The sequence below is a fragment of the Lepidochelys kempii genome, chromosome 1, assembly GCF_965140285.1.
Source record: "Lepidochelys kempii isolate rLepKem1 chromosome 1, rLepKem1.hap1, whole genome shotgun sequence".
Classification (NCBI taxonomy): Eukaryota; Metazoa; Chordata; order Testudines; family Cheloniidae; genus Lepidochelys; species Lepidochelys kempii.
This window is the reverse complement of record NC_136380.1, coordinates 264,391,776-264,534,648: the sequence shown is the minus strand read 5'-3', so window position 1 is coordinate 264,534,648 and position 142,873 is coordinate 264,391,776. Positions and strand designations below refer to the sequence as shown.

The 142,873-nt window shown below is 45.7% G+C and overlaps 5 protein-coding genes, 1 long non-coding RNA gene and 1 other non-coding gene across 9 annotated transcripts in view; 4 read left to right on the top strand and 3 right to left on the bottom strand.

Annotated features, from left to right (window-relative positions):
- The window catches only part of LOC140906502 (retinoic acid-induced protein 3), a 10,604-nt gene extending 2,971 nt beyond the window's left edge, over positions 1-7,633 (top strand). For both annotated transcript variants that reach the window (XM_073330570.2, XM_073330561.2), the window contains exons 2-4: positions 2,961-4,046; positions 5,127-5,185; positions 5,930-7,633. In XM_073330570.2, the coding sequence (XP_073186671.1) occupies positions 3,116-4,046; positions 5,127-5,185; positions 5,930-6,022 (1,083 nt within the window). In that variant the 5' untranslated portion in view covers positions 2,961-3,115 and the 3' untranslated portion in view covers positions 6,023-7,633. The remainder of the gene's footprint in view (positions 1-2,960; positions 4,047-5,126; positions 5,186-5,929) is intronic.
- Positions 7,634-44,749: 37,116 nt separating this feature from the next.
- Positions 44,750-59,381, bottom strand: HEBP1 (heme binding protein 1). 2 transcript variants are annotated; one of them, XR_012156681.2, is made up of 5 exons: positions 59,225-59,381; positions 57,666-57,804; positions 56,053-56,233; positions 52,348-52,886; positions 44,750-49,347 (listed from the first exon to the last, which is right to left on the bottom strand). XR_012156681.2 is itself a non-coding variant. In XM_073327323.2 (4 exons), the coding sequence occupies exons 1-4, from the start codon at positions 59,300-59,302 to the stop codon at positions 52,715-52,717; spliced, it is 570 nt and encodes a 189-aa protein (XP_073183424.1). In that variant the 5' UTR covers positions 59,303-59,381; the 3' UTR covers positions 49,436-52,714. The 2 variants fall into 2 exon arrangements, 1 of the variants encoding a protein (XP_073183424.1); XM_073327323.2 differs by lacking the exon at positions 44,750-49,347 and having other exon boundaries at positions 49,436-52,886.
- Positions 59,382-69,332: 9,951 nt separating this feature from the next.
- Positions 69,333-81,342, bottom strand: LOC144930205 (uncharacterized). The gene is made up of 3 exons (XR_013635310.1): positions 81,262-81,342; positions 70,579-70,715; positions 69,333-69,456 (listed from the first exon to the last, which is right to left on the bottom strand). It is a non-coding gene; the product is annotated as an uncharacterized LOC144930205 (long non-coding RNA).
- A 6,967-nt stretch (positions 81,343-88,309) lies between these two features.
- On the top strand, positions 88,310-116,802 carry FAM234B (family with sequence similarity 234 member B). The gene is made up of 13 exons (XM_073327322.2): positions 88,310-88,385; positions 98,049-98,441; positions 99,597-99,695; positions 101,912-102,100; positions 104,098-104,228; positions 105,268-105,415; positions 105,823-105,964; positions 106,568-106,711; positions 109,596-109,677; positions 109,841-109,996; positions 112,049-112,166; positions 114,053-114,276; positions 114,635-116,802. Exons 1-13 carry the CDS (start codon positions 88,349-88,351, stop codon positions 114,638-114,640), a joined length of 1,869 nt encoding a protein of 622 aa, XP_073183423.1. The 5' UTR covers positions 88,310-88,348; the 3' UTR covers positions 114,641-116,802.
- LOC140905681 (U6 spliceosomal RNA) lies at positions 90,066-90,170 on the top strand. The gene has a single exon (XR_012156920.1). It is a non-coding gene; the product is annotated as a U6 spliceosomal RNA (small nuclear RNA).
- Positions 116,803-117,837: 1,035 nt separating the features above from the next.
- Positions 117,838-130,547, bottom strand: GSG1 (germ cell associated 1). The gene is made up of 6 exons (XM_073337454.2): positions 130,491-130,547; positions 128,409-128,727; positions 124,557-124,604; positions 121,539-121,691; positions 120,994-121,105; positions 117,838-118,163 (listed from the first exon to the last, which is right to left on the bottom strand). Exons 1-6 carry the CDS (start codon positions 130,545-130,547, stop codon positions 117,839-117,841), a joined length of 1,014 nt encoding a protein of 337 aa, XP_073193555.2. The 3' UTR covers position 117,838.
- Positions 130,548-131,367: 820 nt separating this feature from the next.
- LOC144930204 (uncharacterized) lies at positions 131,368-132,988 on the top strand. Its single transcript, XM_078851562.1, has 2 exons — positions 131,368-131,842; positions 132,430-132,988. Exons 1-2 carry the CDS (start codon positions 131,437-131,439, stop codon positions 132,969-132,971), a joined length of 948 nt encoding a protein of 315 aa, XP_078707688.1. The 5' UTR covers positions 131,368-131,436; the 3' UTR covers positions 132,972-132,988.
- Positions 132,989-142,873: the final 9,885 nt, after the last annotated feature.

The following is a 142,873-nucleotide window of genomic DNA, read 5'->3' as shown; positions in this document are numbered from 1 at the left end:
TGGGGATTCAGCTCAAAAAGTTTGAAAACCACTCAGGGTGCAGGCAGGCGGTAGCTAGGGGCTGTGCAGTTGGGGTGTAGCTAAGGATGCAGGCAGGTGGTAGCTAGGGGCTGTGTGTGGGCAAAGGGGTAGCTCAGGGCGCAGGGAGGGGGTAGCAAGGGGCTGTCTGCTGGGAGGGCTCCCATTGCGGTGGCTGCTCCCTGAGGGCTCTGCTGGCCTGGAGCCAAGTCCCCCTGCCCAGGCAGCTCTTACTGGCTGCACAAGCAGTCACAGGGGGCTGGGAGCTGCGGAGCAGCCACAACCCTGGGCACCAGCAGCAGATGGGAGAATGCCACGACTGCCTGCTCCATGGCACCACCAGCCAGAGGAGCAGCTGCCCCGCACTGCCTGGCTCCAACTTCCCCTCTGTCTATGACCTGGCAAGAGGGCAGGGCCTGAAGGGGGCTGGGGGAGAGGAGGAGGTGGTGGGGTGGAGCTGCCCCAGGACTGCCCCACTCTGGGTAAGGCATTGCAGTTGTGGTGGCAACACCCTCGTGCCCCCTCAACTCTGTCCGTGGGCTCAGGGCATCTGCCTGCATCGAGGCTTCAGCCCCATGCCGCTCCCAGCTTCAGCCCCGCAGCTCCCAGCTTCAGCCTCACGGGGGAGGGCGGGGAGCCAGGGCTCAGGGCTTCAGCCCCACGGCTCCCAGTTTCAGCCCCGTGGGGGGGAGCTAGGGCTCGGGGCACTGCGTTTCAGCCACGGTGCCCCGCAGCCCCCCTGAAAGGGCTCACAGACCCCAAGGGGGCTGTGGACCACCAGTTGAGAGCCGCTGATCTAGACCATCCCAGAGAGGTGTTTGTCTAACCTGTTCTGAAAACCTTTCCAAAGATGGAGATTCCACAGCCTCCCTAGGTAATCTGTTCCAGTGCTTAACCACCCTGACAGTCAGGAAGTTTTTCCTCATGTCTAATCTAAACCTCCCTTGCTGCAATTTAAGCCCATTGCTTCTTGTCCTGTTCTCAGTGGTTCAGGAGAACAATTTACCACCCTCCCATTCATAACAACCTTTTACATACTTGAAACAGTTATCATGCCCCCCCCCTCAGTTTTTTTCTTCTCCAGACTAACCAGCCCAATTTTTCCAATCTTTACTCACAGGTCATATTTTTTAGACCATTCATATTTTTTGTTGCACTTCTCTGGACTTCCTACAATTTGTCCACATCTTTCTCAAAGTGTGGTGCCCAGTATTGGACACAGTACTCCAGTTGAGGCCTTATCAGTGCTGAGTAGAGTGGGAGAATTACTTTTCGTGTCTTGCTTACAACACTCCTGCTAATACATCCCAGAATGATGCTTGCTTTTCTTGCAACAATATTACGCTGTTGACTCATATCTAGCTTGTGACCCCTAGATTCCTTTCCGCAGTACTCCTTCCTAGGCAATCATTTCCCATTTTATATTTATTCAATTGATTACTCCTTCCTAAGTGGAGTACTTTGCATTTGTCCTCATTGAACTTCATCCTATTTATTTCAGACCCTTTCTCCTGTTTGTCTAGATCATTTTGAATTCTAATCCTGTCCGCCAAAGTGCTTGCAACCCCTCCCACTTTAATTTAACTGTCATCCCCTCCCAGCTTAATTTAACTCCCATCTATTTGACACTGTCTACACAAGAAGTTTGATCAGTATAACTGTGTCACACAAGGGTGTGGATGTTCCACACCTCTGAGAGATCAGTAGTTATGCCAACAGAAGTTTGTGGTTAAGACCAGGACTGAGTAATTCTTAATTTTTTCTTTCCTGTGTTAGCCTCAGATCCTGCCCCTACTGATGTTCACTATGTTAGGCCTTGTCTGCCCTGGCACTTTACAGCGCTGCAACTTTCTCGCTCAGGGGTGTGAAAAAATACACCCCCTGAGCGCAGCAAGTTCCACCGCTGTACAGCGCCGGTGTAGACAGTGCCCTAGTGCTGGGAGCCGTGCCCCTTGTGGAGGTGGGTTTTTTAGAGCGCTGGGGAGAGCTCCCTCCCAGCGCTCTGCCGCGACCCCACAAGCCACGTTAAAGTGCTTTAACGTTGCCAGTGTAGACTTCGCCCTGAGTCATCCGATCACTGTTAACCTTTCTGAAAAGTGAAACAAAAGAGGAATTTAACACTCTGGCCATTACTGAATTTATGTTATTGTCTCTCCCTCCTCATTGAGTAATGGAGCTACCCTGTCCTTGCTCTTCCTCTTGCTTGTAGTGTATTTGTAAAATGTTTTCTTGTTACCCTTTAGGCATGAAAAATAGGAATTAGTTTGTGCCCCTTGGTTACTGGCCTTCCCCAAAACTATTTAGGTTGGACAGGAGAACGGTAAAAGGAGCTATGATGGAGGTATACAAAATAATTAAGTGAATGAAGAAAGCTAATTGAGGGCTTCAGGTCACACAGTCCTATAAAGCAAGGACAAGAGGGTGCTTTGAATAAGACAACAAAGTGAAAACTAACAAAAAACAAGTCCATTTTCATGCTATGTATAAGTAACCTTAGCAACTCATTGCTGCAGGCTATGGAGGCAAATACTGTAGCTTAGTGAATTTCAGGAAAGGATTAAGTATGTCTATGAATAACAATAATGCCTGCCATTCCATTACCTAGGATAAGAGTTGCAAGGTTTATCAATCTTTATGCATCACAGCATTCAGCTAGAGTCCAGAAGAAAACTCTCCCCATTAGAGTATTGCACAATTAGAGACATTCTGAGGTGGGGCTAGGGAGTGATTCACATTCCTCTAAGGTCTGCTTGGCACCTGCCACTGTCAGAGATTGTTATGCCAGACTAGACCAGCCATTGGTTAGTTGTCATGCAGTAATTCTTACAAATAGCCTGACTTACAAATAGAAATAGGTATCGGATCCTATCCTCCTTCTTTCCCCAGCTGCTGTAAAACTAAACAAGGTTTATGCTACATTGGTGTCTCAACTTCTTCTGCAGATCTTTGGAAGAATATTCATAGAGTCATAGAGTTTAAGGACAGAAGAGACCACTAGATCGTCTCGTCTGATCTCCTGTATATCGTCGGACACCAGCACTACCCAGCTCCACACGCTAAACCCAACTCTCAGCTGAGGGCTGTTCTGTGAGTCACCATGGCTTCCACACCTCCTCCAGGCTGCAACAAGAACATTGACTCTGACTATTATTTACTCTGTGACACTGAACAAGCCTGGGGCATCGTCCTGGAAACACTGGCTACAGCTGGTGTCATTGTCACCATCAGTTTCATGCTCTTGCTACTCATCTTCACTGGTAAGGTCCAAGACTCCACCAAGCGAAGCATGATCCCTATCTATTTCCTCTTCCTGTTAGGCACCCTAGGGATCTTCAGCCTCACTTTTGCTTTCATCATTAAACTCAATGTCCGGACCGGCCCCACCCGCTTCTTTCTCTTTGGTGTCCTCTTCGCCCTCTGCTTTTCCTGCCTCCTGACCCATGCTTTCAACCTTGTCAAACTGGTGAGGGGGAAGGCCCCCTTTTGCTACCTGGTGTTGCTAGTTATTGCCATTAGCCTCACTGTAGTGCAGATTATTATAGCCATAGTGTATGTAGTCGTCACAGTGGCCAGACAAAATATGAACTTTACTCAGATGAGTCCAGAACAACGCAATATGGACTTTGTCATGCTTCTGATCTACGTGCTCCTCTTGATGGCGCTCACCTTCCTGGTCTCCATGTTCACCTTCTGTGGGACATACAAAGGCTGGAAGAGGCATGGAGCACATATCTATGTCACTGGCTTGTTCTCCATAGCCATCTGGGTGGTGTGGATCACCATGCTCATGCGAGGCAACCCAGAATTAAAGAAACAGCCCATCTGGGATGATCCTGTCATCAGCATCGCTCTGGTGTCCAACGGATGGGTCTTCCTGATGATGTACATGGTGCCTGAATTCTGCTTCTTCACCAGCCCACGCAATCCTGAGGACTACCCTCCAGAAAACTATTCTTGCCAACCTAAACTCATGAAGCAGAGCTTTGGAATGGAGAACCAAGCCTATATCAAGGAGGAGACCACAACAGGTATGATGAAGTGTATTGTTATATAGCATCCCTGCTTGCAGTGCCATAGAATGCAGAAGAGAGAGAGAGAGCACCAACCATGAGTTCGAAGGTATAGAGTGGTTTTAAGAAGGGATTTGAAGACAGTAAATGAGGTAGGAAAAGGGAGAGTTCCAGATGGATGGGGAAACCACAGGTGAAAGAGAACTTCCCAACCTGGAGAGAGGGAAAGATTATGGACAAGAAGGAGGCTAAGAATGGGGGAGAGGAGCGAGCGAGCAGGAGATTACATGAATATCAGGACACAGAGGTGATCTGGGAGAGACCCTGTTGAAAGTTGGGAAAACCAGAAGAGTAAACATTCTGGGCAGTTTTTTTGTTTGTTTGTTTTTCACTAGTATCAGCATTGGGGATTTGCAGAGCTATCCAGATCACTCTGGTAAACTGTTTCTCCCAGTTCTGATCTAGTTTCCAAGACCCACTTAGAAAATAAAATTATCTGGGGGTGGGGGAAATCTTTTCTGTGGGAATTTCTTTTACAGTGGCACAGGGCCAAATCACATGTCAGTTCATGCTTCCCAGGGCCAAGGGTAAGGAAGTGATCACTCGCAAGGTGTGGATCTGCTGGTCAGAGTACACTCATGCCCTGGATGGCAGACTCCCATCGCAGTCTCCCAGGAATGTATTAGGGAAAAGACATGCCCTCCCACTGAACACTTCAGTGGGGTCATGCATGTGTGTGTGTGTGAGGAGCTCTGGGGTGGAGGACTCTGTTGAAGTCTGCATACGGGAGGATTTTTTGTGTGTAGGGATCTGGGATGTGAGGAGGACAACAGCTATGGAAGAAGAGAGAGTAATTTCAATGCCCCTAGCCCTACCATGTCCTTTTACTTAAGATACTTCCTATCAGTCTCTGGTTGATAAGAAAATGGGAAACGGTAAAATCACCTGTGGAATTCACACTCTTCCTGCCTGCTGGTTACCTAGAGGACAGTCAGAGGCAGTTCTCCATACAGCACTGGGCCCCCTCTGTCATGGTGTTGTCATGGTGGCACAGTGACACTTACTGTCTGCCTTCTTCTCTTTTCCTTTTTTTTTTAGGCCCAGGATACAATGGGGACACACGCTACGTCCCACATTCTGCTCACTTTCAGATGGAGGTAAAGTCATTCCTTCCTTCATCTATTTCACCAGGGAAATGGGATGAACAGGATGCTTTATATGAAGCTGCCTTCTGTATGGGATAGGCAGAGCTGGGCAAGCCCTGGGGCTGAGGAATCTTTGGTGGAATTGGGGTTGATGTGTTCATTTGGCAAGAGGGTGGCCCTGTCTGAGTGAGGCTGTGGTGTATCCCCGCTCACTATTCATTGGCTATTGGGAGTGGTAGTGTAATCAATCCTGGGCAGGCGAGGGGCTCTCCCTAAATTGTGTAACACATAATTTTTGTGACTGTCAGGGCCCACTACTCACCCCCTTGGAACGCTGAAACAAACATGCAAAATTAAGGACCCACCCATCCCTAATGCAATGTGTAACTTACGGACAGCTCCCTACCTGCCTCAGTGAAAACTCACTTTCCCACCAGGGATGATAGAATCTGTCAGAGCTGGGCTAGGCCTAATAGTTCATGTCTTAGCCATACTCCCTGCCCTGCACATACCCTGCCCAATACAGGATTGTTCTCCATAGTCTATTCTAGAGTACTTTGTCCAGTCCTGTTTCAAAGGGCTCAATAAGCAATGTGGCTTCTGCCATTTCCCTTGGGAGACTGCTCCACAGCCTAACAGCTTGTGCTCTCGGGAAGTGTTTCCTGATACAGTGTACCAGGTCCCCTTTTACTCATTCTCATCCCATTTACTCTTCTCCAGCTCTGATGTTTGATCGCATGATTGTTTCCTTTTCAGAGCCTCAAACCCCAGCAGGAGTTCTCCATCCCCCGGCCTAAAACCTGGGTCAGTCCGTACAAGAATTACACCGGCGGGCAAGGCACAAAGTAACAGCCCAGTGATGAGCCAAGAGACAACGTACAAGCAGTAGGGGCTCAGGGAAAGGCCATTGCTTCTATCCTGCTAAACAGAGACAGAACCAGACTGATAGGACTGCGGCTGATGAAAGGGACGGGCCCTTTTTCTTCCCCACCTCCCTTTGGCTTTACACATGCAGCACTTTAATTCCCTTACATTCATCCAGCAGAGCAATCCCCCTGCCTGCCCCTGTTCACTCAGTTCCCTGCCCTCAGTCATGTGACTGAGCTCAGCTGTTCTTGTCCAGAGGCAGTGGGTTCCTGATAGCTCCAGAGCTTCCTGCTGTAAGGCCCAGGAACCTTTTCAGCAGAGACTTTGACCCCAAGCCACTCAGTCCTGATCACCTTGGCATTCTTGTGCACACTGCCAGCTGGTAAACTGAAACAAGCAGGAATTTTCAGCAATCACCTTCCGACTGCCTCCCCACCCAGGTACCAAAGTCTCATGTATTGCTGAAAGTACCTGACCCATACAGCACTGATCCACCCAAGCACTGCAGTTTCTCCCATCTCCAGTTCCATAGCACTGACTGACAACTAGAGCTGGCTGGCAAAGAGAATTTTCTTTCTTTCTTTCTTTCTTTCTTTCTTTCTTTCTTTCTTTCTTTCTTTCTTTCTTTCTTTCTTTCTTTCTTTCTTTCTTTCTTTCTTTCTTTTATCCCAACTTTATCCCCCAATAGAGCTGGTTGGAAAATGGCCGGGGGGGAATTAATGAAAAGTTTTGGGGACATTATTTTTCATTGAAATTTTGAAACCTTCCACATTTCCTGACCAGCTCTCCTAACAGCTCCCTCTGTAGACATGCTGCTCACCACTGATTCCCAAATTCTGCCCCCAAGACAACCTTCCCAGCACTGACCACCAGCACCCCCACATTGCTCCTTCCCAGCACTGATTCCTAGTCCCTAGAACTCTGATCTTCCTAACCTGATTTCAGTGTCCCAGACCTCCTTTCTGAAATTGACTTCTGGTTCCTTCCAGTAGTGATGAGTCTGCAGAGTTGACTCTTCCTGGAGTCTGCGATGCATTTTGTAAATAGTCTTGTTTGCATTTATATATAAATACACAGACATCTCCAAGTGAACGGGCTTGGTATGTTAGTGGCTGATGATTCTATATTTATTTAATACTTTGTATGCGGAATATTTAATAAAAGCCTGGCTCGCAGAAACTGTCATTCTTCATCAGTGAAATGAACCTTCTAGTGCAGTGGAGGAGTAGGGGCCAGTATTTGTCATTTGTGACACTCCATGGGTTGTAGTGAGAGAGTTGGCATAAGTCCCCGCCCTGCTCCCTCTGTGAGGCAACAAGCACTGACCCCCTTAGGAGTTGTCATTGTGGATCAGGGTCAACTTTGTAAGGTGATGCGCTGTTGGAGAAGAAGATTTAGTAGTACTGGCTTCTCTGTGCTATTGTTCCAGACGGAAAAGGCGATTCAGATTGCCCGTTGCCCAAGAAATGAAGAACTCTAGAACCAGGCCCTACAAGACATGTATGCAGAAGGCTGCAAGCATTGCAGCTTTGGATGTGCATGTGTGTGGGTCTGGATTATATTATTTGTGTCTTGTTCCACACTGAGCACACTGTCAGAATGTAACTAATAATAAATAAGAAGAAATAATAATGTGTATCTATTTATTTCAGTTTATAAAAATGCACCTGTCTAATGCTCTGGGCACATGTATCATATTTATTGAAAAATCTACAGACTGCGGCTAGAAGCCAATGTCCTAATATGCAGAGACCTCCTGGATTCCCCATCTCCACCTATTTACTCAACCCTAAACGCAATCCTATGTACACTCACACTCTTGAAAACACCTCAGGAAACAAGTAGGCCTTGCAGTGTCAGCTGAAGTCAACAAATTCAGGCTCTGGAGAACCAACAGAAGAAGCAAACTCCACAGTAGTGGACTCCTCACAGTTGCCTCCTTCTCTCTAATCCCCTCACAATTAAACCAGGGAGCTGTTATCTGAAGCACCTCAGATAATCTTAATTTCTGTGGTTTTAAAACAAAGGTCATGTCTGCATTAGCAAAATTCAGACACGTAATTCACAACCGGCGCTAACTAGCAATGGTGGAAATGCTAATGTAAACCAGTCTCAGGTGTCTAACCATGGTCAGAGCCCAGTCTACACTAGCATTTCACCTGCTGCTTTCAGCAGTGGAGTTGCACTAGTGAAGAATCACAGGTGCAAATGTTGCTAGTGTTGACACACTTGGATAGACGTGTGGTCTCTTAAGGAAACCAGGACATAGCCCAATTAAGATTTTATTACTTAAAATAAATACCTGGAATTGCACACGGAAACCAAGGGTTGTCAGAACTATGTGCGTGTGAAGAGTGAGTAGGTTAGTAAGTGTAGAGAGAGGGAAACCAGTTAGGGATTATAGTGTGCTAGAATACTGTAAATACATACAAACCAGGGAATTGCACAGAACCTGCCTGTTTTATAAAGCCAGCCTATCGTACAATTTAGGACCAAGGACAGTCGGCAGAGCTTCACATCATGGGCCCAGGACATCCCGGAACCAAGGAGAAGAAGGGCAGGGTGGTATTCCCAGCACTCATGCAAGTGCTGGGAATACAGTGCAATGGGAATAAGAAGAGGCGTTACAGGGCTTCATGCACACGTGTAATAGGTGCAATAAAGACTGTAAGTTTGTAAGGCCATGATTTCTGTGACAAACAAAAGCTGTGACTCATAGACTTTAAGGCCAGAAGGGACCATCATGATCATTAAGTCTGACCTCCTGCGCATTGCACATTGCACCTCACCCAGCCATTCCTGTAATAGACCCATAACCTCTGGCTGAGTTACTGAAGTCCTCAAATCATGGTTTAAAGACTTCAAGTTACAGAGAATTCACCATTTACACTAGTTTAAACCTGCAAGTGACTTTCAGAGTTTTGTTGTCCGTTTTTAATTAGCTACAGAGCAAGACTTATCCATGTGTAAGCAGTGTCAGGGTGAGCTCCACCCTGACATCTGGTGGTGAGGTGTGGCAAGTTGTGGAAAAGAACTTCAGGGGCTGATCTTATTTGCATAGGCACACCCACCCCGCCTAGAATGAGGCCAAATGGTCACTTTTGCTGCTGTGGGATCCCCAGTGTCTCTGTTATTGGGGCAGGAAGAATAAATTGTTATTACCCTGATTATGGGAACTGTGCTTGGAACTGTACTTGGCCTTTTGTTATGATGGAGGGACTCACCATCAACTAAGTGGCACTCGCTAGGCAAGGGTCATGGGTTCCAAAACTCTGTGAATGGAGAGAGGCTGGGGACAAGTATTAATACTTGGTGGCATGGGCCCCCTGGTGGGGGCCTTACATGCTAATTGCACTTCATCCTCTCTCCACTGTGGAATATCAGAGCTAATTTTGATTCTATTAGAAGTCTAGTTACAGGCTGCTGAGCTCACTTTAGGCTGACAGTGCACCAGCACTGGGGCTCCCCTACTACAAGCTGAATTCACCAAAGAGCTGAACTGACTAAGAGCTGAAATCACTGAGCGTTGTGTTAAGTAGTGGGGGAGCCTGAAGATATATTGTGGAGCAGTTTGCGGGATGGCTGGAGTGCCTTGTGGACAGGCTGGTGGAGCAGTCGTAGGACGGCGGGAGCTGCTGGTGGGACGTGGAGCAGTTTGTGGACCGGCTGGTGGAGCAGTTCGTGGGACGGCAGGAGCTGCTTGTGGGCTGCGGAGCGAAGGAGTTTGTGGGGCAGCTGGCGGAGCAGAGCGAAGGCCTATGGAGCTGTGGGGTGGTCAGCTTCAGATCATGTAAGGTGCCTCTTACCCCTGTCCCATCTCCACCCAGGTTGGGAGGTAAAGCTCCGCAGATAAACTTTCGAACTCTGGGGCTGCCCTGACCAGGGACAGAGACTTTTGGGTCATTAGACTTTTTGGACTTTGGGTGATTTGGGGTTGCTGGACTCAAGAACCAAAGGGAAAGGGGCATGCCCCAATTTGCTTGGGGTGGGTTTTTTTGCTCATGGGTTGTGTTAGGAATCCTGTTGGTGGTGTTTCCCCAACATAATGCCACATTGTTTCTATCTGTTATTAAAAGGCTTTTTGCTACACTCAGACTATGTACTTGCGAGAGGGGAAGTATTGCCTCTTGGAGGCGCCCAGCGGGGGTGGTATATATTTGTCCCAGGTCACTGGGTGGGGGCTCGAGCCGGTTTGCATTGTGTTATTGGAATGGATCCCCTAGATATTGAACCTGGCCCTTGTTGCTGCCAACTCTGACGGGCAGAAGGGTTACACATGGATTCCTCACTTATCCTTGTCTTAATGATCTCTGAGCTATCTGGGAAAGACCGAAATCTCTGACTAGTCTGGAATGCAGCCACTCACCTTCTATGTGAGATAGGCCAGACTGAGCACATCAGATCTGTGCTCTACTCTCCATGCTGGCAGTCAATCAGCTGCTAAGTGAAATTCAAGATATTTGTAGGTATATGCAAGGACCAACATGGATGAGGCTCTACATTACCTTAAGTTCTAACCCCAACCCTCCATGTGACCTACAATCATCCAGAATGATGAAACTTGATGTCTCATTGCTGAAGCTGGCAGGTGAAGGAGTTAGGTCATTCTCAATAACAATCCGGGGCCTTTCAAATTGGCTCCTGCCAGAAAAAACACTTAAATATGAGCCTAGACATTTAGAGTTGGAAGATGCATCTCTTTCCACTGATTAAGGAATATAAAATCCTGGGAGCTTAGCTGACTGGCCTGGTAATCAGAGAGCAAGAGAGAGTATTTGTGCATTTGTCACACATTGAGCTGAGCCTTTAAGCAAAGTTTACGCCCTAGCTCTGACTTGTGCCTGTTTTCTTCCCAGATCAAGAGAATTCTGTGACTTGTAGTCCAGGGACCACTGTAGTTGTAGACCTCAGAGCAAGGCCTCTTGGGAAAGGAAGTGAGTTAAAGGATAGCCACTTTTCTCACTCTGAGAGTGCGTCCTGGAGGGAGACACTGCACTGGTTGTTGGAGGAACTGCAAGCAGAGACAAACGACTGGGAAAGGATAACCCAGCACATGATGGTGTTTGGTGGACAGATCTTGGAAGGGATGAAGAACCCTGGAGGAACGGAGAACTGCTTCTATCCACTTCCAGGTATCAAGGGGAGAATAGTTGAAGGTGCAGGGACCTTGGAAGAAAGGCCTGACAGAGACATGGAGACATTTTGGCATTTATTTTGGACTTTGTTTAACCCTAAAACTGGAGGACACTTTACTTTGGTTGAGGGCTAAACAGGAGAGGGAAACTGAGGCACAAAAGAGGGAAACTGATGCCAAAGAGGTAAGCAACCCTCTTGTTGCATAATGGAAGACCTTTTCTTCTGTGAACTTGCAACACTGAGGAGTGTCATCTAACATGCAGCAAATAACTCAACAACCCATCATGAAAGGTTCTACTGTTGTTAATGGTAGTTGTAGCCAATGGTCAAAGGTATCAGGTATATTTAGGATGTAGAGGTGAAATATAAGTATTGATTAATGTTGTAACAAAGGGCCGACAAGCCTCAGCCCTGTAAGATATTTAGCTTTGCCAGATGAGGCCATCAGACTTGGGCTAAATTAGCATAAGTAAATTAATAATACACCTGCTGAGCTTGTGTCTATGTCTGTGATACGCCGAGTGTCTACGAGAGATCAGCAGCCACCCCAAGATGACCGGTGGTAGATGGGGTGAAGTGTTAAGAGACTGCCTTAGGGTAAGCACCTGTGACTATGGTGATAAGGTGACACAAATGTTAATGAGTATCAGGGGAACTAAGGCGTTAGTCTCTACAGTGGCCGCAGTACTCTTGGGGAAAGACTGGCCAACTCTATTCCCCCCCTTGGCAGGAGTCTTCAAAGGAAAGCTCTGTAGTCATAGAATCATAGAATCATAGAATATCAGGGTTGGAAGGGACCCCAGAAGGTCATCTAGTCCAACCCCCTGCTCGAAGCAGGACCAATTCCCAGTTAAATCATCCCAGCCAGGGCTTTGTCAAGCCTGACCTTAAAAACCTCTAAGGAAGGAGATTCTACCACCTCCCTAGGTAACGCATTCCAGTGTTTCACCACCCTCTTAGTGAAAAAGTTTTTCCTAATATCCAATCTAAACCTCCCCCACTGCAACTTGAGACCATTACTCCTCGTTCTGTCATCTGCTACCATTGAGAACAGTCTAGAGCCATCCTCTTTGGAACCCCCTTTCAGGTAGTTGAAAGCAGCTATCAAATCCCCCCTCATTCTTCTCTTCTGCAGACTAAACAATCCCAGCTCTCTCAGCCTCTCCTCATAAGTCATGTGTTCTAGATCCCTAATCATTTTTGTTGCCCTTCGCTGGACTCTCTCCAATTTCTCCACATCCTTCTTGTAGTGTGGGGCCCAAAACTGGACACAGTACTCCAGATGAGGCCTCACCAATGTCGAATAGAGGGGAACAATCACGTCCCTCGATCTGCTCGCTATGCCCCTACTTATACATCCCAAAATGCCATTGGCCTTCTTGGCAACAAGGGCACACTGCTGACTCATATCCAGCTTCTCATCCACTGTCACCCCTAGGTCCTTTTCCGCAGAACTGCTGCCTAGCCATTCGGTCCCTAGTCTGTAGCGGTGCATTGGATTCTTCCATCCTAAGTGCAGGACCCTGCACTTATCCTTATTGAACCTCATCAGATTTCTTTTGGCCCAATCCTCCAATTTGTCTAGGTCCTTCTGTATCCTATCCCTCCCCTCCAGCGTATCTACCACTCCTCCCAGTTTAGTATCATCTGCAAATTTGCTGAGAGTGCAATCCACACCATCCTCCAGATCATTTATGAAGATATTGAACAAAACCGGCCCCAGGACCGACCCTTGGGGCACTCCACTTGATACTGGCTGCCAACTAGACATGGAGCCCTAGGACTAGGCCATAGTACAGCAGTTGTCGCTGCTTCCTCTGGCTGTGTTCAGACTGTTAATCCTGTGCTGGGGAATCTTAGGTGTGACGTCACAGAGGCAGGAGTGGCAAAAGCTCCCTAAAAGTGTGGGGCGGGCACCAGTGCCTGAGGCCCACTGAGGCCCCGTGCCTCCCCCCTGCCCCTTCCCCCTGAGGCCCTGCCCTCATGCCGCCCCTCCCCCCGAGCCCACCTATTCCCCCCAAGACCCCACCCTCGCGCCACCCCTTCTCCCTGAGCCCCCTCCCTTGCACGCCTGCACCGCCTCTTCCTGCGAGGCCCCACCCCTGCTTGCTCCTTTCCTCCCTTCCCCCACATTGCTTGCCCTTATGGCTGGTAAAAAGTGATGGCGCCATGGTCCGTCCCATCCCCCTCCCCACCCCGAAGCATTGTTTCTAACTTGGCTAGGGAGGTTCAGTTAGGATTCAGGCTTGGCGCACAGAAGATGAGCCCTATGGGTTGACTTCAAAACAGGAAGGTGAGGGCCAAGTCGCTAGGGCGATGGAAGGAGACTGTGTGGGGAGAACCTGAGCTGCTTTGTAATCCTCAGGAAAGGAGGATTGGAGACTCCATTTGCACAGCTCCTCCCTGATCCAGTGAAGGAATGGTGAGCACCAGCTTGTGTCCAAATTGTCTGTGTGAACACACTGCAGGAGGTGTTCGGGATGAGCTGAGAGACAACTCTGCGAGTCTAGTCTCACTATGCTACATAGTTCCATTGCAGAATCTATTTACAAGGGGTTTCCTGCTACAATTCTTGCTCCTGTCTCTACAGTTTTTAAATAATTCCCCTTAAACTAAAGTTACTAAAGCAAAAACATCAGTAAGACAAAACCATCCTTCAAAGAGCCTGCCCTCTTCACCCTGTTCCCCATTGCAAGGCCTGTGCAAAGGCCAGGAACAGTTGCAGACCCTGCACTCAGGGCGCAGGATGGAAGCAGTGCTGCAGGCCCTCTTCACTAGCCTGCAGAGCAGGCTGAGTGTATAAGGGGAGCATGTTGCCCCACCAAAGCATGATGTGCCATGTCTGTATGCTTCCAAAGTACCCAGGGGTGCCCAGGATGAGTCTGTTTCTCTCACATCCCTCCCTGGGCTCCCCCAGGACGGCGTGGTGCTGCTGTACTTTACTGGCAAAACATAGGACTCAGTGTTAGTTCCAGAGTTGAATTTCAGTATCTGTCACTTTACCCTGTGTGAGGGCCTGTAACCTGTACATTCCCAAACTGTGCTCTGCAGAGAGCGGCCTGGTCACATGATACTGCCACTGGCTCCTCCTTCAGCTGCTAAATTGCATCACGACAACTGCAATGCATTGAATATATTCCTAATGTCACTTTTTCCCTGCAGGCAATTTCTGTATTTGCCAAAGGAGCAGTGGTGTGGCTGCAAACAGGAGAGGAAGTGGCCTGTGCAATCCTGTTGGGAGGGGAGGCATTTCACAAAGTAATCTCTCTAGGGTGTGGCCTGGACACTGGGGAAGTCCGAGAACCCCAAGTGGCCGTGTTCCCTTAGTAGGAAAACAAAACACATGGGCCCCACAGGGGGCCTTTGTTGGGTGTTGCTCAGATGAGATTTGGTGAGCACAGGTTCACGTAGGCCCATCTGTTTCTGCCCTGTGCAGTGTGGTGAGGGAGAGTCCAGTCTCCTCAACTCAAGTGACTTGTCACTGCAGCACTGAGTGGCTCAAGCAGACCCAATGCACCCTGAGTAACCCTGTGCCAGTGGCTGAGGATCCACTGCTGAGGCCAGGTGTTACCTCTTAGGCCTGAGGTCATACTACATAGGATCAGACTACATAGACTTTAAGGTCAGAAGGGACCATTATGATCATCTAGTCTGACCTCTTGCACAACGCAGGCCACAGAATCTCACCCACCCACTCCTGTAACAAACCCCTAACCTATGTCTGAGCTACTGAAGTCCTCAAATCGTGGTTTAAAGACTTCAAGGTGCAGACAATCCTCCAGCAAGTTACCCATGCCCTACACTGCTGAGGAAGGCAAAAAAAACCCAGGGCCTCTGCCAATCTGCCCTGGAGGAAAATTCCTTCCCGACCCCAAATATGGTGATCAGCTAAATCTTGAGCATGTGGGCAAGACTCACCAGCCAGACACCCAGGAAAGAATTCTCTGTAGTAACTCAGATCCCACCCCATCTAATATCTCATCACAGGCCATTGGGCATATTTACTACTAATAGTCAAAGATAAATTAATTGCCAAAATTAGGCTATCCCATCATACCATCCCCTCCATAAACTTATCAAGCTTAGTCTTGAAGCCAGATATGTCTTTTGCCTCCACTGCTCCCCTTGGTAGGCTGTTCCAGAACTTCACTCCTCTGATGATTAGAAACCTTCGTCTAATTTCAAGTCTAAACTTCCTGATGGCCAGTTTATATCCATTTGTTCTTGTGTCCACATTGGTAATTAACTTCAACAATTCCTCTCCCTCCCTGGTATTTATCCCTCTGATTTATTTATAGAGAGCAATCATATCTCTTTTGGTTAGGCTAAACAAGCTACGCTCTTTGAGTTTCCTTTCATAAGACAGGTTTTCCATTCCTCGGATCATCCTAGTAGTCCTTCTCTGTACCTGTTCCAGTTTGAGTTCATCCTTCTTAAACATGGGAGATCAGAACTGCACAAAATATTCCAGGTGAGGTCTCACCAGTGCCTTGTATAACTGTACTAAAACCTCCTTATCTCTACTGGAAATACCTCTCCTGATGCATCCCAAGACCGCATTAGCTTTTTTCATGGCCATATCACACTGGCGGCTCATAGTCATCCTGTGATCAACCAATACTCCGAGGTCCTTCTCCTCCTCTGTTACTTCCAAGTGATACGTCCCCAGCTTATAGCAAAAATTCTTGTTATTAATCCCTAAATGTGTGACCTTGCACTTTTCACTATTAAATTTCATCCTATTACTATTACTCCAGTTTACAAGGTCATCCAGATCTTCCTGTATGATATCCTGGTCCTTCTCTGTATTGGCAATACCTCCCAGCTTTGTGTCATCCGCAAACTTTATTAGCACATTCCCACTTTTTGTGCCAAGGTCAGTAATAAAAAGATTAAATAAGATTGGTCCCAAAGCCGATCCCTGAGGAACTCCACTAGTAACCTCCTTCCAGCCTGACAGTTCACCTTTCAATATGACCCATTGTAGTCTCCCCTTTAACCAGTTCCTTATCCACCTTTCAGTTTTCATATTGATCCCCATCTTTTCCAATTTAGCTAATAATTCTCCATGTGGAACCGTATCAAATATCTTACTGAAATCAAGGTAAATTAGATCCACTGCATTTTCTTTGTCTAAAAAATCTGTTACCTTCTCAAAGAAGGAGATCAGGTTGGTTTGGCACGATCTACCTTTTGTAAAACCATCTTGTATTTTGTCCCAATTACCATTGACCTCAGTGTCCTTAACTACTTTCTCCTTCAAATTTTTTTCCAAGACCTTGCATACTACAGATGTCATACTAACAGACCTGTAGTTACCCTGATCACTTTTTTTTTCTTTCTTAAAAATAGGAACTATGTTAGCAATTCTCCAGTCATACGGTACAACCCCTGAGTTTACAGATTCATTAAAAATTCTTGCTAATGGGCTCGCAATTTCATGTGCCAGTTCCTTTAATATTCTTGGATGAAGATTATCTGGGCCCCCCAATTTAGTCCCATTAAGCTGTTTGAGTTTGGCTTCTACTTCAGATGTGGTAATATCTACCTCCATCTCCTCATTCTCATTTGTCATCCTACCATTATCCCTAAGCTCCTCATTAGCCTCATTGAAGACTGAGACAAGTATTTATTTAGATATTGGGCCATGCCTAGATTATCCTTAACCTCCACTCCATCCTCAGTGTTTAGTGGTCCCACTTCTTCTTTCTTTGTTTTCTTCTTATTTATATGGCTATAGAACCTTTTACTATTGGTTTTAATTCCCTTTGCAAGGTCCAACTCTGCATGGCTTTGGCCTTTCTCACTTTATCCCTACATGTTCTGACCTCAGTGAGGTAGCTTTCCTTGCTGATCCCTCCGATCTTCGACTCCTTGTAGGCTTTCTGCTTTTTCTTAATCACCCCTCTGAGATGCTTGCTCATCCAGCTTGGTCTCCAACTCCTGCCTATGAATTTTTTCCCTTTCTTGGGATGCAGGCTTTTAATAGTTTCTGCAACTTTGACTTGAAGTAATTCCATGATCTCTGGCCTTAGAATCTAACATCTCTGTTCTTCACCCCCTTCTCTTTCAGGCCAGGTACAGGCTCTCCCTTGCTTGATTCTTCATTCCCCTCTTTTTCACTGTCTGAGCCCCAGGAGCTCCCATACTTCCCTTTTTTCCCCTCCATGTGACCCACCCCTCCCCTGGATTCACTGAGTCTTTATGATCTAGCCTCTCCTCCCCGACATGTCATTCTTAGGTCTGATACTCGCCCTCCCTATTAAAGTCAACATGCCAGTATGGGGTGAGCCAGACATTTCCAAGGAAGCTGGTGTTTGCTTTCCCTTCACTATGGTGATCCTACATCATTGTACATTATGTCATGAGTAGCACCCTCTTGCACATTTCCAGCATGAACATTACGGCTTAACAATTTGTAAGTCTTTCCAAACCAAACCAAAAGTTTATGGCTCTGGTGAGTGATAACCAACAGATGCAGCAGAATCCTGAGAGGGGCTGGGTGTCTGTAAATCTGGCTTATTTCAGTGGGCATTTGAAGATGCTCTGTGTCTCTCGGGTTTTAGTCCATGCTCTTTCCAACAGTGGATTGAATCTCATCACACTGTCAGTAATGGGTGTATATTAGAAAAAAGTGGAGTTTAAAAGAGAGTTTTTTGTTTTTTAGAGAATTATTCAGTTGTGAAAATACAATATATTGCTCTACCACAGAATTAACATGGTCCAGAATTTTGTACTGAATCTACTATGGAGTTGATGAGGATACAGATGTACGCTAGTTCTTAAAACTGTTGCAGGAATCCAGGCAAGAGGAGTGCTGGAAAATGTTACTTCTAAGTGTAAGCAGTGTCAGGATGAGCTCCACCCTGACATCTGGTGGTGAGGTGTGGCAAGTTGTGGAAAAGAATTTCAGGGGCCGATCTCATTTGCATAGGCACACCCACCACGCCTAGAATGAGACCATAGCTGCCCAAATGGTCACTTTGGCTGCTGTGGGATCCCCAGTGTCTCTGTTATTGGGGCAGGAAGAATAAATTGTTATTACCCTGATTATGGGAACTGTGCTTGGAACTGTACGTGGCCTTTTGTTACGATGGAGGGATTCACCATCATCTAAGTAGCACTCGCTAGGCAAGGGTCATGGGTTCCAAAACTGTGTGAATGGAGAGAGGCTGGGGACAAGTATTAATACTTGGTGGCATGGGCCCCTTGGTGAGGGCCTTACATGCTAATTGCACTTCCTCCTCTCTCCACTGTGGAATATCAGAGCTAATTTTGATTTCATTAGAAGTCTAGTTACAGGCTGCTGAGCTCACTTTGGGCTGACAGTGCACCAGCACTGGGGCTCCCCTATTATAAGCTGAATTCACCTAAGCGCTGAAATCACTGAGTGTTGTGTTAAGTAGTGGGGGAGCCTGAAGATATATTGTGGAGCAGTTTGCGGGCCGGCTGGCGAAGCAGTTTGACACGGAGCAGTGTGTGGATGGCAGGAGCTGCTTGTGGGCCGTGGAGCTGAGCGAAGGAGTTCGTGGGGCGGCTGGCGGAGCGGAGCGCAGCTGAGTGAAGGAGTTCGTGGGGCGGCTGGTGGAGCGGAGTACAGCTGCGCGAAGGAGTTTTGTGGGGCGGCTGGCGGAGCGGAGCGGAGCGCCGCTATGGAGCTATGGGGCGGTCAGCTTCAGATCACGTAAGGTGCCTCTTACCCCCGTCCCATTTCCACCCAGGTTGGGAGGTAAAGCTCCGCCGATAAACTTTCGAACTCTGGGGCTGCCCTGACCAGGGACAGAGACTTTTGGGGCATTGGACTTTTGGGGTTGCTGGACTCAAGAACCAAAGGGAAAAGGGCATGCCCCAATTTGCCTGGGGTGGGTTGTTTTTGCTCATGGGTTGTGTTATGAATCCGGTTGGTGGTGTTTCCCCAACATAATGCCACATTGTTTCTCTCTGTTATTAAAAGACTTTTGCTACACTCAGACTATGTGCTTGCGAGAGGGGAAGTATTGCCTCTTGGAGGCGCCCAGCGGGGGTGGTATATATTTGTCCCAGGTCACTGGGTGGGGGCTCGAGCCAGTTTGCATTGTGTTATTGGAATGGAACCCCTAGATATTGAACCCGGCCCTTGTTGCTGCCAACTCTGACGGGCAGAAGGGTTACATTTTTGGGGGCTCGTCCGGGATCGCCTGGGTCAGTACCCCTCGCAAGCACCTGTTGAGTGATCCACTACATTGGGAAACAATTTATATATTTTTTTTGTTTGTGCTTATATTTTGAGGAAATTACTGTTTGTATAATGGCTAATATGTCAGGTTTGTTGGGCCCTGGCTCAGCAGCTTCTAGCTCGGAGGCTGCAGCCTCGGCTGATGATTGGACAAAAGCTCTGGGGCAAATATTGGAAAAGGTTGTGCTGCCCCATGCTGAGTCAGACTCTTGTCGTAAGTTAAGATTATTTGCTGGGGAGGAGGAGTTTGAACCCTGGTTAGAGCATACCACTGAAATGCTGCAAGAGTGGGCCGTACCAGATGCAGAAAAGCGAAGATGCCTTATAGAGAGCCTTGGCGGCCCAGCATTAGATGTGATTCGCACCCTGAAGCTCATTGACCCTGGGGTCAGTGTGAAGGACTGCCTAGAGGCCCTTGAACACAACTTTGGGAGCGTAGAGGGCCCTGAAGACAGCTACTGTAAGTTCCTTAATTCCCGACAACAAAAGGGCGAGAAGGCTTCAGCCTACATACAGAGACTGGAGAGACTGCTTCAGAGAGCTGTCATGAGGGGAGCAGTGACTGCTGAGCAGATGGATCAGACCAGACTGGCTCAAATTGTAAGAGGAACTCAGTATCAGAACCCGATTCTACTTCATCTCCGGCTAAGAGAACGACGGGAACATCCCCCAAGTTACTCCCAGCTGATAAAAGAGGTCCGAGAGGAGGAAGAAAGGCAGGCTGCCAGTGAGTTTTGGGAAGCCCAAACATCGGAGCCAGCCAGCACAACACCACTGCAAATGGCCAGTGTACTGATGGTGAGCACCAGAGAGGAACTTGCCCAACAAATACAGGTCCTGACGGAATGGATAGCTGAGCTGCAAAGTACCGTTGACCGAGTTAAGACTTCTAGGAATAAGAAGCCTCAAACTGTGGCGATTGAGAAGCCCGCACTTAGAGCCACCATCCCCCCCAGGCGAAGGGGGAAAGGTCAATTCTTCTGCTACCGATGTGGTCAGGATGGACACAGTGCTGCCAAGTGCCGTAATGAAGAAAACCCCTCCTTAGTGTATGGAAAGCTGAGGATCAGTTGGGAGAGATCCGGTAGCTGCCAGAGGGTCTGGGGACGGGGACCCCCCAGGTCTGCAGGATTTGAAGATTCCCCCAGAAAAGACTGTCCAGCTGGGATCCCTGCAGGACTGATAGGGCCTCGAGCAGAGGTCATGGTGAGGATCGAAGGGGTGGAGTGTAAAGCAGTGCTTGACACTGGATCTCAAGTGACTATTATATTTCAGTCATTCTACCAACAGATGCTTAGGCACCTGCCTATACAGCCACTGACTGGCCTTGGCCTATGTGGCCTCAGCATGGATGAATACCCCTATCAAGGGTATGTCATAGTGCACCTGGAATTCCCAGAGGAGGTTGCTGGGGTGAGAGAAGAGGTAGACACAGCTGCCTTAATATGCCCTGACCCTAAAGGGACTTCTGATGTGTCTGTGCTGATAGGGACCAACTCCAGTCTCTTCAAGGTACTCGCAGATTACTGCAGAAGGCGGGCTGGGGACCAGTACCTGAATACCCTGATGATCCATACGCTTTGTGCTGAAGCCTATAGGAAAATTGAGAGCGCTAAAAGGGACACATCTGAGCTACCGCTTGGGGCACTGAAGTACGCGGGCACAACCCCCTTAGTAGTGCCTGCAAGGACGGAGCAAGAAGTGCTTGTCATGAGTACCTGTCTGAAAGGCAGTAAAGGGACGTTAGCAATGATAGAGCAGCCGATGGGAGGAGAGCTCCCTGAAGGAGTGCTGGTCCCCAGTGGAGTCATAACCCTACCTGCTGAAGCCCAGGAAAGGGTGACTATACTGATTGCTAATGAAACGAGTCGTGATATTTTTGTGAAGCAAGGACAAAAGATAGCAGACCTCTTTGAGCCTGAGTCGATTGTAAAACCCCAGTATGAAACTCCAGTTCCGGCAATAGACCCAGCAAAGTTTGACTTTGGAGATTCACCAGTGTCCGAGGACTGGAAAGATCGCCTGAGGAAGAAACTTTGTGAAAGATCCAAGGTGTTCTCACTGCATGAGTGGGATGTGGGATGTGCAAAAGGAGTAGAGCACAATATCAGACTACATGACTCTCGACCTTTCAGGGAGAGATCTAGGAAGATTGCTCTCTCTGAGATGGAAGATGTGCGACATCATCTTCAGGAGCTGGCTGCGAATGGCATCATTACAGAGTCCCGCAGCCCATACGCCTCACCCATCGTGGTAGTCCGCAAAAAGAATGGGAAAATCCGGATGTGTATTGACTACCGCACCCTAAACAGCCGTACGGTGGTCGACCAGTACACTATGCCTCGAGTGCAAGACGCCTTAGACTGTTTGCTGGGAAGCCAGTGGTTCTCTGTGTTGGATCTTCGAAGTGGATACTACCAGATCCCTCTGGGAGAAGAAGATAAGGAGAAGACAGCCTTCATCTGCCCATTAGGGTTTTATCAGTTCGAACGCATGCCCCAAGGGATTTCTGGAGCACCTGCCACCTTTCAACGTCTCATGGAGAAAGTTGTGGGAGACATGAATTTACTGCAAGTGTTAGTTTATTTGGATGACCTGATTGTGTTTGGAAGAACCTTAGAGGAGCATGAAGAAAGACTTCTTAAAGTGCTTGATAGGTTGGAGGATTATGGTCTGAAGCTTTCAATTGACAAATGCCAGTTCTGCAGAACCTCAGTGAAGTACGTGGGTCACATTGTGTCCCAAGAAGGTGTGAGTACTGATCCTGATAAAATAGAAGCACTCACTACATGGCCACGTCCAAGTAACTACAGAGAACTCAAGACCTTCCTTGGATTTAGTGGCTACTACCGCAGATTTGTGAAAAACTATGCTACGATTGTAAAGCCTCTGAATGATCTTACCAGGGGACATCAGTCCAGCAAGAACAAATCTAAGTCCAAGAATAAGGGGAGGTCCCCAAAGCCTCCTGTGCAGAGACACAATGGCCCCTTTGCACCATTTGGGCCACGGTGGGATGAGAGATGTGAAAGGGCTTTTCAAGAAATCATTACTTGCCTAACTCATGCTCCAGTCCTAGTTTTTGCTGACCCAAGCAAACCATTTATCCTGCATACTGATGCCAGTTTGGAGGGTCTGGGAGCAGTCCTGTACCAGGAAGTGGAAGGCAAATGTAAACCTGTAGCCTTTGCCAGCCGAGGATTGTCTGATAGTGAAACTCGCTATCCCACCCACAAGCTGGAGTTTTTGGCCTTGAAATGGGCCATCACTGAGAAATTTCGAGACTACTTGTATGGTGCTCAGTTCCAGGTGTGGACAGACAACAATCCACTGACTTATGTGTTAACAAGTGCTAAGCTGGATGCTACAGGGCAGAGATGGGTGGCCGCCTTGGCTAGCTATGAGTTCAGCATTCAGTACCGATCAGGGAGAAGCAATGTAGATGCAGATGCATTGTCCAGGCGTCCGCAGGCTCCAGAAGTTGCTGTGATACCCACAGATGGAGTGAGAGCTATTTGCAGTGTGAGTCGCCGAGAGCCAGAGGCCCGTGAAGACTTTCAGGGATGTGTTGCAGAAGCTTTGGGCCTGCCCCCTGAATGCATGCCTTCTGCTTCGGTGAACTATATTGCATTAGACCAATCTCCTTTGCCCATGCTCAATGCGGCTGACTGGCAAGAAGCCCAGCGGCAAGATATTGACATTCGTGATACACTACTTGCCAAAAGGGAGGGGCGAAGCCCAACTGCGGTTGTCCCACCTAACCCGGAGGGTAAACTACTATTGAGAGAATGGACCAAACTAAAACTGATTCAGGGAGTGCTACACCGAATGACCACTGACCCTTTACAAAAACAACGAGCACAACTAGTACTGCCAAAAAAGTACAGAGCCCTGGCCATGAGGGCCCTGCATGATGACTTTGGGCATTTAGGGATGGAGAGGACCCTGGAACTTATTCGTAGTAGGTTCTATTGGCCCCGAATGGCTGAAGATGTTCGCAGGAAATGTGAGACTTGCGCTCGATGTGTTCAAAGGAAAACTCTGCCCACGAGGGCTGCATATCTCAAGAACATCACCAGCAACAAACCTTTGGAGTTGGTATGCATTGATTTCTTGTCTGTAGAGGTAGACAAGAGGAATGTTGGAAACATTCTAGTAGTGACTGACCATTTTACACGGTATGCACAAGCATATCCCACACGTGATCAGAGGGCCACCACCGTTGCTCGAGTATTGTGGGACAAATATTTCTCAGTCTATGGATTCCCGGCTCGGATACACTCTGATCAGGGGCGGGATTTTGAGAGTCACCTTCTGAAGGAGGTGCTGAAGATAGCAGGAATTAAAAAGTCTAGGACAACGCCTTATCACCCCCAAGGTGATCCTCAGCCAGAGAGGTTCAATCGAACCCTATTAGATATGTTGGGAACTTTGCGACCAGAGCAGAAGGCAACCTGGAGCCAGCATGTCGCATTTCTGGTGCATGCCTACAATGCCACAAAGAACGATGCTACGGGAGTCACCCCATATCTCTTGATGTTTGGGCGAGAACCAAGATTACCCATAGACTTGTGCTTTGGTGTATCAGAGGATGGAGATAGCTATGAAACTCATCAGCAATATGTATCCCGACTAAAAGAAAAGCTGCGGGATGCTTATCGCTTAGCTACCGCTGCGGCTCGGAAGAACGCAGACCGCAACAAACATCGATATGATGCTAGAGTGCGTTCGCAGGAGCTCCAGCCGGGGGACAGAGTCCTGCTGCGAAATTTGGGTATTGCTGGCAAACACAAGATAGCTGACAGATGGAAGGCAATACCTTACCTGGTGATGGAAAAGCTGGGAGATCTGCCGGTCTACAAGATCAAACCTGAAGACGGTCCAGGGCAAATAAAGACGGTGCATAGAAACCTTTTGCTCCCTGTGGGGGAATTGGTAAGCACCCCTTGTGAGATGGGCCACGGCAGGGCCGCCGGGCAGAACAGAGGTGCTAGACCAAAGCCGCCATCCAACACAGACAGTGGGCCCCCTGCAGCTAACTTACCCCTATTCTGCACATCTGAGAGTGAGTCTGAGGAGGAAGACACAACCCTGGTGTATCCTGGGATGGAGACAAGATTTCAGTCTCGATCAGCTGAACCAAACGAGAGTTTTCCCTCTTCCGCCCTAAACCCAATGGCGGAACTATTTAGGCCCCTTTCTGATACCCCGGTGCTGCTGATGAGACCCCCCTGTGATGACACACACAGCTTATTGGACAATGGGGACAGACAGGTAGAGGATGTCCTGGGCACCTTGGACCCTCCAGCGTTAGAACTAGGAGTGCAGGGGCCTACGCCAGTAGCCGAGGGACCCTCCAGGGAAGCCTCTCCATCCGTCACTCAAGAGGATGTTCCCCTTACTTCGGCAACAGAGATTCTCAATAGACGAGACAGGGTGATAAGACCAGTGAAACGGTTAACTTATGATGCACCTGGGGTGACTAGTGAGGAGCCAATACATTTAGCACACAGGCTTGTGGAAGCTAAAGTGGGCTTCCTGAGGCCCTTTGGAGGAAACCAATGAGTTGGTATAAAGGGAGTGTGATTTGTCGGGACGACAAAGTCTCGGCTGGGGGGAGGATGTAAGCAGTGTCAGGATGAGCTCCACCCTGACATCTGGTGGTGAGGTGTGGCAAGTTGTGGAAAAGAATTTCAGGGGCCGATCTCATTTGCATAGGCACACCCACCACGCCTAGAATGAGACCATAGCTGCCCAAATGGTCACTTTGGCTGCTGTGGGATCCCCAGTGTCTCTGTTATTGGGGCAGGAAGAATAAATTGTTATTACCCTGATTATGGGAACTGTGCTTGGAACTGTACGTGGCCTTTTGTTACGATGGAGGGATTCACCATCATCTAAGTAGCACTCGCTAGGCAAGGGTCATGGGTTCCAAAACTGTGTGAATGGAGAGAGGCTGGGGACAAGTATTAATACTTGGTGGCATGGGCCCCTTGGTGAGGGCCTTACATGCTAATTGCACTTCCTCCTCTCTCCACTGTGGAATATCAGAGCTAATTTTGATTTCATTAGAAGTCTAGTTACAGGCTGCTGAGCTCACTTTGGGCTGACAGTGCACCAGCACTGGGGCTCCCCTATTATAAGCTGAATTCACCTAAGCGCTGAAATCACTGAGTGTTGTGTTAAGTAGTGGGGGAGCCTGAAGATATATTGTGGAGCAGTTTGCGGGCCGGCTGGCGAAGCAGTTTGACACGGAGCAGTGTGTGGATGGCAGGAGCTGCTTGTGGGCCGTGGAGCTGAGCGAAGGAGTTCGTGGGGCGGCTGGCGGAGCGGAGCGCAGCTGAGTGAAGGAGTTCGTGGGGCGGCTGGTGGAGCGGAGTGCAGCTGCGCGAAGGAGTTTTGTGGGGCGGCTGGCGGAGCGGAGCGGAGCGCCGCTATGGAGCTATGGGGCGGTCAGCTTCAGATCACGTAAGGTGCCTCTTACCCCCGTCCCATTTCCACCCAGGTTGGGAGGTAAAGCTCCGCCGATAAACTTTCGAACTCTGGGGCTGCCCTGACCAGGGACAGAGACTTTTGGGGCATTGGACTTTTGGGGTTGCTGGACTCAAGAACCAAAGGGAAAAGGGCATGCCCCAATTTGCCTGGGGTGGGTTGTTTTTGCTCATGGGTTGTGTTATGAATCCGGTTGGTGGTGTTTCCCCAACATAATGCCACATTGTTTCTCTCTGTTATTAAAAGACTTTTGCTACACTCAGACTATGTGCTTGCGAGAGGGGAAGTATTGCCTCTTGGAGGCGCCCAGCGGGGGTGGTATATATTTGTCCCAGGTCACTGGGTGGGGGCTCGAGCCAGTTTGCATTGTGTTATTGGAATGGAACCCCTAGATATTGAACCCGGCCCTTGTTGCTGCCAACTCTGACGGGCAGAAGGGTTACATAAGCGGAAGATCTACAGTGAAGTGGGGAGAGAGATTGAGTAGCTTTTCTTGGTTTTAATAACGTTCCTTGTTCAGTGTTGGAAGGAAGCAAAGCTTTCTGTGACTGATTTCTTACCATTGTCCTAGGATTGGCGGGGGAGGATCAAATATGTGACACATGGGGCCTGACCTAGCAAGATTTTCAGCACCCATTGACTGCGGTGCTGAGCAGCTTGTAGGGTCAAGCCCATGAAGTGACCCCTGGAGAAGGGATACAGGGATTTAGTATTGAAAGGTTCCACGAAACATCAACACCCCAACTGAGTGTCCTAATGTATTGAAGGTTTCAGAGTAGCAGCCATGTTAGTCTGTATTCGCAGAAAGGAAAGGAATACTTGTGGCACCTTAGAGACTAACCAATTTATTTGAGCATGAGCTTTCGTGAGCTACAGCTCACTTCATCGGGTGCATTGAAGTAGTTTTGATTTTTAACTGTCAGTGGAAAAATTCCCTGTAGAAATTCATCATCTTAGTAATTTTTGTTAAGTAGTAACAGCTCCGATCTCATCACTAACAAAGTGAATAAACAAGTGGACATATTTACTGGGTAGCCTGTAATGAATGCTGGCTCCCATTCATGGAACAGGTGATACAGGAATAAATCCCAACTGCCTGTGGACTGTGCCATTGTTAGCTGGTTCTCATGCTTATTGCTTCACTGTGAAATTTTGTAACTGGCCACTAGGTGGCAATCTTGTATCAAGGAAATGCAGCTGTTTTCGAAAAAATTGAGCACAAAGTGGCTCTGAAATACAGGAGAGAACATTGCAGAGTCTGGGAGGTGGGAAATCTGCTTGACTGGCCACACACCACCATGAGTCTGTGATGGACCCTTCTCCATTGTCCATTTTAAAAGCTGTCCTTTAACATTGCTTTTAATGTATAATTTTCTACTAATTCTCATGATCTCTCTGTGAGCCTGAGATTACCATGCTGAGACTGAGAAGTAGCAATGTTGCCAGACCTTACGATTTTATTGAGAGTCTCACCATATTTGGCTGGGTTTTGGTTAGCTTTTTCCCCTTAAAGCTCCAGCTCCTAGAATCCTGTGATAAACAGGAGACTCTCAGCTTCTGCATTTTTTCTTTTTTTTTTTTAATTAAAGGTTTTCTTCAGAGCTGGTTGAAATTTGGGTATTTCCATTCCACAGGAAATTCTGCCATTGGAAATTTTCCTTTCATCCTAGATCAGATGAACAGTCAAAACTTCCCACGAAACAAAATTTTCAAAAGTTTTCGCTTCTGTAAGGTTGAAGTGCTTCCTTTTGACTTTTCTCTATTACATAATTATAAAAGTCAAAATGAAGAACTTTCATACAAATATTTGACAAGAATATCGAATCGATGTGTTTCTGCAAAACATTTTGTTTACATCAAATCAGCATTTTCCAATGGAAAATTGTTCCATTGGAAAACGCTTGACCGGCTCTAGTCTTGTCTACACAAAAATATTGCACAATTATCATTTTAAATCTGTTCTGAAGCCAGTACGAAAGGCTGTTTGGACACATTTATTTTGATAATAAGAGGGGTTTATTTCAGTTTAGCTGAGTTGAACTAGCTCCTACCACCACTTGCTCACCACAGCTTGAGTTAGTGCACTAGCTTGATCGCAGCTCGTGAGGCTATGTCTCCTCGAGCTGGGAGTGACGCCCGCAGCCCACAGTGTAGACGTATGTATCCTAAGGATAAGTCTACACAGCAGCTGGGCGGTGTGATTTCCAGCTCAGGTCAACATACACGTGCAGCGCTTCTTGGGCTAGCACCTAAAAATAGTCGTGTGGCCATGGCAGCAGAGGCAGCTGCTCCAGCTAGCTGCTCAAGTACATGCCCAGAGGCTCAGGTGGGATTGTTCTCCGGGTATGCTCACACTGCAGTGAAAAACCCCTGGTTGGCTTGGGCTCGTGTGGCTCTTTCATTGCAGTGTAGACTTCTGGGCTTGGGCAGGAGCCCTGGCTCTAGGACCCTGCAAGGTGGGAGGGTCCCAGAGCTCAGGCTGCAGCCCAAGCCCAGCAATGAAACAGCCCTGCAGCCCAAGCCCTGCTAGCCCAGGTCGGCTGGCATGGGCCAGCCGCGGGTGTCTAATTGCAGCGTAGACATACCCTCAGGCAGCTAATTTGAGCCGCCACCCCGGCTGCTGCAGCCACACTGCTATTGTTAGCGTCTAGCTTGGGCAGAGCCAGCATGTGTATGTTTCTTCAAGCTGGGAATTACACCTCCCAGCTGCTGTGTAGTAGACATACCCTGAGTGACTGACCCAAGGTTGCATATTAAGGCTGTGACAGAGCCAGGAAGTGAACCCAGATTTCCTGAGTCCCAGTCTAGGGCCATAACCACACAGAACGGAGTTTAGTGACATACTTTATGTGCTGGTTTGAAATTTGTACAAGGAATGGTGAAACTAATAAGGCTGTGAGGCTTCCGTGACAATGTACATGGTATAGGAAGGTTTATTTCAGAAATGGCCCTTATGCAACAACTCCCCATCTGCGCACCATGACCTTTGGGAAAGTCCAGATTCACATCTGGATCTGGACTTTGCAGCTCTGACTCGCTGTGGGAAGAGCCCGGTGTGGAAGGGGATGCTGAATGCTCTGAGGTCAGACGCAGGAAGATCAAAGCTGTGTAAGCTTCTTGCTCTGGAGACAGTCTGGTCAGAGAGAGGAGGGATGCTCCCCCAGAATCCTGGCTGGCTTCATACTGAGTAGTTCCAGAGCATGGCCCCAAGTCTTGTTTATTTGTAATTATATGCCCAGAATAAAGCACATGACCCGAATTACTATACAAGGAATATGTAAAGCAACCCAGATGTGTAAAGCAACCCAGCTATGTAAAACAACAACATTCCAGGTGGTTTTCATCTAGTCCACCAGATGTAACAAATAAGAGAATTAAGAAAATCACTGATGCTCTTTACCTTTTCTGATTGAAGTATCAGTGCCAGAAAGTTAGTTTGTCATTGCTCAGCTACACAACCATGCATGCCTGAACTACAGATGAACTTTCCTTTCACTGGCTGAACTGAGCAAATTCATTTTTCAGATGAAATGCAAAACTGAAGTCCTGACCACATGCAGTCCTTAAAAAGCCCATTGCACTTCTTGCAAGTCAATCTATTATTTGCATTGCAGTAGCACTGAGAGGCCCCAAATGACACTGGGGAAAGAAAGGGAAGAAAGATTGTGCTAGACATTGAACAAACACCTAGTAAGAGAGCACCTGCTCCAGAGAGCTTATAGTCTAAACAGACAAGCCAAAGTGTATGAGAGGTGAAGTGCTTTGTTCAGGGTTACACAGCAGCAGAGATTTTCTCCTTGGTAGATGGTCCACGTTTGATTTAGGGTATTTATATTCTGTTTAAACCCTCCACCCACCACCCACACACACACACAGAGTTAATGAGATATAAAACTCCTGCAGATGATGAGTGCTGCATCAGAGAGCTCACAAAGCACTGGGCAAGGAGGGTAAACCTAACTGTTCCTTCTTACAGATCCTGAGGGATAGGAAGGTGATGTGGTTTGTCCAGGGACACATAGCAAGTAAGTGGTGGAGCTAGGAATAGACTCTAGATCTACTGATTTCCTCTCTGTGCCCGATCCTCTGGACCATGCTGATCTCCCTGTTCTGGAGAGGGAGAGAGGAAGGGATCTGGGAGGTCAGGGGCCTCTGAGGTTGACCTTGAGGAGTTTTCATGAAATCATTCCATTGGAGTGTGGGGCCTTGCCCCTCTCCACCCCTCCCTTGTTCCATATAGGGGAAGTCTACTATACAGCAGATCTCAGGAATCAACTGGAGGCCAGAGCTATCTACATGAAGTGCAGGTCCTCTGAGTCAGAAGAAGGTTGGCCTTCCGGTTAAGGCACCAGACTATAATTTGGGAGAGCTTCCTTTTTCTTCCCTACTTAGCCTGGAAGCTCTTTGGGGGAAGGGTCTGTCTATGTTTTTATACAGTACTTATCACATCAGGGCCCTGACCTTTGGTGAGACTGCTAGGGGTTATGGCAACACTGATACATATTAAACAGGGTCCCCATCCCGCTACCCCTGCAATCCCGAGCAGCACAGCTCCAACAGAGCCTCATGGTCAGGTGTTCCCTGGCCTGCTGAAGCTTCCCTAAGGGGAGATCTACAGGCTGTAGATAATTCTTTCTAAATCCTGAGATGTTTTCATTCTCTATGTAAGGCAGTGTAAGATAGATAATCTATCTTGCTTGTTTAAGATTTAATTTGTTTTTATTGTTATAATTTTTGAAAATATGTGAAACTGTTTTTTGGGTTTTTTTAAAAAAAGGAATGCTGAGGCTGGAAGCGACTTCAGGGCATTGAAGGGATGAGATGTTGAAAACAGAAAAATGTTCCTTAAAAAGACAGACCCATCAGTGCTTTCTCTTCTGGTTTCCTCCTTCAGAGTACACTCTTAAAATGCAGGTTTCAGAGGAACAGCCGTGTTAGTCTGTATTCGCAAAAAGAAAAGGAGTACTTGTGGCACCTTAGAGACTAACCAATTTATTTGAGCATGAGCTTTCGTGAGCTACAGCTCACTTCATCATGATCTGATGAAGTGAGCTGTAGCTCACGAAAGCTCATGCTCAAATAAATTGGTTAGTCTCTAAGGTGCCACAAGTACTCCTTTTCTTTTTTCTTAAAATGCAGTTAGACTTGTGGAGCATATTCTGCCTGCACCTGTGCAGCTGTTGCTCACATTGAAGTCAGCTGGAGCAGAAAGATATCCTCAGAGTGGGAAAATGGCCCATCCATGGGAGAAAAGTCAAGTCCTTACCAATCAAGTCAATGACAAAACTCCTTGTGGCTTTAAGCCTTGAATTATATACTTCTAGTGATTTAATTATCCTTATGGACAGGTTTCAGAGTAGCAGCCGTGTTAGTCTGTATCCACAAAAAGAACAAGAGGACTTGTGGCACCTTAGAGACTAACCAATTTATTAGAGCATAAGCTTTCGTGAGCTACTGCTCACTTCATCGGATGCATAGAATGGAACATATAGTAAGATATATACACACATACAGATAAGTTGGAAGTTGCCATACAAACTGTGAGAGGCTAATTAGTTAAGATGAGCTGTTATCAGCAGGAGAAAAAACTTGTGTAGTGATAATCAAGATGGCCCATTTAGACAGTTGACAAGAAGGTGTGAGGATACTTAACTTAAGGAAATAGATTTAACATGTGTAATGACCCAGCCACTCCCAGTCTCTATTCAAACCCAAGTTAACGGTATCTAGTTTGCTTATTAATTCAAGCTCAGCAGTTTCTCCTGGGAGTCTGTTTTTGAAGCTTTTCTGTTGCAAAATTGCCACCCTTAAATCTTTTACTGAGTGGCCAGAGAGGTTGAAGTGGTCTCCTACTGGTTTTTGAATGTTATGATTCCTGATGTCAGATTTGTGTCCATTTATTCTTTTGTGTAGAGACTGTCCGGTTTGGCCAATGTACATGGCAGAGGGGCATTGCTAACACATGATGGCATATATCACATTGGTAGATGTGCAGGTGAACAAGCACCTGATGGCGTGGCTAATGTGATTAGGTCCTATGATGGTGTCACTTGAATAAATATGTGGACAGAGTTGGCATCAGGCTTTGTTGCAAGGATAGGTTCCTGGGTTAGTGTTTTTGTTGTAAAAAGAAAAGGAGTACTTGTGGCACCTTAGAGACTAACCAATTTATTAGAGCATAAGCTTTCGTGAGCTACAGCTCACTTCCTCAGATGCATATCGTGGAAACTGCAGCAGGCTTTATATATACACAGAGAATATGAAACAATACCTCCTCCCACTCCACTGTCCTGCTGGTAATAGCTTATCTAAAGTGATCATCAGGTGGGCCATTTCCAGCACAAATCCAGGTTTTCTCACCCTCCACCCCACCCCACAAATTCACTCTCCTGCTGGTGATAGCCCATCCAAAGTGACAACTCTTTACACAATGTGCATGACAATCAAGTTGGGCTATTTCCTGCACAAATCCAGGTTTTCTCACATTCCCCCCACCCCCATACACACACAAACTCACTCTCCTGCTGGTAATAGCTCATCCAAACTGACCACTCTTCAAGTTTAAATCCAAGTTAAACCAGAACATCTGGGGGGGGGGGTAGGAAAAAACAAGAGGAAACAGGCTACCTTGCATAATGACTTAGCCACTCCCAGTCTCTATTTAAGCCTAAATTAATAGTATCCAATTTGCAAATGAATTCCAATTCAGCAGTTTCTCGCTGGAGTCTGGATTTGAAGTTTTTTTGTTTTAAGATAGCGACCTTCATGTCTGTGATTGCGTGACCAGAGAGATTGAAGTGTTCTCCGACTGGTTTATGAATGTTATAATTCTTGACATCTCATTTGTGTCCATTTATTCTTTTACGTAGAGACTGTCCAGTTTGACCAATGTATATGGCAGAGGGGCATTGCTGGCACATGATGGCATATATCACATTGGTGGATGTGCAGGTGAACGAGCCTCTGATAGTGTGGCAGATGTGATCAGGCCCTATGATGGTGTCCCCTGAATAGATATGTGGGCACAATTGGCAACGGGCTTTGTTGCAAGGATAAGTTCCTGGGTTAGTGGTTCTGTTGTGTGGTATGTGGTTGTTGGTGAGTATTTGCTTCAGGTTGCGGGGCTGTCTGTAGGCAAGGACTGGCCTGTCTTCCAAGATTTGTGAGAGTGTTGGGTCATCCTTTAGGATAGGTTGTAGATCCTTAATAATGCGTTGGAGGGGTTTTAGTTGGGGGCTGAAGGTGACGGCTAGTGGCGTTCTGTTATTTTCTTTGTTAGGCCTGTCCTGTAGTAGGTGACTTCTGGGAACTCTTCTGGCTCTGTCAATCTGTTTCTTTACTTCTGCAGGTGGGTATTGTAGTTGTAAGAAAGCTTGACAGAGATCTTGTAGGTGTTTGTCTCTGTCTGAGGGGTTGGAGCAAATGCAGTTGTATCGCAGAGCTTGGCTGTAGACGATGGATCGTGTGGTGTGGTCAGGGTGAAAGCTGGAGGCATGCAGGTAGGAATAGCGGTCAGTAGGTTTCCGGTATAGGGTGGTGGTAAAAAATCCATTACAATCTACATACCACACAGACTATGCTGACAGCTTGTGCCACAAGCTCTCAAAGAAACTGCGGAACCACCTGATCAACATCCTCTACAGCAAACAGGGAAAGATTAAGAATGAGCTCTCAAAAATGGATACTCTCATAAAAAACCAACCTTCCACACAAACTTCCTCGTGGCTAGATTTTATTAAAACTAGACAAGCCATTTACAACGCACACTTTGCTTCTCTACAAAAGAAAAAGGACACTAAACTTTCTAAACTACTACATGCTACAAGGGGCCACAGCAATGGTTCCCTCAACCCACCTAGCAATATTGTTAACCTATCCAACTATACTCTCAGCCCAGCAGAAGCAGCTGTTCTATCTCGGGGCCTCTCCTTCTGCCCCTCCACCCCCACGAACATGATACAGTTCTGTGGTGACCTAGAATCCTATTTTCGACGTCTCCGACTCAAGGAATATTTCCAAAATACCTCTGAACAGCATACTAATCCACAGAGTTCTCCCTACCAACACTACAGAAAGAGGGATTCTAGGTGGACTCCTCCTGAAGGTCGAAACAGCAGGCTGGACTGCTACATAGAGTGCTTCCGCCGACGTGCACGGGCTGAAATTGTGGAAAAGCAGCATCACTTGCCCCATAACCTCAGCCATGCGGAACGCAATGCCATCCACAGCCTCAGAAACAACTCTGACATCATAATCAAAAAGGCTGATAAAGAAGGTGCTGTTGTCATCATGAATAGGTCGGAATATGAACAAGAGGCTGCTCGGCAGCTCTCCAACACGAGTTTCTACAAGCCATTACCCTCTGATCCCACTGAGAGTTACCAAAAGCAACTACAGCATTTGCTCAAGAAACTTCCTGAAAAAGCACAAGATCAAATCCGCACAGACACACCCCTGGAACCCCGACCTGGGATATTCTATCTACTACCCAAGATCCATAAACCTGGAAATCCTGGGCGCCCCATCATCTCAGGCATTGGCACCCTGACAGCAGGATTGTCTGGCTATGTAGACTCCCTCCTCAGGCCCTACGCTACCAGCACTCCCAGCTACCTTCGAGACACCACTGACTTCCTGAGGAAACTTCAATCCATCGGTGATCTTCCTGATAACACCATCCTGGCCACTATGGATGTAGAAGCCCTCTACACCAACATTCCACACAAAGATGGACTACAAGCCATCAAGAACACTATCCCCGATAATGTCACGGCTATTTCACATTTGGGGACACTATAAACCTTCAAATCAGTGGCACTGCTATGGGTACCCGCATGTCCTGGATGGAAGCTGGAGGCATGTAGGTAGGAATAGCGGTCAGTAGGTTTCCGGTATAGGGTGGTGTTTATGTGACCATTGCTTGGACCAATGCATTGGAGGGGTTTTAGTTGGGGGCTGAAGGTGACGGCTAGTGGCGTTCTGTTATTTTCTTTGTTAGGCCTGTCCTGTAGCGTGGTGTTTTCAGGAAGATCACTGATGGATTGTAGTTTCCTCAGGAAGTCAGTGGTGTCTCGAAGATAGCTGGGAGTGCTGGTAGCGTAGGGCCTGAGGAGGGAGTCTACATAGCCAGACAATCCTGCTGTCAGGGTGCCAATGCCTGAGATGATGGGGTGTCCAGGATTCCCAGGTTTATGGATCTTGGGAAGCAGATACAATACCCCAGGTCGGGGTTCCAGGCATGTCTGCACAGATCTGTTCCTGTGCTTTTTTTTTATGGACATGTGGATCTTAGCAACAGCCATAGAAATAAAAACATGGGATTTTTTTTTTTATCACAGAATCATAGAAGTATAGGACTGGAAGTGACCTTGAGAGGTCATCGAGTCCAGTGCCCTGCATTCAAGGCAGGTAGGATTGCCAACCCTCCCAGTTTGGCTGGGAGCCTCCCAGAATCAGGCTCTATTTCCTGGAGGCTACAGAAGCCAAACTGGGAGATTTTCGGCCATTAAAAGTCTGATGGTGTAGCGGGGCTAAGGCAGGCTCCCCCAGGGGCCACAGGGATGTGCCGGCTGCTTCCGGGAGCAGTGTGGGGCCGGGGCCAGGGCAGGCAGGGAGCCAACCTCATGCCCCAGCCCGGAGAAAGTGAGTGGGGGTGGGAGAGTGAGCAATGGAGGGAGGGGAGATGGAGTGAGTGGGGCGGGGTCTCAGAGAAGGGGTGGGGCCTCAGGGAAGGGACGGGGCCGAGGGTGTTTGGGTTTGTGTGATTGAACAGTTGGCAACCCTAAAGGCAGGATTGTACAATACACTACTACATTAATTGTAATTAAGAACCAAAAGAGCACTTTCTTTCTTTCAGTTTCCAAGAACTCCAGCTTCCCATCCCTAAAATACCAAGAAGGAGATCCAAATGCAAAGGTAGCTTGGACACCAATCCTCTTAGCCTGACTTTACCCCAGGTGTCCTTGCTGTGTATGTATTTATCTCCAGAGGTCCTGTGGGAGAAGCCAGGGAGGGGGGAATGTTGTGTGGCATGTAATTAAAGCCCACATCATAATACATATACCCAATGGGTTGGAACTGATGCTGTCCTGGGAATCTTAATTTTGGCACTTATTAACTATTCCCGTTATTTTAAATCCATCTATGTCTCTCATTACCAAGGTAGCTAAGCACCTCATCATCTTTGATAGGTTTAGCCTCATAACAACCCTGTGAGACAGGGGACTGCTGTTATCTGCATTTCACAGCTGAGGTCCAGAGAGACTAAGTGACTTGCCCAAGGTCACACAGGAAGCCCTGTAGCAGAGCAGGGAAGTGATCTCAGGTTTCCAGGCTAGTGCTCTAACTACTGGCCCATCCTTTCTCCCGCCTTCATGGACGTGATGTACGGATAAAATCCTCCCATGCATTCTTCCTGCCCCGCTGTCAGTCCTTTATGCCCATAGGCAGCAATAGCTGATCACGAAGCCATGCTGTGCCAGCTTTTGCAAACCCACACTTGCTCACAGGCATACAGGATTAGGCCATGGCTCATCAGTTTTTTGCAGTAACCTGATGGAAACTCTAGCAGGGGGCTAAACCCATCGGGACCTCAAATAGGTAGTGCATCCTGGGAATAAGGGGAAAAGGCTAATCAAGCCATGGAATGGCTGGTTCTTTCTCTACGTCCCCTCAGGAGAGCTACAGTTCATTTGAATTCAGAATTTATTTTGTAAAGCAAAGGTTTCAAGATCATGGGCCTGAAATGATCGTACCCTGCTCTCAAACTGTAAGTAGGGCAGCAGCCTGCCTCACTGGCATGGAGCCAGGCATGGGGCGTGAGCGTCCCAGATTCTCGCTGCTCCAGAGCACTAAAAGAGAAAATCCAATGTGATTATAAGGCATCTTCTGCACAGCTGTGCTCCCTGCTTCCCCACTGCTCCCTGGGCCAGGGTGTGTGTGTGTGTGTGTGAGTGTGGAAATTGCCCGGCCCATGTGGCAAAGGAAGAACGCCCATCCTTGTTGCTCTCACAGCTTTATTAAAAATCCCACTTGAGGCGAAGTGAATCACTTCTTACATCACTAGCACTTCCAGCTGTTAATGTGCAATGGGAACCCACAGGGTACTTGTGTTCTCTCTAGGATCCTCTTGGCAGAGATATTTATAGAGCACATACGAATGGCCCCAGTTTAGGAAGACATCCTTATTCAGGAAGGGGGCTTAACATTAAACCTTACCTCTCATTGAAGTCAATGAGGCTTAAGCAACTTTTCTGAGCCTGAATTATTATAAAACAATTCTTTAGCACCATCAATTTACGTTACACAGTAAATTCTCTTGGGAGGGAAAGGGGAGTTTAGCTATCTCCTCATAGACTTTCAGGTCAGAAGGGACCATCGTGATCATTGAGTCTGACCTCCTGCATATTGCAGGCCACAGAACCTCACCTGCTCCTCTAATAGACCCCTCACCTCTGGCTGAGTTACTGAAGTCTTCAAATCATGACTTAAAGACTTCAAGTTACAGAGAATCCACCATTTTCACTAGTTTAAACCTGCAAATGACCCCTGCCCCATGCTGCAGAGGAAGGCGAAAAACCCCCAGGGTCTCTGCCAATCTGACCTGGGGGAAAATTCCTTCCCAAACCCAAATCTGGTGATCAGTTAGACCCTGAGCTTGTGGGCAAGACCTGCCAGGCAGATACCTGGGAAAGAATTCTCTGTTGTAACTTCTGCTGGAATTCATGGTGGGGAGTTGATCTGGCCGGGACACTCAGTGCCTGTGCTTGTTGAGAAGGTCCAAATGAGAGAAAGTAGTCGGTAAGTTGGAGACTCAGCCAAGTATCCTCCTGGCTCTCAGCCTTGCCTGCCTGGTACCGTAGGTGGGATACCATCTGCTTAGCCATCCGAGATGTGAAGAATGGTCATGTGACCAAAAGGAAGTTTGTGAGTAGGGAGCCAGTGAGGTTGATGAGTCATATGTTTGAAAGATGTTTAATAAAGTTGTGACGGATTCGGACACAGAGACCCCCCTTGGGACTGTCACCTGACATGCTGAGATTACCTCTGAGCCCGTTTTCCCTGCCAGCTTGGGACTCCAGAACCCTGCCTTGTTGAGCCAGACACACTAGCCTGCTGCAACACAGACCCAGGGTACAGTCCATGTCCCTAGAGCTGCAGACTTTAACCAAAAACTGATCAGCAGGTCGCCTATCTCCAAAGCTTATACAGGGTAAACTCATAAATTGTCCACCCTCTAGAACACTGATAGAGAGATACACACAGGTATTAATCACTAACTCTAGGTTCAATAATAAACAAAAGTGATTTTATTAAGAATAAAAAGTAGGATTTAAGTGGTTTCAAGTAATAACAGACAGAACAAAGTAAGTCACCAAGCAAAATAAAGCAAAAACACGCATATCTAAGCCTAATACATTAAGAAACTGTTTACAGGTAAAATCTCACCCTCAGAGATGTTCCAAGAAGCTTCTTTCACAGACTAGACTCCTTCCTACTCTGGGCCCAAATCCTTTCCCCTGGTACAGTCCTTGTTAGTTCCAGCAGGCATCTTAGGTGAAAAGCAGGGACTTTCTCATGACTGGGACCCCCTTTGTTCTGTTCCACCCCCTTTTATAGCTTTGGCACAAGGTGGGAATCTTTTGTCTCTCTGGGTCCCCGCCCCTCTTTCCAAATGGAAAAGCACCAGGTTTAAGATGAATTCCAGTTCAGGTGATATGATCACATGTCACTGTAAGACCTCCTCCTTCATTACCTAGGAGCTGGCCGATAAGTACACAGGAAGGCTTACAGGTAAACAAACCCATTCACAGTTCACTAATTCTGAAGCACCCTTAATGACTTCCTCTTAATATGTCTACATCAGTAATACAAGTTTATATCTTATTCTCCTAACTCAAGACATAGAAATAATACATGCAAACGAATAGGATGAACACACTCAGTAGATCATAAGCTTCATGATGATACCTTACAAGAGACCTTTTACATAAAACATATTCCAGTTATATCATATTTACACTCATAAGCATATTTCAATAAAACGTTATGGAGTGCAAGCCGGTGAGGTTGATGAGCCATATGTTGAAAGCGGTTTAATAAAGTATCTTCTGATGAAGGCTCCTGGGGAGCATAAGAGGGTTAATGTGCTACATCTGTGGAAGCAGGGTGGGGAAAGGAACACTACCCCTTCAGTCAGCCCTAGTGACCTCTCCCTGATTCCAGCTCCTGGTGGCAGGATTGTTGAAGCATTGCTCTATGTGCGCCTCTACCATCCTCTCCATTTCTCCTAGGTCTCTGAATTTCTCTCACTGCCTGCTATTGACTTTGCAGCTGACTGCTTTAATTTATTCACAATACAGCATCATTATAGCTTTGGTTTTCTCTTACATTCATGACGTCGGGTTTTTGTATTGTGACTTCTTTGGGGCAATGACTGTCTTTTACTATGAGTTTGTACTGCACCTAGCACAGTTAGGCCCTGATCCTAATTCAGAGTCCCTGGACATTTCCACAATGCCAATAATAATAGGCATATCTGCTGGCACGATGCTGGCAAACCTGAATCCCATGAAACAGAAGAATACCAGGTCAGTTGACACCACATAAGCAGCCTTTTAGTGAATGGTAAAATGGCTAGGCCGGTAGTGACATTCAAACTAACAAACAGCCGGACACACAGCGACGCTTCAGACACACACTAGCATGGAGTGACCAGAAAAGAGATGCAGAGATGGGACACTGAAGCAGGTGCCAGACACATGGGCATGGGAAATCCTCCTGTGCCACAGAAGAAGCAAAGAGTACAAGAAGCAATTGGCAGTAAAGCAGGTGGCAGCTAATGTTTCCCAGACTTCAATCTGTAAGGATGGGAAGAGCAGTAACAGCTTTGATATTTGGGCTTAGGGTTACCTGCTGTTAACACAGTGCACCCCCCCGCTTTCATTAATGAAAATTCCCCATTCCACCATAACATGTGTGTCATTACATTGGTGAGCAGGGCTTTACCTGTCCTCGTTATGTGCTGGTAAGTGACGGCTCTGAAAATGACTGAAAAATTAATCCAAATACCCCCTGTATTCTCCCCTACAGTTGTGGCTTTGGGATCACCAGTGAATGTAAAACGTGCTCTATGAACTAGCCAGAGATGGTTGTATCTACAGCATCAGCGACAGGCAGGAGAGAGTTCTCTGCTCTGTACAGCAAAAGCTTGAAGCCCAAGTATAAAACAAAAAGAAAAGGAGTACTTGTGGCACCTTAGAGACTAACCAATTTATTTGAGCATAAGCTTTCATGAGCTATAGCTCACTTCATCGGATGCATACTGTGGAAAGTACAGAAGATCTTTTTATACTCACAGACCATGAAAAAATGGGTGTTTACCACTACAAAAGGTTTCCTTTCCACCCACACCCCACTCTCCTGCTGGTAATAGCTTATCTAAAGTGATCACTCTCCTTACAATGTGCATGATAATCAAGTTGGGCCATTTCCAGCACAAATCCAGGTTTTCTCCCCACCCCGCCCCCCACAAACCCACTCTCCTGTTCATAATAGCTTATCTAAAGTGATCACTCTCCTTACAATGTGTATGATAATCAAGGTGGGCAATTTCCAGCACAAATCCAGGGTTTAACAAGAACGTCTGGGGGGGAGGAGGAGGGTAGGAAAAAACAAGGGGAAATAGGTGACCTTGCATAATGACTTAGCCACTCCCAGTCTTTATTCAAGCCTAAGGTAATTGTATCCAATTTGCAAATGAATTCCAATTCAACAGTCTCTCGCTGGAGTCTGGTTTTGAAGTTCTTCTGTTGTAATATCGCAACTTTCATGTCTGTAATCGCGTGACCAGAGAGATTGAAGTATTCTCCGACTGGTTTATGAATGTTATAATTCTTGACGTCTGATTTGTGTCCATTTATTCTTTTACGCAGAGACTGTCCAGTTTGACCAATGTACATGGCAGAGGGGCATTGCTGGCACATGATGGCATATATCACATTGGTGGATGTGCAGGTGAAAGAGCCTCTGATAGCGTGGCTGATGTTATTAGGCCCTGTGATGGTGTCCCCTGAATAGATATGTGGGCACAGTTGGCAACGGGCTTTGTTGCAAGGATAGGTTCCTGGGTTAGTGGTTCTGTTGTGTGGTATGTGGTTGCTGGTGAGTATTTGCTTCAGGTTGGGGGGCTGTCTGTAGGCAAGGACTGGCCTGTCTCCCAAAATTTGTGAGAGTGTTGGGTCATCCTTCAGGATAGGTTGTAGATCCTTAATAATGCGTTGGAGAGGTTTTAGTTGGGGGCTGAAGGTGACGGCTAGTGGCGTTCTGTTATTTTCTTTGTTAGGCCTGTCCTGTAGTAGGTGACTTCTGGGAACTGTTCTGGCTCTATCACTCTGTTTCTTCACTTCCGCAGGTGGGTATTGTAGTTGTAAGAATGCTTGATAGAGATCTTGTAAGTGTTTGTCTCTGTCTGAGGGGTTGGAGCAAATGTGGTTGTATCGCAGAGCTTGGCTGTAGACAATGGATCGTGTGGTGTGGTCTGGGTGAAAGCTGGAGGCATGTAGGTAGGAATAGCGGTCAGTAGGTTTCCGGTATAGGGTGGTGTTTATGTGACCATCGTTTATTAGCACTGTAGTGTCCAGGAAGTGGATCTCTTGTGTGGACTGGTCCAGGCTGAGGTTGATGGTGGGATGGAAATTGTTGAAATCATGGTGGAATTCCTCAAGAGCTTCTTTTCCATGGGTCCAGATGAGGAAGATGTCATCAATATAGCGGAAGTAGAGTAGGGGCGTTAGGGGACGAGAGCTGAGGAAGCATTGTTCTAAGTCAGCCATAAAAATGTTGGCATACTGTGGGGCCATGCGGGTACCCATAGCAGTGCCGCTGATTTGAAGGTATACATTGTCCCCAAATGTAAAATAGTTATGGGTAAGGACAAAGTCAGAAGAGCGAATACAGACTAACACGGCTGTTACTCTGAAAGTATAAAACAGGAACAATGGCCCCAGTCCCTCATGGTCCTGGCCTGCAGACCCAAAGACTTGGAGCTAATGGGTTCTAAAGCCACCCATCAGGCTCTTCTGCAGGAATTTAGCTCCAACTCAAATGTCCAGATGACATCCCTGATGCTCAGAAAGGTTCCACGTCCCTGCAGATACGCACTGCAGCCACCGCCCCCGTTAGCACAGAATGTCACATCCTCGGCGGTTCTGACTTACCTTCTCTTTGTCCTTGCTGGGTGGGGGCTGGAGCATCAGTGGAAGTGGCTAACGTAAGGGAATTCATTTTGCTCCCAAATGAGGATGCAGAAGATAACGTCAGCTGCTGGAGTCCTTAGCAAGCCTCCGGGGGCACTATGAGTGTTACGTGATTTATGTCTGTAACGTGTTGAGGAGAAGAAGCTCTAAATAAGGTGCTAATTTATTATTATTAATAATCGTTCCTTGAGCAACCGGGCAACAAACACACACTCCCAGGGCAGCTAAAAAGCACCATGGACAAAGAAGATGCACCTCTTTCAGTACCACTATGACATGGACCACTGGGAAAATAAAGCTCCTGGGCCAACTCCTCCACTGGTGTAAATGAGCCTAATTCCATGGGCTTCAATAGCACTACACTGATTGACACCAGCTGAGGATCTGGCCCCCAGTGCCAGGGGCTGAAGTTGAAGCCTTCCAATAGCAATACTGGGGGCAAACAACCAAACTAGGTTTAGGATGGAGCCTGTCAAATGATGGACCTACATGATAGGCTTGCCTGCAATAGCAGGGGACTGGACTTGAAGACCCAGGAAGTCTCTTCTGGTCCTATGGCCCTCTGAAATATTCTGGCATCAGCAGGACATTCACCCAAGCAGCAGGGTGGAGAGCAGACCTTGCCCTTGAAATGAGTCGAGTATCTTCCATCCAGGCAACTACTAAGTGCACTTTCTCTTAAGTCAGGTCGCTGGAATGGGGTGTGTTGATGAGACCCCTTGGAGCAAGAATGACTCCATCCCACCCATCCCCACAAAGTTCCTATGCTTTCCAATGAGTCTGGCCATCAGGTGATACAACCAAGCAACTGCAGAATGAGCCTGACCTCCTTCTGTAACGTGTATATACATGTCTCCATGAATCCAGTCACTGGAAGGGAGAGGAACTGTAAATCAGAAATCCCAGGGCAAAGACAACTGTAAGCCCTCCGTACCTCCATCTTCTTTTCTTTGAGCTAAGCTGTTAGGAGGGGAAGATGATGTGGCTACAAGACTCCATGGAGAGAAAGACTCTGCACTGCCTCCCACTATCAGGCATGCTTTTCTATCGGGCTGAGTGCTAGGAGGGCAGGGGAATGTGTAAGCAGATGAGAGAAAAAGGAAAAACAAAGTAATAAGAGAAGACCCAACCTATAGAGAAACTAGGGCTGCTTAATTAAAAGAGACTATTTTTACACAGTGCCAGTTTCTCTCCGGGCTGGATCTTTTCTTTCTTCTTTGCCTTGAAGCCATCGCAACAGCCACGATCAGTGCTAGTTGACATTTTTCTGGATACTTTTTTTTTTTCAATTAAAAGAAATAGCCTTTTCTGACACCCACATTTTTCATTTAAAATTGTTGACATTACAATCAACTGTAGGGTAAGGGTAGTCAACTATTTTTTGTCAAGGTCCAAATTTCTTGGTCAAGATACAGTCAACGTTCAGACTCCAGAAAAACTATATAATTATAATAAATAAATAAAAAAATATTTTGGAGTCCATTCAAAAGTGTCTGGCAGTGAGGATTTGGCTCACATTCCACCTATTGACTACCCTTGCTGCGGGGGGGTGTGTGTTATTTTTAAAGCAAAACTTTTATTAAAATGATTATTGAAATGCTTTGTTTACTGAAAACTACATTTCCTATAAATTAAACATTTTGGTAACACTTTTAAATAATATCATGAGAGTTTCCCTGACAAAATGGGTCCATTTTGAGCCAAGCAAAATGAAAACACCTTCCAAATGTCAAATAATTCCAAAGAGATAAAGATCAGCTTTGTAAAGAAAATCAAGTTCTTAATCTATTTATTTTTGTGGAACTAGGTATTACATTTGTTGAAGTGCACTGCACTGCCAGAAGCTCTGGGTACACACACGGGGTCTATTTTGGGTATGCTCATAATATTGTACGAGTTCCACTATAGTTTGTCATACCAATGGGTCATGCAGTCGTTCTTTATGATAGATGGGTTACAGAACTGAAAATGCTGGAAAAGTTTTTTACTTTAGAGTAGTTTGGAGCAGACTGTCAATATCCACAGTGCTTTGCCAGAGTTTGAGTATCACAATGCTATAATGCTCAAATTCACTACTGGTTAGTGCAGTATAAACACCTAGATAGATCAGGTTTCAGAGTAGCAGCCGTGTTAGTCTATATTCGCAAAAAGAAAAGGAGTACTAGTGGCACCTTAGAGACTAACCAATTTATTTGAGCATGAGCTTTCGTGAGCTACAGCTCACTTCATCGGATGCTGTAGCTCACGAAAGCTTATGCTCAAATAAATTGGTTAGTCTCTAAGGTGCCACTAGTACTCCTTTTCTAGATAGATCAGAGGCATTTCCCTTTAGGAAGATGTGAGAAGAAACACATCCTTCTCCGTGCTACACCTTGCTGCTTTAAAATAAAGTTTTTTTCTGAATTCTGCATGTTTGTAGTGACATTCAGACTTCACCCACACAATTTTTATTGTTAGACTTTTCCCTCCAGGGCCAGTGAGACATACACAGAGCTAACCCCTCCCAAACATCACTTCCTCAGCACCAGGAACAGGAGAAAATCCTGGATGTGAAAAAAAACGCAGATTTCACAATTTGTGTCTCTCTCCATTTTTTGCTGCATTTCAAAAATTCTAGACTTTTGTTAAAATAACTACAAAAAACATCGTAAGTTTTCTCTCTTTTTCTGTTGCCAAGAAACTGCCATCAAAATGTAAACAGATGGGCTGCTGCCCTATGTTATTAACCCAGCTTGGGAGAAAACTGCCTCCAGCCAAATGATTGGGAAAGGATAGTTTTGTGGTTAAGGTCTGCACATACCTGCAGACCTGGGTTCAATTCCTGGATTTGCTACAGGCTTCCTGTGTGACTTTGGGCAAGTCACTTAATCTCTGTCTCTTGGTTCCCCAACTATAAAAGGAGGGTAATGACCCTTCCTTGTGTGTCCTGCCTATTAAGACTGTAAGCCTTTTAGGGTAGGGACCATCTCTCACTCTGTGGATACAGTGCCTATCACAGTGATGCCCCACACTCAGCTGGCACCTATAGTATGCTGCTGCAAGGCAAATAACAAGCAACACTGGCAAAGACCTGCCCCTCCTCCACTCCATTCACCTCAAGGGGAAGTAGAATAACTCCCTTCTGCAGCTGAGCCTACCACAATATGGTGCGATCTTCAAAATGTAACTGGGAAAGCACAAATGTTATATTATTCAGGGCAAGCAGTTTATGTTCTGTTTTCCTTCTAAATTAAAAAAAAAATGAAAAAGCCCTTAGTGCAGTGTTAAGGTTGCACGGTTAACATTTACAAAAAGTCAGGAAAGGCAAGAGTTAATGCAACATTAACTCCCGCACATTGCACAACCGACCCATGGAGTAGGGCTGCTAATTCGCCGGGAGTCTCCAGGAATTAAAGATTAATCTTTAATTAAAGATTATGTCTTGTGATGAAACCTCCAGGAATACATCCAACCCAAACTGGCAGCCCTAATGAGGGCTTGCTTCTCCACTGCTTTGTGCAGTCACTTACACCCATGCAACACTAGTGTAAATGTGCTATCTCGCTGATTTGGATGTGGTTTATACTCACTTTACACAGATGTAAAATCACTGCTCAAAGGCATAAAGTAGGGGAAAATCAGGCCTTTGCTTTGACTATGGCTTTAACCACCTAAAATAAAGAACATAAGCAAAACAAACAGGGTGCGTACTACATATATGCCACATGGCCAAGTAACATTGCTCTCGCCTAGGAGCCTTCACTTGTATGTTTCTTGTGACTTTAAATTCTAACTCTGCAACCTTAATGTTGCATTAACCTAGTTTTTTCCCCTTACATTTAATTATACCTTGGTTAAATAACCTTAGTTTGGGAAAGGGATTTTAACTGTCCCTTAAATGTTGATCCAAGATCTTTCCTTACTGAGCTTGGTCAGGAATTAGAAACTCTTCAATCTTTGATTAAAAAAGGTGGGATTAGTAGAGACCAGACTGTAGGAAAACAACCCCAGAACTGTCATGTTGCATGCTACTCTCCATCTGAATATGTTGTCTTGGGTAACATTTTTTGCTTGCTTTTTGCCTTATAATTGTCTTTAGAGTTTTAGATGCACTTTGTTTCTGGGCCTCTCGCCTCTTTTACTAATTACAGGATTTAGTTATGCTGACTCGGTATTTCATCAAGATTGGAAAAGGTGATCTAGCTATCTCCTTACATCGAGGAGGTTTCTATTACTTGCTCATGCTCAAAATAGGGAATGTCTTCACATTAATACAAGGGATATTACAAGTCCTGGAATGGAACACAAAGCTTTTCAAAAGCTAGTTGGGGACAACCAGTTGTTTGGTTGTTTGTTGTTTTGCAATAGGTATTAAAAAAGAAACACGAAATGAAGAGATTTCCAAAAGGTACAAGTGGCAGAAGTTAGGCACAAACAGCCATTCAATTTTTTATAGAAATTGGGTGTCTAACTCCTATTTGTGTCTTTGAAAATCTCCCAAGCTTCTAGTTCCCAAGCACTGTCTTAGAAATCAAACAGTATTTACACAGATTGATCTCCTAAAACATCTGAAACTCAGAGCACTAGGAAACAAGAATTTGGCCTGATCAATACCCATTCTGTGCAATGTATTTTATTTTGAGCTAAGCAGAAAGATTATGAATGGGCTGACAAAAATAATAAGCTGCTGGCTTGGATACTCAGGAGAGATTGAGTAGATAGACTCCTGCTGCTCCATCTATCATTGTCGAGGATGGTACTATTACCAGTGATCCCACTCCAATAAATCAGGTTTGGGAACAGTTTTATAGTAGTATCATACATCTATGGCTACTTAAGAGTCCAGTTAGAGGTGATGTGGTTTTAGATAAATGAACTCAAAATACTTAGGGAAGAGCAAGCAGTTGCACTTGATAACCCTACTACAAAAGAGAAATTACTATAACTATAGCTAGTCAGGGGGCAGTCTAGAAACACCTGAGGCAGCCTTGCAAAACTATCATGAAAATTTGCCACTTCTAACCATAAAATCTACTCTCCTGCCTTTATCACAATAACTGATGAGAATGAAAAAAACAAACCCTGAATGATATGTTGTTCGCCCATCCAAAATCACCTGTCCCCTCAATGGGAATAGAATGCTGTAGAACAGCCCAGAATTAAATGGTCTATCCATCAGATTAGCTCTTATTATGCTCTTATTAACGCAATATTAGATATATTTATGTGTTGTCAAAACAGGTTCTTCCTTCATACATCAGCAAAGCTCTGATTCTTGCAAACGTAGAGCCAAAGCCTACAAACACACACGTAGGAAAACTCATGAGTTAAGTACTGGTGTATGTCTCAAAGAGCCAAGGCGGGTGAGGTAATATCTTTTATCGGACCAAATTCTGCTCTTGAGACAAGCTGTGACATTGCACCCCACAATGCTTTATAGAAATATGCTTATGAGTGTGAATATGACATAACTGGAATATGTTTTATGCTAGATATGCTCTGTAACGTATCTTTGCAAAGTTTATGTTCTTTTGCATGTATTCACCCTATTCGTATGCATGTATCATTTTTATATCTGAAGTTATGAGCGTTGGCTCTATGGTTGTATTTAAAGTGTTTGCTGTAGAAAGCACCTAAGGCAGATTTGGTCAACATAGTGTAATGGGGTTATTCAAGTAATTGGGAGTACGTGGTTAACAATGGACCTTGATATACGCCAATCCACATCTGAGCTTTCCTGCGAATGTCCTGCAGAAAACTGAGTCATGCATGGACATCTGACTTGCCCATGTGACTCCAAAACTCCATTTTGTAGCTGGATTCTACACAGGGAGAGAGAGGGGTTTCCACCCACAAGAGAGAAATTATATAAGCCCCTGGGAAAACCCCTCCATTTTGTCTTCAGCTGGCTCAAGAGGTAGCCTTTCCCCCACAAAGGAGACTTGAAAGAAACTGGAACATAGGACAGTAACTACAGGGGTGTGGAAGATTGCTGGATCCAGACTAGAAGGAGGCTTATTGGAACATCTCTGAAGGTGAGATTTCATCTGTAATCATTGCTTTACTGTATTAGGCTTAGACTTGAATGTTTTATTTTATTTTACTTGGTAATTCACTTTGTTCTGTCTGTTATTACTTGGAATCACTTAAATCCTACATTTTGTATTTAATAAAATCACTTTTTACTTATTAAGCCAGAGTATGTATTAATATGGGGGGGGGGGAAGAACACAGCTGTGCATATCTCTCCATCAGTGTTATAGAGGGTGAACAATTTATGAGTTTACCCTGTATAAGCTTTATACAGGGTAAAACGGATTTATTTGGGGTTTGGACCCCATTGGGAGTTGGGTACCTGAGTGTTGGAGACAGGAACACTTCTTAAGCTGTTTTCAGCTAAGCCTGCAGCTTTTGGGTCTGTGTTTGTAGCAGGCAAGTGTGTCTGTCTCAAACTAGGCAAGGCACTGAAGTCCCAAGCTGGCAGGGAAAACAGGCTCAGAGGTAGTCTAGGCACATCACGTGGCAGTTCCAAAGGGGATTTCTGTGATCCAACCCGTCACACAAGCTTTCAAGCTTATGCAGCTTACCAGCTTGAAAAGAGACAGCTTGAAACCTTGTCCCTCTCACCAGCAGAAGTTGGTCCGATAAAAGATATTACCTCAGCCACCTTGGCTCTCTAAGATCCTGGGACCAACATCACTATAACTACACCGCATGCAATGATGTATGTGTTTGCAGGACTAGCATGAGTTACCTGTTTGCTCAAGCCAGTATGGTCAGGCCAGAGTGACTGGTCCTGTAGGTGCTTCCTATCTATATTGGGTTTTTTTCTAATGTGGACCTTCATATTTTGTCTCTATTACTATTACATTGCAAGCTGTTGTCCCAATACATGAGCATCAATCTGCTCAGCCTTCTGGCTGGTCAACTGCACAGAATGAGAGATTCGGCTAAAATATCTGCAGATTCTTTATCTCTATTAATCAAGAAAAAAAACTATTTGCTTCTGCAGAGTGGGATTTTGTTAGCGATGCTGAAGAGAATAAATGTTAGAGATGTTTTTTAATAAGACCAAATTGCTTCATGTAGCTCCTTCACATTTAATGGGGAGATAGTTTCAGGTTTCTAAATGTTTTTGGCTGCACAGCAAGATCCATGAAGTAACAAAGTTAGCTTCCAATTAATTCTTTGCAGTTGAGTCTGGGATAGAGAGCTGAGAACTGTAACACCTGAAGTACACAAAAGGAGATATAAACAATAAAAAAAAAAACCTTTGTCATTCAAATATGAGGCACTAGAAGAAATTAACAAGGTAAATCCAAATGGGGCTGGTTTTGTATCATCCAATAGAAACAATCTCCTTTTACATTTTATTTTCAGTTAACATCTTTTAAATGCATACTCTGTTATTAACAATATCACTCAGTTTTGAAGATCAGAGGAGCATAAAATGTGTCATTTTCAGCGTCCATGTAAAGCACAGATAAGGGCACCTCACGGGCACAAAAGAGGTTACATGACATTTTTTGATGAGATTAATTGTATTGTTCTCCTACAAGAAACGTGTTTAAAAGGTACAGAGAACATAAAAGAAAAGAGGGAGGACTGTGCAGTTTTAAAGTCAATTAAGGAGTTGATCAGTGTGTGCAATGAAGTGGGTTTTCCTGTAAATAAAAGCAAGTTTGTAATTTTATTCAGGTGAGTAGCCCCATATTATTCAATGGCAATACTCACATAAGTAAAGTTACACAGGAGTTTAAGAGTTTATGGGGCATATGATATAAAATGTTATAATGGAGTCATATCAACCCTTCATTATCCACACATACACTTAGATCAGGGGTTCTCAAACTGGGGGTCAGGATCCCTCAGGGGGTCACAAGGTTATTACATGGGGGGGTCGCAAGCTGTCAGCCTCCACCCCAAGCCCCGCTTAACACGATTATAAATGCTGGAGGCTAAGTATATAAAAAAACGTTATTAATTTATAAGGAGGGGTTGCACTCTGAGGCTTGCTATATGAAAGGGGTCACCGGTACAAAAGTTTGAGAACCACTGACTTAGGTAATGGAAAGCCAAACAGTTCTTTATTAAAAGAGGGATCAGTGGCTAAGTAAAGGTACTGTGACATGATCTGTATCCCAAACATATACACAGGCCAAGGTTTTCAACCTAAAATCAGGCTCTTCAATCAGTGACAAAGCACCTTAATGGCCTGCTTTTCAAAAGGGCTGAGCAATCAAAAGCTCCCACTGCCTGCTCAGATCCTTTGATCAAGTCAGGAAATTCTAAGTTGCAATTTAAAAAGTCATGATTTTTTAAATGTTGCAAAGAATGGGAAAACAGAGTTTAGATACTTTTGCTTGTGAAGTAAGGCGCTATTCAATTGGAGTAAACTCACTGAAGTCAATGGGATTACTCATGGGATAATGTTCTGTTTAGTTTGCATAAGGGCATCAAAATCTGACCCCTAGGAAGTCTATGGAGGCAAAGCCGGTGGATTCCATAACTCTCAGTCTTTAGTCACAAGCTCCCTTCACTGCTTGATGTTAGGAAGGTGCTTATACATTTTGTGAACTCCTCAATCTTCTACCGTATGCTGCTGCAATCTGGAGCGTGATCACATCAGGTTTATTATTAGCCGCTATACATTCTAGAATTCATCAGCTGTGGGTTCACATCACTGTAGCGCACCTGTCGCCTTGAGCCAGAGAGGACAGTTCTTACACTGCATGCAATTCATACGCAAGAATCCCCAAATAAACCCTAGAATTTAGAAACTCAACCCCTCCATTCCCCATGTGGTTAGGTAAGAATAAACGTGTGCATATACAGGTTCCTTTTGTAGGGGAGAACCTTTTAAAGGTAGCACCTGCTCTTTAACAGTTCTTCATATTCATTCCTGCCTATTGTTTTCGTGTCTTAAAAGCAAAACCTCAACTTTACAAATATAACTTTGTCTACCTATTTCTTTTTGGTCCATCTCCCCTTCAGGAATTATGCTCCAATGTCTTACTCTAGCCAACTGTTACTTTATTTATAGCTTTTCCTCTCTTCTGCAACAATAAGCTACTCACCTATTCTTTTTCCTAAACCAGCCAACTGTTCTGACAGTAAAGGGCCTGATCAACTTTCACTGAAGTCCAAAGCTCTTCTTTAACTTCAGTGGGAGAAGGATCAGGACCTTAAACTTCCCCTCCCCCTGAAAAACTTTCATCTCAAGAGGATCACCTTAACATAAAACACCTTGACTGGCCAGAGTCTGACTTCCATCTGAACAGCTTCTCCTCTGGCTTTCAGGATGAAGCTGTTCCTTTTAGTAAGCACCCTTGGGCATTCATGCTCAGAGACGTTATAAGAATGTTGCTCTTAGTTTGAGTTAGCTGAAATTATAGACACACCCTGTGTAGTATGTGTGTCTGTCCACCTGTCTCCTACTTTCCGACATCTGTTTGGCAGGACTATTGAGAGCTAAAGTGTTGGTTTGATATGTACCGGTTAAAGAAATTACAGTGTTCATAGAACTAGTTACACCCTTACACACACCTGAATGCCAAGGGTTGCAAAAGTGTCTACCGAAAATTAGACACCCAAATCCGTATGTACAAGAAAGCTGGGCCAAGGAGCTTGTGCTCACTTCAGTGGGAGCTGTTTTGTGTGCACAGCTCTTCTGAAAGTCAGATGCCTAAATAGGAGGTACCAACTGTTGAGAATCTTTACCCCTCTGTACACATTTAGGCCAATACAGATTTCACTGTCATGTCCGATTTTGACCCCTTCATAGGCTAGTTTCAGAGAAAGCATATTATAAACACTTAATAGTCACAAGATTATATCATACACTATCCAGTGATTAATTGCAACAGGTCAGTAGCTGACAATGAAGAGCACCATCTCCTAGTCAGAAAGCTGTGAAAATAATCTTGGCTCTTCCTCTGGAGCAAGTTTCTGAACCAGATTATTGGCATGCTGTTCCCTTGTGCGCTAATAGGAAATAGAGATGATACTATCTTCACTGCACAGCGCCTCAGCAGCAGCAATCTAGCCCCTTTATACTCTTTTCCAGAACGGAACAGATAAAAGCATCAGTGTAGCATGGAATTAAGCTATCATAACACCCCATCAGAGTGGAAAAGCCACTTGTTATAAAGACTGTGGTCGGCAATAGGCATCTCTCTCCTGTTTCAGAGGAGCATAACAGGCTGCCAGTGAATGCACGCAACACTCACCTGTTAGCGAGTGCTGATCTCGCAAACTCCTTTGTGCAGCTGGCTCATTTCCCCACCTGAGAATAAGGGAGTCTAGGAAACAGGAAGAGCACTAAAACTTGAGACAGTCAGATCCTAAAGCAAGGGGATCCTAGGAGGAGATAAGCCTGGGCAGAAGGTTTTGTTGGGCAGGGTTCATGTTGTATTATTTTTAAATTATATTTTTGTTAATAACTGAGACCCCGGGAAGGGTGGCACTTCCCCATCCCCTTCCTTTTTGACTCTGCGAGCCTGTGGTTTTGTTTGGAACAGGGCAAGAACTCCCCACCTACATACAACAAGCTGGAGAAGACATCAGCCTCAGCCTACACCTTTGCAAGCCAGTGGCTCACTCCTTCACAAACCAGACTTCGTTGCGTCGCCAGTATGGTTTCATGGGGGGGTCGTAGCCATTACACAAGTAGAAGTCCTTGTGGTAGGCTGCCTCGCTCCCCAGGGCAGAGCGCAGCTTGGCGGCATAATTCACATAATCCTCTTCTTTGGCATAACCACCAAACTGCCTGCAAAGGAGCCAAACATGGAGACACTGAGTGAGACAACCCTGAAATATGATGACAAAGGGGAAAAAGGGAACAAGATGCTAAAAACACATAGAGATGTAGATCCGTGCTGCGGCTTTTTCCTGAGCTATCCTGTCTGAATCTAATGCAGTCAAAATGTGTTGGCTTGAGAGCCCCAAAGACTAGGCAGCTTTAGTCATCCACAGATATATAAAGCATGGACATCACCTGTACTAGCTCCCCACGTCCTGCCCCACGTCTCAACCCCAAGCTGAAAGGACAGCTTCTTGTAGTGAAGGGATGGGTATCTTCAAGCCCACTAAATTCTTGGCCTTTGTGCTAAGCCTGCCAATACAGATGTTAATTGTGGGGCAAACACCTGCCTGCTGGAAACTGCACTATGAGCAGAAGCCGAATGCTAGCTAGTTCAAGTAAGAGAGGGATAAAAAACAACAAAGGGCTGCTACTGATTCCTGCAGGAACAGCCAACAGCATGCAGCTCATCTTTGTTGGCAATGCAGCCTGTCCCCATGGAGGCAACCAAACACAAAAGCTGGATCGTGGCAGCATTCAGGCAAACAGCAGGAGCCTGCAGATTGCAAAGGGAAAGGCCAGGCCAGACAGAAACATCTCACCAAGGGGGAACGGATTTGAATCCAGCATAAGTGTATGTAGCAATCAAAGGAAAATACCCAATGGCTGTTCAATTCTGAATGACAATTGATGGTTTGATTCTAATTTCTAGAGGACACGTGTCCACATTACCATGTGGCACTAACTGACCCCTGGGTTAGACAGCTGGTGGGCCATGACCACTATTTATCAATCTGCTCCTAACTCTCTCATTGTTACTGGCGTACCCTCTTACGGTCTATAGCCAACATCTGTATCAGCAATAATTTCAACAGAAATCTGCCGAAGGACCTCCAGACTGATAGGAGAGACAGAGGAGTGTTCTGCTCCTTGAAAACTAACCACAAAGGAAACGGGAGAGGAGAAAACCCTAATGTATTTATTTTTAAATTATATTTACTCCTTTGTGCCTATTTCCAGCCCCTGCCTCCCTAAAAGAGACGTCCCGCCTGAAATGCCATTCATAAGTGGCAGCCCAATCACAGCAGCTGAACAAAACAATGGTTTTCCTTGGCACAACAGTGACACCCCAGTGGCCAGTTAGGCCGACAGAGTGTTATTTCCAAGGGGTTCACAACCCAGTTTCTTAGCTGAAAGTGGCAGCTGGAATTTATTCAGGTTTTCTCTCTTCAGTTTACAGGAGCTGCCTTATAGGAAGTGATGAGGAACCTATTCTGAAAACATTGCTTTTGTTAGCAACAGGTTTAGGACCCTGGCATGACCCAGGTAGTGCCTGAAAGTTGTTCTTATCTGACAGCAATTTACTGACTTAGGTTAAATAAGTTGATGATCTCAGTCCAATTCCTAATAGGCAGGTATTCACTCCTCCCGTATTCACACAAATTATCACCACTATCAGAGGGGTAGCTGTGTTAGTCTGGATCTGTAAGAGCGGCGAAGAGTCCTGTGGCACTTTATAGACTAGCAGATGTATTGGAGTATAAGCTTTCGTGGGTGTCATGCATCCGACGAAGCAGGTATTCACCCACGAAAGCTTATGCTCCCATATGTCTTTAGTCTACAAGGTGCCACAGGACTCTTTGCCGCTATCACCACTATTGCACTAATATGCCACTTTAAGAGCATAAGAGTTGCCAGACTGGGTCAGACCAGTGACCCATCTAGCCCAGTATCCTGTTTCCAACAGTGTCAGTACCACAGCTTCAGGTGGAGTGTACGGAACAGGACTATTTTGGAGAAATCCACCCATCTTCCCCTCCTGGCTTTGGCAGTCAGAGGTATAGGGTTGCTCTGAGCATGGGCCTCATAGACTCAGACGTTAAGGTAGGAAGGACCACTGTGATCTCTAGACTTGTGTCCCTGACCATCTTGGCTAATAGGTTAATCAGTGGCTATCCTCCAAGTACTTATCTAATTCTTTTTTGAACCCAGTTATACTTTTGGCCATTACGATATCCCCTGGCAATAAGTTCCACAGGTTAATTGTGCATCACATGAAAAAGTACTCCTTGTTTGTATTAAGCCTGCTGCTGCCATCAAGTTCATCTGGTGGCTTCTGGTTTTTGTATTGTGGGCAAGGGTAAATAACTCTTCTCTATTCACTTTCTCCACACCGATCATGATTTTATAGACCTCTATCATGTCTCTCCTTAATCATCTCTTTGATAAGCTCAACAGCCCCAATCTTTTTAGTTTCTCCTTGTATGGAAGCCGTTCCATACCCGTAATCATCTTTATTGCCTTTCTCTACATCTTTTCCAGTGCCACAATATCCTGTTTGAGACGGGGCAACCAGAACTGCACACAGTATTCAAGTTGTGGGCTCACCTTGGATTTACATAATGGTATCATGATATTTTCTGTCTAATTTTCTATCACTTTTCTAATAGTTCCTAACGTTGTTAGCCTTTTTGACTGCTGATGCGCATTGAGCTAAAGGTTTCACTATCTGTGATGACTCCAAAATCTCTTTCTTGAGTAGTAACGGCTAATTTAGACCCCATCATTATATATGTGTAGTTGGGATTATTTTTTCCAATGTACATTACTTTGCACTCATCAATGTTGCATTTCCATCTGCCATTCTGTTGCCCTGTCACTCAGTTTTGTGAAATCCCTTTGTAACTTTTCAGTCAACTTTGGACTTAACTATCTTGATTAATTTTGTATCACCTCCAAACTTTGCTACTTGACTGTTCACTCCCTTTGTCATCAGTCTCATCCCCACTTCACTGGTGTGAAAAAGAAACTTGCACTGATAGTGTCCGTGTTACATACAGAGACCACTCTCATCTCCAGGACTGCAAGCTGCCATCTTTCACAGACACTACATTTGCTTTGAAAGTTAAAAGAATTCCGTTTGCTTTGTGCTGAAACATGAACAACGTTAAGGGGGAAGCTTTTTTGTTATGTGTAGTAGGCTCCCTCAATCTTCCACTGTGGCACACAAATCTATAACCAATGATGAGTCAGCTGGCAAACATAACTATATTCTTTAGAGCACCCTGTTCTTTAGGGCATCCAAACCCCAACACTTTCCAGCTGCCTGGGAACACTGAGATCTGCCCCTTACGTGGAGTAAATGGTGATTCCTTCTCGCTCTTCAATCTGAATGCTCTCATCACCAGGACGGGGAGGGCTGTCCTGATATTGGCTCGGAATCCGGAGTGAGACCTTCACTTTCTGCTGTAAAGAGCCGTCCTCACCAGGAAAGGCAGTGATGGAAACTGGCGCAGTCATGCCCATCCCAACCCCTAAGGCAGATACAGACAGAGGTATTACAAGCAGAGTCCAAGCCCTTGAGAAACTAAGCATTAGGGGCCGGATTTTCAGAGATGCTGAACATTCACAACTCAGAGTGAAATCAGCAGGAGCTGCCGGGGCTCAGCACCTCTGAAAATCAAACCCTAACAGCACAGGAGTTTCAATAATGAGACAGACCAGCGACCGATCTGGGTCAGGATCCTGTGTCCTTCAGTAGCCAGTGACAGATGCTTTATGGATAGTTAAAAATTCTGTGATGAACTCAACTGTGGGAAATTTCTCACTGACTCCACCTGGTAATCAGTGTAGGCCCTGAAGCATGAAGCAGCCTACGAGCCTCAGCTGGGGCAGCACAAAACACTCCCTGCGGGAGCCAATGACTCAGAACTCTGAGCTGTTCTAGCTCCGTCCAGGACTGTGTGTGATCCCACCCCAACATGGTAAGCTATTAATTTGTTGTTCTCAGAAGGTATATCCAGCACATTATGACTACAACTCGCACAGGAGATGATTGTTTTTCCTTCTCTCCAGGCTGTCACTGGTTGTGAAACCTCAAATCACTCAAAGAGAAGCAGCAGAATAACAACAACGATCTAGCTGTCATACAGCACTTTTCATCAGTAGATCTCAAAGCTCAGGGTCATTATCCCCATCTTACAGACAGGGATGCTGGGGCACAGAGAGGTGAAGTGACTTACCCAAGGTCATGCAGCAGGCCAGTGGTCAAGCTAGGGATAGAACCCAGCTCTCCTGAGTCCCAGTCCAGTGCTCTGTCCTGGCAGTGCTCTCTTACCTGTTCATACACTTAGCTGCAGTACTTCTCATTTCAGTGCTATGGATTATGGCTAGAGGTACCTTCCCTCATCACCACACTTACTAACTTTGTGCTGGTGCAATTGCTGTTCTTTCCAGAACTGCAACCTGCTTCCTCTTCCATTCATTCCCCCTCTTCCTGCCATGTGCTACTGGAGTCTGTACACCTGCCTTCCTCAGACATCTGGGAAAGATGCAGGAGCATTTTTAGGTGACTTGTAATTACTCTGTGACCCTCCCCCCACACTCTTGTTGTGGGATATTACTGAAGCACCTTGCTTAGTACGATGAAAATTGGAAATTAATGTACGTACTTACATAAAGCAAGTTTATTATTTATTACACTTTATTATTAATTAGACTAGCCTGTGCAATTACACTAGCTAAGATAAAAGCTACAAAGGTAATCTCTGCCATCACCACATAAAAGGGTGGGTCCCCCGCACATACAGTGAGTTAAGGCACAAAACCCACACACCATATGCCTACATGCTGGGAGTTCCCCTAAGAAACCACTTAGAATGTCCTTTAGAAAATACAATTACAAATCCTTCCCACAGACAAGATGAAACTAGAAGTTGAACAAAGGAGGTCTGCAAAGTTTCTGACCCTTATCATTGGTTCCTCCCACGTATTTCAGAAGCTTGAGCACCGCTTCCTTGGAGGCCTCATCAAATTGTTTCCCAGCTACCTCCACTGTAGCAAATTTCCCACCTTCGCATGCCCTTTCTTCATAGGTTACCTCCTCCTGGAAAGAGAACACAGGCAGATAACACATTCACCTGAGAGATGCAACGCTTCTCACCTCAAGGAAATTGCCTCTCTGGGGGAAATTAGATCCTAGGAACATACACTGCCCCCCACCCCTCTCCACATAACCCCCCTATGCAAAGACCAGTTTCAATGTTAGGTGGAGAGAGACTGACCATGGAGTTGTCAGTCTCTCTCCTGAGTGGAAACACTTCCTGCCTCTCTCCTGGTGGCCTACTTAGCAGCGTGTAACAAACAGCTCAGATGTCATCATGTCTTTGCAACAGAGCAGATCTCAATGTGGGGTTAACCACCATTTGTGGTACCAATGATGATGGGGGCAGGGAAAACAAAATGGAGATAGAACAGGACAACGTAACCTAGACTTGAAAGGCACGGGCGAATTAAACGTGCTAGGTCACCTTGCTCCCGTTGGAGCAGCCCTGCAAGTGAAGGCTCCCCTATCCACCCTGCACCCCTGGGAAGCACCATCATCATCTAAATGCAGATCAAATCAGTTACACACAGCAGCAAGCCTTAACAGATCACATTGGAGTTCTTTTGGAACAATGAGCAAGTTGGATTCTGAACAAGGAAAGACCTGAGCAGACCAGCTACTTTCACATTACTATCCACTGAGGACTCAACGCCCTGCTGATTCTCTGGTGTGCATAAGATATTAAGAGAGGAGTGGTAGAACTTGATAGGCAAGTGTGTGTATGCATGAGTGCGCACATGTGTTTTGGGGGTGGGGGGGTGGAACAGGGAAAACCAGAACACTCTCTCCTTGCATGGATACAGTTCACAGCAATGGATATCAGCCAGAAAGAGGGTCACAATGTAAGGCCATAGTTTCTCAGCGTTTGCTACATTAGCTTAATCCTCTGAAGCCCTGTTTGACAAGAGTGCACCCCGTGCAGAGATAAGGCAGGCAGGCAGGCCTCCACGCCCAAAACACTGGAAGCAGGCGCTATCTGCAACTTGGCCAGTTGTGCAATGGCAGTGACATAATTCCTTTAAAAAGGAAGGAGAAATAAGTCACCTCCTGGACGTCTGTGCAGGGTGATTGGTGCTGGGGCTGCACACCCAGGGGGAAAAGGCCCATACTGACAACACCAACAAGCGGGACTACTGGAGGCTTAGGCGTGAGCAAACTTGGGGTGAAAGAAAAGGACCCCGACTCACTGCCCGCAGCTTCTTTGTGTGTGTCAACCCCCAGGAACTGGATGATTAGGGGAAGGAGGGGCACACGCTTCCCTGCTAGGCAGCTTACACGGAGGGCAGAGGCGTCCGGGGGGCTGGGGGGGGAGAAGGCGCATCCCCGTGTAACACCCCAACCCAGTCACCCTGCCCCCAAACTCCGGGGCAGATCTCTGGGAGGGGGCGGGGGCAATTCCTCCCGGGCAGCCCGCTCCTACCTTCTCCCCTCTGCTCAGCACCTGGCAGGGCCACCCCTCCACCGACCCGAACAGGGAGTTCCTGATCATCCCAAACATGCTGCCGGGGTAGCGCGCCGTCCCCCCCCGCCGCCGCGCCAGGCCGCGCCGCGCCTGCAGCGGCTCCTCCTCCCCGCGGGGCCCCGCCCCGGCAGCCGTCACCTGCCCGCTCCCCCGCTTGCTGGCCTGCGTGGGGGCTGGGGGGGAGGGGGTGCACCCGACGAGTCCGAGCAGAGGGGCCCTTTCAGGGGCCCTCCCACGCCCGGGCTTCCGCGGGGGCGGCCCTCAGCGGGGAGCGGGCTGATCCTGGGTGACTGGCCCACGTGCCTTGGGTCTCGGGCACCGGAAAGGCCAGAGCCGGGCGCTGAGCCCCGTCCCCTGCGCTTTCAGCCCGCGTGCGCCCGCCGCCCGGGGGCCCGGCATCATCCTTCTGCCATCGCCCCCTCGGTGGCGATGTCTGGGGGCTAACTTGCAGGACAGGCAATCAGAAGAGCTCTTGCGAGCCCTGCCACAGTCTTTCCAATGTGGCCTCGGGCAAGTCACTTAAGCCTAGGCTGACCGGATGTCCCAATTTTATAGGGACAGTCCCGATTTTGGGGTCTTTTTCTTATATAGGCTCCTATTACCCCCACCCGCTGTCCTGATTTTCCACATTTGCTGTCTGTGAAACTTAAACCCTACTTGAACTCAGATCCTCCAAGGTGTTTAGGTGTCTAATTCTTAATGACTTCAATGACAGGTGCTTACATATCTTTGAAGATCTGGGGCTTCAACTCTCTGTACCACCTTCCCCCTATCAGTAGCACTGGGCTATGGGGTAATATCTGCTCCACAGTTATTTCTCTTTGTGTTTTGAGATCCTCAGGGCCTAGGTGTGTGTAAAGGGGTGGCTTGTACAAGGATGTAAATAGTTTAGCTGTAGATTTTATTAATATAGGAAGGATTATAATTTGGGGTTTGGAACTGGGAAAAGCTGATGCCTCTGAGGGTGAAGTAATGGAACAAATTGAGAAACTCTGGCATAATAAAGCACAGGATCAGATGGTATTCCTCCAGGAATGTTGTGATACACAAAGGGGGGAGAGGGATAGTTTCCTTTGATGGACACCCAGCCAGACAGTTAACTGTAAAATCCCTCTTGGTAGTTAACCTTGGGAGTTTAATACAAGCCTGGAGTGGCAAGTATTATTTTTTAAAATCCTTGCAGGCCCCACTTCTGCACTTGGAGTGACAGAGTTGGGATTCAGCCTTGACAGATGTAGAGGGGGATCTGAAGGAAATAACAGGTGAAATACAGGAAATACAGACAAATATGTGTAATATACAGTATACGCTGAAGAAAGGTAAGTGTTCTTTAAGGCTGTAAAATCATGAAGACGATGCTCATTTTTGAATGAAAGAAGCCAAGGGGATGCTGGGGATTACAGTTTCTGTCTAGTTAATAAATGTTAGCTAAAGCCCTATAATTTATTTGGGTTTTCCAAAATCTTTATGCAATAGATTTTTAAAGGTACACATGGAAGTTAGGTGCCCATCTCCCAATGACATTAATGGCATTTGAGTGCTTAATAACCTTAACTTCTTTCAAAATGGCAGACTGTCTGTCTAGATACTTATATGGTCCCCTTCATCTTGCTGTCTGACTGTCTCATGGTCATTAATGAAATGTATCCTCCCAACACACTTGTAAAGTAAAGTATACCCCATTTTACAGGTGGGGAACTGAGTCACAGTGTAGATTAAGTAATTTACCTAAGATCACTTAGAAAGTCAGGGTGGACATGGACTCCACCAAAGGGACTTAGGAATTGTGACAGTGAGCATCACAACACCTAACTTAGATGCCTAGAAACTAGGGCTGTCAAGCGATTAAAAAAATTAATCGAGATTAATGGTGCGATTAAAAAAATTAATTGCAATTAATCACACAGATAACGAAGAATAGAATACCATTTATTTCAATATTTTTGGATGTTTTCTACATTTTCAAATATATTGATTTCAGTTACAACACAGAATTCAAAGCATACAGTGCTCACTTTATATTTTTATTACAAATATTTTCACTGTAAAAAACAAAAGAAATAATATATTTAAATTCACCTAATACAAGTACTGTTGTGCAATCTTTATAATGAAATTTGAACTTACAAATGTAGAATTATGTACAAAAAATAACTGCATTCAAAAATAAAACAACGTAAAACATTAGAACCTACAAGTCCATTCAGTCCTACTTCAGCCAATTGATCAGACAAACAAGTTTGGTTACAATTTGCAAGAGATAATGCTGCCCCCATCTTGTTTAAAATGTCACCTGAAAGTGAGAGATGTGCTAAAGATTCATATGTCCCTTCATGCTTCAACCACCATTCCAGAATACATACATCCATGCTGATGACGGGTTCTGCTCGATAACGATCTAAAGCAGAGCGGACCGATGCATGTTTATTTTCATCATCTGAGTCAGATGCCACCAGCAGATGGTTTATTTTCTTTTTTGGTGGTTTGGGTTCTGTAGTTTCCGCATCGGAGTATTGCTCTTTTAGGATATCTGAAAGCATTCTTCACACCTCATTCCTCTCAGATTTTGGAAGGCACTTCAGATTCTTAAACCTTCGGTCGAGTACTGTATCTATCCTTAGAAATCTCACATTGGTACCTTCTTTGCGTTTTGTCAAATCTGCAGTGAAAGTGTTCTTAAAACGAACAACATGTTCTGGGTCATCATTCGACATTGTTATAACATGAAATATATGGCAGAATGCAGGTAAAACAGAACAGGGGACATACAATTCTCCCCCAAGGAGTTCAGTCACGCATTATTTTTTGAATGAGCATCATCAGTGTGGAAGCACTTCCTCTGGAGTGATGGCCAAAGCATGAAGGGGCACATGACTGTTTAACATATCTGGTACGTAAATACCTTTCAACGCCGGCTACAAAAGTGCCATGCAAACAACTGTTCTCACATTCAGGTGACGTAAATAAGAAGCAGTCAGCGTATCTCCCATAAATGTAAACAAACTTGTTGTCTTAGCAATTGGCTGAACAAGAAGTAGGACTGAGTAGACTTGTAGGCGCTAAAGTTTTACATTGTTTTGTTTTTGAGTGTAGCTATGTAACAAAAAAAAATCTGTTTTGTAAGTTTGTAAGTTACATTTTCACGATAAAGAGATAGCACTACAGTACTTGTATGAGGTGAATTGAAAATACTATTTCTTTTATCATTTCTACAGTGCACATATTTGTAATAAAAATAATAATATAAAATGAGCACTGTACACTTTGTATTCTGTGTTGTAATAGAAATAAATATATTTGAAAATGTAGAAAAATATCCAAAAATATTTAATAAATTTCAATGGGTATTTTATTGTTTAACAGTGCGATTAATCGCGATTAATTTTTTAAATTGCAGTTAATTTTTGTGAGTTCATCGCATAAGTTAACTGCGATTAATCAACAGCCCTACTAGAAACTCATAGGAGCAAGACTATAATCAACAAAGTCAGAGCTAGACACTTAGGCTTCTATACCCTGAACAGGGAGAGAGGTGCCTTAGAAGGCTATCCACAAAGCCAGCACCTATGCTAGCCAATGGGAGATGCCGATGAGAGAAGTGTGTGCTAAGTGCCTAAATCCATGCTGCAGGGAGGCACCTAGTGATTAATAAACCAGGGGAAGATGATGGATGCTCAGCTGCCTAAGTCATGTGTGGAGTCTGATCTGATAGGCATACTCAGAGGCTGTTTACCAGATTGAGCCCCTCAGGTGAGTTCACCAAAAACAGCTGATATACCCAGTTTTCCTTATGCGCTCCACAGTCTCTGTGAGAGTAAGGGGGAGACGTTTATGGCAGGGTGGGAGGTTGAGGCAAATTGCCTGGCTGCTGGTTACGTGCAGCCCGACACCAGGGCGGTTAGAAGAGCACAGGAGGGTGCAGTGCGCATCAGAGAAGCTTTGAAAACCAGTTTCATGAGTGGCCAGGCTACAGTGTGAAAATTCTGTTTGTTTCTCCTTGATGAAACCCCCCGCCCCTTGGTTCACTCTACTTCCCTGTAAGCTAACCACCCTCCCCTCTTCCCTTCGATCACCGCTTGCAGAGGCAATAAAGTCATTGTTGCTTCACATTCATGCATTCTTTATTAATTCTTCACACAAATAGGGGGATAACTGCCAAGGTAGCCTGGGAGGGGTGGTGGAGGAGAGAAGCACAGGGAGGGGTGGTGGAGGAGGGAAGGACAAGGCCACACAGCACTTTAAAAGTTTAAAACTTTAAAACTTATTGAACGCCAGTCTTTTGTTGCTTGGGCAATCCTCTGGGGTGAAGTTGCTGGGTGGCCGGAGGCTCCCCCCACCATGTTCTTGGGCATCTGGGTGTGGAGGCTATGGAACTTGGGGAGGAGGGTGGTTGGTTACACAGGGGCTGTAGTGGCAGTCTGTGCTCCTGCTGCCTTTCCTGCAGCTCAACCATACGCTGCAGTGTATTGGTTTGATCCTCCAGCAGCCTCAGCATTGAATCCTGCCTCCTCTCATCACGCTGCCGCCACCTTTCAGCTTCAGCCCTCTCTTCAGCCCGCCACTTACTCTCTTCAGTCCGCCACCTCTCCTCCCGGTCATTTTGTGTTTTCTTGCACTCTGACATTGTCTGCCTCCACGCATTCGTCTGTGCTCTGTCAGTGTGAGAGGACAGCATGAGCTCAGAGAACATTTCATCACGAGTGCATTTTTTTCACCTTGTAATCTTCATTAGCCTCTGGGAAGGAGAAGATCCTGTGATCCTTGAAACACATGCAGCTGGTGGAGGAAAAAAAAAAGGGACAGTGGTATTTAAAAAGACACATTTTATAAAACAATGGGTACACTCTTTCACGGTAAACCTTGCTGTTAACATTACATATACAGCACATGTGCTTTCGTTACAAGGTCGCATTTTGCCTCTCCCCACCGTGTGGCTACCCCCTCAATCCTTCCCCCTCCCCGTGGCTAACAGCGGGGATCATTTCTGTTCAGCCACAGGCAAACAGCCCAGCAGGAATGGACTCCTCTGAGTGTCCCCTGAAGAAAAGCACTCTATTTCAACCAGGTGACCATGAATTATATCTCACTGTCCTGAGGATAACACAGAGAGATAAAGAACGGATGTTGTTTGAATACCAGCAAACACACACTGAAATGCTTTGTTCTACAATGATTCCCAAGTATGTGCTACTGGCCTGGTGTGGTAAAGTGTCCTACCATGGTGGGTGGAATAAGGTTGCCCTCCCCACAATCCTTTTGCAAAGGCTTTGGGAGTACATCCAGGAAAGCTGCAAATGCCAGGGCAAATTAATCATTAAACATGCTTGCTTTTAAACCATGTATAGTATTTTAAAAGGTACACTCACCGGAGGTCCCTTCTCCACCTGGTGGGTCCGGGAGGCAGCCTTGGGTGGGTTCGGGGGGTACTGGCTCCAGGTCCAGGGTGAGAAACAGTTCCTGGCTGTCGGGAAAACTGGTTTCTCCGCTAGCTTGCTGTGAGCTATCTACAACTTCATCATAATCATCTTCCTCATCCCCAAAACCTGCTTCCGTGTTGCCTCCATCTCCATTGAAGGAGTCAAACAACACGGCTGGGGTAGTGGTGGCTGAACCCCCTAAAATGGCATGCAGCTCATCATAGAAGTGGCATGTTTGGGGCTCTGACCCGGAGCAGCCATTTGCCTCTCTGGTTTTCTGGTAGGCTTGCCTCAGCTCCTTCAGTTTCACGCGGGACTGCTTTGGGTCCCTGTTATGGCCTCTGTCCTTCATGCCCTGGGAGATTTTGACAAAGGTTTTGGCATTTCGAAAACTGGAACGGAGTTCTGATAGCACGGATTCCTCTCCCCATACAGCGATCAGATCCTGTACCTCCCGTTCGGTCCATGCTGGAGCTCTTTTGCGATTCTGGGACTCCATCATGGTCACCTCTGCTGATCAGTTCTGGCCAGTGTGGCAAGCTGCAGGTGACCATGCAAACAGGAAATTGAAATTCAAAAGTTTGTGGGCCTTTTCCTGTTTACCTGGCCAGTGCATCTGAGTTGAGAGTGCTGTCCAGAGCGGTCACAATAGAGCACTCTGGGATAGCTCCCGGAGGCCAATACCATCTAATTGCGTCCACAGTACCCCAAATTTGACCCGGCAAGGCCGATTTAAGCGCTAATCCCCTTGTCGGGGGTGGAGTAAATAAATTGATTTTAAGAGCCCTTTAAGTCGGAAAAAAGGGCTTCATCGTGTGGACGGGTGCAGGGTTAAATCGATTTAACACTGCTAAATTCGACCTCAACTCCTAGTGTAGACCAGGGATCACTTTCTTCCCAAAGCTAGCAAGAGCAGAAACACTGCAGGGAGGGTGACTAGGGAAGGAGAGCGTGCATCATTTTCCTACAACTTCCTTCTGCTATTCAAATGGAGTTTCACTGATGAACTTCAAAAGGGAAGTCCTGTGAGTCAAGGAAACTCCTGAGATGTAAGGCCTTAAGAGGAGAAGTAGTTCACAGAGGTTTACTGGAAAGAAAATCTTCCATTTTCTCCTGAATCAAACCAGCGTCTCTCTCATAAGAGCTAAGCATGCTAACTATCTGACTGGTCCAGAAATCCACATTTAAATCAAACAAAACTGAATATAGTGGTTACAAGAGTATGTATCATATGCTCACTGAGTGATAGATCTGTGCTAGAACTGAACCAGGAAAGCTCCTCTCAGAATTCCTTGGTTAATCATCTGGGGACAGACTGGAACGTGGTGAGTTCGGCACCTAACCTACGGAGGCACTTCTGAGAATCCAACTAGGCACCTATCTGCATCTTTAGGAGCCTAAATGCTTCTGAAAATCTGGCTCCTGGTCTCCAAGGCCCAGATCCTTAACTGTATTTAGGAGCCTAAATCCCACTGAAATCAGTGTGAGTGAGGTGCCTACATACATTTGAGGATCTGGGCCCAAGTGGCTTGGTTGGCAGTGCAGTGTTTTAAAGACTGCTGTCAAGATCAGGGCCTACATTGCAAAAGTGATTAGTGATTTTGCACCCCTAAATAGATGCCTAAAAGGGACCTGATTTTCAGAAGGTGGGTGCTCTGCACTTTATCAAAAAACAAGCCCCATACAGTGTCTTAAAGTGGGCCCCCCCAAAACTGAGGCATCCTAAACCACTAGCAATGTTTGATAATTTAGGCACTGTTCCCTGTTATCCAATGCCTTGTGAAGGCCCTCCTCCCTCACACTCTTTAAAAACACCTGCTTATCAACAGAACATGCTTTATATGTACAGTTTATAGATTGAGGCCAAAATTTTAAAATGTAGCTGCTTAATGTTTTGCATCTAAATAAAAGTGGTCTGGTTTGTTTTCAGTGGAGCTAAGCAAGCACAATTCTCCCGGAAGTCAAATGCTTAGCACATTGAAAATCAAATCACTTTTATTTTGGTACCTAAATGTGAAGTTAGGTGCCTAACATTTGAAAATTTTGGCCTAAGTATCCATCTGTATACGTGATCCCCCAACCCCTGAGTCCATAGTTCTCTGTGAAGTCGGATAAAGAGAAAAAGGCATCTGATCTGTATAGAAGGGATATAGTTAGGAAATGTGGGGACGACTGTATAGGGGAAATATACAAACGCTTAACTGGATTGAGATCAACAACTCATCACACATGGGTCACCACACAGCCATCATCACAGAGCTGCACGGGATTTGACCCAATGACCTAGATTTGCAAGGCAGCTCCATAACCCATAATTGCCAGTCTCCTCAGGCATCCAGACCCTCACTCATACATGTGTTACTTTATTCAGTCTAATAGTCTCTCATTGATAAAGACTTGCAGAAAAGAGAAAGATAGAAATGTTTGTTGTTGTTTTTTTGGAAAAGAGCTAATTCCGCTGAACTCTCCTGCGGATATACATCCTCCTCCTCTGAAAAGGGAGTCTTCTCAGCTGCATACTGCTGAGCCTCTGGCGCCTCAGGGCATTGAATCGGGTAGGAAAGAAGGCCCTGCTCATAACACTGAGTCGTTCGTTCAGCTCTTCCAGCCTCTTCTTCATTGACCGTACTTCCTTCAGAAGGTCATCAAGTGCCTCGGAGACGGGATGGAGGCTGTAGAAAGAGGGGACAGCACAGGTAGAATGACCACTGACCAGGAACCACTACTTAAGACAGAAAGTAAAACAACTAATATCTTATACTTTTATAGTGTCTTTCATCCTGGCAGATTCCCAAGTGATATATAAAATGGGCTCTTTTATTTTCAGAAGGGACCGGTGACCTAGAGTCCTTCAGTTTTTGGGTGCCCAACTTGAGATACCTTAAAGGGGCCTGATTTTTAGAGGACAAGTGCTCAGCACTTTCTGAAAATCGGGCTCCTTTAAGGTGTCACAAGTTAGGCTTCCAAAATCACTAGTTACTGTTGAAAATTTAGACCAGTGGTGAGCAAAGGGATATATATCTCCAAATACTGGGCTATGTAGACCACTTCACAGCCTTTAGGGCAGGAAGTGAAGAATAGCATTTTCTACTGAAATTACCAGAGTAATTTGAGTGGGCAGAATGGAATTATCCAAGCTGAAACTTGCCAAGATAACCAGGCTAGCACCCCTAGTCTTGTGAAAGTGTCAGGGGATCTTTAATGGGCACAAATGTCCCAGACCAAAGTCTTACATCCTGTCTGAAAGACAGCACACCCCTTAGCACTATGCTGGACCATCTGGCTCAGTACAGAGTTAGAGGGAAGAGAGCTGCCCTGAATCACTAACGCTGCTAGCTATACCAGCGTCTAGTTTCTTTTGGAGATCTTCCATCCAAGTCTCAACCCTGCCTAACTGAAGAGATCTGATAACTTTAGAATCTCAACTGTTATTTGTTATTATTGCTGTTATTAATCCAGTAGCAGCCATCATGTGTTAAGATTCCGCCCCCCCCCCTCAGGTATTTAAGTCACAGTCCCTGCCCTGAAGAATTTACAATCTAAGAACTAATACTATGCTATAAAATTGGATGGGGAACAAACTATACTGATACCAGTATTTACAGGGAAATTCATGCCCTTTTTGAAGAGCCCACACATGACCTAACTACCAACTAAATCCCACTTAAACCTTAATTTGAATAGACATTGTACAGGCCTTCTGCACAAGTGAACTTCACCCTGATACCTAGAGCTGGGTGGAAAGTCAGAAAATAAACAGGAAAGATAGCGATGATATTTTTGCAACGTTTCCTTTTTTTTTTTTTTTTTTTTGGACCAGCTATAGAGCTTGTCCATTTTTTTTCTAACTTGAAATTTTTGAAACAAAACAAAGCAGGGAGAAACCTTTTTGCAAATCCCTGCCCCCCCCTCCCCCTTTTCAATTCTGGCATTTCCCTCTGATCCTCTGATTCTACCATTTCCTAGACAGCTGTTTCTCGTTAGAGAAAAGCCTGTGTTATGAATGAGAACTACTTGTTCTGCAATGGCAGCATTCAGTAGCATTGCTCTGAGTGAGATTCAACTTTTTATACATTGTTTTATTTCCTTTCCTCTTTCTCTCTTCCCTATGGTTAGACTCATGCTTCACTATCTGTCAGTAGCCTGGGGCTACAGCAACATAAGAGGACTGTGTTAAACTCATAGTGGTTAGTAATTTCTGAAATACGAGCTGGGAAAATGTGAGTTGATGGACTAGAGAGCAGTTTTGTGTAACTAGAGAAGTTCCATAGACTAAAATCATAGAGATTCCAGGTCTCCCCTTCACTGCCCCCCGGCCAATTCTAGATTTTCCTTGCAGCGTATTCCCAGCTCAACTACTTTGTCCAGCCAAGCTTTCTATGTCTCACATAATGGGGCTTCCTGCTCTTCCTTTGAGATAATTTTTCCACAGTCTAATAATGGTTATTAGGAAATATTTAGGAATATTTAACCTACAGGATATTCAGCTATTCAAAAATTGTTCAGGGAGCATTTTGTAGTACGTGCTATTTCTTCCTGCTTTGGGATGAGTAGGAGGATGCGGACAGTGGAATGATGCAACATACACAGAGAGAGGACACTGATCTGAACACTGAATCCTGCCGTTAGCTGATGGGAGTTACCTGGAGAACTCAGGCAGCAGAGTGTTAGGGTGACTCAGTAAGGAGTGTTTCATTTGCCAGAAGATGCTGTTCCCCCATTTCTCCAGCATACGAGTGACACTGTTAATGCCGTGGATGTTGACTTTGTCTGCTGTGTTAGCAGGATGCCATGGGAGAGGAGATTTGAGGGAACAAAGAAACTCATTAGCCATTTGTCTCATTTGGTAAGACAGACCTTCACATTTCCCCACTTAACTCAGAGGGCAACCTGGATGAGAACCATATGCTCATTCTCAGTAAATTGCATTGATATACTCCTCTTGAGAGACTATGTATGAGAGCTAACGCTTCCCCAACAAATACCTTCCACCGCCTCCCACTGCTTTACCCTCCTACTGTCACCGGACACCCTTCTTCCCGAGCCCCACTGCACTGATTAAAATAAGAACCTCTCAACCTGACTCCCAGTTGCCAGGGTCCTCCTACTACTTCTGGACAAAAATTCTTCACCAATCTCACTGGGTTCCTATCTCCTAAACATGTACTCTACACAGCCCTCCTCCTGGATGCAGGAACTCTCTTGTTTTCCTCACACATGGAGAACAATAGACCTTTTTCTTATCTGTAGGTTTCTCTGTATTATCTGCTTGAAAATAGGGTAGTGCGCTCAGGACTACTTGCCTCTCTCAAAACCCCTGCATCAAACTGACCCATCCTCCCAGACAAAGAGGCCCCAATTTATCCTTGCCTCACAGACCTTTTATGCTCTCTCTCACAATGTAAGGGATTTGTAAAGCATCAGTCCCCTGGAGATTTCTTTTTATATAAGGGGAGTAACGGACAGGTTTGGAGTCAGTGGAGCCTAGAGTATTTTCTGTGGATGTTCCCTGGAAGATATAGGTGTAGTTGAGAGGCATTCGTATGCCATGGCTATTCCCAGCTGCTAGAACAGCCAGAACCAGGAAATGGAGAGAAAACCACACAATGGTTGTGCTGGGCATGGAGTGAGGGGGTGTTGGTTGTGTTTTGAGTGAAGAATTATATCGGTTCATATTTTTGTCCTGACCACATCTCTCCTGTTCCTAAACAATGGATGGTAACCCCGCTCCTACCCCATACCTTGTTCTGTCAGTAGGACCTTAAAATGAGCAGTCCAGATTGAGGATTGCAGGTTTTACTAGGGATAAAATAAGAACTAACCTAAACCTTTGTCAGCCACTTGAAGATAATCTTCTCCATACTCTCTCTGATTCCCCCTACCTGTGTCTCTTACCTCCTTCTCTGTAGTTCCACCTCTGAAGCTGATTCAGAAAGTCCTTCTGACAACCACAGTTGAGCAGGAGGAGGAAGAAGAGGAGAACTGGGAGAACACCCATGATGGAGGCTAGCTGGACCTTCAGCTCCTTACTTCTGCAGTGAGACAGATAATATCATTCATCCCTTTAATCCTTCCTTCTCTCTTCTCTTTCTATCCCTCTGATGGCAAATCCATTTAAGAGAATGCTGAGGTCAATTCAACTTCTATATAAGCAATGGGGCCTATCCTGCAATTCCCTGCAGTGTTTTTCTCAAACAATTGAGGGGTACAGGGCTCTCATAAATATGAAGTAACTAATACAATATTTTTTCTTAATAATTCTTTGCAGTTTGATAACACCTTCCACCCAAGGACTTCAAGGCACTTTACAAATACTAGCAAAGTAAGTCTTACTAGATCACCATGAGGTAAGGAAACATATCCCCATTTTACAGTTACAAAGATTAAGGTATGAATTGGTGAATTGATTTGTCAAGCTTTAGAAGATTATGGTAGAGGCAAGAATGCAAATCACATCTTTTAGGGACTAATTCAGTGTCCAATGAAGTCAATGGGTAGGGTTTTCCATTAATGTCATTGGATGCTGGATCAAGCCCTGCATTCCCTCGTTTGTGTCTTACCTTCTATATTGTCCTTCCTTCCTGCAGACAATCTGAACTATGAAGAGTTAATTTTTTAAGCATAATTTGGTGCTGGGTGAAAGGTACTAAGATGACTACCCCTGCAAACCAAAGTCCTCAGTTTATCTCCAGGATGTATATAACATATAGATCAGAGGGGAAAGCTCCTCACATTCCTTCTACTCCAGGATCTTTCCCAGTATAATTTAATTCATCCCTAGCCTATCGGATTTACTGTGTAGGGATTATGTATAAATGTAAGAGGACAAATCAGTGTCTGTGACCTTTTCTTTCTGCCCCTTTGTTAAGACTGCCAACACAGGAGTCAGGTAATCCCAGCTGGTGATGCCAATAGTTTTTGTAACATGGACAGCTGTCCATATAGGAACTGACTAGAAACACCAATTCTGCACATACTGTGTATAAATAGAAATCTGTTCCATTGATGCAATAGTACATTGCCAAATTCATGTTACCATTCAGGATTATTAGCAGTGATTTATATTCTAGTTATTAATCATAGTCATGGAGGTGCCCATTTCAGAAATGGGCACATTTAGAAAGCCCAAATTACTGTGACATTCAGGTCATACGTCAAATCGAAGACCTTACTGCAAACTTTGAGGAAATTAAATTACCTTTCCAGTGACATATGACCTTCGTCTCCTAGTAGCCTGGGAGAAGTTTCAGTCCAACCATTTAGCATTCTCAATGTATAGCAGAAATTGAGACAAATAAGGAGGAATCTGAGTGCACCATTTTATTTCATTATATTTAAATAACTAATTATTTTTTATTTTACATCATGCTTATTTTTATTCATAGTCACATTAGCAATATAAATACAGCGATATTAATATTAAAATGACACACTATTTAAAAAGTAATGCATTTCACATATCAGGGATTTGTGATCAAAATTCATCCTCTTAATCATTTTTTAAATGGAAAAAAGGGAATTGTCCTTCCCGTAACACCCACCCACTCACATGCATGCACAGAGCTATTCTCACCAAAAGCTGCCAAAATGCAGAACTCTTTTTAAAAAGTTTGATTTTTACCAGAAATGCATCACTGTGGCCTGTGGTAAAAATACCTTCACTGACCTTCTCTGTACTATTCATTGTTGGAACCATGGCTCCCATTTCTCTTCTCCTTTCTGAATAAATGAGCCCTAGCCTATTGGGCTTATTTTGTTTATTGTCTACATAAGAAAATCTCTTTCTAAGCTTTCCCAATAGGAAAGAGTTTACTAAACTCTGCGGCTTCTAATTTCAAACTGTCTTACAGTGCAGCTCAGATCAGGGAGGCTGGGTTGCTTTTCAACTCATTTAAAAAAAGAAAATCATCCACCACAATCCTTATCCCCAGCCTCTGCCTATTTCAGTACCGGGTTACTTTGATCAGTCTAGATGTATGAAATAAAAGGTGATAATAAAACCTCCCCACATCTGGTATTGAAAACCCAACCTATTTGATCTCAGGCTCTCTGAAACATCAAATGTTCAAATAAAATAAAAGACCCAGATGTTTTATTTCCAGGGCCCCTTAGACCAGTTCCCCTTCTGCCCGATTCCTTGAATTCTTGAGAGTCAACTACAGTATTATTTATTATCCTATAAGTATTATTGCATAATAATAATTGATTTAAGGTCCCATATCTCGGACCCTTACCCATGTAAATCATTTTTACTCCCTTAGGTAGTCCCATGGAAATCAATTCACTAGTAAGGACTACTCACACGAGTACGAGCTTGCAGGATCATATTCTTTATAGGCCTGAACTAGAGAACTTTGAAGACATGGGCTTTGGATCAGGCATTATATTCCGAAGGTCTATTGTTGCAGTTTAAAACAATGCTAGTAGACTGTTATATTTGTAATAAAAAAAAGTCCTAAATGCTAGAAATTCAGAAAATTTGCTGTAAGATTCCAACTCCAGCCTTAGCCTTCATCCTCCCCACTTTCCATTTATAGCCTGGAGGCCCTGACCAGTTGCCAAGTCTACCCTGTGTAGCATGGTATGTGAGGTCCCCAGTATTTTTTCTGTGTGTGTGATGATATAACCCTTCAGCCTACACCAGGTCTGGGACATTGTCTGCAATGTTTCACCCGGGAGTCAGAGTGAATTAAGGACAGACCTTGCCAGCCTGGAAATTTGAACTCTGTACTGGAAAGGCCCCCTTGATTTCTTAGCAGGCACCTTAGTACAAAACGGATTGCTGATGGCCTGCTGCCAGTGCCACTTGGAGGGCATAGATTGAAAGACAAGAGAAACGGGTTGTGTCTCAATCACACTCAGGTTACTCTGTTTGATGTGGTGATTGACTGAGAGAATGGAGGTGGGATAGATGGACATTGTCAGTCACATGCTGCCTGAGATGCAAAGAGGCTGCCAAGCAGCTTTAGGACACACTCGCCCGCTCCACTCTGCCTTCCAGAGAAGTGGCAGAAGTAAAGCCCCCATTTGAGTGCATGGGATACTCTAAGGTCTGCAGCCAGTATGTGTAAAATGGACAGGTCAAAGAGAGCTCTCTGTATCTGAAGGGCATGCTCCCCAACCTCTGTCAGGAGGGTGGCCAGGGGCGGGTACTGTGGGTTTTCCAGCCTGTGCAGAAAGGGAGGGCGTGGAAGGTAGACTGAGCTGTCTGGCCCACAATGAGATGGCAGATGAAAAAGGGGGAGGGTTGATGGATTGTATACGAAGGGCAAGATGTTAAATGTTGCAGTTTCCGATGTGTGCCAGCTGACTCGGGCTCGCAGGGCTTGAGTTGTGGGGCTGTAAAATTGCCTTGGAGGTGTTTGGGCTGGAGCCTGAGGTATGGGACCCTCCCTCTCAAGGGGTCCCAGAGCTTGGGCTCCAGCTGAGCCCAAATGTCTACACGTCTACACTGCAGTCTTACAGCCCCACAACCTGAGCCCCATGAGCCTGAGTCAGCTGACACAGGCCAGTTGTGGATGTTTAGGTACAGTGTAGATATACCCTGACGTGATCAGTGTCTGAAGATTAGACAATTTTGTCTAAATATTAGGGCTGTCAATTAATCGCAGTTAGATCACACAGTTAACTGAAAAAAATTAATCGTGATTAATCGCAGTTTTAATTGCACTGTATACGATAGAATACCAATTGAAATTTATTAAATTTTTTGGATGTTTTTCTACATTTTCAAATATATTGATTTCAATTACAACATAGAATACAAAGTGTACAGTGCTCACTTTATATTATTTTCATTACAAATATTTGCACTGTAAAAATGATAAACAAAAGAAATAGTATTTTTCAGTTCATCTCATACAAGCACTGTAGTGAAATTTACAAATGTAGATTTTTTTTGTTACATAACTGCACTCAAAACAAAACAATGTAAAAGTTTAGAGCCTTCAAGTCCACTCAGTCCTACTTCTTGTTCAGCCAATCGCTAAGTCAAACAAGTTTGTTTACATTTATAGGAGATAATGCTGCCTGCTTCTTAATTACAATGTCACCTGAAAGTGAGAACAGGTATTTGCACGGCACTTTTGTAGCCGGCATTGCAAGGTATTTACGTGCCAGATATGCTAAACATTCGTATGCCTCTTCAAGCTTCAGCCTCCATGCCAGAGGACATGCTTCCATGCTGATGACACTCGTTAAAAAAATAATGTGTTAATTACATTTTTGTCTGAACTCCTTGGGGGAGAATTGTATGTCTCCTGCTCTGTTTTTCCTGCATTCTGTCATATATTTCATGTTATAGCACTCTAAGATGATGACCCAGCACATGTTGTTCATTTTAAGAACACTTTCACTGCAGATTTGACAAAACGCAAAGAAGGTATCAATGTGAGATTTCTAAAGATAGCTACAGCACTCAACCCAAGGTTTAAGAATCTGAAGTGCCTTCCAAAATTGAGAGGGAAGAGGTGTGGAGCATGATTTCAGAAGTCTTAAAAGAGCAACACTCTGATGCAGAAACTACAGAACCCGAACCACCAAAAAAGAAAATCAACCTTCTGCTGGTGGCATCTAACTCAAATGATGAAAATGAACATGTTGGCCCGCTCTGCTTTGGATCATTATTGAACAGAACCTGTCATCAGCATAGAGGCATGTCCTCTGGAATGGTGGTTGAAGCATGAAGGGACATACGAATCTTTAGGGCATCTGGCATGTAAATATCTTGCAACGCCAGCTACAAAAGTGCCATGCGAATGTCTGTTCTCATTTTCAGGTGACATTGTAAACAAGAAGTGGGCAGCATTATCTCCTGCAAATGTAAACAAATTTGTTTGTCTGAGTGACTGGCTGAACAAGAAGTAGGACTGAGTGGACTTGTAGGGTCTAAAGTTTTACATTGTTTTATTTTTGAATGCAGTTATTTTTTGTACATGATTCCCCATTTGTAAGTTCAACTTTCATAATAAAGAGATTGCATCTCAGTACTTGTATGAGGTGAATTGAAAAATACTAATGTTTTTGTTTTTATAGCACAAATATTGTAATAAAAAATAAAGTGAGCACTGTACATTTTGTGTTCTGTGTTGTAACTGAAATCAATATATTTGAAAATGTATAAAACATAAAAAATATTTAAATAAATGGTATTCTGTTATTGTTTAACAGTGCAATTAATCGCGATTAATTTTTTTAATTGCTTAACAGCCCTACTAAATATTAAACTGTAATAGTCTCCCCCCTTCGGCCTGCTAATTCCGCACTCCCACATAATAAGAGAGCTGTGTGAGCTCACTACCTCAAGAGCAGCGCTTCCAGGATCAACACTTGCGCTTTCCAAGTCTCCTTGAATCCATGCTCTACAATAAATTAATGCTGCAAGCATTTCAGTTTCCAGCCCCATGTTCCCTGCCAATTCACCCTCTCTTGTTTGCGTTAAACATTTGTCCCCGAGATACTGTATTTCCAGTGTGCAAGGCCCTGTGTTTTGGGTTTTTATTTTGTTTAAAATTTCCCAGGAATGTATCAATGTTTATTATAAAAACGTAAAAATCAGATGAAAATCGGTGCAAAAAATTAATATAAGTTTTCTGGTAAATATTGAGGCTAATACTGGGGCATGGAAGGACAGAAAAAAAGCAACAAATAGAGAAATGTGAGAGTGTTTCTGACCCTGCTCCCCACTCTGGAAGGAGAAAAGGCAACTTAGTAAACTGGGCAGGTTTCTGAGCCACCATCTCTCCTTCCAGAGCAGGTCCAGAAGTGGAAGAGGTTGAGGAGGTGAGAGTGCCATGTCCTCTTGCTGCCTCCTCCATCTCTTCCACTTCTGGGCCCATTCTGGAAGGAGAGACAGGAGCAGTGGTGAGCTGGAGCTGGTTTGCCCCGGTTTGCGTGAACCGGTTGTTAAATTTTGAAGCAGTTTTAGAACCGGTTGTTAACCCGCTTCCCTGCAGGGGGTGCTGAGGCTTTGATGGGCTTCGGCCGGGAAGTGATGTAATCAGTGATGAGCTGCCAAAATCTTAACAACTGATTCCCTATAAAAAGTTCTGATTTAAGGGATGTGCCCCAGTATGTATTTTTTTGTACCAACAGGGTTACCATATGTCCGTATTTTCCTCCTGGACGGCAATTTAAGAACCAAAAAACCTGACCTGTCTGGGAAAATACGGATGTATGTTAACCCTGCCTAAAGTTCTTCTTTAAAAAGATGGGCCTGAACTAGAAATGAGCTCCGTTTCACATATGCGGGTCCCCGCCACTCCCTGGGGGTGTGCTAGGGTGACCAGATGTCCCAATTTTATAGGGACAGTCCCGATTTTGGGGTCTTTTTCTTATATAGGCTCCTATTACCCCCCACCTCCTGTCCTGATTTTTCACACTTGCTGTCTGGTCACCCTAGGGTGTGCACATGTGTGGGTCCCAGCTGCCCCCTGCCCCCCCTCCTTGAAGCAGGTGTGCAGGGTTACTGCCCTGGGAACTGCAGGGCACCAGTGGACGTGGGGCTAGCTGCAGACAGGGGCGTGGGGCAGGGCTAGCTGGAGGCAGGGGGTGCAGGGCTGGTTGCGGGCAGGGCAGGGGGTGCGGAGCTGGCTGGAGACAGTAGGGTGCAGGATTGGCTGGAGGCAAGGGGGTGTGGGGCTGGCTGGAGACAGAGCAGGAGGGTGCAGGGCTGGCTGGAGACAGCGGCTGGCTGCAGGCAGGGCAGAGAGTGCAGCAGGGGCTGGTGCGGGCAGGGCGGGGTGTGTGGCAGAGGCTGGCTGTGGACAGGGGGTGTGGGGGTGGCTGGAGGCAGGGGCGGCTGCGGGCAGGGCAGGGGGTGTGGCAGAGGCTGGCTGGAGGCAGGGCAGGGCGTGGCTGGAGACGGGGGCTGGCTGCAGGCAGGGGGTGTGGGGATTGCTGGAGGCAGGGCAGGGGGTGCAGCAGGGGCTGGCTGCAGGCAAGGAGTGCGGGGGTGGCTGGAGGCAGGGCAGGGGGTGCAGGGGTGGCTGGAGGCAGGGGCTGGCTGCAGGCAGGGTGGTGGGTGCTCATGGGGAGAGCAGCAGGAGGCAGCCCAGGCCCAGCAGAGCAGCCGGGGACCCACCAGGCAGCATCAGGAGCCCCAGGGCCAGGGGAGCAGCAGCAGCAACAGGGCTCGTGCGCAGGGCCAGGCGGCAGCCCACATGGCTCCTGCAGTGCAGCGCCCCCGAGGAATAACAGGAGCTCGGTTTCCTGGGCTGTCCAAGTTACAAAGCCACCCTCTCTCCTTCCCGAGCAAGGAGCCAGGTCCAGGGAGTTCTGGCATTTCATTTTTTAGAAGTTAAGCACTGACGTACATGTGTGTGTATCTTCCACTGCATTGCCTTGCTTTGACAGACAGCCTCACATTTACACCTAGACTAATTCATTACTAACATGAACACATGCACCTAATGGAATGGATTGGATTTTCTTAATGTAATCGGTATATTCTTGTACCTGAGTGGTCCAAAATTCGCATGAAAATGGGTAAAAAATTAAAAATAACTTTTGCAAAACCCAGGAATTTTTCATTAAAAACTGAAAACAAAGGGCCTTGCTGAAGCGTTCTAATCCCTATAAATATCAGGTAAGCAGAGACAAAGATATAGCTAGGGAGATTTCCCTTGTGTCTGCCCTGAATCCCACAGAGAGAAAACATTCAACCGCTCAGTTCAGTACTGTACACAACTAATGTTTTCTGCTAGTGCAGCTGGGAATTTTCTAGGTTATGCAGTCCCAGTGCCAAATACAGCCTCCATTTCAAAGAGGCCAACGCCTTCGGAAGCCTGATGAGTACATACTGTACTCATTACATTGGATCAGGACTCTGAGATTGCCTTATAACAAGATGGGCTGAAATTGTTAACTGCCTTTCCACCTGCTGCTATATGCATATTGTCTTCTGATTCTACTTCTGAGCATACTGGGGTGGTTGATACTGGCTCGACCCTCGATTCAGTTTGAGATCAGGATTTCAGTGACTAGAGGTAGCAATTATTATAGTTATGTCTAAAATGTGGGGCCTATGCCCCCACTGTCATTTACACCAAAAAAAGTGAATGCAAAGTAGGTGTAAAATGTTCCCATTCTGATTTCACTGCAGAAAATGAAGGGCAACAGTGAATTAGGCTTGTGCCTTCTATGTGAAACTCCTTTCCCTTTGTTTTCAGTTACTCATGACTTTCTCAAATTCCTTTTAAGGCTGACATTTTCTCTGTTTATTTTTCGCCCAAAGTTCAATTTTCTTGAAAAATGTCAACAATAGCGAATGAATCCTTTTGCGTTATTTGCACAGGAATAAAATACACATAGTCTTATCAGAAATGTTGTGCTTGAGTAAATCAGAACCACCAGAAGTTAGAAAAATCAAGCTAGACTCATTTTGTAGATTTAATGGACACTTATGCAGCAAGACAAATTTGCTTTTAAAAAAAATAATTTAAAATGTTCAATATGTAATTTCTGCACATTCTGCTAGCCCTTTTCTATTTTTTGTTTTTTTAATGTGCAATATTTTGAGGATGCATTTCTTATTGGACACCCAGCTAACGCCATCTTATTCCACAGGTAAAGCCAAATGAGCTTCTAAAATCCTCCAGCCAAATAGCTCCATATCTGGGAGCATACACGGTGAGTAAAGAACACATCAGTTAAGGATAGTTCCATTAGAACTGTGAGAGCCAGGATGTTGAAAATACTGACAGTTCCACAGGAGAGAAAGGCTGGGAGGTCTTTAACATAAGCCCACAATCAAAGAGTTTACAAGCTTCGCTTAAAAAATGATTCTGTTTATAAGCTCCCCAAGTAAAAAGCAGGGAAATATAAATATCAACTTAATTATTTATAGTTGAAATACCACAGAAATGTCTGAAAAAATCCCACAATATTAACTCAGCACTTTGTATCTCTGCTGTGTTTTCTATTTCTATTCCTTGTTAAATGTTAATTGTAATTCGTATCATTTGTTATATATATATATATATATATAACAAATATATATACTGAGAGAGAGAAAGAGAGAGAGAATGGAATACCTTATTGAGTTCAGGTAGGAGTAGGGTGACCAGACATCAAATGTGAAAAATCGGGATGGGGGTGAGAGGGTAATAGGAGCCTATATAAGAAAAAGACCCCAAAATCTGGACTGTCCCTATAAATTCGGGACATCTGGTCACCCTAGGTGGGAGTAACATTAACTTTTGGAATTTCCTGACTTTTAAGGGCTTGCCATTTCTGCATTCACGCCCCATTGACACTAGTGCTGTTTTGCATGTAATTATAAACAAATTTGTTCATTTTGCATATGGTCATTTGAAAGCAGACCTGACTGATCTTGCAAATAGACTGACCATCCTGATAACCAGACAGATCCTCTGACCTTAATGGAAGACCTGCAGGCTGGCAGCTACAGAAACTGATGCTTTAGACCAGGGGTGGGCAAACTTTTTGGCCTGAGGGCCACATCTTGGTATGAAAATTGTATGGTGGGCCATGAATGCTCACGAAATTGGGGTTGGGGTGCAGGAGGAGGTGAGGGCTCTGGCTGGGCTGGTGGGCTCTGGGGTGGGGCCAGAAATGAGTTCAGGGTGCGGGAATAGGCTCTGGGCTGTGGCAGGGGGTTGGGGTGCGGAAGGAGGTTAGGGGTCCAGGCTCCGGGCGGTGCTTACCTGAAGCAGTTCCTGGAAGCAGTGGCATGTCCCTCCTCCGGCTCCTATGCGGAGGTGCAGCCAGGTGGTTCTGCGCACTTCCCTGTCCGCAGACACCACCCCTACAGCTCTCATTAGCCGCAGTTCCCGGCCAGTGGGAGCTGCGGGGTGGCACATGGGACGGGGACAGCGCAGGGAGCCCCCTGGCTGCCCCTAAATGTAGGAGCCGGAGCAGAGACATGCTGCTGCTTCCAGGAGCCTCGGCACACGCTTGCGGAGCAGCCTCTGACCCCGCTCCCCAGCAGGAGCTTGAGGGCCGGTTTAAACTGGCTGGAGGGCTAGATGTGGCCCCCGGGCCGTAGTTTGCCCACCCCTGCTTCAGACAGATAGGCATACTGACTGAAAGGAGTGATACTAGGCTGGTACCAATAAAGGTATTGCTGCAAAGCAGAGCAGCAGTGAAAATATTGTTGGTCCTTCCTGTCCTGAGGATGTGTACACAGTTTCTGCCCTTTCTTCAGAATGTACACACACTTTTTCAGGGTGCATATTCTCTCTCTCCTTCAGAACACATTCCTCCTCTCTTTTAGGTCTCAGAACATACACACGCAGACTCCTTCAGAACTTGCACTCTATTTCTCCCTGTCTTTGGGACTTGCACATTCTTTCTTTTCTTCCTCCTTTCATTCTGCACACTAGTACCCTCTCCCCTCCAATGCAATCCAGTAGCACTCATACAGCCTTCAGGTCTAAGCCCATCCAACAAAGGACACAGGTGTTGAGACAGATTTTCTCTCCTCTTCCTGCATCTTCTTGCAGGTTCATTCACTCCCTTCTACTGACCAGGCTTTTTAGAAGCTCAGCTGTGTCTCCTCATGAAGAAGGCACAACTTCTTCCTGGTAAGGAGAGCAGAAAACTGTAAATAAACTTTACCTGGACTCCAGAGGGCAATCCTGTGATGAGGCTTCAATGTATCTCTCTCTCTCTTTTTCTTCTCTCCTCACCGCCCCCTTTGGATTTCAGCTTGTAGTGTGTGACGTGTTCCTCTTCATATCTCTGCTTCACACATTTCCCCAATCTTTCTCTGGAACCTCTTCTAGCTGCTCTTTCTTGCCCTCCCCTCCTGTCCATTCAAGCTGAACATCTCCTCAGACACATGGGAGCCTTACGGAAGTGAAAACATCGATCAGTGGAGTTCCTTTTTAAAGTGGACCCTCTCTTGAGGGGTCTCCTCTCATCCGTGACCTTGGTTCCCCGTTGCACAGCACACAACTCTTTGGCATCCAGCACGGCTGTGCAACCTCTCTTACCATCCATAGTTTCCACTATGCCGTGTTCCTTTCTGGCAACTTGAGCCCCCTGGAGCCATCCAGCCTGGGATTTGTTCCTCAAGTTGTTTCTGCCTTTGAACAAACATGCCAATTAATTCTCTGCCGATTAGTTCATTCCTGAGCCATTGTGCCAGATCTATTTTGGTCAGAGTAAACAAGGAGGAGGATATATTGTCTGCAGTGTTTTTCTCTGCTCCCAAGTTACTTGGCTGCCAAGCCAAACAGACTCGGGCTTGGACAGTACTTGACTTAGAGACCTCCAAAGAAACATCAGGTATCACCATAAGTGATGTTGGTGACTTAGTAGAGGGTGACCTTGTCCCTCCCTGTGAGTAAGAATTGAACAAGTACTGTCTTAGGATGTGCTGAACTACTGCAGGTGCTATCCTTTGGATAAAACTTTAGTACTATGTTCTGGCTTCCTGTGATCATTACCATATCCATGGCACGATTTGCTAGTTCCCTGGCCAAATTTGAATTCTGCCTGATATTACTCCTATAGTGTCAATTGGCTGCAGTGCTTTTTTCACTTCCTTTTCTAAACCGTTTGATGATTTTGCTGTGTGCTCTTAGATAACTGCATGTTCCACCCCTGCTGCAGCTGCGTTTCAGTGGTAGGTACAATAATCCCCTTGCATAGAGTGAAGCACTTTACGATTGCTCGAGACCAAAAGCAGTGTGTGCGCATGCATGCACACGCAGTATATAGGGCCGGATCCTCAGCTGGTGTAAATCAGCAGAGCTCCTAGACCGACTTTAATGTACTTATGTTGATTTACACCAGGTGAGCATCTAACCCATGGTTTGTAAATCAGTAAAGTGCTTTGGCTCCTTCTGGGTGAAGTCACTATAGATGTCAGTCATTATTATTACCTTCATTTAGTCAGCCCTTCAAACATGCTAATCTCCAATGGAGAGGTGCCCTGACAGAGAGAGGATTGTGATTACAGAGGACTGGCTCTCCAGAGCTAGACAGTATCAGAGACACATGGTGCCAACATTTCCTCCACTCCATCTCTTAAAAAAAAGTGCCTGCATGGCGAGTGAGGTTTCTATGTCAATGTTATTGTCCATAGCACTGAAACAGTGGGACACTTACTTACGGCGTTATACAACACCAATTACATAAAGCAACCCACAATCGGAAATATTAAAACTACTCATACAGCTCCCAGAAATGTTAGCAACCCGTGTTGTCAGGGATAAAAACAAACAAAAATTATACAACTATAACCCTAACGCTGATCTACATCACATGGATTTCTCACAGCTGTTCCCAGTTGAGAAGGGACTAGCACAGTCCAGATGTGCTGACACGACAGTTCAATGGAAAGAAGAAGAAACAAACTCCTGGAGGGACTCACCACTTGAAAGTTCAGGGCACGGGCACTTGATGGTGCAATAGATTGGGAAAGGGTCCCTGCAAAGCTCTGATGATCTACCCAAATCCTGATCACTATTTTTCATAGTAAATAGTGTCTTTCAGGCCCAGTCGGGCTCCCAGCAGAGTCAATGGCAAAACTTCCATTGACTTCAGTGTGCAGGACTTCAGCCTCTAAATTACCAGTTCAAATGCAGCCTGTTTTGTTACTGAATCAGAGTTATCTGTTGGCCCTTCTGGCCTTGTGCAATTAGTTGTTAGTCTCTTGACTAGTCTTCACCAGTGGCTCTCAACCTTTCCACACTACTGTTGCCTTTCAGGAGTCTGATTTGTATTGAGTATCCCCAAGTTTCACCTCACTTAAAAACTACTTGCTTACAAAATCAGAGATAAAAATACAAAGAAGTGTCACAGCCACACTATTACTGAAAAATTGCTGACTTTCTCATTTTTACCATCGAATTATAAAATAAATCAATTGGAATAGGAATATTGTACTTACATTTCAATGTATAGTATATAGAGCAGTATAAACAAGTCATTGTCTGTATGAAATTTTAGTTTGTACTGACTTCGCTAGTGCTTTTTATATAGCCTGTTGTAAACCTAGGCAAATATCTAGATGAGTTGATGTACCTGTTGAAGACCTCTGTGCACACTCAGCGGTATGGGAACCCTTGGTTGAGAACCACTTGGTCTACTCTTCAAAGGCTCTGCAGATACAGCTGTACAGTTACCTGTATAGCTATACCAGCAGAGCCCCTCTAGTGGAGATGCAAAAGGATGTAGTTAAACCAACTCCCTGAACAACATAAGCTATACCAGCAAACGGACTCTTTAGCTGTGTCTACATGGGGGGGTGGTTGCTGAAATACTTATGTCAGTCTGGGGTGTGTGTGGTTTTTTTCACACCCCTGACCAACACAGCTGTGCCAATAAGCCTTTGCAGTGTAGACCTGGCCTCAGTCCAGTTCTTAGCAGATGGGGGTCCATATTACAAAAATCCCCTGCTCTGTTGTCCTGTGTTATACATCACTAAAATGACACTGTAATAAGCATCAATCATAAACTGTCTGAGCAGAGAGGTCAAGGATCTTTTTTAAAATTCTCCGTTATGTTTTTTTGCCACATCTCAAAAATGGTGCTGCATAGCAACTGCAGATGTTTTGTTCTATTCTCCTCAGTGAGGAGTGGGAGCTGGCTGTTTTCATAAGCCTTTGTGGCTTAAGTTTAAAGTTAGTTTATATGGGTTTTTTCCCACAATCTATGAGAACTCGGGAGAGTTTTTAGACTGTGAACTCTTCAGGGCAGGACCAGTGTCTTTGTATATGTTTGTGAAGCGCTTAGCACAACGGGGCCCCAAATTCTGAATGGAGCCTCCAGGCACTCTGTAATATAAATATTAAACAATACTAACTGCATAATATGAGACAGAATTGTCTGCAGTTACAGGCTGTGTACCTCTTAAAACCACACATGAACCAAGAGGGGAGTCAGGTTTAAAGATGTCTACAGCCACACGCTTGGACTCTCCTTAAAAGTCCACTCATGAGTCACCAAGGATGTTTACAGAATTGATAGGTTTCAGAGTGGCAGCCGTGTTAGTCTGTAGTCTGAAGATGTCATCAATGTAGCACAAGTAGAGTAGAGGCATTAGGTGACGAGAGCTGAGGAAGCGTTGTTCTAAGTTAGTCAAAAAAAAGTTGGCATACTGTGGGGCCATGCGGGTACCCATAGCAGTGCCCATAACTATTTTACATTTGAGGACAATGTATACCTTCAAATCAGCGGCACTGCTATGGGTACCCGCATGGCCCCACAGTATGCCAACATTTTTATGGCTGACTTAGAACAAAGCTTCCTCAGCTATCGTCCCCTAATGCCTCTACTCTACTTGCGCTGCATTGATGACATCTTCATCGTCTGGACCCATGGAAAAGAAGCTCTTGAGGAATTCCACCATGATTTCAACAATTTCCAGCCCACCATCAACCTCAGCCTGGACCAGTCCACACAAGAGATCCACTTCCTGGACACTACAGTGCTAAGAAGCGATGGTCACATAAATACCACCCTATGCCGGAAACCTACTGACCGCTATACTTACCTACATGCCTCCAGCTTTCATCCAGACCACACCACACGATCCATTGTCTACAGCCAAGCTCTACGATACAACCGCATTTGCTCCAAACCCTCAGACAAACACTTACAAGATCTCTATCAAGCATTCTTACAACTACAATACCCACCTGCGGAAGTGAAGAAACAGATTGACAGAGCCAGAAGAGTACCCAGCAGTTACCTTCTACAGGACAAGCCCAACAAAGAAAATAACAAAATGCCACTAGCCATCACCTTCAGCCCCCAACTAAAACCTCTCCAGCACATCATCAAGGATCTACAACTTATCCTGAAGGACGACCCATCACGCTCACAGATCTTGGGAGACAGGCACAGTCCTTGCTTACAGACAGCCCCCCAACCTGAAGCAAATACTCTCCAGCAACCACACAACAAAACTACTAACCCAGGAACCTATCCTTGCAACAAAGCCCGTTGCCAACTGTGCCCACATAGCTATTCAGGGGACACCATCATAGGGCCTAATCACATCAGCACTTTCGGAGGCTCGTTCACCTGCAATGTGATATATGCCATCATGTGCCAGCAATGCCCCTCCTGCTGTCTCTTCCCCCCCAAAACACACACACACACACACAAAAACACTTGTGTTTTGATTCTCGAGAGAAATAAATACTTTCTCACACTTTCACTTCCTCCTCCCCCTTTTTCCGGGGGGGGGGGAGTAAAAAATGTGTGAGAAAATGGTTTATTATGCACTGAAACAAAACACACTTTTTTTGGCGGGGGGGAAATGGGAATTTTTTATTTTAATTTTTTTATTGAAAAATAATTTTTTGACCAACTGAATTTTTTGAATGAAGTGAAACATTTTCACTGTTCAATTTTTCCATGAAATCTACTAACCTTGTTTCGACCAGCTCAGCTTCTCCTATATAACCCTTCACACATGGTACAGACCTTATTCATCGTTCTGTTGTAGGAACAAAACCTCACTCAACCCTATTTATCTTCCCAGTATTGGTCAGGGACTTCAAACTTTAGCTACAGCCCAGAGATCAACTTTTTGGTCATGATCCTAAACATATGAGTGTTGGACTGTCTGTTATGAAAGAGATATGTAATAGCTCACTTGTTATGGGTTGTTGAAGTAGTCCTCCAGGGAGAAACCACAGGCAGTATGGATTCAATTCAGGTCACTACCTCATGAGTTGTCAGCGGGGACACATGGGACATATGGGTTAATGACCCATTCTTATCTCTGGAGGGTGGCCCCAGAGGAGGGAGTGTGAAGCTAGCCGGATTTTCCAGGTTCCAAACACAGGAGCTATGGGCTGCCACAATTAGTTGAAGTCAGCAAGCAGGCGTCTCTGTGTCCCTGGAGAGAAACAAAGGCAAAAATGGCAGCTCCTTGTTGGAACTGGGTTTGGAGTGATTTCAAAAGGCACAGAATCTGCCCCCCAAAACCAAACTCAGTTGTCAGGACAGACTCAATTTCTTTCATGTGCAGTAAATAGGATCTTCCCTCTAGGCAGAAGAGAATAATAGAGGTAAGGCTGCAGAGTGATCATTGGTGGTGGAACTTGAGCAAATATTTCCAGACTTTCTGGCACTTTAGTTTTATAAATGGCCTTCTAAACTCCTGACATTGAAACTTTTAACTCTTCAAGCTTAACTGCACATTTCTTGACTTTCAAACTTTTTTTTTGAATGACATTTTAATATTGTTGTAAATTAATGGTCTATTTGCAACCTTAGTGTTATTTTAGAAAAGTTTGTTGCTTGGGCTTAGTAAATTAGATGTGTCCAATTTATATGTAAATCAGTGCATATCACTAGCTCACATTCACAATGTAAAGTAGGTAAATTTCATTTTTCATGCTTGGTACATCACTAAAATCCCGAACACTATGCTCTGCCATCCATGCATCAAATTGCATGAATTTGCAGCACAAACTATTTGCTCTTGCTGGAATTTGACCTCACATAGCACCCCTGCCTAACTCTGAAGTTGGAGAAAGAGACTTTTTTGCATTTATTTAAACTTTGGGATACTGCGGGACAAATTGACAAGTATTGTAAACCACGGGATTGCTCAGGGCATGGGAGCCAGATGTCCGGAACACAGAAATGAAAAGTCCAGATTCTCCGACACCTCTATCTGTCTGCCTTCTGCTTGCACTCTTGCTTTCAGCTCTAATCTGTTCCAGAAGCTGGTTCTTAGAAAGTACTTCTCTGCGGGATAGCATTTGACCTCCTCTATCACAAGTTTCCTTAACGGGTATAAGACTGACGCTGTCAGATTCTCTTCAACAAAGCCCTACATTTCTATGATTCTAAAAGGCTTACATAGTCACAAAACTGTCACAGGTTTTTAACATTACCTACACGGGAGTCCTCCTGATTTCAACACTACTCCTGTGACTAAGTTAAACATATGTGTAAACGTTTACAGGATTGAGCCTCACAAACTCACTAGCGTCTGCAGCCCCACAAAAACCTCATCTGCAGCAGTAAAATGCTGCCACCACTCAACAACACTACCAAGTCTTGTACGCTGTAGTGATTTACTAAAAGATCCAGCTGCCGAAATGATTTGATTATGTGAGAATCTGTGTTTGTTTGTTTTTAAAGTAAATTTATAGCCTCACGGTTGTGAAAAAAACCTGGAAAATGTGAACCCTAAGGCTCAAAAACCAGAAGGCAAATACAAAGAACCCCACATTTCCCATTATTTAAAGCACAATCTCATGATTTTTGAACATTTGGGTCTGGTGCTGCTGACTGATGGGAAAAAAAAACTGCTGCGGTCAGTTAGCATGATCCTGGTGGCCTCTCAGTGTGGCTGACATTTGATCCCTGTCTCTCTGTATAGGGCAGAGATCAGCAGTTCTGCCTTTGCACCTTGTACAGCGGCAAGCCCAGTCTCACCCAGGCGAGTCCCACCTTAAATGTAACTGGTGGTTCTTGTCCCCCTCACCCCCCATCGTTTTATTTCATAATAGAGCTTTAACTTTAAAATAACAATGAAAGAGAAACAGAACAATAGCAACTACGAGGAGCGATGGGAACATGACCCGAGGGCTCCCTGGGCCAGGCAGGGGTCTCTGCCCCGCCCCGCGCCTCCTGTGTGCAGCGTGAGCCCTGTGTGGCCACCCGGCTAGAGAACTACACTTCCCAGCAAGCCGCGGGCCGCCGCGCATGCGCACCGTGAGCTTTCAGCATGGCCACGGTGCTGTCCCGCGCGCTGAAGCTGCCAGGTAGGGAGCGGGCTCCGCAGGGACAGGCCGAGGGGGGAGGGCGGGGCAAGGCGGGGACAGCTCGGCGGGACCCTGCGCGCAGGGGGGCCGGGACCGACTCGCGCGTCCCTTGGGGGCCAAAAACATCCGGGTCTTTCTGCGGGGAGGGAGAGACCCCCCCAGGGACATCCTGGTTCGGGCAGCTTGGGTGGGGGTCAGTGTCCGTGCCCTGAGGTGGGGAGAAAGGAGAGGGGCGGTCACTGCTCCGGGGGGGGGGGGGGAGAGAAGGGGAGAGAGGGGGGTCACTGCTCCGGGGGGGGGGAGAGAAGGGGAGAGAGGGGGGTCACTGCTCCGGGGGGGGGGGGGAGAGAAGGGGAGAGAGGGGGGTCACTGCTCCGGGGGGGGGGGGGAGAGAAGGGGAGAGAGGGGGGTCACTGCTCCGGGGGGGGGGAGAGAAGGGGAGAGAGGGGGGTCACTGCTCCGGGGGGGGGGGAGAGAAGGGGAGAGAGGGGGGTCACTGCTCCGGGGGGGGGAGCGAGAGGGGGGTCACTGCTCCTGGAGTGGGGGGGAGCGAGAGGGGGGTCACTGCTCCGGGGGGGGAAGAAGGGGAGAGAGGGGGGTCACTGCTCCGGGGGGGGGAGCGAGAGGGGGGTCACTGCTCCTGGAGTGGGGGGGAGTGAGAGGGGGGTCACTGCTCCTGGAGTGGGGGGGAGAAGGGGAGAGAGAGGGGGGTCACTGCTCCTGGGGGGAGTGGGGATCACTGATCATAAGGTGTGGGGAGTAGGACCTGAGTTGGAAACAGATGGCAGAGGTGGTCCATTTGCTCATTGGATGCCCCTGACACTGTTTCTGTTAAATATCTTAGTCTCTCTGCACCCTGTCATGCACTCTTATAGTGCTATATTCTGAGATTAAGTAACAATACATTTTTGCATACTCTTTGCAATACTTTGCTTTCCATTTCCTACAGCTCATATTATTGTGGAACATATTTGATTTTGAACAGATTTAGAACAATGTTTAAATTGCTGCCTTTTAAATACCTTTTGCGGTAAACTGATGCAGTGTGTAAAAAAATAAATAAATGAAGGAGAATGAACACCTAAAAAATATAAGAAATGTTTGTCTTTGTTTCGTCTGCTAGTATGTGTCATTCCTATAAATAACCTACTCTTGGAAACCAGGCTCCAAATTAAACTTCTGTCTCCGCATTTATCTGGGTAAATATGAAAACCCTGCCAAATTTGTCTGTATAATTTCCAGTAATCTCTATGTTATCATTTGTATTAAAAATGGGAGAAAAGAAATATATCTACACCCTGGTAATAGGATATTCAAGAAAAGGGACTGTTAGTTTAGAGAAGCACGTATTTTCGGAGGCATAGATACAGCCAACTGTACATTTCTGTGAGAACATTAAAAGGGACTTATGCTGAAAACACATCTTGAATATCTGTATTTTACTGTAGAACAGGCTGCCAACGTTTTGCTACAGAACGGGTGGAGCCAATACAGGTGCCAATATTAAACCAATGGGAAAGTGCCCCATCAACCTTCATGTCTATTGCTTGCACTCAGGAAAACGAACAGAACTAGTACACCTGCTGCTGGGGCTGGGGCTCCTCCCTCCTGCTGGGTCTCACCAGCTTCTTAGTGCTCCCATGGCTTTGAAGTGAAATTCAGTAGGCAGTTGACATGGCCTTCCTCTTCAGCAGCACATATACTAAAATTGGAATGATACAGAGAAGATTAGCATGGCCTCTGCGCAAGGATGACACGCAAATTCGTGAAGCGTTTCCACTGGCCCATGAGAACCGACTGTTATGGCACCTATAAGGCCCCACCTCGAGCATTAATCAATCCAGGGCAAGGTCTTCTACCAAACTGAAGCTTGGCTCTAGTGCTTTTTTTCATTTACAGAACAATTTGTTTGTTTGATTAAAGAGGATGGAACAGTTGTTCAAAGCTGTTTACTTGGAAAAAATAAAAGTACAAAATGGGAGAGTTATAAATATGTGAGAAAAAGGAGCATTTTGCAACTGCAAAGACAAACTTCTCCCTAAATTTCTTGACTTAACTAATAATGTGTATCCACGTGCAACTGGACGGCATTAATTTGGGTACACAAAGTAAGCTATTTTTAGTTGAACGAAGGCCTTTCAAGTGCACTTACAAAAATAATCCTTCTATCTGTGCTCAAATTAATTTGTACAACTAAGAAACTACTTGTGTGACTAAAACATAGTCAAAATGTAGCTTTCAACAACCACGAAAAGTCTGAACTGTTTTTCCTATAGCTGCTTTTTCTTTCACTTTTCATTAATTTTGCAAATATGTGCTATCTTATCTCCCTAAGGGTTTAGATAGATATATGTGGAGTGCCCGGAGAGGCATCAGCCAACTCCTAACAGCAAAAAATAGAAAACAAAGTATGGCACTAAAGAGGGTTCAAAGACTATTGGAAGCAGATTCCTGCTTTTTAATCATCAAGAAAAACAGGCATTGGAAATTACACTGGTCTAAAGTTCAGGATTTGCTCTCTTCACTCTAAAACTAGTGCTAAAAAAGAGCACAGCTATTGGCCAAGAGACTGGTGATAGCTTGGTATCTCTCAAACCGGCAAACCTTTAAACTTTTCATAATGTTGACGTAGTTTTAATACAGGCCTTACTGGATGCCTCGCCTCCTATTTATAATTGCATGAATGGAGCACCTTTTCTCTCATGTGAGATCACATAGCACCCCTATGACAACCACAGCAGTAGCTTACATAGAAAAGTAATATTAGGAAAGGAGGAGATTTTTAAAGGCACAAAGTGCTGTTAGGTGCCCAGCTCCCATTGAAAGTCAGCAAGAGTTGAGCTCCTAACTCTACCTTCTGCCTTTAAAAATATCAAATACTAAGGGGGAGATTTTCAGTGTCTGGAAACAAAAAGCCTAGTAGCATGTGTTAAGTATCTTGGCCAAAGACGACCTGTAATTGGTCTATGGACCACAGTTTGGGAACCTATGCTTTATATCATTGGAAAGCTGAAAACCATTTTTGTATCTGATACCACACAAGGTATTGGATTTTCTGATCACTGATAAATCAGAACCAGACAGTGCTGGATATTCTTTTGAAGACCAGTCAACTTCTCCAAGCGCTGGTCCAGGACCCAGTAATCAGAAAGCAAATAGTTTGATCTCTGGAGAGCTTCTCAGTAAATCGTAATTCCTTAAATGGGTGAATGCTTTGACTTATACAAATCTTAGTGCTACTTATGTCTCTCTGATTACAATTCAATTGGGGGCTTAAATAGATGGTTTGAAAGCATGGCTTACCCACTTATTTTCATGCTTGTTTGGTCAACTAGTGGGCTTTAAGTATGGTGAGTTGAAAATGTAGCTGCACAAATGATCTTGCCTGAAAGTAAAACTCGGGCACATCTCTGTGAAAATTTGGTCCAGCCCTTGGAGCGGCACTGACATGTCTGCTGCAAGAAGAGCAAAACTACTGACAGATTGTGACAATAAAATTAGAATTAGGGCTTTGACTTTGTAGAGAATCACATTTCATCGGTAATGGAAAATAGAGCCTTTCACCTTTAGGTTGTTAATTTCAGACTGGACTGTGGTCAAGGGAGATAGTAGATGGCTCAAAGGATTAAGAATATAATATGGAACGTCTAACCTATAAGTCACTGGTTCATTTTTTACCTAGGTCATTAACAGCTAAAATCCATTATTGCATCCATTAGCTTGTGTCAAATGAGTTGGGACGTCAGACCAGCAGTCCGTGAGGCTCCATGCTGATGCCAGTGCGGCACGGGGAAGTAAGAGTCAGTCTGTACACAGGCTTGTACCCAAATGTCCACAGGTGTGAATGAAAACTGGTTTAGTTTAGTGCAAGTCTGTGTGTGGACCTGCATAGATCAGAATAGAAGTGGCTTTAAAAGTCAGTTTAGATAACTGACCTTAGCTAAATGTGACACTTATCTCTTTTGGTAAGAATACGTCACCTAATGCAATGGCAAAAAAACTAAATTAAGGTAGAGCAGTGTTGCTTCGTGGCATGTCATCCTGTTGCAGAACATTGAGTTGAGCAAAACTCAAAACATCTGAAAATCAGGAATGCACAGTTAAGGTTGCCTGTGCAACCTTAACTCAGCCCTCTTTCTGCAATGCCCCACTGTGCCCCATTAATATACATACCTTTACTCTGCCAATCCCACAGTTGCTGAAATGTAAAAGTAGGTGAAACGCTTGTACAACCCATTCACTCTAACCCACAGGATTCCAACTAACACTTGCTGGGAGTGGGGAAGAGTTGTCCATGCCACCTTCCTGTAGCCTCTTTCAGCAACATCTAAATAAGCACATACACTGACCCTTGGTATTATGAGATTCAGGAAGTTGCAGATCCTGACACACTCACACCCTTAGCCAACTTCCCAGAAAGACTACTCACAGGATACCATCTCAACCTACACTTTCACTTAACCATCATTAAAGCATTAGAATCCTCTCATATTCCATTTCACTCCTGATATCCTTTGTAATAAAAGCTCTGTGCCCTGCTACTGACAAAACCTTCTTCACTTCTGCATAGAAATGGTGCATACTTCATCCTGAAGGTACACATGCACCTCTTCCCTTTCCTCACACACATGAGAGGGTGCAAAACATGGAACTTCTCATATCACAGTCACTGCTGTGTCACACTCCTCAAAGTAATCCACAGATCTCACAAACACACCTTTACCAAGCAGAGCTAACTACTGCCTCCACCATTCAGTACAGCTACACCTGACACACACGTGACCTGGAAGGCATGCAGATAATACATGCTTAGACTGTAGTCATATTCCAACTTGCTATTGATAATACCCTTTGTAATAAGAACCCTGTGCCCTGCTAATGATAGAATGTACACAATTCTGCATTGAAATGGTGCCTACTGGATCCTGAAGTTACACATGTAGCTCTTCCCTTTGCTCTCACTCATACTGGAAGATGCAAAACATAGATTTCGTTATATTATAACTACAAGTCTGCTACACACCTCAAAGTAATCCACGTCCTCCTATCACAAATACACTTTTACCAAGCAGCCCCAACTACTGTCTCCACCATTTAGAGAAGGTATATGTAACACACTGACTGCACTTTCAATGTATGCAAATAATTCCCATTGGCTACTGTCAGCTCCAAGGGAACAGAAGGAAGATTACATGGGCAATCTTTTTTGTCCTTTACTAGTGTAAGATGGAATCCTGTGGGTGAACATGAATGGGTTGTCAAAGGAGATGAAGAGCTTGTATATTTCAGCAACTATGGGGGTTGGCAGAGTAAAGTTATGTGTATTAACGGCATATTGGGACATTGTTGAAAAAGGGCAGAGTTAAGGTTGCTTAGGCAACCTTAACACTGCATTTCCTGGGTTTCAGAAGTTTTGAGTTTTGCTCAACTCAGCGTTCTGCAAGGGGACAACATCCTACCAAGCAACCTTAACTCTCCCTTAAAGTACATTTTTCCCTTTGAATTTTCTAGTTTTTTTAACAGAAAAAGGTATGCTGGTGATAGGAGTTAGGAGTCATTTAGGCAGTTGTCCATATCATGTCCTGCAATTTGCATACTGAGTCAGCTTGCCTCCACGCACACCCATCAGCTGGACCCCACCAGTCCAGACCTCGCCAACCATGCCCCTGACCCGTTCACTGCATTCCCCATTCCAACCTGTCTCTCCATCCACTACTGTACCCAGGACCTCCCACCACAAGCAAGGAACACATCTTCCTGAAGTCTTAGCTCCCTGGTATAGGAACACTTCTATTGCTTTACTTCCTCCCCTCCTATAACTCAACTCACATACAGTGCCTGGAGCGAAGGACAACTATGTTACAGTGGAATGGTATTCCTGTTCATGTTTCAGAGTGGTTGGAGGGTGGAGTTTGTGGCAGGACTGGAGAGAGAAATCACAGACAGTGTTTCTGTTCCAAGGTACTGACAGTTTTATGTTTGAGAGAAAGATCCTCTGACCCCTGTCCAATAAATGTATCCCATTGCCAAGAAACTGTGAGAAGTCAGAGTTTGCAATGTTTCTGTGTCATACAATACCCTTGTCCCAGGCATCTATGAACCCTTCAGTTTCCCAGTTAATGTTATTCCAGCACTTATTCATATCTTTCATATTATATATAGCAATTATTCAGGTGCTCAGCCAAATCAGAGAAAACTATCAAAGATCCTGGATATAGATCTCTGATGCAGTTTAAATCTGCTCTCATACCCAGATTCTGCCTGAGTGAATCTCCACAAAGTCCAGTAGATCATCTCTTAAATCGCCTGTTAGACACTGCAGCGATTCTTAAGTAACCGGTTGTTAGACACTGCAGAGAGGGCAAAATAAGGTGCCCAGTGCAGGCCACCTCTCTCCATCCAACTCAGTGTGTACTCAGCAGTCCCCATGTCATGGTGTACTCCTTGCTCTCCCACAAACTAATGCAGTCTCATAATCCAGGAATCACCCAGTATCCACACCTATTTCTTTTCCCTCAGCAGTCAAGGCATAGGTGCCAACTCCGGGGGTGCTCCAGGGCTGGAACACCCATGGAAAAAAGTTAGTGGATGTTTAGCATCCACCAGCAGCCAGCAGCCAGCTCCCCCCCTCCCGCCCAGTGCCTCCCGCTCGCCACAATCAGCTGCTCTGCAGCATGCAGGAGGTGCTGGGGGTAGGAAGAGGAGCGGGGACGGGACCTGCTCAGGGGAGAGGGCGGAACTGGTTGGGAAGAGGCAGAGCAGGGGCAGGAAGAGGCAGGACGGGGGTGGAGTGGGGGCAGGGCCTGGGGCAGAGTGGGAGTTGAGCACCCCTATAGAAAGGAGGAAGCCGGTGCCTGTGAGTCAAGGTACCTGTGCTGTCAGTTCTGAACCTTTGTGCCTTTGGAAGCACCACATTAATCTGCCCTGAGATCAGGAAGTAGCCACTTGCTCCCCTCCCCAGTGTCTAGTAAAATACAGATTTTTCTCAAACCACCAATCCGAGGTTTGCCTACGTCACCTTCTCCAAAGCCACAACCTTAACAGTGCATTTCCTGGGTTTCAGAAGTTTTCAGTTTTGTTCAACTCAGTGTTCTGCAAGAGGACAACATCCCACCAAGCAACCTTAACTCTGCCTCAGGACAGATTTTTGTCATTGAATTTCCTAGTTTTTTGAACAGGAAAAGATATGCTGGAGATAGGAGTTAGGAGTCATTTAGGCAGTTGTCCATATCATGTCCTGCAATTTGCATACTGACCGCAGAGAGGCAAGACCTCCCATATCCCAGTTTATATGGGGGGCTCAGACTGCCTTAGTGGTGCAAGAGTCCATCCCCTGCCACCCCAATCTGGGCGCACACATGGGAGGGGAGAATGTGGGGCTGACAGGTGCCCTATTTCACCCAACTCCTCTACCCCTCCCCCAAACATCCGCCTTCCCAATATCCCACCCCTCCACTCCCCCAACCTCCATTTCTCCCTCACTTGAGCCCCCAACCTCTCTCCACTCTCCCTTACCACCTGTCCTCATTTGGCTCCCTTCCTATAACCCCCCCTTTCTTCACTGCAGCCCCAAATCCCTTTCTCCCACTTCCTCTCCCCTCCCTGGAAGCATTCATATGTCTATTTTCCCCCTCAAAAACCTTGATTACATTTCCTCCAGAATAAAATTGCCATCCATGACTCACAAATTGCAGCAATCTCTGGTCACTCAGTCCAAAACTCCTTTGGTTTTAGGTGGGGGCTTGTGATTAATTTATCCTTCAGTATGTTAATTGAAGGATGAGTTCACAGCCGTGAGTCTCAATGAGGTCTGTGATTCATCCAGTCATTAATACCTCTCAGTTTAACAGTACAAGGCAGCAGAAGGAAACTGGGTTTCCAGAGGAGCCTGTAAGGCAGGAATCCCTTTGTCAAATGATCCAAAATTTGGGTCACTAACCCTACTCTGCACTGTCCTGAGGCACACAAAATTTCAAAGGAATCTGATTAAACATGTAGATTTTAGAGACTTAGAAAGATCAACCTTTAAACAGAAGTTGTGACACAGCTTTAACTATCACGGCGCTTCTATGTCACTATAATGTTGCCTTAGCTAAGGCTGCTTCTATTTAGAGTGAGGCAGTTAAGGATTTACTGTGACTTAACAGTGTTATTTGATTGGCTTTTGCATTAAAAAAATCCTATAGTTTACATTAAAGTTACAATTTCAGACATAAGAAAGGAAAAAGTGAAGGTTCTTTTATGGTAGACTGGGTGCACTTCCAACATTTCTACTGGTTGGAGAGATATTACTGGTTTGGCTGCTAAAACTGATAGAATCTTTCCAAACTGAAGAATTTAAGGATGGCTGTTGCAATGTCAACTCTGCTGTGTAGCACAGACTGCATATTTTATACATTTAACAACATGACAGTTACGTACTAAGCTGTGCATTTAAAGAGAAAAACAGAAATAGGAAAAATTACTTCTGAGCAGTATGGTTGAATTAACTTTACCATGAGAACCTAAAACTTTCTGATTTCTCTTCTTTGGATCATTCCCATTCATCATAGTATCGGAGGGTGAATACAATACACGTTTTTGCAATTACCATGTATATATTATTTATGTCTTGCAAAGTGTTCCTTTAAACACCTGGAGGCACAGTTTAGCATCTGGCATCACAGCTCGTTCCTGTGGAAGCAGCTATGATGTCACAGAAATTTAGATTGTGACATCACTGAGTGGATCAAGGAGGAGGAACAGAAGAAAAATGAGATATAGAGAGAGGACCCTGCCATGGATACACTATAAAGGCTACCAAGTGAGGAAGGGCTCTTTCATGATTAGAGCTTTGAATTAGGAGATTGCTGAGGAGAGTCTGGGACTTAGGTATGCAGAGGGTTAAGCATGAAGATATGTAGGGTTGGCAGAATTCAATTTTTTTTAAAAAGTTTTTGACAGATATTATCGATGTTTATTTTTAAGCATTTTTTTATTCTTATCAATTTACATTTTCACAGGTGTGGAAAATTATGGGGGGGAATCCGACATTAGTGGGGGTCCACCAATAATTGTTTAATGACACTAGATGTTAAGATTGAAAAAGTTAAAGTTTTATAACCACTCAAACACAAATTGTCAACGTCACATGTCAAAATACACAAGATAAATATCTTTAAATCCAAACTCTAATAAGCTCACAAGTAGCATTTTTCTTACTGTGCCTCTCTGTAAATTTCAGCTGTTATCGATGGAAATATTTTTTCATGGGTTTGTGTGTGTACGATGAAATCAGCGCTTATCAACATACACAAATGAGATTCTAATCTTTCCAAGCCTAAAGATATAGTATGATAGCTCCATGGAACTGTTTCTCATTACAGACCCCCAAAATTAGAGGAAATTAAGCAAATCCTGAATTGTTTTTTGCCTTGGGGAACTAAACTGTTCGTTTTCTTGTAGCCCCCACTCTGAGACCTGGTGGATGTGCATGGACCCCACCTTCTCCCTTACACCTCATCCCCTCCAACCATGCCCATCGTCTGAGTAGACACAAAATACAGACATCCTGTCTTCTCTCTCGCACTCTCCTCCCTTTGGGACCCAAAAGTGCAGAGAGCTTGTTCTTTCTTTCCTTTCCACCAGCCATGCTTGATTCTCTCTCCCTGCTTCTCTCCTCAGGAAAAAAGAGCCCGGACCTAGGGGAGTATGACCCCCTCACTCAGGCTGACAGTGATGAGAGTGAAGATGACCTTGTGCTCAACTTGCAGAAGAATGGGGGAGTCAAGAACGGGAAGAGCACCCTGGAGGAGGTGCTGGACCCAGACTCAGAAGTGGAGGTCGAAGTGACAAAGCAGCGGCTGTCAGAGAGTGTCCCAGATGGGTACCCTGCAGAGGCCACTGGCAGTCTGGAGCAGAAGGCAACCTCCTCCCTGATGCCTTACCTGCGCACAGCAGTCTTTTTGCTTACCATGGTTATCTCCATGATTCTGGTGCTGGTGTGCGCCTTTCTCATTCCTTGTCCTCCTAGAGACTTGCATAACACCTGGAACCGCAACCTTGGCCAGGAAGCAGGTGAGAGACCATCAGGAACAGCAGCTGTGTGAGATTGGGCAGGGGGTAGCTCACAGGGTGGATGTGGGGGAAAGACCCACCTGGGAGAGTTTGTTTAGAGCAGAGGAGCAGCAACTTAATCCTCTTCACCACTGCATATGCTCTGAGGCCATAAACAGGCATATGGCTGATGCACCTAGCCTTCCTCTGATCCCTATTAAATATGGTACATGTCTCAGGCCAGTCCGAGATAAATCTGTTGTCCAATAAGGTCTTACTTTCTCCAGTGCCAAAAAAATAGCAGGGTTCTTCTGACTCTCCTCCCATGTCACCCCTCTGCCTGGATGGCGTTACCCATTTTGGAATTTGCCCCAGATATAGATGGGCTAGTCCACTTTGGTCCCCATCACTTCCTTATCCAGAGATTACACCCCACAAGCTCCTCCATTCACACGGGGTGTGGGGAGGCAGAGACAACCCGAGCCTGCCAATAGTGGGGGGGCAGAGTGAGGTCAGCTGGCTTCAGTAGTGTTAATGAGCATGCTCAGTACAAGCCAAGCAGCAAATCTGGGTGGGGGGATATGACGTGTTGCCTGGGGTGGGGAGGAATGGATTTTCCTTTGTGTCTGCAAATTGCCTTAACTAATGTTATTTCCTCTGCATATTTCTCTCCCTGTTAAATCTATAAATCAATAATTTAAATGTTCTGAGGTCTTTGTCCCTCCTCAAACAGTCATAGAATAGCTAGCTAATCTGTGGTATTTTCTAAAGTGCTTCCCCTCTTATATCTCCATTGAGACAGAATGATTGGTGACGTGATTCTGTTAGGCCCTGATGTGATACTATTCCTTTTTCTTCTTTCCTCCTCCCATTTGTGGGCTCTGAGAAGCCAGTCAGATGTGGTGCCAGATCACTGCAGTGGATGCAGATAATTCATCTCTGCTGGCTCCTGTAGGCCCCTGCTGGATCTCTGGCTGAGCCTGGTGCTGGAGCTGTGCTGTGTGGGGAGGGACATAACAGCTGGGGGAACAGTGCTGCTTCGGTAATCTCCTGTGGATTCCATGATGGCTGGTTATTCAGACCCCTTTTCATTCAGGCTTGTCCTCATCCCCATTATACAGAGTGGGTTTGGCAGCTATTCTGATAGCAGCTCCTGATTTGCTTTGACTGTCACAGGTGGAGTGCTGTTCCCACTGGAGCTCTCCGATGTGAATGGTGATGGGCTCCCGGATATCCTGCTCTCCTTCACAGCCCTGATGAATGCTAGCGTATTGGGTAAGGTGTTATCTGCCGACTTTGCTTCGCCAGTGATGCCAGCCTTGATGGCTCTTTTGTTGGGTTGTCTAGTGTTTTTTTTCTTATTTTTCTCCCTGTGAGCCTTCATGGGAGGAGTTCCCGTAACCATCTGCGGAGTTGCCACATTGTCCTCCTTCAGACCTCTCCTTAAAACAGCTCACTTCTGCTGTGAAAGTCCCAGCTGATATATTGATTGACAGTAGTAATGTTACTGCGCCTGGCTGTTTAATGTTAAACAGCCCACTCCCCCTCAGCAGGCTGCTTTTAATTTCTCTGCTAACATTTGCATAAGAACACATGGGATAACCCATCAGAAGTCTAGAAATAACTTAGCTTGTCACTGAGTGCTGCTGGTTTCCCACTGCTCCAAGCTTCCCGTTTCTGGAGCTTCCCAGCTGCCATTGTACTGCATCTCCACAGACTGTCTTCACCTCGTAGTGACATGAAATCTGTTCCAGTCCCAGAGAAACAGTCAAGAAGCAAGGCTCCATTATGCTGGAGTGTATTGACAATATCTGGTGCCTAATTGCAATGATTGGTGTAATACAAATACAGATAGAAAGGAAATTTTCCCTCCCCCATGGCAGAGTGCTACATAAGTAAGGCCCCATGTACTCCATTACAAGTGAGATGTAAATTCCACACCAGGGTCCCTGGTGTCCAAGGAATTCTGGTGCAGCAGATAGAAAATCCGATGGCAGGTTCATTTCAATTAAAAAATTGTGATTGTACTGAATTAAATATGAAAATGAATCATTCAACCTGTGTGGTATTCCCCGTGTTCTTTATTTTACACTGTTCTCACATTTTCAGTTTTCAACATGAAGCAGATTTTTGTACTGGCCTCACATTAACTGCACTGTAGATGCTGTTAGGGAGAAGTTGGAAGTTTTGCCATCTGGATAAGACCTATGTGGGGCTCTTAGATGTGGAGACTAATAAGCACATTAGCTGGATGTTTCTGCTAAAATGATCAACAGTATGTGTGATGTTAGGCTGACATTAAACTTATCATCATTAGGTATTAAAGTCAACATTTGATTAAAACATATTGGGGTACTTCATACTCCATTTAGCTATTATTTTGTGCTGTCTGCAGACTCAGGCAGACAACACTGTTTGACACTGATTGCATGCTTTCAAGGTGTTTTTCACAACAATGAAGGCTAGAAACATGGAGGGGGGGGGGATCAAAAAATAAAAAACCTAGATTGTGGAGCAAAATTCTGCTGCCACAGAATCACAGAACATACAGGACCCTGTGCATAACTAGCCAGGTTCCTAATAGAAGGGTAGTTGCAACTTCCAAGCATTAACCATTGGCCAGCAGAAGAATAAGCATTAAAAAGAACAATAGTCTAGTCTGGTGTGACAACAGTTAGGGTGATGAATTGAATGGACCAATAGTTGCTCGGGTAGGGCAAATATTATGTTCCTTTGCCAACCAAGAACAGAAATGTAACTTCAGGTGTTTCTATGGACAGTTACTGCCAGTCCTATTCCTGTGAGCTAACAAGGGACTGAAATAACCAAACTCATGGGATTCTTGTGAATGTTACCACTTTAATCTTATGGCACCTTAGAGACTAACAAATTTATTTGAGCATAAGCTTTCGTGGGCTACAGCCCACTTCATCGGATGCATAGAATGGAACATCTAATAAGAAGATAGATATATATACATACAGAGAACATGAAAAAGTGGAGTAAAAGGCTAATTAATTAAGACGAGCTATCGTCAGCAGGAGAAAAAAAAACGTGTGTAGTGATAATCAAGATGGCCCATTTAGACAGTTGACAGGAAGATGTGAGGATACTTAACTTTAGGGAAATAGATTCAATATCATCTTAATTAATTAGCCTCTTACTCCACTTTTTCATGTTCTCTGTATGTGTATATAGATATCTTCTTACTAGATGTTCCATTCTATGCATCCTATGAAGTGGGCTGTAGCCCACAAAAGCTTATGCTCAAATAAATTTGTTAGTCTCTAAGGTGCCACAAGTCCTCCTGTTCTTTTTGCGGATACAGAATAATACGGCTGCTACTCTGAAACCACTTTAAGCTTGTCCACTTGGGGACAGCACAGAGTAGCAGCATAACTGAACGGCGTGTCCCCCTGAGATCACTCTGCCTTTTTCCTCTCTTTCCTTTGATTGCAAAGGACCTCACTGTCCCTCTTGTGTGTCTGCAGGTGTTTCTAGGCCATCAGTAACTGTCATGGCCCTTTCTGGTATGAACGGCAGCACCCTGTGGTCCAGCCACATTCCAGAAGAGACTCGGAGTGTGCAGTGTAAAGGACTGATTCTCACCGCCCCAGCTGAGCCTGTCTGCCTTGTGACTGGAACATCCAAATTCCTCAGCCTTCTCCATGCCTCCTCAGGTAGTTCCAGGCATGAATGTGTGGATGAACTGATCACCTGGAATAATTCAGCACCATGGTAACAACAGAGGAACAAGTCCATAGCTAAAAGAAAACTGCAGAGTAATACAGAAGATGATCTAATCCAGGGGTTCTCAAACTGTGGGTCAGGACCTCAAACTGTGGGTCGCGACCCCATTTTAATGGAGTTGCCAGGGCTGACTTAGACTTGCTGGGGCCTGGGGCTAAAACCAAAGCCTGAGCCTCACCGCCTAGGACCAAAGTCCAAGCCTTGGGCAGCGGGGCTTAGGTTACAAACCCACTGCCTGGGGCACAATCCTTTGGGCTTTGGCTTTGCCCCCCTCTCCACCGGGGACGGTGCGGCTCTGGCTTTGGTTTTGCCTCCCCAACCTCCCACCTGCAGCAGAGGGGCTTGGATGGGCTAGGGCTTCGGTCCCCTCTCCTGGGGTTGTGTAGTAATTTTTGTTGTCAGAAGGGGGTCACAGTGCAATATAGTTTGAGAACCCCTGATCTACTCATTAACAAATATTGAATTACAGGGAATAATATGTAATGTAATCCTTTGCACTTCATTAATGTAGCCCTATAACATCCCTGTGATATAGATAAAGGATATAGGAGTCATTTCACCTACCATTGAAATGTAGCCACCTCTTGAGTGGAATGCAGCAGCTGTTTCACAACAACACAGATGCACTAAACATCATATCTAGAGAAAGAGGTGAGGAAGTATGCTGTAGCCAGTTACATCTTCAGGAGAATTTAGGTGGATAAAAGTATTTACCAGATCTGAGTGAATATTGCATTTTTAGTCATTTTGATTATGTTGACGCTCTTTTTATGTTTACCCTTAATGGACATCCTTGCAACTGAATTTGCGAGCAGAAATGTTCATGGGAACAGTGAATTTTAGGCAAATGTTGGAGAATATTCTTGGAGCTTGAATGAGTATTTGCAGTGGAACCTTGGGTCTAAGAGTTTTACTCATGCAGTTGGGAACATAGAAATGTTCCATGACTTCTGTGCCCAGTGAAAAATAACCACCACAGCTTGACTTTCAAACGGTTGTTATGAATTAATCCGGTGAGACTGTTTACATGCGTAAGTGTTTGCAGGGTCAGGTTAGTCTCTCTGAACTCAGTACTACTGCTGGTGTGAGTACAGTTACTTGTGTGCCTAAGCATTTGCAGGATCTGGCCCTAACTTTGTTCTGTACTTTGGAGGGGTGAGGGGGCTTTCCCACAGCAGAAGCGGGAGAAAAGAATGTTAAAATGTGATTGTAAAAGGATAGTAATTGGCAGAGGGACTCAGAGGGCAGGGAGAGCATCTGGAATTACTTCGAACTTGTTTTTTAATTTGGTTAAAAAAATTGCGAATCCTCTTTTACTGGGCCCTTACGCGGGTCCCCACTGACAAACCGTGTTTAAAATCACTTCTGCTTGCATGCCTTTATCCCCCCATGTGGAGAAGATAAAGATGCAACAGGGGCTCTTTCTGGTTGGAAATTTAACTGAGACACAGATTTCCATTTCCAAAATCTGTCCCTCCAACTATGCGTTCCCATCTGTTCCGTTCCCTGGGAGTGGCTGCATAGCCGTGACATCAACAATCACACTTTACTACTGGCCAGTTAGGACAACTGGTGTCCTGCAAAGCCTCTCTCTTATTTAGGATCTGATCCTGGCAGTTGAACCCCAGAAGAGTTGCAGTTTCAGAATCAGACCCTGATAGAGATGTCAGTACACAAATAAAGCAAAGCATTGGCAGGGTGAGACTCAAGAGCAGTTCACAGCAGTGGGGAGGGAAGAATTCTGCTTTCCACTGTGTGTGAATTCCACAGCCACCAGTTCTAGGTTGGGCTTGTTACTCATGCTGTTGGGCGACAGTGCCTTCTCCCCCTTCCTCCTTCAGGAAGGTTTAGTTGGACTCCCTGGGGATTCTCATGAATTCTGCTTTCTTGAAGTGCTGCAGTGCTCAGATGTTCTCTCCTCCTATAGGGAAAACCATCTGGACATTGAACCCAGCCCACCTGCCAAGTGGGACCCTGGCTGCACCAGCCGTCATGCTGCCAGATTTGGATGGGGATAAGGTTGGAGATCTGGTGGTTCTGGCCATTGGAGAGACCCAGGTATGATACATCCCCACTAGAGCTCTGAATGGGCCTGAATCTTTGGAGGGGGAGCAGGGCCATGGTCTAAAGAGAGTATAGTGGGGGAATGGTACAAATTCCTTCATCCAAGTAGTTTCCTTACCTCACATTCCCCTTAGGTACAAACCTGGCTTCCTTCTCTTGCTCTGGAGAACAGGATCAAGAAGTAATGACATTGTCTCTATCTTTTATCAGCTGACGAATGTCATTGTTGAAGTAAAAAGAAAAGGAGTACTTGTGGCACCTTAGAGACTAACCAATTTATTTGAGCATGAGCTTTCGTGAGCTACAGCTCACTTCATCAGATGTTGATGTCACATTCAACATCTGATGAAGTGAGCTGTAGCTCACGAAAGCTCATGCTCAAATAAATTGGTTAGTCTCTAAGGTGCCACAAGTACTCCTTTTCTTTTTGCGAATACAGACTAACACGGCTGTTCCTCTGAAACCTGTCATTGTTGAAGTAATTAATCATTGCCCACCGGCTGAGACGTGAGAATCACTCTCTTTCTCCTGTGCTTCCCCCTTTAGCAGTTACTGCTTTTGTTTTTAAAGTGTTTTTGTAGCACTAGTGAAAGCTGACAATTTAACAGCCCAGTGATGTGCTCTGTTTAGCTACAGAAGAGACGTCCCTGCCTGGCAATCATGGTGCAAACTTCCCCTGTGCTGCTCCGTGCACAATGACTTAGAAGGTACTGCCTTTAAGGTTGATGAGGGAGTTCAGACTCCAACGTCCATTCATTCACTGGCACCTCTGCTACTGACAAGGGTGCCTAGCATGTTGGGGGGGTTGTGACAAGGACATCGTAACAGAAGGAACTAGACCAAGACTGCTAGCTCACACAGGAAACAAACAGAGGAAGTGGGAGGGAAGGAAAAAGATTCCAAATGGTTTGTCACTTGATACATGCTGCTGTGTGGGGAGGGAATGGCAGAGCTTTTCATGCTGGGGAAGAGAGGCTGCCTACTGTGTGTGAGTCAACTCCCAGAATTCCCTGCGTCTCTCTCACCTTTGCAGCCAGACCTGTGCTTTATCCTGGTATCGGGTAAGACGGGAAACCCTCTGGGTGGGCCCGTGAAGTACAGCATCAATGGAGAAGGAAAACTGATCGGCCCCCAAGCCCACATTACCAGCCGAGGAGCCATCTATATCCTGTTTGGCTTTGGTAAGATGGGCCACGGGCCCCTGCCACTTCCATTTGATCTCTTTTCTAAGGCACTTTAAAGCTGGGATTGCTGTGAGCTCTGCCAGGATGTTCCTACCATGCCTTCCACTGGTGGAGGCTCAGATTTGGAGAAGATGGGAGCTCCCCACACCAGTGTAGGAAATGGCACAGGAACAGTGATACCTGGTTGCAGCTCCTAGGACTAGAGTGGCTTGGAGCTCCCCAAAGCCACTGATCCTCCTACACCTCTTCCTACATTATGTCCTGCTGGGAGAGGCCGAGACTCTCCTCCTGCTTTTGTTTGATCACTTTCCACCTGCAAGTGGTCCCAGCCTCTTGTGCTCTCAGGACTGTCATCCAACAAGTGAGAATCTCAATCTTTGCTCTCCCTGTAATGTATTTGCTAGGTAATGTCCAAGCAGTCGCCCTGAGGGATCTCTTTGCCCAAGCCAGAAACCGTGACAGCTTCCCTCCTGTTCTGCAGCGGGAGGAGCCAGAGTGGGAGAAGCGCAGATCTGTCAACTTATCGGAGCTCATTGACATTTACAGGTGGGTTGTGGTCTCACCATTTGGGCTAAGCTGTAGTTCTGCCTGGGCACTGTTAGGGGTGCCCCTTCCACTTGAATATCTCTGTTCATCAGAGTCGCCTAGGCAATGCCTGTGATATCAAGAATTCCAATTCCCTCCCTGTTCCAGTGTTTGCAGTGGGCAAATGCCATGTGTTATAAAGAGAACCTCTTGTTCCTCTGAGCCCTTGTTCCCCCCCTTACAGCCACACGTGCATTTGAATAAGCCCGCACTGAGGAAAAAAGGTGTGTTTTTAAATAATTAAGAGTCCAAGTTAGCAGCGCTGTCTGTGCACAGCAGAGTGGGCCAGGGTCGTGTAGCTCCTGGGTGTCCCTTATTCTCCACACAGTGATTCAATGCCCAGCAGAGCCTGGGAAATCCTTTAGTGTGACTGGGAACAAGGAGAAAGCAGCAGGCCCCAGTTTGTATGAGGCAGTGAAGTGGGGATTCAGTCACAGGAAAAAACCTGGATTAGACTCTCACATATTCAAAAGTTTAGAGCTTGGCATTGTCTGCTTTTATTTCAATAAGTAAATAAAACCTGTGAAGTGCAATTGCCTAATGTCGGCTTTCTGCCTCTCCCAGCGGGGGCGTTGAGTTCCTGCAGATGGTGACGGCTTCAGATACCAACTGCAGCGACCTCCTCATCACCACAAAACACAGCCTGACTCTGCTGCGAGGAGAGGACCTGGAGCCCCGCTGGAACCTGGAGCTGCAGGACATTCACAGGTTAGTTACACTTTTGTTTTTTCTGTCTCTCCTTTTTCTCTTTCTCTCCTCCAGGCACACACACACCTGTGAGAATCATCTGGAATTATTCCCCAAGCTTGCAGGGATACCAGGGAGCTGGAGTCATGTGCGTGTCGGTATGTTAGTGCTGTGGGGAGGGGAGAATGGGAGAGGGAAGGAACGAATTAAAGGGACGGACTGAATAGCCAACATACTAGATTCAAAGAGTGACGTCCATCTTAGTATGCTGAAAGGAAGAAATTCATCCCTGTGCAGGCAGCCAGCATGTGGTCTATGCCGCACTTAAGCCCCTCTAGATGACGGTGCATATGCTCCGTGCTGGCCCTTGCACAAGGGTATATTTCACTCAAAGAGCTTAAGGAAGTTGCAAAATCCCCTGGGACAATAACAACAAGTAATTTCCCCAGCAACCGCAGCATTAACTGGTTGAATATACACCTGAATATACAACTGGTTGAATATTCACCTTATTTCTCAGTTGGCAGAAATAATTTGTTGGCAGCATAAACCAAAAACTTGTTTTGGTACCTACAAAGGTGGATACAACTGTGAACTTAGTGTTAACTAACAGGTAGGAATTTATAGAGGAGGCGAGTGTAGAATCTTCATTAACCAGTAACGATCACTGTACAATTGGGTGTGATGTCCTAATACGCCTACGAGGACACAGTGATTACTTTGAAAAGGGCAGATTGCAAAACTTATGCAGGAAAATGGTGAAGAGGAAGTGAAATATAAAGGTGGAAACATGGTTAGATCATGGAATCATTCTACAGCCTGTACAGGACTATTGTGCCAACGGCCCAGATAGGCTGTTTTTTCTCAGTGGGTAGATACAAAGAGTAAAAAGGGGGATAAAACATTCATAGTAAAGTAGAGAAGGGGATGAGTTTATTAGCGCTAAAAGAATATCATTTAATAAATGAAAACCCTACTTAAACAACATAGCACGAAGTACAAACTCTGCCAGGAATTGTCACACATGAAACAACGGGAGGGATGGCGTGTCAAACATACAATGTCTAAACCCAGCGACCATTCCTGAAGGCTGAAGAATTTTGGAAAGGGGAGCAAAGGAAGATTCTGGAGGTAACAGACTGGGAAGCCTCACTTCACTAATGGGGATAGTGAAGGCCATTCTCAAGTCTTGTCGTCATTGGAGATTGGCTCCAGTTACAGCCGCCAGTATAGCCATACCAGCCCAGACACATCGGGGAGACAGGCTAAGCTGCAGTTTCCAAATGTGCAGCTTACACATCCCGGGTTCAGTCAGGGACAAGCTGCACAGTTTATAGGGCTTTTCCCATTCACACCAGGGTTTTTGTACCTGTGCAGCTACATTGGGGGTTGGAATCCGCACAACCCCCCAGCATAGACAAGGCCTAAGGATAGAATAGTAAAACACTTGGATAAGTGTCACTCAGTAGAGTCAAACCCACACAGCTTCTGTTCGGGGAAATCTTGCCCTTTTGGAAAAAGGTAACAAAATACAATCATTGATAAAGGCGTCCTGGTCGATATAATTTTATTGGATTTTCAAACAGCTTTTGATAGGATCCTTTAAGACCAGAAAGAAGAATGAGTAGCCAGAAGCTAAGGGACAAAGTCTGGTGGACTAGCAATTGATTAAGCAATTGAAAATCAGGTTGTAAATGGATGATTTGCAGAGGAGAGAAGGTTTAATAGCAGGCTATCCCAGTAATTAATGTGGTGGCAGAATTGGTTTGTTACACCGCTGATTTTGAAGAGGAAGTTGATGTCGATTGATGGACAGCACCTAAAGTATGTTTTCAGTTTGGGGAAAATTCCAGATGAATTCAAACCCACAGGGGAATCAGGAATCTTGATGGCAGAGGAAATTCACCTTAAAAAAATGTAAGGTAACATTCACAGGCACAAAGTAGCCTCCACTTCTTGTTTATGCCAAGACACAGGATTCTCCAAGGTAAATGACTTGGGAAACATTGATGCTAGTTTAAAGATATCTGCCACCGGGTTCAGAGGCAGTGAAAAAGGAAGTGGCATGCTTGGTGCACTACAAAGGGGATGAGCAAATACAGAACACACTATGGGGATATTGTATTGAAGAACTGTCTGCTCTTATTTGGAGCATTGTGTCCAGATCTGTCCACTTTAAGAAAGATAGAACTCAGAGTCAAAAAGCCAGAGAGGCAAGCTAGATGGTTAGAAAACTCAGGAGTTTACATATGATGCAAGAGATACAAATTTAGGATTATATAGCCTAGAAGGAGAAGAGTGAGAGGGGACTTGAGCTGAACTATTAAAGGTTAAGAAGGGTTTAGTAAAAACTGGCCAGTGACTCTTTGTCACACTGGCCCACAATAAAGGAACAAGGAGTAATGTGATAAAAATAACGGTAGATATATTTAGAACCTCTGCTGCCTCACACATCATATAATCAGTTTGTAAAACTTACTGCTGCAGGCGGTCAGACAGTCAAAAACTGTTGATGGATTTTAGAAGGTCTCGATAATTTTATGACTGCTAATACAAATGAGTAGTTGTGCATGCTAAGGAAAGGGTAATAAAATGTCAGGCTGCATTATGATAAACTGATTGATTACCATATGACTCAGCCAGGAATTTCCCCCTGTGTTTATGGCACTGAAGAATTGCTTAGGAGCATTGTGGTTATTTTTCCCTCCTCTGATGTATCCGTGAATGGTTGCTGCCGGTCAAGGACTATGCCTGGTGGATTAAAGGCCTGATCTGGTTTGGAAAATCCTGTGTAAATAGAAGCGGGATGAGTGTCCATCAGGGGAAGATTACCTAAAAGCAGGTGCACTGTCTCGCTCGATATTCCGTGCTTTTCTGGTCACTGTTACTTTCTCAATATTCACAGCCAGCCTGCCCCTGGCTACTTCAATGCTGACCAAACCCTGGACTTCATGGTGCAGGCGCAGAGCAACAACAATGTGAAAAAGGTAAATCCTAGGAAAGCAAACACTTGGGGAGGACTGTGGTGGGACAGAAGAGAGGGCAGGGTATGTGCTAGCTGTAAGGTCCCAAGTCTCTGCCATAATCATCTGTCTCTTCCCATTTCGATGGCTGATGGTGCTCACGTTGTGTCCCCCTCCCTGTTTTCAGATGCTGGTGGTGGATGGTAAATCAGGCCTCCCTGTTTGGAGCTATGATCTCCCGTGTCACATGCAAGAATCTGATGCACTGTCAGTGATGACTTTGGAGAGGAAATCTGTTTTTCTCTTCTGGGCTGACGAAATGCAGCCTGCATTACAAAACTTGGTAAGCAAGAGCCCTGTTCCCACTTGGAAGCTTTCTGCCTGAGGAGTATTCAGTCTCTCCCCCTTTTCTTATGTCTTCTTCAGTTACAATGTTACTGAACTTAAAACCTTCCATATGGGATGGGTGGTGAGATGGGGTGGTCTCTTGGTTCTAAATTCTGAACTGAGCATGTACACACACACACACACACAGTCTGCTTTTAAATCTACTACTAGATTATTAATATTTTTCCTTAAATAGCTGCCATTTTTATAGGCGCCACATAAATATGAGCTCCCCTGTACCTGTTCAGCAGTTCAGATCCACTCTGTCATTGGTAATGATGTGGAACGCAATCAAGACCCCGCACGTATTAGTTTTTGTCATGGGAGACCAGGTGAGAATAAATTGTATGTAGGCCAAGAGGGAGAACAGAAGCGAAGGAAATGCATTTTAGGTGGCGTTACGCACACCCATATCTACACGAGGAGGAATAACATAATGAAATCTTCCACCTGTCTCAGGTCCGGTAAAGTCAACCATCACCATGGTATCTGAGTGAAGGGAGAGAAAAAGTGTACAAGGCCTTCAGGCCAGCTCTGTCTAAATTCTGCAGTGATTGTCAATAGCAGTTGAGTCTCACCCCTCGTGGTTGTAGCTAATGGCTGCAGTGCTTGCTGTATGTCTAGGGGAGAGAGAAGTGAGAGAACTCTGTGGGATGCTGCAGAAGCCTTTCCTAGCCCAAGTGTCACTGGGACAGTGTGCCCCCTCCTAAAAATATAGTCTTCCTAAGCCCAGAACTCTTTTATATGGAAGTGGGGTGGGGGGTTGTGCGAATGTTCAGCTAAACGTGTGTTTTCCAGGAAGGAACTCCAGGGTTTAGCTTCCATAATCATTTCAACCAGCATTCCACAGCTCGGTGGGCAGGCTGCTAGACTGGTCCAGGAGAGGGGAGAGCAGTGAGGAAGGGAGAACTAGCTGAGTCAAAAAAAAGCTGCATGATCTTGGATCAAAACCACAGCTGTCACTTGCACCTGTGACAGTTCTTAATGGAGACAGCCCCATGAAAAACTCGCATGAATGAGCTCAGACAGCAGCCTGCCAAGCCAAGCCTCCCTTTTCTGCTATTCAGCATGCTTGCAAGAGCAGGCGCAGCCTGGCACTATGAAGCCACCAATGGAGGGCAACACCCAAGAGGAGGGTGGCAAGGGAGGAAAAGAACAAGAGCAAAAAGAACTTTAAAAATATACAGCAAAAAATAGACGGAAGACAAGAAAGGGGAAAAAAGAACAGAGAGAGTGAGGGAAAGGAACGAGAAATGTGCCAGGGTGTGGCGTGAAGGGACATAGGGATGGGTGGAGGAGTGCCTCACAAAAGGAGTTCTAGCTAAAGAAAATTGATAACTGCTGCTTTACGGCTTCTACAGAGCCGTCTGTCAGGGCAGGAGCCTGTGGACAACTTGCTCTCTGAGGAAGGGATTCTTGTTTGCTTTAGTGACTTGTTCTCCTGGTAGCTGGGCTTACAGTGGTCCCTGCCTACTGGATGGTTGTGCCAGTTCCCATAGCTTCTGTTGCATTTGCAAAAGTCTCACCTGCCGCCCTCTTGCCTCACAGTGGTGGTCCCAGTCCCCTAAGCTAGTTCACCAGCTGTCCCTGGCTGGCGGAGAGATGGGTTCTCAGAATGTTTCTTTCTTTTGCCCATCTCCTCCCTCAGCATGAGTCCATAGAGAAGCTGCTTGGGCTCATACGTTTTTCTAGACATCCTCCAGGGGCTCCTTTTCATACTGAGAAAGAGCTTTGGGGACAGCTGCTGTGGAAGAGCTGTGCAATCAAAAGGGAGACTAGCTGAGATAAAGCATTGTGGGAGAGACCTCGTGTGTGAATGGTTCCCTCTGGAGCAGGAGAGTCCATCCTGGAGAAGAACCGAGCTTTTCATAGCAGCAAATCAAGAATGATTACTGTAGCTCATGCCAGTCAGTGTAAGATGGGGGTTCTCAGCAAATGGAGGCTTCTTCCAAAGCAGGGGTTGTTGTGGAAGATGTAGCCATCCCTTTTCTGCCTTTCTTTCAAATAGGAGCCTGGCCCAAGAAACAAGCATCCAGGGCTACACCACCTCTACCTTCTGCACCCTACCTTTCCTACCATCCTTTTGGACCTCACCAATGTAACAGACACAGTGACTGCTTCAGCCAGTAAGTATACAAGGGCATGGGGTGCTGCTTAGTCTTGTCTCAAAGGGAAACAAAGGAAAGCTTGAAGAAAGCCAAATGGATGTTAAAAACCCTTCCCTGTTCTGAAGGAAAAGTTGGCTGTGACATGGTATGAGGTTTTGCTGTGCTTCAGGTTAAGCAGGACCCTTGGTGTCCACCAAGTATAGGCCAGCTACAGAAAAGCAGTGAAAACCGCCACCAAGGTTCAACTCCCACTCCTACTCTCTTGCCCAACACCAGGTCTATAGGTTGGCAAGTAGAAAACTCACCAAATCACTCAACATATGATAAACACTAAGGGCCTGATTCTGGTCTCACATTGGTTTTTCTTTGGAGTAGATCCATTGATTTCAGTGGAGTTCTTCAGTATTTATTTCACTTCAAGAGGAATCAGATCCAATCGTCTTGCTGCCCCAGTGGTGTGCCCGAGAAAGTCACCTATTCTGCACTATGCAGGGTGACCAGACAGCAAGTGTGAAAAATCGAGACGGGGGTGGGAGGTAATAGGTGCCTATATAAGAAAAAGCCCCCAAAATTGGGACTTTCTCTATAAAATCGGGACATCTGGTCACCTCGCGTTATGTGGAAGAACCTGCTCTGCTTCCTCCTCATTCATTTGAAGAGGTGATTGAAATTAAATACTTTGTTTAAATATTCGTTTTTCCTTGGATGGTTAAACCTGGATTTGCCTCCATACAAAATTACACAATCAGGGAAGTGGAATGTGGGAGTTTAAACTACCTCCTAAGAGCATCAGCTGGACACCCAAGGGAGCATACCAGACCAGTTGCACCAATAGTGGCCTGGCTGGTGTGGCAGGAGGCAAGATACGGGATTAGATGAACTGGCATTGAATCTAGTGTGCCAGGAGCTGGGGCCCAATGCTAGATATGCCACAAACAAATCTGCTGGGGCATAATGGTTTTAATATTCATAGCACTGTTGAAATAAATGGCCACCTTGAAAGTAAGTGTAAATTTGTTGTTAGAGCAGGGAATTGGAGATGGTTGTTCCTGGGTTTTGTTCAGATTATTCTATTCATTATGGGGCTTTGGACAAGTCTGTTACCCTCCCTGCCTTGGTGCCCATTTCCCTGTCTGTAAAATGAATAAAATGCCTACTGACCTGCAGAAGAGCTCCGTGTAAGCTTGAAAGTTTGTCTCTCTCACCAGCAGAAGCTGGTACAATAAAAGATATCACCTCACCATGTCTCTCTCAAATGCCTACTTACAGGAGTACAGAGGATTAATGTTTGTAAGGCGCCTTAAGATTTGGGAATGAGAGGCTCCTCAGAATGTATTACTTTATGCAAGTATGTGTAGCTGCCAGCATGAGACTCTCAAATGCCAGTCGAGTTTCAAACTTCCTATTCTGATCTGCATTGCAATTTATTTCCACTGCAGATTTCCACCTTCGAGATTTTTGAACAGAATGATCCAAATTTATATGTGACTAAAGATCCACAGTCCCTACACAGGGTCTGTCTACGCTGCCGTCAGAGGTGTGACTGCAGCACATGTAGACATACCCGAGCTAGCTCTGATCCAGCTAGCTCCAGCACCATAGCAATGCAACTATGGCAGCACAAGCTAAACAGCCCGGTTTGGGGCCCTGAGTATGGACTCAAGCGGCTAGCCTGTGCTACCACTGCTGTTGTTAGTGGAGCCAATTAGATCAAAGCTAGCTCGGGTGTGTCTACATATGCTGCAGTCACATCTCTGACTGCGGTGTAAACAGACCCTCACCCAGACATGACTCACACTGAAGTCAGTGGGAATCTTGGCTGAGTGAAGACTATAAGCTTTTGCCTGAAGGGTGTAATTTTCTCAGTGTTCACCAGTATTTTCTCTCCCTTTCTTATCAATCAGTTGGAATTAACGATCTCCAAAAAGATGCGTTTTACATCACCGTGACAACGAGCCCTACCTCCGAAAACCAGCCGGGCCTGCTGTTGGTCAGTAAGCTGAGCCTGCGGTGGGCCATGCTCACTCAGAGCCGAATGGTGCCGCTGATGGAGACCACCCCAAAAATCAGCCGTGGGGAAGTGAGGAGATTCCTCTCCAGGCTGAAATTTATTGATTTTCCTCACAAGGTGAGACAACTCAGAGGGAATCTTTGCTAAGTCACAGGGGTCAGACTGGGCAGTGCCCCTCCCCTCATGGGCAAGGGTCGGGATCTTTCTGCGCTGGCATTTGCAGGATGCCATCCCTTCGAGCGTAAATTGAGTGGATTGTCAGGGCCTGCAGATGCTTTGGAAGTTAGGACGTGACAGTTGGACTGGAGGAGTCTTGGGAGCAGGACAAGGACAGGGGATGGTAGCTGGGGAGGGGACGAAGGTCAGTGGGGAACATGGGGAAGGCAGGGGTCCCCTGCCTGGACTTGGGGCTAGTAGAGTCCTGGCCATGAGCCCGTTTCTCTGCCTGGCTGATGACTTTTCTCTCTTTCTCCAGTTCTAGCATGTTGGCCCATCAAGTTTCAATAGCCAGGTAGACGTGTGGTCTGGGTGGGGCACGGGGAGCTGCTCGGCGATTCCTCAGGACGTCCGCTGTGCCCAGGGAGTGGGGACTGAGCACTCTCTCTGTCCCCACCCCCCGCTTGCTGTGGAATGGCAGGGCCGGGTTTGCCATTGCCAGATGCCACCACTGGGAGCAACTGTGTGTGACCCCTTCCCCCCCACACCCTGCCTGCATGCTTCCTTCCGGGTAACATGGAAATGAGAAGGCAGAGCGGTAGAGCTCTGAATAGATACACGTATATTTTTGTATGTTTAATTTATGAACTGGTTCCAGGAAGCTCCCATTTGTATCCATCCAGCATTTCCTGCCATTCTGCTCTAATCTCTTTATTTTTGTAGTGGAGCCTCTGCCTGGCTCATATGTGGCAGGGCTGGTCACGGAGGCTCCACCAGCTGTCCTACCTCTTTATTTTACAGTCACCAGGCCACTCCACTTTTCCATGTCCAGTTCCCAGTCTCCTGAACCGTCCAGCCCTCTGTGCCCTTGGCAGGTTGGGAACATGTGCTCCAGAGGAGAAAGGTTCCACGTCCCCACTCCAATTGTCCCGCCCAACCAGGTTGAAGTAGTTGGTGGAGCGGCTCCCCATTCCTAGGTCGCCCTTTCCCCTTGCTTTGTTTGCGGGCCCAGAGCTCCGTAGAAACATGCCCAATATTCACAAGAACATCACACCATTTGGATCCCAAAGCAAATTTGTTAACTGAAGTGGGCCAGATCCTTAGGAACAGGGGAGTGCAACCACTTTGTGCCGTGCCTCTGGCAGACTCTAGCCTGGATATGTGGCCCCAGGAATATCTCAGCAGTGTGAAGTGGTTCCTCAGATGGTGTAAAGGCTTTTCTGAACCCTCTTGCTTCTTGCATAGGAGGAGGGGCTGGAGGCAGGGGGTAGAGCCAGGAGACCCTTTTCTGAACTGATCCCAAGCTGCAGTTTTGGTCCTTTATGGCCATCACCAGGTAGCATAAGTTAGAATAGCCAGAAGGCTGCTCTGACTTAACAGTGGGGACCTGTGCTACTCCCAGCTGCCCCAGAATCAGGAGAGGATTAAGATGGGCTTTATATTATCACTTTCCCCCCAACCTTCCTCGCAGTGCAAAAGCCAGATCTGTCCCCAGTATATTTTAATTCTATGAAATGTAATCTCTGTGTCTCGGGGTGTGCGATGGCCTGTGCTCCAATTCTGGAGTGTGTCCGTAAAGCCTCCTGTGACATAGGGACAATGCCTCCTTGGTGATGTCTGGCCCCTAACTAACTTTCCCCGCTGCAGGGTGCCCTCTTATAGGAACTGGTTTCCCAGCATGCCTCTCTCAGGCTGGCCCTTTACATTTGGCAGAGCCAAGCAACTGTAGCTGTAAAGTGGCCAATTGGCTGCTGCTTGGTACATTTTTCTCTCCTCCAGCTAGTATGTCCCCTTTGTTTTCCTCCAGTTCTTCTTTTCTTAGTGCTGAGGAGAGGGCACAGTTTGGCACCTCCTTTTAAAAGGGCACATGAGCTATGGGTGTGGTTGGCTCTGTACCCTGGGCTCTTGGCCCAGCTCCCCACTGCTTGTTTCTCTTGCTCTCTTTCCAGTGAAATGCTTCTGTGCAGTCTCTTCAGGGGTAGCTGCAACCCCGAGGCTGGGCCTTGGGCCTCTCCTTATTAATGCCAGAGCCTTTGAACAGTCTGTATATGTTTAATGGTATTTGTGTGTAAATAGCTTTGTAAATATTAGCACAACTGTAACAAGGAGCTCTGGTCCTGGCGCCTGCCCGGCCTCTGTTCTCTTCTAGCTGGGTGTGGTGTTTATATGTGTTGGTTGGTTTGTAAATCGGGCTGGCTGGTAGTGGCTGAATGTAAGGACCAGTAGGCAAGTTAGGAACAGGGATGTGCTTCCTCCTCCCCCCCCCCCCCCATCTTGCTGGGAAAGGCTGGTGGGTCACTACCCGAAGGAGTAATTCCCCTGAGGTGCTTCCTTAAACTCCTAGGCGTGATAGTCAACGTCCAGTGATGCTAGCTCCCCCATACTGTGAATTTCTCCCATGCGTTCCCACTGTGAATAAAGACTCTGTCTGTATATTGTTGGGAACTGTGAACTGCAGTGAAACAAATAAATATCATGTACAATATCCCCTTTGTGTGTGACCGTTGTTTTCCTTAGCCTGGAAGGGAGACTGCTTTTTGTTACGGGCAGGGCTCCCTCAAGGGCATTTGGGGAGTGAAGAGCGAGCAGGACCTCACCACTGCACCTCTGAGGGGATTGTGTGGGAACGAAACGGACAGGCGTCCTGAAGAGGGAAAGAATGGAGCAAGGAGCATAGACGGGAGCCCCAAAGAGAAGGAGGTTGGGTGCACAGTGTGTAGAAGGGCGCCTCAGAGGGCACGGGAGCAGACAGGACTTGGCCAGAGGTGATGGGTGCTTTAAAAGGGGGATTGGTGGGTGGAGGAGGGAAGAGGTGACTGGAAGGCAAGTGCAGAATGAGACCCTCTTTCTATCCCTGTTCCAGTGGGAAACTCCTGGTTTGAAGCGATTTCTCTGGCTGTTCTGGGGGAGGGTCTGGAGCCAGTTTAACTCAAAAGGGCCAGACGTGACATTCTGCAGCGCACTGGGTGTTTTGAAAAATGGGACCCATTTCAAGTTGTGTGGCAAATAGAGCTGGGCATACATAGCCCAAAGCCTTAGGGGTTTATTAACATGGAGGTCAAAATGCCATGATCAAAAGGAAAGTTCCAGACTCTCACCATTATAATTGCTGACAACTGGTACTGTCCCCCTGGGTGTACCCTTTCCATTTTTGTGGTACTGTTGGCATTGGAATGGCTCCCATAGCACCCCTGTGGCAGCACGGGAGCCTCAGGATACAGGTGGCATAACAGTTTCCAGTGGAAAGGGCCTGTGCGTTTACCATTCCCAACTCACATGGTACCATTGCCCTCAAGAGAGCAGACCAGCTCTAGTAGGACAAGCCACAATGTCACTGTGAGTGTCCCTGCAGTGCTGCCCAGAGACATCGATAGCGGTGACCACATGCCTTCCCCTCCTCCCAGCCCCCCGGAAGCGTTAAAGAAAGGAACCAGAACCCTAGGGAACTTGTTAACATTGATACTAGTATTTGGTTCAGATCTCAATCTCCCTACCGCTTCCCAAACAGCCTGCTCCCCACTCCCTAACAGTGGTCTTCCCCCACGGACTGTCCCAAGACCTCGTCTAACTCAGGTTCCTGCTGTAGCACCTTCTGCTGCAGCTCGGAGTAAAAGTCGACCCCCTCTGAGACGGAGCGGAGGGGCTTGTCTCTCTGCTGGTAGTAGCTGCTCATCTGCTCCCTGTGGTGCTGCTGCTGCATGAAGCACTGGTGGTGCTGTGGCTGGTCCTTGATGCTCCCGTCGTAGCCTTTGATATGGTTACGCTTGAACTCCAGCACGGTCTTGGTGTAAGTGTTGAGAGTGGTAACAGCAGAGGCCATGCAGCAGGTGAAGGAGGCCCAGGCCATGCTATAAGAGGGGAAGGAGAACAGCACATGCAATGAGGACCTTAATAAAGTCTTCCACTGTCGGAGAAGTATGATGGCGTCAAGAAATGAACCAGATGCATTGCAAGGAGCTAATGGCCTTCTTCTGGAACACCAGGCAGAGGCCACTAACTGGAGATGGACATCAACTAAATAGACGAGAGCTGTAGCCCAGACCCAAACCATTCTAGCCCTTGAGCTTTATCCTGCCTCCGTTACCCTTCCCTTCCCCCAAACAATGGAGTAAAATGTTGCTACATCCATAACATACAGTAAAGAAAGAGGTGGGGGAAAATGCCGTAAGGAAAAAAGTGGATGCAGCGAGAGAAAATGACAGGAGGACGCTGGAAAATCTGCACCTGGAAAGCATGATCCCGAGGCAGACCCCTTAGAGTAACAGGCCAGCCAGGGAGATCCTGAGTATCTTGTTCATTTTGCGGTCTTCAGTTACATTAACCATGCTCTGTGGCACCTGTTGGATACTTTGTTTTGTCTTGTTTTCAAATAGCTTTTGATATGGTCTTTTCATAGGATCATTACAGAAAGAAAATAACCTTTCACATTCAAGTAAGCCAATATTACATACATGGAAAACAAACCCTAAAAATAAACTTTTTATGTGTATCTAGGTTTGAAACTGCAGGATTTTCCAAGGAATAAATACTCAGGACTCATCATAGATCACTGAGGATACTGCCCAGCATGCAACTGCAGTTAAAATGGCATTTTGGAAAACTGGACAGAACAATGTTAATCATTTGTGTTCAGTTTTGATCACATTATTTTGAAACAGAGCTGAGACTAAGAAGCTCCACATCAGGGCAGCTAGGCTTGCAGAGATGAAATATGTAAATAAGATTATTTAGAGTGGCAGAAGTGAGGGACTTCTCAGAGAAGAGATTGAGAAGGGCACAGGGAAAACTGATCAGGCCATCTTTTTTATACTGTCCCATACTTTGACCTGAAATTGATTTGAAGTTAATGGCAAGTAAACTTAAAACCAATGCAAAAAATACTTCACACAATAACCAGACAGTCAGTGGAATACAATGCAGCCAGAGGTTCCAAAGCCAAACATTGCAACTAGATTTAATAAGGTCTGGATCATTTTATGGCCAATAATGTAGTTCTGCTAATCTAATCTCATGCTTCAAGCTATAAACTGATCACTGTCTGGGTCAGGAAAGAACCTTCCTGCTTCCCTCCTAGCCCTGCAAGATAGCACCGTTGGCCAGACGCTTTTATTGGAGTTCTGTGTTCCTCCAAAGCACTAGGTATTAGCCACTGCTAGAAGAAGGATCCCAAATGTAATGCACCAGTGTTCTGATCAAGTCTGAAAGGTTTTGTGTTCCGGTTGTGTCCCTCAATCCCAGAGTTTCCCAACACCTCCTTGAGCCATACCCTCAAAACACCATTATCGCCACTATATGCATGTTCTCTAGCACTATGCCTATTTCCCTCTTAAATAGGTGGCTCCTGTTATCCTGTGGAAGAGACAATGTTCCTGTGACTTATGACTGTATAGGGACAACAGTGAGCAGTAGACACTGTGCTCAGTATCTTGGATGCACCAGTACCAGCTTCCTTAATGCATGTTCACTACATTTATGAGGAGGATCTTGCACTGTGCATAAGTGGTGATGGAACTTTGTAGAGCCGTTATGATGCTGTATATGGAGAAGTATGCTGTATTTAGCATTAAGGTGACTATGGTCAGGACTGCAGACTCATAATTACAGAAAAAGTGTTATACTGACTGATGCAAGCAACAGGAGGCCCATGTAGAAGGTGGCAATGGAGACAGATTGTGAAACCACAGGAAAGGAGGGATTCTGGTGAATCATTTCAACAGAGCGCCAGGCCCTGTAGTTTCTAGGCACGAGTTTATAGACAAGATGCAAAACAACACCTAAACCATTCACATTGATGGGTTCAGATGGGCCATATGGGATGTGATGGGAGGCTGAGCCCTAAGCTTGCCCCTGTTTATATTCAAATGCGGGAATGTGTCAGTTTTATGAGCAAACCATGATGAAATGGAGAGGATGGATGAATCCAATTCTAGAGAAATGGCTGGTAGTGAAGGTCAGGGCACTTACTCTAGCCCGCAGCTCTAGGTGGTCGTCAGATTGCACAAGCTCAGCAGGATTGGGCCTGGTTGGTATTTACATGGACTAAGCAGGGAACATCGGGAACTTAATTTGGTGATGCTTGCCCCTCTGACTCAGTACTAAGCCAGTGCCCTAGTATGCTGTCAGGGGGCACTGTGCTGCTGGAGAAGTTGGCGTTTAGGCTACGTGTGCACTATGAACGAGGGGTGTGATTTCCCCTGCTCGTGTACACATACTCACACGAACTCTCATTGAGCTAGCATGAGTATAAATAGCTGTGTAGCCACAGCAGCATGCTCAGCAGCAGCAGAGGCATGACTGAGCTTCTGAAATAGGGAGGTCTATTAAACTGTAGGATAATTTCTCAAGGTAAGGGGTGGAAGCTCCATATCCTGGTTCATTTAAAATTGGACTGGACAAAAAACTCTGGGGAATATATGTTTCAGGGAGCAATCCTGCACTGAGTCAGGGGAGTGGACAGATGTGACCTAGCTGGTTCTCCTCCATCCCAGATCTATTACATTAACCCGTGTGAGACAAGGGTTGAGGTAAACACCTAAGGATGACAGAGAAGCAGCACTGGGGAAGCCATATTGGAGCTGTCTTCAAGGGCAAGGGGGCTAAGTAGAGGAGTTCTGGAGAGGTGGAGTGTGACTGAAGCCTACAGCCATAAGGATGTGGAGAGCCTCACAGTTCACGTACTAGAAAGCCCAGCCATAGTCCCACGAGTGCGGTCTCCAGTCCTCTGGCCCCAGATTGACAGTTGCTTGGAAGACTTGTGAGTACATCATGTGAGCCACCATCCCCAGCAGGCCTAAAGCAAGAGGACAGGAAGGCACAATTGTCACAGTGGAGGCCAGGGCCAGCTGATTTGTTCTTCTGTCTAGGAACTAAGGCTTAGAACCAAATCCATCCTTCCACTCAGCAGGTTCAGCAGCTAAGTAATCTCCACCCTTGGGCCCTGTTCGCCCACCCTGTGTCATTGTCTCTCCTCTAATTCCTCATTATTCTCCTCAACGCTGCCCATTTCCTTCCCTCTCACTCTCACATTCTCTCCATTGCCCCTTTCCCCTTTTGCCCCCCATTGTCACTCTGAGGCTAATGAATGTGTGAGGTCTTGGCTGCACTTTCTTCCCTAAAGGATTTCTTGAATCCTTTCCTTGATGAGTTTCACTCCCTGCCCTGAGCCACTTGTGCTGCCACCCCAGAATGCTTTCATGACCCCGTGTCTGCAGTGGAGCACCAACCAGACAGCACAGAGGAGACAGCAGCGAAGGCGTTGAGCTTCAGCCCGCAGACTGGATTCCCAGAGTACAGCATTTCTACCAGCAGCAGGATGAAACTAATGAGCAGCAAGCTGATGTAGACCATCTCTGACCCCAACGACAGCCACAGGATTCCTGCCACAAACCAGAGGAAAGAAGAGACCTCTCTGAGTCAGCACAAAATGGGGTCATGATCTGCCACAGCCCTCCCGACCCTGACCCCCCAAAGGATCCCCACCATAACTGGGGAGAGAGAGAAGACTCCAGACATACCCCACATCCCGCTGAGCAATGTGGAGTGAATAGCCAAACACTGGCTAAAAAGAATGTGGCCATTCTGCAGGGATGACATTCACCCCTGTGCAGATGGCCTGAAGAGGACGTATATACCACTTAAGCCTTCAAATTAGGGTTTAAATTATATGCATAGGTCTTGTGTGGATCCTCTACACAGGTACATCTAGGGCAGTTGAGTAGAGCTCAGAAAAGTAGGAGATGATCTTATACACAGGGGTCCTGTAACATCTCTGTACTGGGATCGACTGTCTCCCAGTCCCCTGCTCTAACCACCATTACTACTAATAGACACCCTAGCCCTGAAATTGAGCTGTACCTTTCACTGCAAGGGAGGGGGAAGGTGGCTTTAGGACTGACCCATAGCTCAAATTAGCCAGAGGCCGGTGAATGTCAGCTACACTCCCTCCTCCTCCCAACATACCCACCTCTGGCATGACCTTATGCCACCCAAGGAGTCCCCTTCCCCCTTCACCCATTTCCAGATGGGGAGGATCAGTTGTTTTTCTGAAGTGAAAAGGGGATGGAATGCAGCCAAGATTTGGCACCCCATCTCTAATTTTATATTGTACTATATAATAACAGATGTGGATATTGTATTAAATAGTGTAGCGTACAGTGTATCTCCTAACTTCTATAGACATTATTCTGCTCTCCTACAGGATGTTCTAAGCTACTCCAATTATATAAAATATTATGGATACTAATTAGGATCTGTACAAGACCATTTGAAAATCAAACATTTGGGAGCTCTGTTTCATCCCCTGTGCAATTAGCAAAAGCCTTAGTTTGGACTGTGATGGAGTTTGGAATCTTAGATGACAGGTGACATCACAGTGTCACCTGGGAGACCAGGAATGCCAGTTCCAGAAGCTTCTTTTCAGCCTTGGCTAAATAACAAGGCTCGAACAGGACTGCCTTTGAGCACAGAAGCTGAGCTCTTATGCATCAGGAGTCTGGCTTTGAGCCAAGAACGTGAGTGCCAACTCCCTGGAGCTGGTGGAAAGTGATTGTATGGGGAAAGCCTGAGCTGCCTTGTAAGCCTCGAGCTAAGGAGGGCTGAAGACTCCAGTTGTCCAGCTCCTCCCTGCTACTACTCCAGTGAAGGAAAAGTGATCACTGGGTTGTTTCCAAATAAGCCATATAGACCCAATGCAGGAGAAGTTCAAGGTGAGCTGGGAGACTCGTCTCCCTATTCTGCAGTTCAGGTTTTGATAAGGAGCAGGAAGCATCTAGTTATACTAAGTTCTTGCATAATTGTTTCTGGATATCATTTTCCATTCTGTAAGTTCACAAGTAATTCCCACTCTTGGTTTTGGTCCATCTGTTGTAGAGTTGACTTAGCCTGTAGTTCTACCTGTTAGAATAATTAATGACTGTAATTTAAATACAACAAGCTTTCTGCCTGTTCCTTTACAGTGGTAGAGAATCCTATTGTGAGGAAGGATTGAGCCTAGTAGTGGATCATGGATAACACACACTACTCTGTTAAAACTAATTAATACTGAAAGACTAGGAAGATGACCTTGTGCTTGAATAATGTATCCATGCAAAGTTGGGTGGGGATAGGCAAAGCACAAACATTTAAATTACCCAGTAGAAATAGCTCCCGTTGTGACTACAGGTCAGTTTTTAATTAACAAGTGCCATCAGTAAAAATACAGATTTGTTATTCCCAAGGAGACCAGGGTAGATGTATATATTTATTAATGTAACAGGATAAAACAAAACAGCAATTTACTGTCTCCCTGACTGCCACCAGAACTCAATCCCTCTACAACAAAACACAAAACTCCCCTCCCTTGCACAGATCCTAACCCACAGCAAACTCGGCCCTGCACAGCAGCCCATGGAAATCTGGCCACAGGCCCTGTCTATGTGTTTTATATTTTGACACCTACAGTAGAGATTTCTGACTCAAACTAAGAATGAAAGTAGGCCTCTTGCATGCATCTGGGAAAGTAGCTTGTTAATACTAAGAATTCTTTGCTCACATATTCCGTTTCTCTTCCGTAGATTTCAAGGTGCATTACAAAGGTGGGGTATGCATTATTATCACGATTTTAAAGAGAAAGTAGGACCAACATTTTCAAAAGTGGGTACCCCGAAATAGTGGCCTTGAAGTCAATGGAAGTTTTGCCATTGGCTTCAGTGAGAGTAGGATTTCACCCTTAGGGTCCAATTTATAGATGTTCTGATCACCCACTGCTCCTATTCAGCTGGAGTAGTGGATGCTCAGAATGACTGAAATTCAGAACTCGAGTGTCTCAGGTTGGGACCCAAAAATTAAAGCACCCAAAATTGTGGCCATGTTTCAAATTTTTGACAGAAGTGACTTGCCCAAGATCATATGTCGAGTCGATGGTACAGCTCTGTTACTATTTATCATGTACACCGATTGCCTGTGTGCATTCTAGGTTATGACCAGGATTAGACATGTTGAAACACAGCAAAAGAGGCTGTCTTTGCCACATTTCCAGTTGGGCTGACAGCAGGAAGTACCAGAAATTATGTGAGGAAGGTTTAGATTTCTAGCTTTTTGGGTAGACATTTGGGGTGAAATCTTCAGTACTTTGACTTCAATAGGCCAGGATTTTACCCAACCCTTTAGGTACCTACAGCACCCTCTCAGCCTGCAGAAGTTCCCCACTCTCTAGACGGTGCATTGGGCAATGCTAGTGAGAAAAAGAAAAGACTCATTCTTACCTCTCTCTGCGGGGGGTGAAAGCTCAATGAAGCTACGACATTTCTCATCTGAAATGCAAACACAATCAAGCTCAGATTATATGGATTCTCAAAAGATAGTAGGGGAGGATGGAGGGGAAAAAATTCCACCTTAGTTGCCTCTTTGATTTCTCAAGCTTGCAGGCTCTACCTATCTTAAGGTCTCCTAGAGTCTGCTGTCTTTCTGACCAAAGAGATGGTTGCGTTGATCTGGTTTAGGAGTCCAGTGCAGAAAAGTGGGGAAGGAAGGACAGTGGTCTGTCTAGTTCAGATGGGGCTCTTATGAGAAAGCTAGTGTACATTCAAAAAAAATTAAGTACAGTTGAGTATAAGTAAATAGCTATAAATTCGAAACCCTAAAAGAAAGCTATGATGAGAGGAAACGTTCCTTTGCTGTCATAGAAGTTCCACAAGCTGCTTGAACTCTATAACTTCACCCCTCCCAGCTTCAGCTCAGAGATCATAAACTTTCTTCTATTTCATGATTTTCCAGTATCGGCTACAAACCCTCAAACTCATCACGTGGCCCATGCTCCATTTGCCTGCCTGTTATTTGCCAAACACACCAACTCTTTTCCTCTTACGCTCCATGAACAAACCAGAGAGGTGCTTCTTGTCCCACTCCAGCTGTGCTGAGAAAACCACAATATATATCCTAATCTCCATAGACAGGCCATCTACCTTTTTTCACTCAGAGACATGGAACTCTAATCTACCCCATCCACTTTCCATATATAGCCTAGGAGGACTTGTGGCACCTTAGAGACTAACCAATTTATTTGAGCAAAAGCTTTCGTGAGCTACAGCTCACTTCATCGGATGCATCTGTAGCTCACGAAAGCTTATGCTCAAATAAATTGGTTAGTCTCTAAGGTGCCAGAAGTCCTCCTTTTCTTTTTGCGAATACAGACTAACATGGCTACTACTCTGAAACCTGTCATATATAGACTAGAAACTCCATTATCATTTTCATATATAATTTTCTGATGTGAGTCAGAGACATTGCTCCAGGCCAGTTATCAACTGCCATCCAATCCACCCAACACACACAGGCCAGAATACCCTAGGCACCAAACTAAGCTCAGCCATTGCTTCTTGACAATGGCAGAAAGATGAGCATTGACTTGTCTGTAGAATGTATTATGTTCTCATTAATTGGCCAAGATTTTAAAAATATCCAGAGTTGTATCTAGTCTCTGCTGCACCTATGAAGGAGGCTTAACTCCACCAGGGCCCTCATGCCAGCTATACTCTAGGCTGCATTCAGCAGGTTGATTCCAGCCTCTGCTAAGGAGCTCATATAACAGGCACCAGAGGAGTCAGCTCCCACTTAGGACATGGAATTTTCACTTGCCACTTGTCCTGCAGAAAGTAGCTCACAGCTCCTTCCCGATGAAGGATGTACTTTTTCTTAAGAACAGGACACCCCTTCTCCAAAGGAAACTCTGACTCTCCCCTCAATACAGAATCACTATTACTTCCTCACCCTTAGGCATATACAATCCAAAATTGCTTTGGCTGCCATATCCCAGTGCAAAGTTTTGTCTAATCCGCACATCCATTATAACCCCTAAAACCTCTTAGCATAACTGCTTGCCAGAGTTCTCTTTCCCACTGAATCACCCCTGAGCGGATAATTTTCCCCATATATATTAGCTTGCCTTTTTTCTCCAGCTGAATCTCATCTTGTTATTTTCTGTCTACAATTCTAATCTCTGTAAGCCCTTTATATTATATCTTTCCTCTCGGTGTTCAAAATTCCTTCCAGCACAGTACCACCTGCAGATTTCATTAACTCACTGTTCACTACCTCATCTAGACTTTAATGAAGTTATTAACAACACTGGCCGTAATGCTGAGCTGTGCAGTGGCCTCACGAGACACCTTCCCCTAACTCAATACTTTGCAGCTGATGATAATCCTTTGTTTCTGGTCCTTCAATCATAACAGGGGCTATATTCAAGCCAGTCTGAATTAATTTTGAGAGTCTGATTTCATGAAAAATTGTACCAAATGCATTAGTAAAATCCAAATCTATCAGATCTCCTCCCCTTCATGCCTCACTCTTATTCCAGTACTGCCAAGAGGCCTGTGAAAGCTCTGAAAACCCTTTGAACTCAGTCGAATGATGGAGTCTCATTCCCAACTCATCCCTGGTATTGCCATGGAAATTAATCACAGCTTTAAGCATTCCCACCTAAGTGCACCCTGTTCTGAACCATTCCTGACAATGCCCAGAACAAACCAGTCCTCTCAGCAAGACCTGAGAGTGACTGAAGCTTTTTTAAATATTGTTGTTCTGCTTTTAATTTGTGACCTCTCTGTTTTTAAGCGCTGATCCCAGCGGATCACAGAAGGAGAAATAGTGCACAGAATGCCTTCTTTAACTGATAAGTTCCATTGTGAGTGCCTTTGAGGAAGGGGGAATGCTGGCTGGCACAGAGGAATGGGGATGGGCTAAAACACCTTTCATTTCTGTATTATTAATTTCAACCTAGCTGTTGCTGCCTTTGGGGCTAGCTCTGACCCGGATATGCCAGGCCATAAAGATTGGCTTGGGGAGAATTCCCGCAGAGCAGGTTTGACTTGGGGCTGACCAAAGCCGCAGCACAGGAGTTGAGGCAGGGTGGGGGTGAGCAAGTCAGGGTGATTTTTTTTTTCTGTGAAATACTAAGACTTTAATGACAAGCAGTAAAGAAATAAAGTTTGCAGATAGTGATACAACTATGAGTCAAGCTACTGCACTGGCTGGCTGAGTAAGGAAAAATAAATATTACTGTGAACATAGTGTGACAGGGTCGGGCCAGATGGCTACAGGAGAGTAATTTTTTTTTTTTTGAAGCAGAAAAGAATTTTATTTGCATAACACTTACAAAGACTCACCAAAAAGGAAAAAACAAAACTATGCAACAAAACAAAAGCAAACGCAAGGTATAACACAGCAGCCTTCAGGAGCAAGTCAGGGTGATGGGAGGCATGTTTAAAGGGCTCTGGGCTGCGGAGCAGTCCACAGGCAGCCTGGGTAAGGTTGCCATAAATTAGACCAGGACCACTAGCCTAAATTTCACTGGGGGCCACACCAGCCCCCCAGCACAGGCAGAATTTGGTTGGCACAAAGATGCCATGAAGCATATTGCCAATGCCAAGCATTCAAAAAGCATGACTGTGTCCCCCTCCACCTCCCCCACAAACCATGAGCTTCTAAAGATAACCCTCCTGTTTATACTCCCTCTTTTGCACCTTTGGGGTTCAGGTTTGCAAGCTTTTCTCCACAACTCTGAGGGAGAGAAACTTTGGTGGTGGGGGTGTTTTAAATGACAGTTGAAATTCTCTCTTATTCACAGGACTCCAGGGCCTGGGCCTTTAAGAAAAACACCTCCTGTTATGGTACTTGCAATGAAAACAACAACAGTGGTCAGCCCTGCATAAAGCCATCACCTTGTCTCTCGCCACATAGGCTCCGTCCCCTACTGAACGTGACATGAACTGGGGGAGGGAGGCTACTCCAGTTCATGCTGGGACAGATGTGAACATTACAAAACCACCGCCTACCACAAATAGTGCCAAGGTGCCTTTTTGTTAACAGTCTCATCTTGTCTCCAAGGCCCATTCAACTCCCCCCGCATCATTCCCCTCACCGAGGGATGAAGTATGGTGGTGTGGTTTGTGGGTATGGGTGGGAGGCAGACACTGCCACTGCCCCAGCTATACCCATTCTGTGGATATGGAGAAGGTACCTTTCCCTAGTGTTGTCAGCCTGGCACCTATCATTGATACTAAAGGCATTTTGCTGTAATAAGAATGAGGCTGAGGCTGCCTTGATGGAGATGCTACCTGGCCCTTCCATGTTCTCCTCACAGGAAAGCCACATGCCAGTGTGGAAGTATCGGAAGGCAAAGCGGTCGTCCCCGGTCTCCCAGCTGTAGTGCACTGCATCCTGGGATGAAGAATTGCTAGCACCTCCGTCACTGGACACGTGCACACCGATGCATTCGGTGGCTTTGCCCTTGCCACATAAAGGCTTGGGCACCTTCTGGGTCCCAACACACCAGTAGCTGCCAAGCAAGGCTGTGGTAGAGAGGCTGAGAGCCAGCAGATTCAGGACAACTGCCAAGACAGCACGATGCCAGGGCAGGATCTTCAGCAGTTCCATCTGCAACAAACAAACATGAAAGACTCACATACCAGCCATGCATCTCCCTTCCCACGCACAATGGCCCAGACCCTCACCAGTGTGTAGGCTCCTCACTTCCACTGATTTCACTGGCAGTCAGAACCTAAATGCCTTTGAGGAGCTGGGCCTATGTCATATCCCACCAAAATGTGTAAGTGTGTGTGTGTCAGGGCAGGGAGGAGAAACAGGACATTCTGCCATCCTCAGGGCATCTTATTCCCTCACTCAGGAATGAGAAACCATTTCCTGACAGCATGACCCCTTCGACTGTGGAAATAGTCACTCGAGGGAAGTGGTTGCTTCAGCCATTTAAAATTGGACTGGACAAAGGGACTGGAGAATAGACTCCAGGGAATACTCCTTCTGTGACAGAGTGAGTGGAGTTTCTCTCTTCAGTGACAGCTGTGTGCACAAAACTGATGAACCGATCAGGGCCATGAAATGCAAGCACCTATGAGGTAGGTGGCATGCCGCAGCAGTTAAACAGCTCCCAGGAACACCACGCATCAGCTTTGGGCAGGAAGCTTTGGTCAGGAAGCAATTGTACCCCAGGACAATGCACATTTGCAATGCCCGGACACATTTTATTGGAGGGCTGCAAAGCATTATTTTTTTCAGATAATGGCTAATTAATTTAGTTAATTTAATTAATTTAGCCCAACATTGTGAGAGGTAAACATGCATGTAGTCATTTTGCAGATAGGGAAACTGAGGCAGAGAAAGATTACATGAATTAACCAAGGTCACACGCCGGATCAGAGACTCAGGAAGAGAACCTAGGAATCCTGACTCCCCAGCCTAACTCCCTACTAGGCAGCACTTCCCACACTGGAAGCTACCAGCCCTTAAATCAGAATTTGAGTGGGGCACTGGGATGGCAATAGTGTAGTGAAGATCTTAAATGACAATAAAAGCCTCTATGTTACAATTCATTTGAAAGCCAGCAACTCCAACAGCACCTTAGTATGTCAGGGCACTGGGCAACTTCTCACTCTGAGGGAAGAGCACCCCCGCTGAATAACCCACACCACTTCCCCCCAGAATGCTGCGGTTTTCTCTTGAGGTCTCCCAGCAAAACACTCCATAGAGTATTTCAATGTTATCTGTCCAGCTGCCGGTTTCTCATGTGCCTTCTTCCATGGGGCACCCCCGACGCATGGTACAACCTCGCTGAGTTCATTGGCATGGCTCCTACCTTTCCATATTTAAGATTCTCCTAAAGACCTATTTCAGCTGTGCTGCTCACCGTGGGTAGAGGTGATAGTATATGACTTGCCTCCTGCTGTTTCCTTTCCCCTAACCTCTGTCTGCTTGTCTGTCTGCCTTTACACTGCGAGCTCCCCAAAGCAGGGACCACCCCCTTTTCAATGTTTGGGAAACACCAAAAATAAATAATACTGAGAGATGGAATGTGGCTTTACTCGTGATAACTTACAAGGACACGGTCCAAGGAGGCCACAACCCCTGCGCTGCTAACCAGAAGGCTCATTAAGTCTGATCAGTGAAGGACAGTGCCTGAGATGGAGCAACTTTCCCTCTTGCGTGGGAGTAGGATTGACTAACCTTGCATCACACAGAAGGCCTTGTCTACACTGATGGCAGCATGCAGAGCATGTATGGCTGCAGGCTGCAGTGAAAATCAGGCTGCATCCACACTGCAGCATGTAGCTACACAAGGCAGTGAAGGACCCTGGCGGGATTGGGGCAGCAGGGGAAGGCTTCAGCAGCAAGGGGCCTCTCACCTGCCAGAGCCTTTCCCCAGAGCCAGAGTTTTTCCCTGTGGTGAGGAAGGGCTGCATTGTGGCAGCAGGACACTACGATGTAGACATGGGAGGCACTGCCTGGGCAGAGAGCGACTGTGTGGAGTACATACCCTATGGTTCTGGCGTGTCTTTACTCACCTAAGCAGTGCGTCACCATCTACACTGCTGTGTATACCTGTGGTAGGAGGGGTGCAAAGTCCGTACTCTGTATGCCGCCGTAAGTGTAGACATAGCCTCAAAACACTGCCAGAGGCACAAATGTGCCCAAGCAGAATGAACTGAGCAAAGGTAAGAAACTACCCAACCACTGAGAATGCCCTTCCCTCTCCCTTCAAAGTTTATTGCTCAGGATTCTGTTTCCTCCTGTGAGCCACTCCATGGACAATTACTCAGCCCTGGTCTACACTAGGACTTTAGGTCGAATTTAGCAGCGTTAAATCGATTTAAACCTGCACCCGTCCACACAGTGAAGCCCTTTATTTCGACTTAAAGGGCTCTTAAAATCGATTTCCTTACTCCACCCCTGACAAGTGGATTAGCGCTTAAATCGACGTTCCCGGCTCGAATTTGGGGTACTGTGGACACAATTCGATGGTATTGGCCTCCGGGAGCTATCCCAGAGTGCTCCATTCTGACCGCTCTGGACAGCACTCTCAACTCAGATGCACTGGCCAGGTAGACAGGAAAAGAACCGCAAACTTTTGAATCTCATTTCCTGTTTGGCCAGCGTGGCAAGCTGCAGGTGACCATGCAGAGCTCATCAGCACAGGTGACCATGATGGAGTCCCAGAATTGCAAAAGAGCTCCAGCATGGACTGAACGGGAGGTACGGGATCTGATCGCTGTTTGGGGAGAGGAATCCGTGCTATCAGAACTCTGTTCCAGTTTTCGAAATGCCAAAACCTTTGTCAAAATCTCCCAGGGCATGAAGGACAGAGGCCATAACAGGGACCCGAAGCAGTGCCGCGTGAAACTGAAGGAGCTGAGGCAAGCCTACCAGAAAACCAGAGAGGCGAACAGCCGCTCTGGGTCAGAGCCCAAAACATGCCGCTTCTATGATGAGCTGCATGCCATTTTAGGGGGTTCAGCCACCACTACCCCAGCCGTGTTGTTTGACTCCTTCAATGGAGATGGAGGCAATACGGAAGCAGGTTTTGGGGACGAAGAAGATGATGAGGAGGAGGAGGTTGTAGATAGCTCACAGCAAGCAAGCGGAGAAACTGGTTTTCCCGACAGCCAGGAACTGTTTCTCACCCTAGACCTGGAGCCAGTACCCCCCGAACCCACCCAAGGCTGCCTCCTGGACCCAGCAGGCGGAGAAGGGACCTCTGGTGAGTGTACCTTTTAAAATGCTATACATGGTTTAAAAGCAAGCATGTGAAAGGATTACTTTGCCCTGGCATTTGCGGTTCTCCTAGATGTAGTCCTAAAGCCTTTGCAAAAGGTTTCTGGGGAGGGCAGCCTTATTTCGTCCTTCATGGTAGGACACTTTACCACTCCAGGCCAGTAACACGTACTCGGGAATCACTGTAGAACAAAGCATTGCAGTGTATGTTTGCTGGCATTCAACCAAAATCCGTTCTTTATCTCTCTGTGTTATCCTCAGGAGAGTGAGATATAATTCATCGTCACCTGGTTGAAATAGAGTGCTTTTCTTCAGGGACACTCAGAGGTGCCCGTTCCTGCTGGGCTGTTTGCCTGTGGCTAAACAGAAATGTTCCCCGCTGTTAGCCACAGGGAGGGGGGAAGGTTGAGGGGGTAGTCACGCGATGGGAGGAGGCAAAATGCGACCTTGTAACGAATGCACATGTGCTATGTATGTAATGTTAACAGCAAGGTTTACCCTGAAAGAGTGTAGCGACTGTTTTATAAAATGTGTCTTTTTAAATACCGCTGTCCCTTTTTTTTTCTCCACCAGCTGCATGTGTTTCAATGATCACAGGATCTTCTCCTTCCCAGAGGCTAGTGAAGCTTAGAAAGAAAAAAAAACGCACTCGCGATGAAATGTTCTCCGAGCTCATGCTGTCCTCCCACACTGACAGAGTACAGACGAATGCGTGGAGGCAAATAATGTCAGAGTGCAGAAAAGCACAAAATGACCGGGAGGAGAGGTGGAGGGCTGAAGAGAGTAAGTGGCGGGCTGAAGAGAGTAAGTGGCGGGCTGAAGACAGGGCTGAAGCTCAAATGTGGCGGCAGCGTGATGAGAGGAGGCAGGATTCAATGCTGAGGCTGCTGCAGGACCAAACCAGTATGCTCCAGTGTATGGTTGAGCTGCAGCAAAGGCAGCTGGAGCACAGACTGCCACTGCTGCCCCTCTGTAACCAACCGCCCTCCTCCCCAAGTTCCATAGCCTCCACACCCAGACGCCCAAGAACGCGGTGGGGGGGCCTCCGGCCAACCAGCCACTCCACCACAGAGGATTGCCCAAAAAAAAGAAGGCTGTCATTCAATAAATTTTAAAGTTGTAAACTTTTAAAGTGCTGTGCTTAAAGTGCTCTGTGGCATTTTCCTTCCCTCCTCCACCACCCCTCCTGGGCTACCTTGGTAGTCATCTCCCTATTTGTGTGATGAATGAATAACGAATGCATGACTGTGAAGCAGCAATGACTTTATTGCCTCTGCAAGCGGTGATTAAAGGGAGGAGAGGAGGGTGGTTAGCTTACAGGGAAGTAGAGTGAACCAAGGGGCGGGGGGTTTCATCAAGGAGAAACAAACAGAACTTTCACACCGTAGCCTGGCCAGTCATGAAACTGGTTTTCAAAGCTTCTCTGATGCGTACCGCGCCCTCCTGTGCTCTTCTAACCGTCCTGGTGTCTGGCTGCGCGTAACCAGCAGCTAGACGATTTGCCTCAGCCTCCCACCCCGCCATAAACGTCTCCCCCTTACTCTCACAGATATTGTGGAGCACACAGCAAGCAGTAATAACAGTGAGAATATTGGTTTCGCTGAGGTCTAAGCGAGTCAGTAAACTGCGCCAGCGCGCCTTTAAACGTCCAAATGCACATTCTACCACCATTCTGCACTTGCTCAGCCTGTAGTTGAACAGCTCCTGACTACTGTCCAGGCTGCCTGTGTACGGCTTCATGAGCCATGGCATTAAGGGGTAGGCTGGGTCCCCAAGGATACATATAGGCATGTCAACATCCCCAACAGTTATTTTCTGGTCTGGGAATAAAGTCCCTTCCTGCAGCTTTTGAAACAGACCAGAGTTCCTGAAGATGCGAGCATCATGCACCTTTCCCGGCCATCCCACGTTGATGTTGGTGAAACGTCCCCTTGTGATCCACCAGAGCTTGCAGCACTATTGGAAAGTACCCCTTGAGGTTTATGTACTCGGCAGCTTGGTGCTCCGGTGCCAAGATAGGGATATGGGTTCCATCTATGGCCCCACCACAGTTAGGGAATCCCATTGCAGCAAAGCCATCCACTATGACCTGCACATTTCCCAGGGTCACTACCCTTGATATCAGCAGATCTTTGATTGCGTGAGCTACTTGCATAACAGCAGCCCCAACAGTAGATTTGCCCACTCCAAACTGATTCCCAACTGACCGGTAGCTGTCTGGCGTTGCAAGCTTCCACAGGGCTATCGCCACTCGCTTCTCAACTGTGAGGGCTGCTCTCATCCTGGTATTCATGCGCTTCAGAGCAGGGGAAAGCAAGTCACAAAGTTCCATGAAAGTGCCCTTACGCATGCGAAAGTTTCGCAGCCACTGGGAATCGTCCCAGACCTGCAACACTATGCGGTCCCACCAGTCTGTGCTTGTTTCCCGAGCCCAGAATTGGCGTTCCACAGCATGAACCTGCCCCATTAGCACCATGATGCATGCATTGTCAGGGCCCATGCTTTCAGAGAAATCTGTGTCCATGTCCTGATCACTCACGGGACCGCGCTGACGTCGCCTCCTTGCCCGGTATCGCGTTGCCATGTTCTGGTGCTGCATATACTGCTGGATAATGCGTGTGGTGGTTAATGTGCTCCTAATTGCCAAAATGAGCTCAGCGGCCTCCATGCTTGCCTTGGTATGGCGTCCGCACAGAAAAAAGGTGCGGAACGATTGTCTGCCGTTGCTCTGACGGAGGGAGGGGCGACTGACGATATGGCTTACAGGGTTGGCTTCAGGGAGCTAAAATCAACAAAGGGTGTGCCTGTACATCAAGGAGTATTTCAGGCAGGACTGCACGGAGGGTTCCAATAAGAAATGGTGCACCTAAGTTATCGTTGTTATTGGAACAAGAAGGTTAGCCTGGCCTCTGATTGATACATGGCTAGATTTACCTCGCTGCACCTTCTCTGTAAGTGACTGCAGTGTGATCTAGAAGAATGAGTCCCCTAGACAGGGGAGGAGGGGAAGCAAATGAGTACAAAACAAATCTGGTCTATTTCTTGTTTTGATCCACTCCATCTATCTTTTACATCTTTGGCTGGCAGCAGACGGTGCAGAAGGACTGCATGCCATCCACATCTCATGGCTGCTCGGCAGAAGATGGTACAGTACGACTGCTAGCAGTCCGTATCGCCTGCCCGCTCACCATAAGATGGTTCAATAGGACTGACTGCAGGACTAAAGAGAATGACCTGCTCAAGTCACTCCAAATTTAGTCCCTGCGCCCATGTCTGCCCAGGCGCTCCTGATCGACCTCACAGAGGCGACCAGGTGCACCTCAGACATGACGATGACGGCTACCAGTCGTACTGTACCGTCTGCTGCCACAAGGCAAGGGGTTGCTGCTACTGTGTAGCAATGCCGTACCGCGTCTGCCAGCACCCAGGAGACATAGGGTGACGGTTACCTGAGCGGGCTCCATGCTTGCCGTGATATGGCATCTGCACAGGTAACTCAGGAAAAAAGGCGCGAAATGATTGTCTGCCCTTGCTTTCACGGGGGGAGGGAGGGAACGGGGGCCTGACGATATGTACCCAGAACCACCCGCGACAATGTTTTAGCCCCATCAGGCATTGGGATATCAACCCAGAATTCCAATGGGCAGCGGAGACTGCGGGAACTGTGGGATAGCTACCCACAGTGCAACGCTCTGGAAGTCGACGCTTGCCTCGGTACTGTGGAAGCGCTCCGCCGAGTTAATGCACTTAATGCACTTAGAGCATTTTCTGTGGGGACACACACACTCGAATATATAAAACCGATTTCTAAAAAACCGACTTCTATAAATTCGACCTAATTTCGTAGTGTAGACATACCCTCAGCAACCTCCCTGTTTAATGACCCTGGGAAGGGTGTTGCCGCAACTACAGAGTTACTCATTCAGTCTCTAATCTGAAGGCATGTTTGCCTTACCAGTGTCCAGGAAGCCGATGATTGTCACCTGCACAGTATTAGTTAAGGGTTTGTGGCCAGGGCTGAGGGAAAAAATGTCCAATAACACTTTTTTTCTGGTGAAGATAAGATTGTCAAGAAAACAGATTCTTTGTAGAAAGTTTCAGAATAACAGCCGTGTTAGTCTGTATTCGCAAAAAGAAAAGGAGTACTTGTGGCACCTTAAAGACTAACTGGCATACCTTAGAGGTAATTACCAGCAGGAGAGTGGGTTTGTTTGTGTTTGTGTGTTGGGAGGGGGGGGTGAGAAAACCTGGATTTGGGCTGGAAATGGCCCAACTTGATTATCATTCACATTGTAAGGAGAGTGATCACTTTAGATAAGCTATTGCCAGCAGGAGAGTGGGGTGGGGGGAGATATTTTTTCATGCTTTGTGTGTATAAAAGATCTTCTACACTTTCCACAGTATGCATCCGATGAAGTGAGCTGTAGCTCATGAAAGCTTATGCTCAAATAAATTGATTAGTCTCTAAGGTGCCACAAGTACTCCTTTTCTTTTTGTAGAAAGTGTTTGCTTTCCTCAAAAATATCCAGCTTTTCATCTGAAGCAGAAAACCTGAAAACTGAAAATTTTCCACTGAAAACCAAGTTTTCCATTTTTCAGCATTTTTTTTTTTGGTCAGAATTATTCTGTTGGCACTTGCTAAAAAGGGATTTAGAATCAATCATTATTATTAATTTTTTTGTCAAAAACAATTTTTTTTATTTTCATCTAAATTTTCCATGAGAAAAAAATTCTGTCCAGCTGTATTTGTCTCAGCATCTTAGAATCTGCATAATTTTCTAAATACCTTAGGATTGGGGCAAAGGGAAGAAGAAGGGGCAGAAAATGGTGGTGCCAGGAGGATGTAGAAGAGCTGAGAGAGAGGAGGACATTGGTTAGGAAAATAAGAAGGCAACCTGAATAACTTCCTTAGACAAACACACCCGGAAAAGTTTCCTTCTACGAAGGCCAAGCACTTACTGCCTCAGACAGTGGTAACCTGTCAGACAGCTTCTGGCATCTGGAAAGCCTCTGCTGCTAACCTTCTGAAATAAAGGAGAGTAGAAGTTACCTTGCTGGTGGGTCTTTTACGTGCTGTTGTTTAGTTTGTGGATGGCACGGCTGTAGGACTCACTCTTTGCCTTGCTCTCTCCTGCATCTACCAGCTAGATCTTTCAAGAAAACAAACTGCTTCTAAAGCTCTTTCTCCTTCATCTCCACCCAGCCCCCCAATACCCTGTGATTATTAAATGCTCTCCCTTCCAGCCAGCAGCTGTTTTGAGCTGTTTTATAATCCACAATGCAATCATGGCACAGCTGTTCCGGGAGATTATACGGGAAGAAATTGGTGTTGCAGGCTGGGATTAAGCGCAAAGAGTGATCTGCATTCACTGAGGAAAAAGTTTCAATATAATACAGAGGAGCCTCCAATTACTCCCATTTGATGGATGTTTGGTAGCCCGTACAAAATGAGTCAGAGTTTCTCAGCCTAATGCCTAGCAGCCCAAAAAACTACAACCACCATTGGTACTAGCTGGTCCCATTGTTGGCAATCACAACAGAGTGGCGAGGGACTGAATGGGCTATGGAGGCTGAGTTCCCTTGATCCTTTGAGTAGTATTCTCCTCGGCAGAACTGAGGCATGTGAAAAGGAAAGAGCAGGGGAAGGGAAAAGCTGGTGCTCTGCACCCGTTCTGAGGATGGAAGATTTGAGACTCCAAGGGACATCAATCCGGCACCTCTCACAACCTCTTCAAATTCTAATTAAAAAGAAATAACTGGATGAATATGTCAAACAGCCACTAAAGGGCATAGGGGAGCTCTCACTATGGTGCAAGGCATTTGTTTTAAGTTAGAACTTCATTACAGAAAAGTGCCCATAAGGCATCCCATGCACGCCTGCCTATCTGGGGTCAGGAGGAGACCTTGTACAGAGTGGGCGAGTCTCCCAGTGTTGTTCGGGGTTATCCGAATGGATTGTGTATGTAGCTAGTCTACTCTCCTGCCTCTTGTCATACCAAATAAAGCAATGGTCTATCTAGTCAGGGATCCTGGTTCTTATAAATCCCATTGCTAGATGCTTGAGAGGTAGATATAAAATAATACTTGGCACTTGTATAGTACTTTCTGTCTCCAAAGTACCACACTGACATTAATGAAAATGCCACACAATGCCCCTACCTGGTCAATAGCATAATTTCCTCCTGATCACTTATATCTTGAAGCAGGAGGACTGATAGCCCTTAGATCACGTTAGTCCTAGCTATTGCACAGGCTACTCTTATGTATATATTTCTTTCTGAGGTTAATTGGCAGCAGTACTAAATGTTTGGACAATCACTGTCCTCAGATCCTTATATTAATTGTTGAGTTGTGCTGAATGCAGATTCCTCTGTCTGAGTGAAAAGAATGAAGCCCATATATAATATTGGTTAGGAGTCTTCTTCTAGCGAGAGAGGCAATTCTTTCTGTAGGTCAAAACGTTCAAATGGGAGTATGTAAATTTTGGCATTGAAATCCATATTTACAGACCTCAATAAAAGTGGCCTGATTTTCAGAGGGTGAGTCTGAGAGGTGGGCAGCCCCTCTGAAAATCCTCTTGCAATCCCTGAGTCAACTGTGGAGCATGCACCTAACTTTTAGCACGTTAGCAGTCCCATTATAGTACGTGGAACAACTCACGTGCTTAAAGTTGGGCACATGTTTAATTATATTGTGGAAGTGAGTTCTAATTTATGTGTCTAGATATGGATTTTAGGTGTATACCTTTAGGTCCCCATGTTTAAAAATACTGGACTTAAGGTCCAGAATTGTGGATTTAGTTGCATAAACACCTTTAAAAATCTGGCCCTTAGTGTTTTTGATGGCAACAGAATTTATCCTACCACCAGGTGGCAACTTTTCCTCACTCTTTTCTCTGGAAGCCTCACTTGCTGCTCGAACTTGTATCACGTGTATCGGGGAAGCAACATCCCAGTTTATATCTATCTTCTCTCCCTTTTTTGTTCTGTCTTCTCTCAAAGAACAAATTCTCTCTCTGAGTCTCTGTCTCTCTCTCTCTCTCTCTTTCTGTGTTAGGTTTTTCTAAGGTGCTTATCTCTATCAGCTAAGCCCCGAAGAATTATAAAACCGTGAAAATTATCAGTGGCAAAGATCTAATAGGTCACCTGCTCCATCTTTTGGCTAATGCCGGATTGCGCCCGGTACAGTATTTTCCAATGCTTGACCAAGTCTCATTTCAAATATCTTAAGCAATGGGGTTTCCATCTGGAGATTATTCCACCATCCAGTAGATTTCAACCTTGGAAAATATTTCCTAGTATTCAACCTAAAATCCTCTTAGCTCAATTTCATGCCATTGCTACTAGAAATACTCTCCCAGACATCCTAAACGATTCCACTGCCTTAGCATGCTGTGGGGAGCACTGTTTCTTCCAGTTTTCTCCTCTCTGGGTATCTGCAGCTCCACACCACTGACCATTTTAAAGGTTTCCTTTGCCTAGTGAAGGCAACACAGGAAGCACTCTTATTTCACTGTGTGATCAATCAGGTGCTTTTCTTATATGAACACAACGAGGAACTTCACTGCAAGACACAATATTAGTGCAACATCTTCGAGGCTTACATATACAAAAGTCAGGTCATTTAAAAGTTAAATTTCCCACAGCATTTTTAGCTTGACCCCATTGCACATACACATTCAGAGCCAAATCCTGCAAGGAGGTGAGCACCCTCAGTGCCCAAGGACTGCTGTGGGATTTGAGGGTGCTGAGCATCTAACTGGATAGCATCCTGTGGCAGTGATACTCAACCGGTGGATCTCAAGAGGTGCATGGCTCTTCATATCCCTTTATGTAGTTCTCTTCCCAGGGGTAAGTAAGGCGTCATGCGATGGTCTGACATGGATTCTTCAGTTGCCCTGGGAGAAAATGGCAATATCAACGAAAACACGCACATTCACTCAGCTAAACTCACATAGACACTCATACCCACAAACCATTCTGCAAGCTCCTCAGACAGTACACCTGCGTTACCTTCTACCTACAGCTCCTTCTTCTGCTTTTGTCTGAATAAAGTCCAGAGAAGTGGTCCCGTCCCTCAGTGACACATACACAGCAGATATCTCTGGGTGGTGGTGACATTAGAGCCAGACTTTTCGAAACCAGTGACAGACTGCAAATGCCAGATTTCTCCCTGAGCCCTAAGTAATTCTACTCAGATTGCAACCTTTATTTAGCTGTTTGTATGTATGAATTAACTCTTACTTTGCAATGAACTAGTTAGGCATATGTTTGGATTCTAAATCCATTTAAAGGTGAATTTTTTTAAAAACCTTTAATATTGGTTGTACTGTTCGGGACACAAGCTCACTAACAGAATATACGTGTCGAATATACATTGTTTACACATTACAAATATATTTTAAAGGTGAATAAACAAGCTTTTCACCTCTTAGGACCTGACTTTAAGTTCCTGCATTTCTTCAGGAAAAGGTTCTGTTTGAGGGGGGATTGTTTTTTCTTCATTTATATCTTTATGATTTTGACCTATTTCAGAAACACACAAGGTTACAGGAAACAAAGAAAAATTAAATGCAGCAGCCTAAATTTTCAGAATTCACTAGGGATGTTTGTTGCCTTGACTTCTAGATGCCCAACTTAAGATACCTTAAGGGATCTCAATTTACACAAAGCATTGAGAGCCTGCCTTCTTCAAATCGGGCCCCTTTAATGTGACTCAGATTGGGCACCCAAAAATTGAGGAACTTCTAAAAATTTAGGCCAACATATGATATATAGGGAAAAGAAAAAAACAGTGGCTATACCTCTATAGCTATATTAAATAAGATCCAGAGCTTGCTTGTGTGAGCAAGGCATTCGGATACTACAGTGGATACTACAGTGGTGTGGGCCCTACAAGCCCATAGACAGATATATTAGATTAGGTAAGGTAAGCATTTATCTCCATCCGTTCTTTGGGGACAATACCCAAAATGGCACATATGAAAGAGTGGAAACATGCAGCTATTCTTTTTCTTTCATCAAGCATTCATCAATCATGAATTTCCAGGAAATCTGTCCAGATGCCTTGAAATGCACCACATTTGTCATTTTGTTGATGGGTTAATTCTTTCTAAGCTTGCTAATTCATGCATTGTGTAATATGTCTCAGAAGCTGCAGGATTTCCATTTTTGCAGAATGTCTCTCTTTGCATTTAGAAATGCTCTTAAAACTAATTGTTGACCGTTTTAGTTATACCTATTATGGGATCCCTTCTAAGAATAAATATCCTCACAAATACCTAAACAGAGAAAAGAACTGTCATAGATTCATAGATTTTAAAACCAGAAGGGACAACTATAATAATCAAATCTGACCTACTGCAAAACAGAGACCTTAGAACATCAGCCATTAATTTCTGAATCAAGCCTATAATTTCTGTTTGAGCTATAGAAGATATTTTAGAAAGACATCCGGTCTTGACTTAAAAGGACTGCAGGTGATGGAGAACGCACCATGTCCTTGGTAAATTGTTCCAATGATTAATTACCCTCACCTATCAAAAATGTGTGCCTTCCTTCAAGTCTGAATTTTTCTAGCTTCAGTTTCCAACTATTGGAATTCGTTATGCCTGTCATCATCTGTGCCACAGGAGAAACAGAACCCTAAACTTGGCAGGTGACATGCAACAAAATGATTTTAAATATTTTATTTTAAATGCCACAAATAAATGCATTTTATTAGAGAGGCTTAGTGTGAGCTAATGGTTTAGCAAGGAACCCAAATTCCTGAGTTCTCCTCCTGGTTCTGACACTGACTCTATGGTAAAAAGAAAAGGAGTACTTGTGGCACCTTAGAGACTAACACGGACACGGAAAGGATTGACAGATTGATAGCTCTTTCTCGATTCTGTGGGGGGTGGTGCATGGCCGTTCTTAGTTGGTGGAGTGATTTGTCTGGTTAATGCCGATAACGAATGAGACTCTGGCATGCTAACTAGTTATGTGACCCCCCCCCCCGAGCATGCTCAAATAAATTTGTTAGTCTCTAAGGTGCCACAAGTACTCCTTTTCTTTTGTGAATACAGACTAACACTGCTGCTACTCTGAAACCTGACTCTATGGTAGTGGCTAAGTAATTTACACCCAATCTTAAATGAGATCTGTGTGGGCTCACCCCATTGCACATGGAGCCTCAATGAAGTCAAACAGGCTCTTCCTAGGAGTAAAAGTTATCCCTGGGGAGTTCATTGCAGGATTGGGATTTAATCTCTGCCTCTGGTTATTCTGTCTTCAGAATTAATATTATTATTTATTACAGATTAGCATTGACAGTGTGCTCGCTGATGTACAAAACACAAAGGTAAAGATTGACTCTGGTCCAAAGGGCTTAAAATTAGAGTTGGTCAGAAAACAAAATTTCCATGGTGTGGCAAATTCTGACTTTTCAAATGTTTTCGTTCCAAATCAGACTGAAAAGCCACTATTTTCCACAGAACAAAAATGCTAAAAACGTTTGATTCAGAACCATAGAAGTGTTTCCTTTACATGTTGTTGAAACGTCATAATATACATGCAATATATATACAATATTATACATAATATGAAAAGTAATTTAAATATAATATAAAAGTCAAAAGAAAATGTTTTTACCTTACCAAAACTAAAAGTTTTGATGTTATTGACATGAAACAAGAAAGTTGAAATGAACCGTTATGAATTTTTCCCCATCAAATTTTAATCCAACTTGTTTTGACCAGCTCTGCTTAAAATCTAAAGGCTCAGGCTGCATGTGAGTAACTTTACTCATTGATGGCAGTGGGACTAACCATGTTATTAAAGTTACATTCATGCATAAGTGTTTGCAGGATCTAGACCTTAAAGAAAGACTCTGAGTTGACAGAAGATGCTCGGAACATTCAGAGGAGAGAGTAATGTAGAGAGTTAGCTTTTTGGGGTCAAAGGAGGTGTTATTGTCCTTTTGTTATTACAGACTGCCTACCTGTGGGTGTTCATGCATAAAAGACAGCATGGCAAGC

Bases quoted from the DNA above. Each gene is read 5' to 3' on its own strand.
- HEBP1 (XM_073327323.2), bottom strand. From the start codon at position 59,302: ATGTTTGGGATGATCAGGAACTCCCTGTTCGGGTCGGTGGAGGGGTGG. The intron at 56,234-57,665 runs GTCAGAAACTTT...TATCTGCCTTAG, and splicing joins GGGAGGAACCAATGATAAGG to GGGTTGGGATGGGCATGACT. The intron at 52,887-56,052 runs GTAAGGGGCAGA...GCTCCTTTGCAG, and splicing joins GGAATCACCATTTACTCCAC to GCAGTTTGGTGGTTATGCCA.
- GSG1 (XM_073337454.2), bottom strand. From the start codon at position 130,547: ATGCAGCCCTTCCTCACCACAGGGAAAAACTCTGGCTCTGGGGAAAGG. The intron at 121,692-124,556 runs GTAAGAATGAGT...GGTTTGTGGCAG, and splicing joins TTCACCCCCCGCAGAGAGAG to GAATCCTGTGGCTGTCGTTG. The intron at 121,106-121,538 runs GTTGGTGCTCCA...CTCTTGCTTTAG, and splicing joins TGTCTCCTCTGTGCTGTCTG to GCCTGCTGGGGATGGTGGCT.
- FAM234B (XM_073327322.2), top strand. From the start codon at position 88,349: ATGGCCACGGTGCTGTCCCGCGCGCTGAAGCTGCCAG. The intron at 106,712-109,595 runs GTTAGTTACACT...CAATATTCACAG, and splicing joins GAGCTGCAGGACATTCACAG to CCAGCCTGCCCCTGGCTACT. The intron at 112,167-114,052 runs GTAAGTATACAA...CTTATCAATCAG, and splicing joins CACAGTGACTGCTTCAGCCA to TTGGAATTAACGATCTCCAA.
- LOC144930204 (XM_078851562.1), top strand. From the start codon at position 131,437: ATGAAGGACAGAGGCCATAACAGGGACCCGAAGCAGTGCCGCGTGAAA. The intron at 131,843-132,429 runs GTGAGTGTACCT...TTTCTCCACCAG, and splicing joins AGGCGGAGAAGGGACCTCTG to CTGCATGTGTTTCAATGATC.